Raw genomic sequence first — 121,896 nt, forward strand, 5'->3', positions numbered from 1 at the left:
AGGCCAATATCCTTATTGAATGCAGACTATAAAATATATGCTTCAATAATAGCAGAGAGATTAAAATGGTTTTTGAATGAATTTATACATGTAGATCAAAATGGATTTTTGCCAAAGAGGCAGATTAAAAACAATATGAGAATGATTTTAAACACATTGGACTATTATGAAATATATCTTAGAAAACAAATGGTGTTGATCTTTCTAGATGCACAGAAAGCATTTGATAACATTAATTGGTAATTTATGTGATTACAATTAAAATGCATGGACTTTGGAGAGAGATTTATCAATATGATTAAAGCAATATATCACAAACAATCAGCTAAGGTGATGGTAAATGGGCACATGACAGAGAATTTTGATATTAAAAAAGGCACAAGACAGGGATGTCCACTGTCCCCCCTACTATTTATACTGACTTTGGAAGTGTTAACAAGAAATATTAGACAAGATGAAGAAATAAAAGGAATTAAAATAAAAAAAGAGAAATATAAATTACAGGCGTTTGCAGATGATTTGGTTTTTATATTAGAAGACCCACTAGAAACTGGACCGAAATTAATTAAAAAGATAGAAGAATATGGGGAAGTTGCAGGATTGAAAATAAACAAAGAAAAGACAATTTTTTTAGTTAAAAATCTTAGTTATTCAGAAAAGAGTGTTGAGGAAAAAATTGATGTACAGCTAGTCAAGAAATTAAAGCACTTAGGGATACAACTAACATCAAAATGTGCAACGATTAAAGAGGATAATTATATGAAACTGATGCAACAACTCAAATTAGATTTGGAGAAATGGAAAAATTTGCAATTGTCATTGACAGGAAGAATAGCTACTATAAAGATGAATATTTTAAGACTTCAAAAAAAGAGGGGGCTTTGGGTTGCCAGATTGGGAATTGTATTATAAGGCCTCGGTACTTACATGAGTGAAAGAATATATTAATCTAAGGCATAAAAGACTATTGACCTTAGAGGGACACGACCTTCAATTAGATTGGCATGCTTTCTTATGTTATAGAAAGAATAAAATGCATAGCTATTTTCAAAGGCATTGTTATCATTGTTAAAGAACAACATTATCTGAAAATTCCAGTTTGGCTTTCCACAATGGAAGCATTGATACATCCTAATGTTATTAACATGGAAAAAATTGTAAGATATAAATATATTTTGAATGAAAAGGGGTTGCAGAAATGGATAGATTAACGCTTACTGAATAACTGAATATTTCTTGATATGGTACTTATTTTACCAATGGTTAAATAATAAAAACAGAAGTTAGAAATATGGGGATATAAAAAAGACAAATGTTATAAAGGAGATTTGTTAAAGTAGATAAGTTGAATATTATTGTTATTATAGAATTAATATTATTGTGATGAATACTATTGTAAACATCTTGATTATGATTGTTTAAATATAAGTGTACCCAGACAACACACTGTTTGATTGAAATTAAATTTTTACATGTTATATAAATAAAACAAAAAAAAAAACCATTAAAAAAAGATTTTGCTAATGTAACCAGTGGTGGGATTCAAATAATTTAACAACCAATTCACCCAGAGTCAGGTTGTCATGGGAGGCGTGGCCCATTCCTGTTCTCCAGCTCTGCTGCACATGTGAGCGAACCGGTTGTTAAATTACACACACACACACACACACACACACACACACACACACACACTATCAAATTAGATCCTGGGCACTGCGCTACAATGGAGAAACGGGAAACAGAGCAGCCAGCATGACGGAAGGAGGAGCAGGGAGAAGAAAGAGGAAAAGCAGCCTCCTCCTTCCCTTGCGCCAGCTGCTCTGTTGTCTGTTTCTCCATTGCAGCGCAGCTCCCAGGATCCACTTTGATAGCTGGGGGGGGGGTGTAATTTAACAACCAGTTCGCTCAAACCAGTACGAACTATCTGAATCCCACCACTGAATGTAATCCTACAATAAAGTTAGCATTGGTATTTCTGGGTGTGCTTCTTGTCTGGAATAGCTTGTAAGGCTAACAAAGAGGAAGTAGCTATCCCAGATAAGCTAAGCACACCCCAGTTCCCCTCCCTGAAATCTTGCCATCTAGTAGAACCTCGGAAGCATTCTTTTCTATAGCTGCCCCTACCTTGTGGAACACGCTCCCATTTGACAAGGCTTTGAATGTTCTAGCCTTTTAGAACGCCATTAAGACCTGCTTTTTACTGAAGCCCTAGCATGAGCTGTGGTGGCACAGTGGTTCGAATGCAATACTGAAGGCTTCTTCTGCTGACAGTTCAATTCTCACCAGCTCAAGGTTGACTCCAGTCTTCTAAGGTCGGTAGAACAAAGACCCAGATTGTTGGGGGCAATAGGCTGATTCTTAGAGAGGTCTGTAAAGCACTGTGAAGCAGTATATAAGTCTAAGTGCTATTGCTATTGCAAGATAGAAGACATGGAAGGAGGGTAAGTGAATCTGACCCTGCTGTGGAACATGAGTTTTCGTTTATTGTTTTATTGTTTTTACTATTGTTTTATTTATTGGCTTTATGGTTGTTTTAAGCCACCCAGAGAACTAATAAGATGGGTGGCCATATAAATCATATAAATAAATAAATGAACTCTTATGATAGTTTTGTAGGGTCATTTTGTGTTCTAGCAACAATATTTGCAAGAGACACAAGGTTTATATTTTGCATCTTCTTAGACCATATCACCACAGCTCAAACACAATATTGTCACATTGGAAAGGATTCAGAATAAAGATCATGACAGTAGCTTAGAGGCCTTTTTCTAAAACTATGCTGATCGGTTCTAAATTAGCTGAGGGAAAAAGGAATGTCTTGCATATAAATCTTTTTAAAAAAGAAGTTCAGAACAGATGATGATTCATTTGTCATCACCATCACAAAGAAGTAAATTATTGATTGGACTTGGAGGTGTCAGAATCTATAATACGATTTGTGATTAGAGATTTCCCATGTTCTGAGAAGAAAACAATTTGGAAATGAAGTACGGTATTTGAGAAGACGATTCAAGGCTCCCTGGCCCGTGTAGTATCCTACATACATCTATCCTTCAGTAAAAGAACTATATAAATGAAACATCTTCACATGATGCGCTAAGCCGGAAAGTCTGGTTTATGAGCAAATAGTGTACACTTAAGAGACACAAGATTGAAATTTGCTGGTCTGAAAGGATACTCTAAGTTGTTGATGTCTCACTTGAGCTACAGTGCCACCTATAGTTGGAATAGTTGCATAACATCCTCGTGGATGATTCAAAAGGAACATCACTGCCTCAGATATGGAAGCCTGATTCAATATAAGGCAAATTGTCTGCCTTGTGTCTTTCGCTATTTACTATTCTCCATTTCTTATATTCTGTACCAGAAAGTAAATTCTGAATAGTAGAATAAAGATATTTCTTTCTGATGGTTTCATAGCTGAAACTGTTCAGTTTGTAGAAATAAGACCTTTGAAATGTTAATTTATAGTAATGAAAATAGTTATGTTCTTACCTAACAAGAAGTTGGCAGAGAATTATTTCATTCACAAGTAAGTAGACACTTTTTAAAAGGATATTTATTTATGTGTTGTATACAGCTCCAATCAAAAAAATTCTGGGCAGTTTATTAAAAACTTAGAAAAAATTATATTTCAATAAGATGTTTTATGTGATATCATGAAACTAAACACTCTACCATATGATACCGCATGAAACCTATCACTGTTAGAAAAAATGTTATAAAAAATAACTTTGTAAGTTTTTCCCACCATAAACCATAATTACACATCAATGTAGTAGTTGAGGAAAATGAATATGCATTTAACCTTTGGATAAGGTGACCAGATTTTAACATTGGTAAAGAGGGACATTGTGGGCGTGGCTTATTTTGTGGGCGTGGCTAGCTGGTCATGTGACTGGGTGGGCGTGGCTAGCTGGTCATGTGACCGGGTGGCCATGGCTATGTCTATAGGGTAAGGTGAACAGATTTTAACATTGGTAAGAAGGACACCATTGTGGGCGTGGCTTATTGTGTGGGCGTGGCTTGTAGGCCATGTGACCGGGTGGGCGTGGCTACCTGGTCATGTGACCGGGTGGCCATGGCTATGTGTATAGGGACTACTCAGAGGGCTGAAAAGTCATTTCTGACAGGTCCTCACACTTTTGACTGGTCCTCACACTTATGACCATCCTCACATTTATGCCCGTGCAGCATTCTTAACAACCATGTCACTCATTTCACAACTGCTGCTCTTCAACAAGGTGACAAGATAGGGCAAAAATGTAAAATGTGAGGACAGTCGTAAGTTCGAGGACTGGTCAAAAGTGTGAGGACCAGTCAAAAATAACTTTTTCAGCCCTCTGAGTAGTCCATATGCACAAAAGGACTAACCAGAGGGCTGAAAAAAGTCATTTCTGACAGGTCCTCGCACTTTTGACTGGTCCTCACACTTATGACCATCCTCACATTTATGCCCGTGCAGCATTCTTAACAACCATGTCACTCATTTCACAACTGCTTCTCTTCAACATGGTGACAAGATAGGGCAAAAATGTAAAATGTGAGGACAGTCGTAAGTTCGAGGACTGGTCAAAAGTGTGAGGACCAGTCAAAAATAACTTTTTCAGCCCTCTGAGTAGTCCATATGCATTAAAGGATTACAGCAATAGAGAGGGATGAAGGAATGGAAATTAGAGTAGGAGTGAGGGTAAGAGAGGGAGGAAGAGAGGAGGAGAAGGAGAAAGAAAGAGGAAGTAGGGAGGAGAAAAAGAGGGTGGGGGGAAGAGAAAGTAAGAAGGAAAGAAAAGAGAGAGGTGGTAGGTTTGAGGAGAAAGATTGCTGTACAATAAAAAAGATGAAAGGGAAGAAAGCCAACCCCAAGCAAATATAAAGATATTAAGATAAAGAATGAATTGTTAAACTTTAAAGAATAAAAGAGAACAAATATGAATAAATAGCAATAATTAGAAACACACATACAAACATACAATGTATTTTCTTTGAACAGAATATTTGGCTGGTTCACAAATTTAAACAGCGTTTAGTCATTTCAATTAAATTTACAATTTCTATATTTCCTTTTTGCCATATTTATTCCTCATCTATTTTTTAAAAAAACCAATATTACCCTTCATCCTCATCTCTAATCTTAATCAAATTCAATTTTTCCCTTCTATTCTATATTATACCCCTTCCCATTGTCATCTATTTTTATATCCATCCTCACATTGTTTAATTATGTAATTATGTAATACAGTTGTTTAATACAAATTCAACATTTTAATATAAATCAATTAGTTATAAAACTATCTTTTTTGTATATTAATCAATATGAACATGAATATTCCAATTATTTCCATGCAATCCAATTTCTTACAAATCAATTAATTATATTTACCAATAATAATAAACCAAATAATTTCTCCCATATATTCCTCCGAACCACAACTTAACCATTTATGCTTTCAACACAATATACAATTAATAGTATCTCAATTATTACAATTCCCTAGTTAAATACAGCTTTTTTTCCTTTGTGTTTTAAAACCTTGAACTCTCCTCCTAAATTTCCCATTGTTTGCAGTTTTTCACCTACCTTTTTTGGGGAGGAAAAATAAAAATAAAAATAAATCTCTCTCTGCCTCATTTTGTCACGCTGCACCAAAGACTCTGGTTTCGTTTTCGTTTTCGTTTCTGAAGCTTAGCTAGGGGAAAAAAAAACTGCTTTACACTGATTGCCTGTAGGGCGGCCCTTTGAAGCCCCAGGCAAGAGTTTAAACAGTTTTTTTTTCTTCTAGCCATCAGCTGGGGCTCAAGAAAAATCGGGACTTTTTTGAAACGCCGCGGGACGCGGGACAAATTGCTCAAAAGCGGGACTGTCCCGCCAAAAGCGGGACGTCTGGTCACCTTACCTTTGGATTACTTTCATAATATCATATCTGTACTACATATTTTTTCATGCCCTTGATTAAAAGGAACTGGGTACAAGGAATTGCTTCTTATGACTTTGACTTTTAAATCAACCATCTCAGCTTTATTAGAATTGTTAAGAAACCACCTAAGGACCCAGCCTGATAATGAAAAATCCATACTAGGAAATAATATTTTGAAAAATGTGGTTTTGATAAACTGATTCTGTTAAAGAGGTCAAAGATCAAAGATAAAGTTGCAAAGCAACCATAATAAATTCAGAATAACTGATATGAAGAAGTAATAAGCAAAATGATCTAGATGACTAGAAGGAATGCTGAGATAAAGCCTTTACTGAAGATCAAAAGGTTATTTAAGAGATGGAGAATTGCCAGTTTAAAAAGTTTATCTGACTGACTGCTGAGTTAGCAAACTTTCTATTTAATTTCTAAACGCTAAAGTATACTTTAAGGTTTTGTATTTCATTTTACAATAATTAATAGGTAATAAATACTGTGATTATTACCTGTTAATTAAATTATTTTAATATTGTGTGATTCCATTCCATTGTAGTCCCTCCAAATCTTTATCCTGGCAGCAGAGTATTCCTGGGAGGGATAAACAAAGAATGCTGGGAATCAAGTGAATATATTCCCAAAAGAGAAGGTCTGAAAGTCTCAGTTGTCCAGCTAAAGCAAAAAGGCAGCAGCAATAGAGGAAGTTGTTCAAAGTAGAAAATCACTTTAGTGACAAGAGCAAAGTCATAATTTCATATTGCACAGGACAAGGTAATGGTATACCATCCCTGTATATCAGGGGTGAAATCCAGCAGGTTCTGACAGGTTCTGGAAAACTGGTAGTGGAAATTTTGAGCATTTCGGAAAACCGGTAGCGGAAATTTTGAGTAGTTTGGAGAACCGGCAAATACCACCTCTGGCTTGCCCCAGAGTGGGGTGAGAATGGGGATTTTGCAATACCCTTCCCCCAGGAGTGGGGAGGGAATGGGGATTTTGCAGGATCCTTCCCCTGCCACACCCACCAAGCCACGGCCACCAAGCCACGGCCACAGAACCGGTAGTAAAAAAAATTGGATTTCACCTCTGCTGTATTTGTACCAAGAAAACCCGTCAGGTTGGATGGCACTCAACATGTTACTAAGGAAGAAGTAATGATCTTTGAAAGTACCAATGATGTGTATGACCCAAATATATTAAAGCCTTCAGAAATCTAGTTGCTGAAGTTGCCAACAGGAAAAGAAAATTCAAACCTGCAAAGATGAAGTTAGTATGGGAATTTGAAACATAAAATGAATGAACATGTGGAAACTCAACTTAGTGAAAGATGAAATGAATGAACTATACATTGACATCTTAGGTGTAAGTAGTCAAAGTTGTCACCTACTTGATGCTACATAATCAATCAATCAATCAATCAATCAAATATTGTATTAGTTGTAAACACTAAAATCCAATACAGCTTTGTAGAAGTAATTATATAATTTGATCTAGGTATTGCTTTAGCAAATATTTATAATTCAGTTTTCTAGCCTGAATTATTATATTTTAATCTTAGTGTTTTTGTACAACACTATGCACACTATATTTTTGTATATTTTACTGACATCTTACATTTTACAATAATAAATAAATCCTTACTAATTCTAGAACCTGCAGAACAGAATCCACCTGAAAATCTTTCATTTGAAGTGCAGTAATGACCTATTGCTAATTAATCAAAGACTTAAAATGCTGAAACTATAGGCTGATTATTTTAAGCAAAGAAAAAATAATTATTCTGTGTCTAGTTTGAAGATAAGATTGCACTCTAAAGAATACAACATGGCATCTTTATCTAGTTAAGATGTATGTAGTATAGCCCCCGTTTGATCACTTTTAATTCAATTAAACAGCTTTCCTGACTGCTATATCAGGATAACCCTAAAATACCACCAGAGATGCAGATAACTATTTTCTGCCATCTAATGGTCATGTATTTTGCAATGGAGACTTGCTAGCCCCAGAAAAACTCATCAGAACTGAAGAAGCTTCTTTGATGAGAAGCGAAAACTTTTCAAATAAAAAACAAAGTCCAGATGCCTTTTGAACAGCACCTTTGGGACAACCATGACCTGGATGATTGATAATCTCCATAGATATGTAGACAATAGTTCTATTATTTATTTGCATACAATGCCTTTGACCCCCACAAAAAGCCCAATGGAATCAAACAGAAGAAATTATTTGCCTACTGGCAAATGGGTGTTTTGCTCCTATGTGTATTTAATCTGGATGTTTTTAGTGTTTTTATTGTTTTAAAATGTTTTTGTTGTGGCTCCGATCATCGAGCCTGTGTTATCAGCAGGAGAGGACTCCGAGAGTGAAGGAGAGGAGTTGGCAAGCCTCCCTCTCCAGGACCCTCCTCTCTGGCAATGCCTCCGGTGTCCTCCGAAGGCCAAGAGATAGGCCCGGGGCCAAGCACTTCCACACAGCCGCAGGTGGATAGTAATGATGATGATGATGAGTCTTGGCTGGACCCTCGACAGTGTCGCAGAGATAAGCACGCGCAGCAGAGGAAGAGGCATGCCAGGATTAGGCTGAGTCACTGGACCACACCCCACAGGGTATAAAAGGGGGTGTGGTGGCCATTCAAGCTCTGTGATGAGCAAAAACTGATATTGAACAAACCTCTCTGCATTGCTGGACTTTTTGAATATTCTCTTATCTGTTGTGTGTTGGCTTTGAAAAACACTCCCTTCGTAAGTAAAAGACTCTTGGCAGCCAGCCACTGGGTTGCTGCCAATTCTGCTCTTAGAAAAACCTTTGTCGGCTGGTTTATTTCACTATTGACTGTCTGTGGGGGTGCGTGTGTGAGACGGGGACAGAACAGTTTTAGTGTTTTTAACTGTAATATATTTTTTGAATTGTAAACCACCTAGAGTCATTGTCTGAGATGGGTGCTATAGAAAATGAATGAATGAATGAATGACGCCATCTCATGAGCAGGCAGCTATAATGTGAATGCACAAAAATTAGACTTTCAACTCTACTACTGGGTTGGAACTTCCCTTCCAAGAACACTTATGTTCTAAGTGCCTTCTCGGGACTCACTCTTTCTTCCCTTCTAAATAGGGCATAATTTGTAAACTACATTTGCTCATCCAGCCCACAGTGCAGAGAGTTAAAGGCATATTTTCCTGTTCCACTTTGGAAATAGTGCTCCCCCATTTCTCACAACACAACTGATCCCATGGATATGATTTATAACCCTTAGTAATATGGTTGTAGATAAGACTATGGGTGGAATCATCTCAGCTTCTGCTGGCCACATTAGGCCACTTTGGAATTTCTCTTCCACTTCCTGGGTCCTGCCCTCCCTAGCTCTTTTGGCTTTAGTGGCCAGACAGACCAAACACCTGGCTTCCATAGAGGCATTCTTTTAGGCATGTGTTTAGTCCTCCGTGAAAAGAGTATTAGATCTAATTTAAAATGGCTGTAATTTTTTAAAAACAAGACCTGTTTTGCACCTAGGAAAAAGAAGGTGGTTTTACCAGCTGTTTATTGCTGGTTTTATCCAAAATTCATGTTTTGTGTGGCCATATTGATTCCTGCTTTTATTACCAGTAGGGCAGGTGCAACACAAGTTGCTACTTCTTGGCCTCCCCTGGATGCTGCCAGCCACCAACACTTGCTTGCCAGCCCTGCCTTTCACTTTAAGAACCTGTTACTCATACTGCTTTCCAGCTTTATTTATTTTGGAATCTCAGTTAATTCTACCTGACGTTTTACTCTTCAGTCACTCTCCTGTCTCAGATTTTTTCTTGTAGATCCTTGCAATGATTCCAATGAGTGCAGGAGGAGTCCAGGGAAAGGATCTGGAGGGAAATTGACCCCTTTAGCTCCAGGCCTGGGACTTGTCAGTCAGGCTGTTTTTGAATATAGCTCTCATATAGCTCTCATTTTCCAGAAAAGCACTATAGGCATGTCCCAAAATAACCTGATTGATAGGTGTCAGACATGGCAGACCTCCACACCTGCAACTGATCACTCAGGCAACTTGAAAGGTAGCTCAAGCCTCTTTCCCAAATACCTGCAAATTCACATCCAGTCCCATCTCACCACACATCCAGCAAAGCAATTGGTGAAAATTTTTCCTGCTGGAAAATGCCATTGCAAAGCCTCTACCACTTATGTTACTTAATTGGCCTCACATTAAAACTCCACTCTGGAAAGCACCGTTTCACTGGCAATTCAAGAACTCAAGGAGTGGACTTTAATGAAGCTCTGGGGAAGATAACCTGAAACAAATCTTCCAAAATATGGGCAAGTGGGTAATGAGAGCAATCTCAAGGAATTTCTAAACACCAATGCTCAAATCAATCAAACTACTACAGAATTATTTAAATCTGCAACAGCAAATAGGGTGATGGAAATATCAGATTCCATCCACTGACCTAAGGAAAAATGTTCAGCAACTCAATCAATGCATGGCATGAAAAGCAATAAAAACGAGTGCCTGCTTTTTAGACCTTCTAAAATTAGTCATGGTAAGCGATACAGTTATTAAGTACACAGGTAGGCTGAGGCTTCCCAGTTGCACATTAGAACTTATAATTTTCTTCAGCAACTGGATGGCTTCATTTATAGTTCTGTCCATGAAAAGGATAACTGAAGTAAAGTTGCATAGGAAATCCTGTTGTCCAACCAGGAGGGTGTCAAGCAGCTTTCCTGGTTTCCCTGGCTGCTAGTTCTGACACTGGATGAAGAGCCATTATGAAGATCTCAATTTCTTCACCTTCCTTTTGCTTATTTGGAAGTCATGTGTAATAGAATATAAGGGTTACCAGTTCTGGATTGCAGAAATTCAGACAATCATTAGAGGGAAACAAAGAGTTATTAAAAACCTAAACCTTTTAGTGTTATCAAGTGAACATGCAACATTCTCTTATATTCTCCAGGTCATGTTACCCTTTGGATCATGAGATATGGGCTGTAACAGCCCATATCTCATGATCCAAAGGGTAACATGACCTGGAGAATATAAGAGAATGTTGCATGAAATGCGAAAAGATTAAAGCTGCATCTGGATAGGGAGAGTTCCTCTTTAAATGCTGAACTTTAACCCACCATCCAGAGCCTGCATGGCCAAAAATATTGATAAGAAATAAACTTGTTTTATGTCATGCAAGAATAATGAGCTGTTTATTTTTATAAAAGCCATTGCCTGTAACTCCATGCTCTGAAATGATGCTTCTTCTTGGGAAGGGGCAATTCATTTCATAGATGAAAGGAAGGGACTTTCCAACAGCTAATCTAGTTTGTAGGTACAGGTGGTCCTTGATGTATGACAATTGGGACTGGAATCTTGGTTGCTAAGTGATACAAGTGATCACACCTGATTGTATGACCTTTTTAACCACAGCTATTAAGTAAATCAGGTGGTCTTTCAGCAAATATGACATCCCCAATTGACATTACTTGTTGAAACCAGCTAGGAAAATTGCAAAGTGTGAACATGTTATGTATAACACTCTACCTGGTTATAAAAGTGAAACAGCTACCAAGTGCCTAGATAGGGGTCAGCAACCTTAAACACTCAAAGAGCCATTTGGACCTGTTTCCCACAGAAAAGAAAACACCGGGAGCTACAAAAACCTTTTGACATCTAAAATGAAGATAACATTGCATATATCGTTTTTTACCTTTATGCTATGTATAAAAAAATTACAGTGTGTTGCATTTATATAAACAATGAACTGCTACAGAGAAAACAAATTTTTATTTTTGCATGCAACAAAAACATTTTGGAACGCCAAAAAAAAAAAAAGATGGGTCGAAAAGCTCAATAAATTGCGTGCTGGTGGGTGTCATAAATTGGCAGTTGTGACGCATCTTTTGAGCGACAGGGAGCCACAGCAGAGGGATGAAAGAGCCACATGCGGCTCCAGAGCCGCAGGTTGCAGATCCCTGGCCTAGATTTTGATCCCATGACCATAGGAATGGAGCAACAATTATAATTTTTCAGGTCTTAAAAATACTTTTTTAGACTATTATATTAAATCAATGGTCGTAAGTCAAGGCTATCTGTATAATCATCCAATATTTAGCATGTATATGTACAGTATATATTGCAAAATTTCTGGAAAAGAGGTTAAAATACATTTAGGAAAAATATATTCCAGTGTTAAATTCATCATGAAGATGGCATCTGAATTGGCTTTGCATGAAAAGAAGACATATTAATTCCTTTCTCTTTTAGGAAATTTAGAATATTTTGGACTTAGTGCTATGTGTGAACCCAGTGAATTTCCCGTATCCATGAAATGACCTAATAGTATCACTTTGTTAAAGATTCATCTCCCTTTCAATGTTCTTTCAATTTTATGTGCATATGTATATAAACGTAAACATATATATTGAAGTTGTTAATATAGTTTTGGGGGAAAAAGGGAGGTACACAAGGATATTATCAGAAAAGGTTTGGGAAGGATTGTTTTTAATCAAAAAAAAAAAAATGACAAATTCATCCAGGTCAGAAATAAATCTTGTTCTCTAACCTTTAGTGGGTTTCTCTGTAAATACTTGCCAAGCATTCAGAAAAACAAAAGTAAATTGATACAGTCATGTGTAGACAGGTAACCCATAAAAAGCGTTCATGAGATAAAAATTAACTTTCATCAAAGAAGTTATTGATAGTCTAATCTATAGTTTCGAAACTGGAATTCCTTTCCTGTGACAGAATTGATTTTCTATGCCAAAACTTGACCAGCCTAAGTAGTGTAGCAATAAAATGTTATGTAGGTATTCTAGTTTCACAATTTGCAGTGGAGAAAACAGTTAATCTGTTTTATAAGTTTGTGTTTAACAGATTAGCAAGAAGAACAAAAAAATGCTATAAGTCTTTAGGAAAAGAACAAAGGGGAAAAAAACCAAGAGTAAAATTTAACATTGACCAAATTTATCTTGTGAAATAAAAGGAAAAAAATGGAGATGAGCATTTAAATTCTGTTTCTTTTTTTCCTCTCTATTATGCAGGACTTCAGCACTAACAACCAACAATTGAAGAAAGAAAGAGACCTCATTATGCTTATTTATAGCATTCCCTATTTTGCATTTATCCACACAAATGAAACCATAAAAGAAACAAAATATAAAAGAAATGTGTAGTTCTTTCATTAGCTTGTCTGTAACATGTATTGGTCCATAAATTAATTTGCATAAGGGACTAACAAAGATGGGGGTGGGGAATGGGGGTGGGGAAGAAGAGGAGGAAAATTCAAAGCTATGCCATTGTAATTACAGCTCTTTAAATATCAAGAGACACAAAAGAAGATTCCTTTTGAAAAGCTTGCCGACATTCTTGGCAAGCTACTATTAAATACTTGCATAAATCTGTAGTCTGTTCTCCCTGGACAAGTATAGGTGACATTGCTTTAATAGTGTAAAGGTCTTTGTTAAGGTGCTGAGATGCGCTTCCTGGGTTTTTATATTGCTTTGGTATGTAATTCATTGTTTCAGTCGATTTCAGTACTTAGAAAACTTTAAAAACAAAAACAGCAGGAGGAGGAGGGGAGGAGGAGGCAGGAACTGGTCTGGCTTGTTCCATAGGACATCAGAAATAATGAAAGATTCTTCCCCACCATATAGCAGATTGGTCCAAAACAGCAGGAAATACTGTAAAAAGTAATCTCAAGGACAATCTAGCCCAGTAATGGTTAACTTTTTCGGCACCGAGTGGAGTGTGCATGCGCGCTGGAATGCATGCGCTGTGGACCAGCTGTCCAGCACACATGCACACGCCTGAACCTGGAAGAGCAGCTGGCGGCAACATGCATGTCCACAGAGAGGGCTCTATGTGCCACCTCTGGCACACATGCATAGGTTTGCCATCACGGTCCTAGGAAGACATTCTCATACTATTGTGGACCTTCAATCTTGGCTTCAACCCACAATGGAGTACGCAGAGTTAGAAGTGACAGGATGTTCTATTGTTAAATAACTTGTTAAATAACTCTCAAGATTAGGAAATTCTCCCTTATTTCAAGTTTGGTTTTTCCTCTTTAAAGCTTCCACCATTCTTTAATTTTACAGCCCCTCATTACCTTTGTTCTTCTTCTCCTCTTTCCAGCTGGTCAGCATCCTTCTTGTATTGTGGCAACTAGTACTAGACAGTGTTCTAGGGACAGTCTGATCAGTGCAGAGAATAGCAGAAATATTGCTTCCAGTGATGTCACACTATCTTTGTTAATGCAGCCCAAGACTGCATTTGTTCTTTTGGCAGCTGCAGTACACTAGTGGCTCCCACTTCCACTGTGGTCTACCAAAGTACCCAGATCCTTTTCACACAAACTATTTCTAAGCCATCTGTCATCACTCTGTACCTCTGCATCTGCTTCTCTGCCCCTCATCTAAGTGCATAATCTTCATTTCTCAAATGTTGAATAGAGCTCAATGTTCAAGTTGATATTTTGATTGCTGAATCTTCCTCTTCTTTTCTTAGCAACCACCCACCCCGCTTTGTGTCATCCGTTTTATCCCCATATTTAAGTCATTTATTAAAATATTGAATGGAAGTGGACAAAATCCTAAAACACTCCATTGATTGTCTTCCCAGAGGTAGACATATATCCATTAGATGTACGTATCAGGTATGATTACTGAACCTGCTGGGAATCCATCTGATAGTGAAACATAAAACTAGCGTATCACTTTATAAAGGAGGCTATGATCAACTTTACAAGTGTCTTATTGAAGTCTAAGTGTACAACATGTATAATATTCCCTTGGTCTATTAATTTGGTCACATAGTCCCACCAAAAATAGATTTATCTTGCATTGCCTATTTTTAACAAATCCATGCTAGCTTCTGGTAATTTTGTTCCTTTTCAAGGACTTGCACACCCCATTCTTGATTATTGTTTTCTAGGATTTTTCTCAGATAGTGATGTCAAGCTGACTAGTCAGTAGTTTCTTAGGTCAATTTTTTCTTCTTTTTAAAAAATGAAAATATTAGTTCTTGTTGCATTTTCCGTGAACACCAGAAATACTCGGAAACTAGTCAGTGATTCTGAAATCACATCCTTCAATTTCTTTAGTACTCTTAAAGATGTAATATATCCTGTCTCAAATACTTAAAATCATTCAAAGTAGTGAGATGTTATTTCACCAGTTCCTGCAAAGTTTAAGAACAATTAAAATGTCTTTGCCCGTGGTCAAAAAGACTAGGGAGCCCAACGTACAAGAGGTAACCACTAAAGCAACCACTCCCAACTAGCCACCTACTATGCCTCATCCTAAATTGGAATAGTTTTGTTGGTCTGTTTTTTAGGTACTGTTGTTTTACCAGTGCTTTCCTCTCTTATTTTAAATTCTAAGATATTTAGAGCCTTGAATTGAATGCTATATAACCCGAAACAAACAAATGTTGACCTCTGGACTAAAAGTATTTGGATTTTGTGGTCAAGTTCTCTCTCTCACACACACACACAGTTCTCAATATAGGTTTATTTAATGACAATGGAATCATAACGTTTTGTGAAGAGGAATCTAGAACTCTTTGGTACAGTTGAACAATTCCTTCCAATCAAATGCAATAAAGAATAGAGCAAGGGACAAGTACACATGTGGTTGGATGAACCACTTGTACATCATTGGTCCTTAAAATATGAAACTCATCCAAGACCAGATAGTCTTGAGCATATTGCCCGATTTAACCACTAGAACTGTAAACTCATGAAGAACCCGACTATGTAGCTCTCCAAGTGTCTAACCAACAACCCTCAGGAAGATGCTAAGGGTTTTATATGATCTCTATGCTGAATACAAAATAGTTTTATATTGTGGAGATAAAGGCGGCTTTAAAGGGCAAATCCATGGACAGGCCTATCAAGAGCAAACAGAAGGAGGGCAGTGAATAACAACTTGGCTAGGTCAATTAACTCTGCAGTTTATGAAATCTGTTTGGATTTCTTCAGAAACAGTGTGTGCCTAATACCATATGGGTTGTGTCATTTCTTCCACAGTGAACATTTCTTTTAAACGTGATGATGTTCAAAAAATTGATGCAAATTCTCCAAATTAATTTCTTTCATCTTTGTTCTGCAGATGCTAATTTTGACAACATGCAGCAGCAAAATGGCTTACCTGATGCCGAATATACAATATTTCAGCCTTATTGTTAACATAATTTGAAAGCCCTACTTTACTGCCATCTGCTGGTAAATACATGCTTGTTTTGTTTTAGTAAGGGGGGGAAAGTGTTCACATTTTTTTATCAATGCAGTTCAGCATTTAAAGTTTCTGCAATTTCTCCCTTAATTATAAAATGTTAATTTAAACCTTAAGCATAAGGGTAGACGATTTTACTGTGTGGTTATAGTATATGATTCTGTTAAATTTACACCCAATACACATATTCTAAGTATAAAAGTCTAAAATCTTTTCAGGTCTGTATGTCCTGCTACATAAGCCTAAGAAACTTGATTTCAGATTTATCAAAATAACACCAATATTCAACTAATGAAATAGTGAATGAGAGTGGAATGCTAAATGCTTCAAATTCCAAAGTTGATTTTAGTTTGAAACAAATTATTCCAACTTCCAAGCTGAAAACGGGCATTCTGAACCCAGAATAGAAAAATCCTTTAAATGATTAGAATAATCCATTTCAAGCACTCATTGTTTGATACATCCTTAGTTGAGAACATTGGATAGTTGTACATTAATTTGCATAATTCAAAACAATTACTACATTCATATTGTATATTGTAATTTAGGATAGCCTATTTCAAATTACTGTAAGTCTTCTAAAGCCACTATGTTAACCGCAAAACAATATTCTCCAAGATTCTCCAAGTAAATATCCAAGATTCTATTAGCATATTTTGCAGTTATTAAAATGAGAAAAAAAAGCAAGTTGTAGGAATAATATCAAGAGAAACATAGAGGCATTGTTTTTCTAACTCACGCAGCAAGCATAGCATAATCTCTGTTAATATAATAAACTTTAACCATGGTTCAATGAAAAATGTAAACTTCATAATGTGAAGATAAAGTATGGCTGTAAAGTATGCAATTATACTTGCTGGGTCCATCAATTAATTGACACTATTGTTAAATGTATTTTGTAAACTAGACCAGGGGTCCCCAACCTCCAGGCCATGGACCAGTATTGGACCGTGGCCTGATCAGAACCGGGCCACACACCTGGAGGCGAAACTGCACAGGGTTGGATCTAGTTTGCACACTCGTCCTCTTCCTCCACCACCACCCGCCCCCATCTGTGGAAAAACTGTCTTCCACAAAACCAGATCTTGGTGCCAAAAAGATTGAGGGCCACTGGACTAGGCTACTGTATGCATCTAACATGCGATTAAAGAATATGTAACTTATTTCAAATTAAATTATTCATTTGGAAATACATATCTAACAACTAAATTTCCTAAATATACTTTATTAGAAGGAAGGAAGCTCCATAGAGTTCAAAGTACTATAAATCCATGTGTGTAAAGGAAAGCCTTAGATTCAATCCCATGGAGTGTTCTTCAGAATGGACCCATTTGGATTGTGACAGAGAAACAGGGCACACTGGAAGCAGCTTTAGTTTCACCTGTGTGAAATACTGTCCAATATACGCCATCCTGGGTGATTTTTCATTTTTTTTTCTTAATTATCCTTTCTTCTGCTAAGGCAAGCTCAACCCAGCAGTATCTTTGGCAGCATTAAGCAGAGAGGAACCAGTTGGAATGACATGATTTCTCTTTCTCTTTCTTACATCAAAGTAAAGCTACTGACTTGGATGATACATTTAATATGTACAGGTAGTCCGCAACCTATGACTATAATTGGAACTATAATTTCTACTGCTGAGCAAGGAAACTGTTAAGTGAGTTGCACTTGATTTTATGATCTTCTGGCCATGGTTATTAAGAAAATCACTGCAGTTAAGTAAATCATGCAGTGGTTGGTCATTAATCTCATTTCTCCCATTGACTTTGTTGTCAGAGGCTGGTCAGAAGATTGCAAATGACGACCTCAGGATACTGCAACTGTTATAAAATACCTGCTGGCAGTTGCCAATGTCCGAATTTTGATCACGTGACTGTGGGTATGCTGCAATGGCTGTAAGTGTGAGGACTGGTTGCAAGTCACTTTTTTCACTGCTGTTTTAACTTCAGACAGTTGCTAAACAAACAGTTGTAAGCTGAGAACTACCTGTACAAGATTGCCTTCAAGCATAAGACAATAAATAATAAAGCCTTTTTAATCAAAACTACCATCTACCCAACTTGTATATATAAGTGTGGTACAAAAATAACATTCTAACATAATCCTAATTACCAAAGCAAATTTTAAAACTAATGAAGCGTTCCAAAGATGATGTAAACATTTATGATTTACAGTCATAATTAAGAATTCACGAATAGGTTTTTAAAGATGCCTCTATACCTGTTTTGCCTTCCATTCTTCTAAAAACATAACACAACTTGATGCCATACTGCAGCTGTTTTTTATGTAGATAATATAGCTGTTGTGTTTTCAAACAGTACGACTCACATTGATACACAAGTAAACTTTTAAAATAAATTTTAAAAAGTAGCATAGAACATATTCAGGTGATTATGATTCCTAGGCTTTTATTATATAGTACTAATAAGTAACATGTAAACACAGCCATGAGAGCATACAAACTGAAACCATGAATAAACGTTTTATTTCCCAAAGTATTTTGAACTGAAAAAATAGCAGACTATTATATTCAGAATTGGGAACAAACAAAATCTGAGAAACTGAATATATGCTTGCTAAAACAAGAATAATGTTTATTTAGCTAGTGAATCACTTAGAGGAATAAATTTTCACTTCCATGATAGCAATCTTTTCAGGCTTGCAAACACCCAGAAATAGGAATTAAAGATTTTAAGTGTTGTTATAAAGGTCATAAAAAGTCTGATTTAGACTGAGGTACATATACTCAAAATTGAGATTGAGTGTAGCAAACAAACAGTTCCTCAGACAAACACACTTCTTCTGGTATACATGTTACAGGGGGGGAAAAAAGAAATGTGCATTAACTGGTGTGGCCCACCAAGCTGCATATATTAATATTCTCTACACCAAACAGTTTGAAACAAGGGAAATGACATTCTAATATAATTTCATGTTATAATTCATTTGGCTAAACTGTAGCTCAAAGTTGCTTTGCCATATTAAAAGTTTACTACAATAATTTTCACATGAACATTTAGACTTGAATTTTACTCCAGGACTAAATATGGCATGATTTTGCTTTAAATTCTGCTTGAATAGCTAAAAAAACTGACAATTAAAAAACTACATCAAAGAAAAATAAATTGAAGCAATGTGAATCTCACATCATTGAACCACTTATGATGGTTAATTGTTAGTATTTAACAAATTCAAAGAGTTAATGAATCCTTGCATTCGTTCCATCTCCTGTGCCTTAGCTAGGATGCATAATTACAAAAGACAGCAGATACTGGTAAAAGCTTCAGGACAGAAAGTGCTTGACGAAGTTACAGTTCTCAAGTGTGTTTGGTGAGAGAGTATAAGGGCAGATGCACTGATGAGAACCATTACAAGAAGAGTCATTTGTGTTAAAGTGTTCAAAGATGTCACCTTAAGCAGGAACAAAGCTTTAATAACGTCTTCTTAGACATATTAGGCATTTCCAGAGTCTACATCATTAGTGTTGTAATTCTAGCAGGATCATCTCCATATAGTTATTGTTTGTTTCTATTCCTCTCCTGCAGGACAGAAAAAAAAGGAAAATCATTAATGCATTATCATAAAATACTTAACTTCTATACAGTGGAGGACACACCAATTTCATCTTCAATTATAAGTGATTCATAAAAACAAACTGTAACCTTTATCAAAACATGAAATCAATTATCTTGGTTAAAAAAATCATTTTCAACCTATAAAGTTTGAACTTGTTAGTTGTTTAGAAAATTCTATACAATATTTTTTTAAAAAATAAGCATGCCATACTATTTTATCAAAGCCATAAACCACTCTTCCATAGTAATTTATATTTCATATCACTTTAATTTTCTGTATAGGCCTAAAATCATGATGGTATTCGTTATTATAAGTGTTATTTATCAAAATAGGGCCATTAATCATAGAATGAATAGAATATTTATTGGTGCTCTTTCAACTTGAACAGAAAGAGCAGAGGACAAAAACCCTTTGCTATAATTATTAACTTTAATCTAAATCCTTAAAATAGCAAAACCATCTTAACTATATTGGAAACATGTTAATAGTCTCATTCTTTTTGGGTGAAGGGATCTTTTAAATTCAGACTTTTTTTCATACAACACAATTGCTCAACCAATCCAATATAAGATTGCATATTTTGACCAAGGGTACTTCTCTTCATAATATTAATGTTAAGAATCCAGTCTAAGGTAGACTCTGTCTTTGATCAGCTCATGTGGAAGTTACTGTGGCTGGATCCAGCTTGGATATCTGAGGCAAATTTGAGTTCATTAGGCCTGAGGAAATGAGACACAGTCCTTGGAGTTATTATGCAGCACTTCTATGTTAGATCCATGTTCCTCCTGGCTGATTATAACCTCCAGGGAGGAGACATGTGGTTAGGTTCTGGCAGTCGTTAATTTCTCTTTGAGGTAATAGGTAGATAGTTCTCAGGGTGGATAAAAATTGATTTTTTAAAAAATTTAAATCTGATTTTTTAAAATTTAAAACATATTTTTTTTATTTTTATTAAATTTATTTTAATAAAATGCTTTTGGAGTAAAAATCTATCTAAAGAGTTTTCTATTTAAGATACATAAATAATTTTAGTTTATTCAGCATGAAATAGAGCTTAGTTATTTAGCATGAGGCTGTGTATTCTGCAACATTGGGACTGTCAGTAAGTCAACAGCGGGTCAGAGGAGTAGCAGAAATGACAGTTGCTCTTTAAAAATTATAATTTAAATCAAGTTGATTTAAAACAAGCCTTTTTACTAGTGGCTTAAATCTTGATTTAAATCAACTTGATTATAATCAAATCCACCCTGATAGTTCTGCTGTCTTAAGGGGCCATCGCTCGACCCGACCGCAGCAAGATTATGGTATACACAAAGATGGAAATATCTGGCAATACCTATAGTTGAGGAGTGGTTGGCGAAGATGATAAAAACTTGTTGAGATGGCCAAATTGACCTGTTTGATTAGAGAAGATAATACCTATATTTATTGCAGATTGAAAATCCCTTATGGACTTTTGTGTAAAACAGAAAAAAAAATAGCTATGTTTTTGACCATCAGAATAGATTATAGAAAGAAAAGAGGCACGATGTAAGTTTAGAAAAGAGGTAAATCTACAGTTGTACTTAATAACTGTTTTAAAGAAAATAGGAAACCACTATTTTATATTTTTTTTCTCACTTTTCTATTTTCTTTTTGCATGTTAGCTTTATTTCTCTTTTTCTTACTTTTAGTTTGTATTAAAACTTTCAATAAAATTATATTGAAAGGGAGGGTGCACATTAAACTCCACCATTCTGAATAATTTTTGTCCAGTTTTCATACTTCCTTTCCTAAGGAAGGTTGTAAAGAAGGTAGCTGCATTGGTAGTTCAGAGGAAATGGAAGATGCTGGTTCTCTTCCTTCCTCCAAGATCAGTCTCAGTTGGTATTGGTAGGAGGGAAAAGATCCAGTGGTGGTGCCCTCCTTTGTGGAGGACCTCAGGGATCAGATACTGTCACTTCTCTTGTTTAACATCTATGAAACTGGATGAGGTCATCTTGAGTCCGACAGTTTGGGGTGAGCTTTATATCTCTACCCGAGGATGCCTAAGTAATGCCATGGAGGCTCTGTCTCAGGGCCTGGAGGATATGGGGGTCTGGATGGGGCACAACAGACTTTAGCTCAACTCAAGCAAGACTGAATGGCTCTGATATTTTGTATCTCCTAGTTCATGGGTCCTTCCTTCTTTGCCAACTGGGTTCTCCTAGACTCACAGTTCCTTCTTGAAGAGGAGGCGGCAGTCATGGTTAAGAGGGCCTCTGCAAAGCTTAAGGGTCGTTATTAGCTGCGCACATTTCTGTACCAGAGGAGTGGCTTCCCATGGTCACACATCTTATTTTGATCTCCAGAGTGGCCTACTACAATGTGTTTTATCTGGGGCTGTCCTTGAAAAATATTTGGAATGTTCAACTGGTGCCAAATGCAACATCACTGCAATTACTGGTGTCAGTTACTTGGTACATGGGACACCACTGCTCTGTAAGCTGCATCAGCTTCCAATGTGCTTCCGCAATTCCTGCAATTCAAGGTTCTGGTTATCACCTTTAAAGTTCTTCATGCCTTAGGACCAAGTTACTTATGAGACCATCTCTCCCCAATTGTTTCTATTGGTTCTATCTGAAGGGTATGCTCAAGATACTGTCAGCTAGATGGGGCCTAGAAGGAGAATCTTTTTGACTGTGGCACCTGCCCCTTGGAGCATCATTCCCCCTAAGATTAGACTATCCCTGTGGGCTTTTTGTAAGGCCTTGAAAACTTGGATTTGCACCTGAGTCTGGGCTTCTGGGTATGGGTTAGAGCCTATCTCCTGGTCGTAATGATGATGTTAAATCATGCCTGATTGCTATGTGTTATTATATAGTTTGCGGTTTTGTTTGTTTTATTTTAAGCTGTTTGCCAAGCGAGATGACCAATTATATAAATTGACAAAATAAATAAAAATAACCCAATTCCCAAATAAAGTTATTCAGCAAGGTAAGAGGGACCAGGATCCATTCTGTGGTAAATGGAATTAGTCTATTAGATACAATTCCATGTTTTTCATTTGCAAAGTTAATGGGAAAACTTCCAGAGATAAGCTTTGGGATTCCCTCTGTGATAAATACCACTTTCAAGTCTTTCTAATAGAGTAGCATGTTTCCTGTAGATACTGAATATCTTACAACATAATTCACAATATGTAGCACTATCAAGAGTTTTTCATAACATTAATGTTTTTGGAGGGGGGGAACCCTTCAATAGTAAATTCTATTATAATACATGCTGCAAAAATACAGTAGCGAATAAGTATGCTATCCTGTGAACATCTAATCCTATATTCTATTTAAATATACAGTCTGTCATATGAAACATGGTTATAGAATGTCAAATAAAAATTGGTATCTTCATACAGACATTCACATAGTGCAATCTGTTTTGCATTTATAATTTTAATAGATCAGACACATTCTATGCTGCTTATTGCATAATTTACTCATATTGAAAGTAAAACATAGTCAATACATAATTTTCAGTAAAAGTTGCCTAGGTTGCAACTATCTAGTTGAAACCAATTTTTATTAAGCATTTTTAAATCACGAATTCGGATTTCTTTCAATTATATATATTTAGGGCGCTGTTAATTTTTTACTCAGCAACACAGATATAGGTGATACCAAATATTATAAAACATTTTCTTAGATAGAAATTTAAAAGCTTATTAAAAGGTATATGTGTTAACAGATTGGAATTGAAAAGGTGGTATTCTATAAAAAAGTTTCTCATTCCAAAGGGCCATTTGTTAGCTAGCAAAACAATGGGAAAAAGCAACTCCCAACTCATCCACATATTCAGAAAAAAACTATTTGCACAAACTTTCTTTTCAAGACCAGTTTTATTTTCTCAGAGCCCTGAATTCTTATTTTCATTATGCTTCAAAATTATTCAGAGCACTTATCTGCAAACTGAAATACCTCATAGTTGGAAGGCAAAACAACCTCCTTCCCCTGTAGCTTCCCAAAATCTGGAAATGCAGGGATCATCTATGAAAATAAGGTACATGGAGAAGAAGGAATCCACAAAAATAATCAATGATCTGCTCCTTATCTACAATGAGGAATTTCCTCTGCCAGTACAAGGACCCCTTTAATTCAGTATGTCAAATCTGGATTCAGTCTTTTTTTATTCACATCATAGTATTAGCACAACCAATTGCAAAAAGTTCTGCTTTCGCTACCAATAAACCAGATTGGTCAGTTTTTCAAAAACAAATATATGATGACATGATTGGTTTGGTCTTCAACAACTAAATATGTGTTTATGTTAACAAATATAACAGAGTATATATTCCACTTAATGCATATGGACAGTGTTTAAAAAAAATAGCAATTTTGTTAAAAGATTTTAGTTCAAGCCTTTATTAGGCTGTTCTAAAAAATTGGGGAAGAATAAAACATTTCATATTGTTAATTCATTTGGAATATTAATAAGAATCTCAACTTAACAGTGGTTGGCTTTTACAATGTTGATCTGCAATCACCAGCATCCATGAGGAGAGAACAAATCAAAAAAAGGCCTAATGGCAGTTGCAGCAGGATAATCGAAGCCCCTTTCCCTTTGTCATGTTTGCAATGCTGACACACATACAAAAGAGGTTGAGCTTTGATCACACTGCTACTAGTGTCATCTTGCCATTCTTGACCTCCCTCACTTCCCCTGTGGATGCTGGTGTTCTCTAAAATAACCCCAATTAATAACCATCAGTTTGTGAATAGCTTCTATCAATCCTTTCCACTGACAAATATAATTACAAGGCAATATAGTTTTTTTCAGAATTTCCACTTGCGGTGACTATTTTTAACTAAGGAATTAGGATACTTAACTTTTAAATTCTACTTAGATTAAGAGAATATCCCACTCTAATATTTTCCAGGTGTGTTTGATATTCCAGATTTCCTTCCAAAATGACCAAAGTCATAGCTAACTAAAATTTGTGAGACATTATTCTGGTTAAATACTTATCTAGTATTTCCGTACTTAAAACCATTTTTTTCCACTTAATGAGTACAATATTTCTCAATAGGTTAGCTTATGATTGTTATTTTTCTACTTCGCTACTTTTCAGTGGTAAACGGACTTTCAGTAGCTAAAGCATTATGCATTCTCAGCAATTTTTCTGTTGCTAATATTCTAATATTTTTCCAAGCTTTTAAAAGCATATCAAATGGAGAAAGTATGAAGTTTGGCAAGGAAATTCAAGTCCTATCTGGGGCTGATATTCAAAATCCCTAATGGATAACAACCCTTTATTCACCTTTCATTGCAAAAAGCAATACATTAAGTGTTGTTATACACTAGCCTACAATGGTTACATCATATAATAAGAACCAGCACTGGGTTGGATTTAATTAAGCACATACAATATAAGCTTTGATTTATCACACCAAGACACATTTTATAAGGAATATTTCACAATATAGCAATTACCATAAATGTTCAAACATTCAAACTATATTTTCAAGATTCTATTACACTACTTTATGCATACATAATTTAATAATAGTCTAATATTTTAAAATATTATACATATTTAGAAGATAGATCCACTAAATTGTTTATTGTTTATTCATTTTCTTTATACGCTAGCCATTCTCAAAGGCTCCAGGTGGTTAAAAATAACTCTGAAGCACGTTTAAAAATAAAGAGAAAAAGATAAAATCTTAAAAATAAAAATTTCATACATCCACGAACCCGACCTTCAATTACACTATATTCTCCTTTTGTGCAAGGTGGAACAGGTAGCCTTTACAATTTTCTAAAGCCCCAAAGAAACAAAGCAGGTCATATCTCTGTTGGGAAGAAGTTCCAAAGCATGGGCTAGGGCTGGCTATTCAAGACACCCATTTCCAAGGCTTCATCAGGTGACAATCACATAGGGATGGAACTGGGAGGGAATATATTGTATTTCATCTGGTTTGATAGACAGATGAGTACAAGAAAAATCAGTACCCCAGGTAACCAGATCTTTAGCCATATAGGGCCTGTAAGGAGAAAATCAGCAATAGTCCTCTCTTAAGAAATGGCTGTTCAGGAGCTATTCAAAATTGTGACAGCACTGAACAGTTACAAACTGTGTCTGAAGTTATGACCATTAAGGTGTCCCTGCAATCACATGATCAAAATTTGGTTGCCTGTCAGTGAGCCTGATCTTATAACCATGGGGACAATGCAATTCCTCCACCACCTGCCAACCTCTCCATCTAAGCCACCCTGAACAACCTGTCAGCAGCTCAGGTCTCGACTTCAGCCCTAGTGTTGCCACTATCACTCAAAAAGACCACGTTACACCCTATCTCCAGGGCATGCAAGTCTTGGGGAAGGGTGTGATGCCCCTACAGCCTAACACTTCCCAAAATCTGCCTCTTACCTTCAGATGGTATTCTCTTTTTAACAGGCCCCCCATAGCCTATCCGTGATAGCTACACCTTACACAAAGACTTTATTCTTGAAGCGGCTTCAGAGCATGCTCTTACATGGCCTCTGAAGTCTCCAAAAACTGCAAGCAAGCATGCCCCCATTCTTGTATGATTTTCAGAGGCTCCAGAGGCTACACAAGAGCAAGGCAATTTCTAGATCATCTGGAAGCCACATGAGAGCATGCCCCATTCTCACACAGCTTCTGCAGCCTCTGAAAACTGCACAGGAATTGGGTGTGCTTTTATATGATTTGCTGCAGAGATCACACAAGAATGTGGTGTGCTGCCATATGTCCTCTGGATCAAGTCCGGGTCTCAATTGTAAACAGAAGACCAAGAACCAACTGGCAACCAATGTAGTTCCTGAAACAGGTGTTATCCAAGTATACCAGCATATACCATCACTGCTGGGTCACCATATTTTGTATTAACTGTTGCCTCTGAATGCTCTGCAACAGTAGCCCCATGTAGAGTTGTTACAATAATCTAGGAGAGAATTGATTAGGACATAAGCGTCTATATATAAGTAGGGCTTCACTGTTGCAATCAGTATATAATATTTAACTGGGCAAAATCTATGCTAGTCACCACTGCTACTTGCTCTTCAAGCAAGAATTGTGAAGCTAGGAGCTCCAAAATTCCCAAATTCAAGGAGGATTCAGAGGATTACACTCACTCTAAAAGCCATCATCAGCAAGCATATTCAATGCAATTTACTTACTATATACTATAAACTGAATCCTGACTAGCAAGATATAAATAATCTTTTTCTAGGAGAAATTGTACGATCACCACTGTTTTCTAGGGGAAATAAGTATAAAGTTGTACTGAGCCAAGGTTTCTTGAACAGGAGGTATGCTACAACCGTCTCCAGAAACTACTGATCACTGCCAGATCCAACCTTCTGCTATTTCACAGGAAGTCATAGCCAGCAGGAGCAGGGTTCTTACTGAAAAGTGATGGAAGTAATACGGAAGAACAGGGGTATGAAACTCGATTTCATTGAGGGCCGCATCAGGGTTGTATTTAAACTTGGGGGGCCGGGTGGGCATGGCCAGCTCAACATCATTCATGTCCGGGGCGCCTGTGGAGGCCCAAACACTCTGCCAGTGGAAACGGGCTCTCGAGCTGAGTTTTCGGCTGCTACCACCTCCTGCAACCCTCTGCCAGTGAAAACAAAGGTCGGGAGGGCTGCGCACAGCCCTCCCGACCTGTTTTCATTGGCAGAGGCACCGCAGGCCAGCTCTTCGCTGTTTCCGAGGCAGCCCCACGGGCCAGAACTAAGCACCCCGCGGGCCAGATCCGGTCCCCGGGCCTTGAGTTTGACACCCCTGCTGTAGAGGATCTGCTTTCCCATAAACTCAAAATTATCCCAGATCATTTCAATCACCTCTACGACTAGTGTGCGCCAGAAACCTAGCTTCTGTCAAACCTAAGCAATTTTGTCCACAAAAGCTGCAATAATGTTTTAATAACCTTTCAAATAGTCTTGGCTTACTGTCAAATAAATGAATTACACAAGTTCAAGTCTTTTTAAAAATTAAAAAAAATAAACTGTTTTTGTCTCCACAAAAACAGTGTTTTGATAATAAGCCATGTGTCTGAAGCAACATCCTTATTTGCAGATAATCCAAGGAAGAACAAGTTAAATTCGGATGGCTAAGAGGCTTTAGATCCAAATCAGAAGAAAGGCGTTTAATTGCTTTACCCAGTTTGATTCCTTTAGCATTCCCAGAACAATCCAAGAATGGAAAAACACAAGGCAGAGAACAGTTTTCTAACTCACAAACACGGCCTCCAACAGGTGTGATTTCACCAGAACTCTTTGTTTCCTTCCAATTGCAAAACTAAATCTCAAGATTTTGTGTAATTCAAGACATTTAAAGGATGAAAATGGGTGCCTTAAGCATCTCAAAACTATTGTTTCCTTACTTCCTGCGTTCTGCCAGCATGAACTGAGACTCCATTAATTACTTTAGCTGAGCTGTAGATTGTCCATTCCTGGTCTGCAATGAATTTGGATACAAATTATAATGCTTTTGAGGGAATGGGGCAGAGGGAATAGTTCAAAAACTGTTTTATTGATTTTTTTGATAAATTTTTATTCTGTATTATTTTTTAAACAGCAATAGTGCTGGTAAAGGAATTATTTCTTCTCTGTACACCTCAATATCTATTACAACTTAAATACTTTACATGAAGACACAGAATCTCATAACTAGTATTAAATATTTGGTCTTGCGATTTATTAATACAAATCTAAATTAAAATTAAGGTATTTAAATTTTAATGCAGACCCTAACGAACATGTTATCCAGAATATTCTCACCTAAATCTGTTAAGGTGGTATTAAATATCAATTTCTATTAGTTAAGATCAGAAGCAACTCCATTTTTAATAATCAAGCTTCTAATCCAGGAAAAAGTAGTATGATCTCTTACCCTACGCATGGCTTCCTCCTCCTCTTGACGCTTTTCATAATGTGCAAAGTCATCAAAGATTGAGGTGGTATGCTTGAAAGTAGCAATTATTTTAAGCACTTGCTTGGCTTTTTCTAGGGGTACTTCTTGAGTGTCCCTTGAATTGGTAACTGGTTTGTTGTCATTATTTTCCAAGCGAATGTGCCGCAGCTGGTTGTTCGGAACGTCTTTAACAAAGATCCATTTAACATCAAACTTCCCCTTCCATTTATCCTGAGACCAGACTCCAGCATACGCATTGTAGTCCACTACCGACTTCATCTCAGCCACTCCACAGAAGTGTCCACTGCCATTCACACTGAAAAGTAAATAGAGTGGGCCTTTTCCATTCAATGAACGATATGCAGCATCCAAGCGCTTATTACCATGTTCAGTACTACACCAGATAGAATATTTAATGGAACGATGTATATCATCCTCTGAATAGCTTTTGATTATAAACACGCGACCATTCTTCAGGTTCCAGTCAAAGTCTTTGGGATTATAGTTGTTTATGGCCTTTAATTTCTCCAAAACTGGGTGTACTTCTACACCAGATGGTGAAGAGCTAACTGGTATAACACCTATACCATAGTTTTCATTGCCAGCTCCATTGCTCTGATTGAAGCCTACACCTCTATTGCGAGGAGCCACCCAGCGATTTTGCAGCTGTTGCTGCTGCTGCAGCTGATGAGGCTGAGCCTGTTGCTGAGGTCCTTGAGGCTGTTGTGACTGTGGTAGCGGCTGCTGTTGCTGTTGCTGCGGCAGCTGGCTTTGCACCATAGGTGGTGGTTGAATTAAAGGCTGAGGCTGTTGAATTATAGTCTGAGGAGGCAGTACTGGTTGGATTGGAGGAGCTTTTACCACCGACCCTTTGTCATCCCAAGTGCCAATATTCATGTTGTGTTTTATAGGTGGTGGCGGTACTGCAGGGCCCCCAATTCCCACATTACCTTTAGGTTTAAGTTTTGGCTGAGGCTTAGCAGGCTTTCTTGCAATGGCAGCCCATGAGGTTGGTTTAGGTGCTGAACTGCTAACTGCAGGCACATTATTTGCTGCAATGCTTGTCATACCTGTACTGGTTAGAGCTGATCCAACTGTTTTTGTTACAGCAACTGTCATTTCACCACCAATTTTCAATCCAGTCATACCTTGCTCGATGCTGCTAATTCCAGGTACCTTGCTCAAAGTATCATTGCCAAATCCAGCCTGTCCATCGGCTATAGCTCTACCAAGAGAGCTAGGTGGGTAGCCATAGCTGCTGCTATAAGCAGAGCTTTGGGTTGATTGCCCCTGAGATCCACTTGTCCCCCATGTAGAGAAATCTGCATTGCCAGGAAAAAAATTAAATCCATGCTGACCAAGAAATGGAGGAGTATTCCCTAAAGCCCCAGGTTGACTGAATACACCATCAGGGATATAGTGGTGTTCACCATTACTCATTTGTCCATAAGTTGTCAAGTATGGCATTGGAGGATCTCCAGCTGTGGACCATGCTGCTTCACCCAAAGAGTATGGAAAACCAATGGAGGGAGCATAATAACTAGGCATGTATGGGTCTGACATTGGTGGATAGCTATTACTCTGCAGAAAAAGAAAAATAATAATTAAACTTTAATACTGCATTTATAATGTTCATTTGTTACAAATCTAAACTTAAGAATATTTAATACCGTTCATGTCCCAAAACTTAAATATAGAAAAAATATTTTCATATTAAAAGACCTGGAATAAAGGCCCTAAAAACCAAATAAATAGCAGTGGTTAATATAATCACTGAATAGTTTAAAACTGCTCCACAGTGGTACAATTTTAATTACACTGATATGGCTTTCTGAAGAAAGAGTGTGCACATCTTCTGGCACAGCTGCGCCTCCAACATCTAAGAATATTCCAGATGCCATTTTACTTTATTCCTTCTAACTGGGCTCTTGCCTTTTTTCTTGGTTTTCTTCGTCTTAAATCAGGCTATACATGACAAGCATTTTATTTATCCAATACGAATAAAGACTTTAGTATCTTCAGTGTGTTACTATTCACTGTGTCTCATGTCAAGATGCCACTAAGTTCTCTACGGAAAGATGGTAATAAGAGATCAAGCTAAGGAACACCATTTGTTTCTTATTCCTGAGGAGGAACAAAATTTGAGGTTCCAAGAACATACACCGCTAAGTAAAATGCATAGGCAGGACAGGACTTTTTGCAAGCTTAATTGACCCACAAACCTCTGAATTTATCAGGGTGGATAAAAATCAATGATTTTTTAAAAAAAAAAATCAAAAAAATCAGATTTTTTTGATTTTTATCGAATTTATTTTAATAAAAAACTTTTGGGGTAAAAATCTATCGTAAGATAGTTTTCTATTTAAGATACATAAATAATTTAGTTTATTCAGCATGAAATGGAGCTTAGTTATGTAGCAGGAGGCTGAATATTCTGCAACACTGGGACTATCGGTGAGTCAACAGTGGGTCAAAGGAGTAGCAGAGATGACAGTTGCTCTTTAAAAATTATGATTTAAATCAAGTTGATTTAAATCAAGCCTTTTTACTAGTGATTTAAATCATGATTTAAATTGTGATTTAAATCAACTCGATTTAAATCAAATCCACCCTGGAATTTATATACTTGTTCTGTTCCTTCAACCTAAATATTTTTATTATACAATGGCCACAAAAAATAAAAAAAGCCCAATAATTTATTTTACCTGTTTTATTTTTCAATATTTACCAACTTAAAGGAAAACAAAATGGAAAAGGTAATATTTGTGTTAAGCACAGATATTTTTGAACTCTTATATGGCAGGGATTTGCATGAACGAAAAATTTGCTTACAACATCATTGACCTTAACTATAAATAATTAATCATCTGACCTACACACATCTAGCTAGCTTAGGATGGAGGGGACAATTTCAGGCCTAGAATATTCTTGTTTTAATTGGGACTGAAATGTAAGGCCATTTTATTGGAGCACTCAAACCATATTAAAAAACTATCATATTGAATTTATGTATCTTGTATTCCAGTGCAAACATGACACCCAAATCACCTACTCCCTGGGCAGAAACAAACATGCAATTGTCTCTTGTCACAGCACACATCACAAAGAACTTTTTTGCATTTATTTATTTATTTATTTATTTATTTATTTATTTATTTATTTATTTATTTATTTATTTATTTGTTTGTTCCTGTTTCTATACCGCCAGTTTTCCAAATAGGACTCAGGGCGGTGAACAGCCAAAGTAAAAAACAGTACATACAAAATTTAAAAGCAGTTTAAAATAATTAAATATTTTGGTCGTAAATTAAAACAACCCAATTTAAAATCAATTTAAAATTTAACTCAAGCCAGACCAGCTAGTTGAAATAAATGGGTTTTCAGGGCCCGACGAAAAATCCGGAGGTCTGTTATTGTACGTATCTCTGGGGGGAGGTTGTTCCAGAGGGTGGGCGCCGCCACAGAGAAGGCTCTCCCCCTGGGAGTCACCAGCCGACATTGTCTGGCGGACGGCACCCTGAGGAGGCCCACTCTGTGCGAGCGTACTGGCCGGTGGGAGGCTATTGGTGACAGAAGGCGGTCTCGTAAGTACCCCGGCCCTAAGCCATGGAGCGCTTTAAAGGTGGTCACCAACACCTTGAAGCGCACCCGGAAGACCACCAGGAGCCAGTGCAGCTCGCGCAGGAGAGGTGTCACATGGGAGCGCGTCGCCCCCCATAATCCCCCGCGCGGCCGCGTTCTGGACCAGCTGGAGCCTCCGGGTGCACCCCAGGGGGAGCCCCATGTAGAGAGCGTTGCAGTAGTCCAGGCGGGAAGTGACGAGTGCCTGAGTGACTGTGCGTAGGGAGTCCCGATCTAGAAAGGGGCGTAACTGGCGTATCAGGCGGACATGATAAAAAGCCCCCCTGGCCACGGCCGTCAAATGATCTTCTAAAGACAGCCGTGCGTCCAGGAGGACGCCCAAGTTATGAGCCCTCTCCGTGGGGGCGAGTGATTCGCCCCCAATAGCCAGCGATGGCGTCAGCTGGCTATATCGGGATGCCGGAAGCCACAGCCACTCGGTCTTGGAGGGGTTGAGTCGGAGCCTGTTTCTCCCCATCCAGGCCCGCATGACCTCCAGGCACTGGGACATCACTTCAAGGGCATCGTTGGGGTGGCCTGGGGTGGAGATGTACAGCTGGGTGTCATCAGTGTACTGATGGAACTCCACCCCGAAGCCACAGATGATCTCACCCAGCGGCTTTACATATATGTTGAACAGAAGGGGCGAGAGGACCGACCCTTGTGGCACCCCACAAGCAAGGTGCCTCGGGGTCGACCGCTGCCCCCGTCAACACATATTGCAACCGGTCAGAGACGTAGGAGAACCACCGCAGAACGGTGCCCCCCACCCCCAACCCCGCCAATCGGTGCAACATGATACCATGGTCGATGGTATCAAAAGCCGCTGAGAGGTCTAACAGGACCAGGATAGAGGAGCAACCCCTATCCCGAGCCCTCCAGAGATCATCCACCAACGCGACCAATGCCGTTTCCGTGCTGTGCCCAGGCCGGAAGCCGGACTGGAGCGGGTCTAGATAGACAGCTTAATCCAGGTACCGGGGAAGCTGTTGCGCCACCACACTCTCAACAACCTTCGCAACAAAGCGAAGGTTGGAGACTGGACGATAGTTAGCCAAAACAGCCGGATCCAGAGAGGGCTTCTTGAGGAGGGGCCTCACAACCGCTTCTTTCAAAGCGGCCGACAGGACCCCCTCACTCAAAGAAGCATTAAAATCTTCTGGAGCCAGCCTCGTGTCACCTCCCGGGAAGCCAGTACCAACCAAGAGGGGCACGGGTCCAATAAACATGTGGTTGCATTCAGTCGTCCCAGGACCCTGTCCATGTCCTCGGGAGCCACAGGATCGAACTCCCCCCAGATAACACTCTCAAGACCTGCCTCAGTCATCCTGTCCGGACATACCCAGAGGCCAGCCCTTCCCGAATCTGAGCGATTTTGTCATACAGATACTGCACAAAGTCCTCAGCTCGGCCCTGCAAGTGGTCATCCCGCACTTCCAGATGGAGGAGGGAGCGGGTCACCCTAAACAGGGCGGCCAGGCGATTATCTGATGACGCGATAAAAGCGGCAAAACAGCTAGATTTCGCCGCTTTTATCGCCACTAGGTAGGTCTTAATATGAGACCTCACTAGTGTTCGGTCGGATTCGGAGCGGCTGGTCCTCCAACTACTCTCCAGGCGTCTTTTCCGGCGCTTCATCTCCCTAAGCTCCTCGGAGAACCAAGGAGCTAGGTGAGTTTGGTGCTGGGTCAGAGGCCGCAAAGGCACGACACGGTCCAAAGCCCCGGCAGCCGCACTATCCCAGGCGGCCACCAGGTCTTCAGCCGAGTCATGAGCCAGAGTCTCAGGAAATGGCCCAAGCTCCATCTGGAACCTATCAGGGTCCATCAGGCGCCTGGGGCGGAACCACCTGGTCGGTCCCGCCTCCCTGCGGCGGGGTGCAGCAGTTAGAAAGTCCAGTCGAAGGAGCGAGTGGTCAGACCATGACAAGGGTTCGATGTCTATATCCCCTATATCAAGGCCACTCAACCACTGACCAGAGACAAAAACTAAGTCCAGAGTGTGTCCCCCTGTGTGAGTGGGGTCATGAATTAACTGAGTAAGGTCCATGGCCATCATGGAAGCCATGAACTCTCGAGCCACCTCAGACGTTTCACCGATAGATGGCAGGTTGAAATCCCCCATGATAACAAGTCTGGGGGTGTCTACCGCCACCTCGGCTATAACGTTAAGCAGCTATAACCTTAAGCAGCATTGACAAAGCTGAACATTATATTTTAATTTCAGCTTTTTAACTATGACTTTCACCAGGAAAACATTAAGCCAAAATTTAATCACACGCAACAAGACATGTAAAGTTCCCACAATGTCTGAAATGCTCTTACACCAAACCCTTGTGAGATATCCTGTTGCACTAGATTCCAGGGATGATTTCTAGGGTCTTTTAAAAATGGAGGAAGGGAACTGTGTCTAATAGATCTCTACAACAACTTTACAACTGATCACAGCATCATTTGAGTTTTTCACAACCAATGGCCGTTTACTACCATTGCAGCAATTATGCAATCACCACTTGGGGGCTTTACAGCTGACAACCAGTGTCAAGGGAGACACTGGCAGTAAAGTCGCAAGACATAAGATATCATGTGATATCTCACTGAATAACCATATCACTTAGCAACAAAGTTGCCAATCCAAAATGTAAGGACTACCTTTATTACTGATATCATGCAGTAAGTCCTGAAGTAGGACACAAAAACTAATGACAGAAAACTTGGCTGCAACTGAAAGAGAGCCCACACATTTATTGGCAGATGAAAATTCTAATTCTGTTTGTCAGAATTATCTAAATATCCTATGCATATTAAATAACATTTAAATTGGCACTTGTTTAGTGTCAAAAGTCAAATATTTATAATTGTATGCATACTGCTTGCTATGTTGTTCAACTAGCAATAATAAGCAATCAAACTGCAACCCCAAGCTGGAAGTTACAGAAGGCAGTGGAGACAATCACAGCAATGGTATATCATTATGTAGGTAGTTACAAGGCCATTCAGTTGAAAAAGACATCCAGAGAATAATGCCATCAAATTCTCTATTGTACATATATAGTTTTGTTCCCTCACTGCCTTAGGCAAACCTGGATGAAAAAAACTTCCTTGACTTCGGCCACACTGAAACATCCAGAACTTCAGTAGAAGTAAATTAAGAGTTTTTCATGGAAAAATAGGGCCTTAAGTTAATTCTTTGCAGCTGCTTGAGAGAAAAAAATTCTATATCAGTGAAACTTCTAAGACAATAGGGTTGAGCTAGAATAGAATAACTAAACAGATACATATGCAAATCCTGGTTCATTATCCTTAACTTTGCCTATGGCCTTTGTTAAATAACCACCATTTTAGAGCAAGAAGAAAATAACAGAAGCACCCCATGAGATTAATTAAGACTAGACAGCTCTGGTTAATAAGGCAAGGATTAACCAATGCTTCAATCTCCCCCCGCCCCCCAATTGTTTTTATTTTTCATTAAAAAAATCTAATTTAACTATGTTCTTTAAAAATAGAATGTATAACTTTAAAAATGTGTCTTCTGCTTAGAGCATTAAATGAATGAAAATGACCACAAGAAATGCATATTAACTAAGCTTGTTTCCCATCTATATCCACTGCAAGGTATGCCCTTCATATTTAGATCCTAAGCAAAAGAATTTAAGAAAAAAAGAAAGTTAACTCATTGGCATATTCCAAAGGCAGCAATGTTTTATAAGGAAATGGGATATGAAATCTTTGAAAGGTTGTATTTTATTGTTATTGCATAATTAAAGCAATCTACTTTATTCTTATTACGGAGTACCAAGAATGTGTGATAATTTTGTAAATACTTGCCTGATTTGTCTGGCTACTCAGATATGGCTCAAAATCATCATCATTTACTGCATCCTTTTGATGAATCGAACCGTTTTGCACTGAAACTGAAATGCAACTAAAATTAGAAATAACATAAAAGTATTGTGCGTGATTCTGAACATCTAATGGAAATCATAACATTTTAAGGTAAATCATAACAGGTAACATGCATGTATTGTAGAATCCTTAAATCAAAAAGCCACAAAGGGTTGGCACTGTGTTATTACAGGATCATCCAGAAGAGAGATGAAAATGGGAAAATATTACATTAATAGAAGATGAAGGGTGAGCTTTACACTTTCTATGGCCACAGATCAGAATATAAAGCAAGAAAAAAAAAAGTAAGCCTGAAATATTATTTGTAAGAAGGCCCTAATGAAAACAAACTAATTTGGAGAAGTATGTACATCAGAACAAGAGAACTTCAATGGATTCATACAGAAGTGCAAATACAGGACTGATCTGGTCTTTAACTAAACACTGTTTAGTGTTATACATCACCTTATATGTATATTAAGTTATCTAATTACCTTGTATAGTATACCATGACAGCAATTTTTTCCCTTAAGTTCGTAAGAGAGAGAATAGATGAATGGCATACTGAAAGCAGCCAATTTAATTTTTCTATACTGAAATAGATTGAATAACCGCAAAAAGTCCAGCTTTGCTGTTAAAATTCTCTTTCTAGTACAGTGACATCCCGACATATATCTACAATAACTTTATTTCAAAAATGAAATCTGAAAATTCTTGTATTAAAAGTTATTTCTACTTGTTTTATACATTAAGTAATCTCAGACTCAATCACACAATCACTATGTAAAACTCCTGATTGAAATTCAGTGATACAATATTGACCGAGATGGACAAATGGCCGTATTTCCTATATATTACTTCAAATGTAGCTTTTTAACCAGATTTCAGATATATGACAAAAATTGATTTTTTAAAAAAGCAAATACCAATGAATTTCAACCAATAAAAACGATAATATAAAAGGAACTAGTCCTACAAATGTGGCTTTAATACTCTGTCTGTGTATTGTTCCATGTCTGTTCTCTAAAAAGATATCACAATGCATAAGCAAGAATTTCAAGATATACCGTATATTCTCAATATTTCCAAGTGTTCTATTTGGTTTCCACTTCTAGCAACAAGCAGCAATGAATTTTTTTAAGAAGTGAGATTACACTGGATGCACACTAAAGGTATAGGTAGGGATTAGATAGCAATCTGCCAAATCCTTATATAAAACTTAGAACGTTTTAATTTGAATCTTAAAATTAAGGAAAAAAATGTTTTCAAAAGGTAGTGTTTATACTCTGCATTCCTGGTAACCAGAATGGATATTAAGGTTTACAATTTAACTTGCCAATAAAACAACTCAAAATATATAACTCTAACCACTCAACTGAGCATCTAGTTTACAGATTAGGTACTGCGTCCCCATATTACAATGATTATGCTAACAGATTTATACTCTGCTCTAATATTCTATTGAAAGCAGATTGTTCAGCTATATATCCAATATATCTCACCTTTCGTTTTGATAAGCTTGGTGGTCTGTAATAGTTACTCATCCATTTAATATACATCACTATTAAGTATTCTCTTTTCTGTCACAAATAGCCAATTTTGGAGAAGAGAAAAATGTGTCTAAAATTTGGGTTGCAAAATAGATATAAATACAGATACCAAGAGAATATCTGTAGCTCAGGGTTGAACTGTGGAGTCCTTAATGCTCGCTGAGCTTGGTTGTTTGTTTGCAGATGTTTTGTTACTTGACCAGGTAAAATCATCAGTGCCAGTACCTAGTACACTGATGGTGTTACCTAACTGGGCAATGAAACAACTGCAAGCAAACAACCAAGCTCAGAGAACACCAAAGATTCCACAATAAACTTTATTGCAGTCCTACATGACACTCAAGTATCACATTTTCATGTTATTGGTTTCTTTAAAATTCTACTTCTAACATACTTTCAATTTCATATTTTCTTCATTAGATCTTTTTTCTTAAATTGTTTCTACACATATTTTTTGTACACTACAGCCTAAAAGTTTTTTCTCTGCTCAAAACATTGAATCTTTTAACATGATTTACATCCCTTTGCACCCCTCCTGTACTGAGGGGAAAAAACAATTGGGCTTGTTAAAAACCACAAGCCAAAAATGTAAGTCATATAATATTGCAAGTGCAAACACTAACTTTAAAATTAATAATATTCAAAACAAGTACATACCAAAATTGGTACAATTCATTCTAATAGAATATCTGACAGAGTAAGCAAAAGAAAAAGATGTAAATGTGCGATACAATTTTTAGAGAAAGGCAAAATTCTCTACCAAGTATTTCAGAGAAAGACAAAGCAGTTTATCCTACGATTCACCTTAACAGGAAATCAACTATGCCACAGAACATATGCTACTAGCTCATAAGAACTAAAACATATTTTTTAAAAAATATCAAATCAATAATAGGTATGTCTCAGAAAAAATTTTGAACAAAAAATATTACAAGTCTGATTAATTTACTCCCTAACCGAAATTTAGCTGTTAAAAATCTAAACCACAAAGTTTGCACAATTACTATTAATTCAATATAATATTCATTGATAAAATGAATATATATAGAATGTAAAGGTGTGGCACCTTGTTTCACTGAAAGACATTTTGACTATCATCATGAAGTTCAGTTATGGCTATTTAAAAGTAATTTAAAAGAACTACAAATACAAATGAATACAGAGTATTCCTTAGTTCTTGGTATTTCTTTCCATAATATAGTAAAAAATATAATTTAAAAAAAAATCTTGTTTGCTCCTTAGTTTATTGCTTTAATATATTGTAATCAACCATAGTTGCCTCAATAATTGAAGTGGTTTATAAACTGAATAAATACTAAATAAATTATGGGTTTTACTTCTATTAGCAATTTATTTTAAAAATTAAAACAAAATGTTCTGTGCAATGCAATATCAGAGTAACAGACATTTTAGGATTTTATTAAAAATTCTAATATAAGCAATCTGACATTGATTCTATAGATATATTTTATCAATTATTAAAAACAAATAATTATATAAAGTATAATGAAACTAGTAACTCATTTTAATATATTTAGGTCTTTTACTTGTAAATGAGCTGTACACATATGTTCAGAGCTATAATAATAAACTGCCAAGATCTTATCATAAACCATGAATGATTAAAACTAGAACATTACTAGTTGCCATCTTAATTTATGATATAAATTGTGTAGAACCATATTACTAACAGTGTTTTAATTTATTCAGTTCAATTACCAGTGTCTGAAAAGACAAAATACACAGCTTTGCTTTCAATTCATTGCCTCAATCCCTATAGTTTAATGCATATCCAAAATATTACCTAAAATACTATCAGCATATGTATCTTTTGCATAAATAAATTTATAAAACTTTCAACTGTCTAATAATTCATAATACCTTTAGGCATCACATCTTTCTTACTATTTGATGCTATTTTAATGAGGTTTTTTTTTTACAGTTTTGTGGTGTTTTTTAAATTTATGTAAATCCTCTGGGAAACAATCTTTAAAACAAGAAGAATGGACTATAGGGAATAATTTTATAAATTATTTTTGTAAACTTCTCAGATGTGGAAATGTTTAAACAATACATTTATATATCCTTATGCTGAGAAATAAGCCAAACTGAGATGACTGAATGTATTCCATAAAAAGGGTATCACAATAATTTTGTTTCATCCTTCAAACTTGAAAGTGTTTCATTTTGATGGATGCTATCAAGTTTAATAGCTCTAAAGAACTATTGGCAAAGAACTGTAAGAAATGTCACAGATAACATACTCTGTTGGAATTTATCATTTCAATGATGTAGACACTTATATCACACAGTTTTGGTTGACACAGTACACTGTGAATATAATCTTAAATGTTTATGCAAGGTTTTTCTAGCCTTGTACAGCTTCCTTATCTACACAAGGCCAAACCCATGCACAGGCATTAGTTACTAGAATTCAAGGATAAAAGTTGACAATGGCCATCCACAAATAAATAAAAAGAACAAAAAATGGCTTACTTAAGCTATCACAAAGCAAATTGACAACTATACCAAATCACCAAAGTGGATGCTATTTTTAATGCTATTTTTAAAAACAAAAGTTTTTAACTGTTAGCTTCAAAAATAGATTTAAACAGCTTTCCCATTCTATTTTCTCCCTGAAATTACAAAACTCCATCATTCTTCCTCAAAACACTCAACTTTAGAAATATCCTGATCAATGAGAAATACATAAAGGGGATGCTGGAGAAAAATGTCCAAACCAAGCAGAAAGCCAGCCTATGTATCCAGGCTATGCTTCCCACTTATTTTGAAATTTAAAAACTCTACCTCAACTCTAAAGGCCTTCTTCCTGAGCTTTCAAGGAATGGAATGAAAAGGAAATGAATTTTTTTTTATGAACTTCCTTAAATTAATTTAATTCATTTTAGCATCTAAAATAAACATTTAGATGCTAAGATGAACTGCAAAAATATGTAATTAAGCAAACCTAAGACACTTAATATCTGAACTGGAAAATCAATTGCAAAATAAAATAATAAAGAACCTACGTCATTTGAACAGTTGATTAGTCCTATTTGTTCTGATGGCAGAAATAAAGAAAATGGTAAAACATTCAGGTAATTCAAGTTTATTAGAAATGCAAACAAAATTGCAGAATTTTATTTGTGTAGCCTAATGAATCATTTACTATATCAATAAAAGTTGTCAAACAAATGAATAGCCTCAGTCCCTATAGACTTTTTTCAGATTAATTAAATAATTATACTGATTAACTGGGATTGTAACAAAAGAAAAATCATCTTACCTTTATTTCCCTGTCCTTTAGGTCTCTGTTAGCAATGAAATAAAATAACAATAAATTAAATATCTAAAATAACTCATTTTATTTTAAAAACAGTAAATACTAAGACCTAAGCATCTAATGAATTCTAAATGAGTATGTGGAATACCACAAGAACTATACACTTTAAAAAATACATAACAGTTTAATATTTAAACATAAAAGTACACTATTGGCACAAGCAATAATACATAAAACTATTAGAACCTTTTATTTAAGCACTAGATTTATCATTAAAGCATAGCTAAAAATTAACATTCCACTGTGATAACATTATAAACACTCCACTGTATATTATTCCTGTTTTTCTCCTCTATCCCATTAGACTTAGTGACTTCGGAATTGTAATAATTTTCTTATATTGGTGAAGCATAAAATCAATGCAGAAAAATCTATACTTCTCTAACTTTGGCCAATACTAAAGTACTTTTCAAAAGTGAAAATTCAAATTTGAGATTGTTATACTGACTCTGATGTGCCTGATTTTGATGTCTATTAAATTGGCTGTTCACTACAGACCTCCAGTATCGATTATCTTTGAAAAAGGTTTAATGTGTACACAGAGGGAAAGAGAAATAGTTCATTAGATGGTTGCAAAGAGCACAACAGCCCCCATAAAGATAAGAAGGTGGAATGTTAAAAGCACATAAGGATGAAAACAGCAAAACTAGGAAAGGAAAAAACAAAGCAAGCAAAAAAACCAGTGTATGAAAAATATAGCACTGCATTAAACAAAACCATACTATTTGAAAATATAGCAGTATCACCCTAAGGCGACAAAAGAGCAAGAAAAATAAATGTTGTGGGGGGGGGGAGGGGGAGCAGGGAGAGAAGAAAAGAAGCGCGGCAACAAAAGGCCAGCAGAAAATTCTGTATAATGGAGAACAAACGGCAACGACTACTGCGAATTCCTCAAGAGCCACGTCCAACTACAGTCAGCGAGGGCAGAACGTTTAGCCAGAGGCCAGCCCGAACAAGGCAAGGGCCGGAGCTCGTAGATTTTAGGAGACCTAGCGAATAAGCTGCCCTCCCGTGAATACAACCAATGGAATCGTTGAGCCTCGGCAGGGAAGGCCCCGGGCCGAGCGGCCTCCAGGCCTGCAGAAGGGGCGGTCCTGGGAGCAGGGGAGGAGTCCCACGGTCTCGGATGTAGCGGGCTCGGATCCCCGCTATGACCAACGGAAGGAAGGCGGGACGAGGGGATCCTCCATTCGGGAACCACGAAGCCGCGAGAAGGCGGTACCTGGTCGACGCTGGTGGCTGACATTCTTCACGGGGAGCCGCAATCCCCCTCACCCCGCTCCGCTTGGGCCTCCTCCTTCTCTCCCTCAGGTCGTCGTGGTCGCTGTTTCCGCCTCCTCTACTCTCCCCTCCGCCGCTGGCTGATTGTCTCCGCAGCCCGGACCCTCCTGTCCTGGTCAGTGCCTCCCAAAGCCACCCGCCGGACGCAGCACGACTTCCCACCTCTACTCCGGGCTCCGGGCTTTCCCACAATGGCGGACGCGCTCCGGCTCCTACTTCCGCTCCGCGGCACCCTGACCTTCCGCTCTTCCCCCCTTCGCTGACGACGTCGCCGTCTGACCTTTCCCTTTCCTTTTCCGCTTCAAGTCACGTGGGGGAAAAAAAAAAGTAACAGGGAGCGAATCTTCGCGCGTGCGCCAAAGGCGCGCTCGAGAGCCAGTATAGAGGCGGCGCCTCTTAAGGGGAACGGGCCTCTGGCGCAGGCGCAGTAAGAGCTGGCTGAGGGCGGAGGAGGAAGTGAGCCTAGCGTTTCGGGTTTTGAGCAGTCTGCGAGGCTGGCAGGAGCTGGGCAGTTGCTTTTCGGAGGGTGGCTGTTGGGAAGAAGGGCCGCTACGGCCTTCCTCTGCTTCGCCAGCGGCCCGTGGTGCGTATAAAACAAGGGCTCTTTCTCAGGGTGTGGTTGAAGGGTTGGAGCCGTACAGCTTCCTGGCCGGTGGCGGTGTCGCCTTTGAGAAAAGGGTGCGTTATTCGGTTAGGGGATTCCATTGTCCCGGTTGTGATTATGACCCGTCTGGGATGGGCTGTGGACTTCGAAGCGGCCTTTCGCAGAAAGACCGAAATGGGACAAAGGACGTTTGGGAAGGTGGGGAAGGAAGGTGTGCCCTTGCTTTGTATTCCGAGCCTTTTCTGGCCCGTCTCCCATTGTTTAAAGGAGATCGGACGAAAGAGCCTGGATGCGAGGTACGGAGGACATGAATGTGAGAACAGGAGACCCCGCAGAGGCTTCTTCCCAAAACCGATTCTGTGACAAAAGAGACATTTGGACAGATTGATGATGGAGTTGGGATTAGGGCGGATGGCCAGGATCTTAAAAACAGGCTTTGTCTGAACTCCTCCGAGGCCCTCTAATTTAGGCTTAATGGAAGGGAGGTACTTACTCGCTGTAGTTCAGGAGGCAGGAAGTGGTTAGTAAATATTTGCATGAATTCTGTCTTCTCCTTCACTACTAGCATTATTAGTTATTCATAGATTAATGGAGAACTGGATTTCACGAGTCATTTATTTGGGGATTTAATTTTTATTGCTGAGCTATGACATTGCATCGAAAAAAATAAGGGTTTGGCTCTGTTTCCATTTGCATTTTTAACCTTTTTTTCTTAGAATATCAGTTTTATTTTCCTCTTTTAAGCTCATCATTGTTTTGGTATATGTTAAATTTGTTTTGCTTTATTACTCATTATTTTAGAAGCGAAGTCAGATGACCTGTTGGAGCGATTGAAGATATGTTTTGGATTTTGGGAGGCAAACCTCAGTATTTATTAATTGACAATCGTATTTATAATCTCACCTTTACTGTCATTAGTACTTTTGTTTTCTGAATTCCCTTTTTAACCCATTTCTCTCTCCACCTCCATCCCCTCTCCATCTCCATCCCCTTGTTTAGCAGCAACATTTCCAGGCTTTCTACAGCTTAGAGAAAAGGACAGCTTTACTAAAATATTTAGGAGAGAAGACTGGTTAATAGCACTATTAACATAGTCTGAAATCACCAGATTGTTGCTATTTATTTTAAAAATAATTATTTTACTATTCCAGAACACTCATAAGCAATCGACCAAAAATTACTTAAATTACTTTTAAAAATGGCCAGTAATTTTAAACAGAGAAACTAGACATTTGAAACAGTGGAAAGTAAAACTTAAAAACGACCACAAAATAAGTCCTAGTCTACGAATGTTCGTCAGGGGTACAAAACAATTTTAAAAATGAATCTCCATATGTAAATGAAATTGTTCCACTTTTTCCATTACGAATGCTTCTTTGCCTACTGGTAATACAGGTAGTCCTCAATTTACAACAATTTTAGTGGCCATTCAGCATTACAGGTGTATTGAAAAAAGTTACATGGCGGTTTTTTATACTTACAGCTGTTACAGCATACCCATGATCATGTGATAAACATTTGGATGCTTGTCAACTGGCATGTATTTATGAGGTTGCAGTGTCTCAGGACCATGTGATTATTTTTTGTGACATTCTGACAAGCAAAGTTAACGGGAAAGCCAGATTCAATTAAGAACTGTGTTACTAACTTAACAGCTGCAGTGATTTACTTAACAATTGTGGCAAGAAAGTGGTAAAATGGGGCAAAGTTTACTTAATTATTTTGTTTCAGGCTCAGTTGTGATCTTAAGTTGAGGACTTCTTGTACTAAACAGAAAGGGCAAGGCCATCTAGACATCATAGAAGAAACCAAATGGCATTCCAAGATAAAATCATTATCTTACATCCTTCAAGTTTACTGCACGGTAAATTGTTGACAGTACAATGACTATTAACTGGAAGCAGAGTGATAAACTATAAATGCTTTTTAATAATTTGCACCAAGTTTTTGAAGCAAATAGGATGAAATCTGGAACAAAAGTAAACACCTAGATAATATATTGATGAGAGATAACCAATGGAAGAAATACATAGAATTACATTCTAATTATTCCAAAAAATAACAATTTTTAATGGATATACTTCTCTCCCATCAAATTGAATGGTTCTTTAGGTAGAAAAATAGCACTTAGTACTTAGACTTATACAGTGCTTCACAGTCCTCTTTAAGTGGTTTACAGAATCGGCATATTACCCTAACAGTCTGGGTCCTCATTTTACTGACCTCAAAAGGCTGAGTCAATCTTGAGCCAGTGAGAATTAGTCAGCAGAATTAGCTTGTAATACTGCATTCTAACCACTGAACCCCACATAAATACTAGCCATTGTAAGGGGAAGGCTCTTTAGGCAATTCTGCTGTTTTTATGCTGGTTTAAAAAACAAAATGACTGCTGTGCTGTTTTAGACCAAGAAAAAGCATGCTTGCCTTTCCATACCATAGCATCCCCAGGTGCTGCTGAGGAGAGTTGCACAGATTTCAGATAACATCATTTTTTAGGATAATACTTTGTCTCTTGTGACTTGGTTTCTCATTTTCACCAGGAGTCTGCCATTAAGATCAAATGTTAAGTATAGTAGACATAAAATACAAAGCAATAAATAGCTTAAGAGACATAAGCTAGTGAAGCAAAATAGAAAATCTCCATTTAAATAAGATCTAAATTCTAAAGGAAGTAGAAACACTAAGTGTTCTAAATGGGTATATCAGCTATCCTGATGCTTCAGAAAAGGGGGGAGAGATTTTCATTACAGCTTTGCAGTTCGCTTATCTCTCCAAGGCCATATCTGCTGGCTCTGGTATGCAGTAGCCTCTGGTTGCCTAGCTACAAGGGGGTTAGGCTGTATAGTTCTTTTCAAGTTGATGTTTTCTCGGGCCTCCTTTGCCTGGAATTTCTTGCTTTCAGTTCGTTCCTAGTAAAAGTACTTTTCTCTGAATCTATGGAACTGAGGATTTTTATTTCCTAGGAAATAGACAGAGGTAGTCAGTGGCTATTGTCCTGAAGAATTTGCATATAGGGTTATTATGAGAGCCAGTTTGATGTTAAGGTATCGGGGAGACAGTTCTAATTCCACATTAGGAAAAAAGCAGCTGACTGACCTTGAGCCATTCATTTTCTCTCAGCCTAAGGAAGGGGGCAGTGGCAGACCACTTCTAAAAAAACCTTGCCAAGAAAACTGAGGGACTTATCTAGGCAGAATCTGAGAATTGGATACAATTGAATGGAAATATTATGAGTATTATCAATTACCGTATTTTTCGGACTATAAGACGCACTTCCCCCCCCCCAAAAAAATGGGTGGAAATGTCTGTGCATCTTACAAGTGAATATTGCCAAAACCCCGCCCACCCGCCAGCCCCAACCCTTCAGCCTCTGCCTCCCAACAATTTGCCTTCTTGCAGCAAACAGCCTGGTCAGCTTCAGCACAGCCTGATTTAGCAGGAGCAGCTGATTGGCGGTTGGATCGGCCTCCCAGAATACCAACAATCAGCTGTTCCAGGCTGTGGGAGTCAGTATTGCCTCTATGTGCCCCATTTTCGGCCTCCGCGCGTCCTGTTTTCCACACAACCACCACTGCCTGGAACGGGCCAAAAACAGGGCATGTGGAGGTGGCAATAGGTGACGGTGGTGATCCCCGCAGCCTGGATCAGCTGATCGCGGTATTCTGGCATGCCGATCCAACTACCAATTAGCTGCTTATGTTAAAACAGGCTGTGCTGAAGCTGACTGTTTGTTGCAAGGAGGAAAATTGCTGGTGGCAGAGGCAGATTTTTTTTTCTTGTTTTCCTCCCCAAAAGCTAGGTGTGTCTTCTAGTCCGAAAAATACAGTATATAGCAATCTTATGTCACTCTCAGTTCTTGGGTAGCTTCAAGACTAATCAGTAAATAATCACTTTGCCCTAGCTTTAAAAGGTTTCTCAATTATCTCGGAAGAAATTATTTCAGTTAAATTAAAGGTAGATGTTAGAATTTCTTATATAAGCAGGCTGAGAAAAATAAGTTCATTTGAACAGTTGATTAGTCCTATTTGTTCTGATGGCAGAAATAAAGAAAATGGTAAAACATTCAGGTAATTCAAGTTTATTAGAAATGCAAACAAAACTGCAGAATTTTATTTCTGCCTAATGAATCATTTACTATATCAATAAAAGTTGTCAAATAGCCTCAGTCCCTATAGACTTTTTTCAGATTAATTAAATAATTATACTGATTAACTGGGATTGTAACAAAAGAAAAATCATCTTACCTTTATTTCCCTGTCCTTTAGGTCTCTGTTAGCAATAAAATAAAATAACAATAAATTAAATATCTAAAATAACTCATTTTATTTTAAAAACAGTAAATACTAAGACCTAAGCATCTAATGAATTCTAAATGAGTATGTGGAATATCACAAGAACTATACACTTTAAAAGATACATAACAGTTTAATATTTAAACATAAAAGTACACTATTGGCAGAAGCAATAATAGATAAAACTATTAGAACCTTTTATTTAAGCACTAGATTTATCATTAAAGCATAGCTAAAAATTAACATTCCACTGTGATAACATTATAAACACTCCACTGTATATTATTCCTGTTTTTCTCCTCTATCCCATTAGACTTAGTGACTTTGGAATTGTAATAATTTTCTTATATTGGTGAAGCATAAAATCAATGCAGAAAAATCTATACTTCTCTAACTTTGGCCAATACTAAAGTACTTTTCAAAAGTGAAAATTCAAATTTGAGATTGTTATACTGACTCTGATGTGCCTGATTTTGATGTCTATTAAATTGGCTGTTCACTACAGACCTCCAGTATCGATTATCTTTGAAAAAGGTTTAATGTGTACACAGAAGGAAAGAGAAATAGTTCATTAGATGGTTGCAAAGAGCACAACAGCCCCCATAAAGATAAGAAGGTGGAATGTTAAAAGCACATAAGGATGAAAACAGCAAAACTAGGAAAAGAAAAAACAAAGCAAGCAAAAAAACCAGTGTATGAAAAATATAGCACTGCATTAAACAGTTCTTTTCTTACAAATGTTATGATCACCATCATATCTTTATGCATTCACTGCTTTAAACCAAGTTAATATAGATTGATTACAAGGAACACATACAGATTTGCTAACTAACTTCAGCTAACCTTAATATTAAATTTCACCCTACTCCCCCTCGCACACACATTTCCCTAATTTAAACCTTGGTAGGGTATGTGTGTTAAAGAAATGAAAATTTCCTACTATTCCGATTCATTGGATTTGGTTCATACATCTTAACAGAATGATATAAAATTAAAACTAATGTAGATGACTGATAGCAACAAAAAGGAGCCTCTAGCTCAAGTTTTTATAGTAAAGAATTTGGTCGAGGTAAAAATCACCATGACTAAGGTTAAAATGTTCTTTTTAATTCTATAGTAAATTATAGATATACATTTTTATTTACTTATTTAGTTAATTTATTGGCCCCTTCATTTGCCAAAGCAATTATTTCATTTCTACTATTGTATTTTGGTCTGCACCCTAATTTCTCCTCCTATTTTAAGTTTTCTGCTTTTTTTTTCTTTTTGCCCATGGAGGGGATTATTTTTGTCCATTTCCCTGTATTTGTCTATTTTGTTCTTCTCATCCTGCCACTCTCATGTTCTAAGCAAGAGATCTAATTCTTAAGCAAGGTAGCTTGCATGTTTAATTCTCCATGACTGATTACCATCATGGCTAAGGTGACCAGATTTTAACATTGGTAAAGAGGGACATTGTGGGCGTGGCTTATTTTGTGGGCGTGGCTAGCTGGTCATGTGACTGGGTGGGCGTGGCTAGCTGGTCATGTGACCGGGTGGCCATGGCTATGTGTATAGGGACTACTCAGAGGGCTGAAAAGTCATTTCTGACAGGTCCTCACACTTTTGACTGGTCCTCACACTTATGACCATCCTCACATTTATGCCCGTGCAGTATTCTTAACAACCATGTCACTCATTTCACAACTGCTTCTCTTCACCATGGTGACAAGATAGGGCAAAAACGTAAAATGTGAGGACAGTCGTAAGTTCGAGGACTGGTCAAAAGTGTGAGGACCAGTCAAAAATAACTTTTTCAGCCCTCTGAGTAGTCCATATGCACAAAAGGACTAACCAGAGGGCTGAAAAAATCATTTCTGACAGGTCCTCGCACGTTTGACTGGTCCTCACACTTATGACCATCCTCACATTTATGCCCGTGCAGCATTCTTAACAACCATGTCACTCATTTCACAACTGCTTCTCTTCACCATGATGACAAGATAGGGCAAAAATGTAAAATGTGAGGACAGTCGTAAGTTTGAGGACTGGACAAAAGTGCGAGGATCAATCAAAAATAACTTTTTCAGCCCTCTGAGTAGTCCATATGCACAAAAGGACTAACCAGAGGGCTGAAAAAAGTCATTTCTGACAGGTCCTCGCACTTTTGACTGGTCCTCACACTTATGACCATCCTCACATTTATGCCCATGCAGCATCCTTAACAACCATGTCACTCATTTCACAACTGCTTCTCTTCACCATGGTGATAAGATAGGGCAAAAAACATAAAATGTGAAGACAGTCGTAAGTTCGATGACTGGTCAAAAGTGCGAGGACCAGTCAAAAATAACTTTTTCAGCCCTCTGAGTAGTCCATATGCATAAAAGGATACAGCAATAGAGAGGGATGAAGGAAGGGAAGGGAAATTAGAGTAGGAGTGAGGGTAAGAGGGGGAGGAAGAGAGGAGAAGGAGAAAGGAAGAGGAAGTAGGGAGGAGAAGAAGAGGTGGGGAAGAGAAAGTAAGAAGGAAAGAAAAGAGAGAGGTGGTAGGTTTGAGGAGAAAGATTGCTGTACAATAAAAAAGATGAAAGGGAAGAAAGCCAACCCCAAACAAATATAAAGATATTAAGATAAAGAATGAATGGTTAAACTTTAAAGAATAAAAGAGAACAAATATGAATAAATAGCAGTAATTAGAAACACACATACAAACATACAATTTATTTTCTTTGAACAGAGTATTTGGCCGGTTCACAAATTTAAACAGTGTTTAGTCACTTCAATTAAATTTACAATTTCTATATTTCCTTTTTGCCATATTTATTCCTCATCTATTTTTTTTAAAAAACCAATATTACCCTTCATCCTCATCTCTAATCTTAATCAAATTCAATTTTTCCCTTCTATTCTATATTATACCCCTTTCCATTGTCATCTATTTTTATATCCATCCTCACATTGTTTAATTATGTAATACAGTTGTTTAATACAAATTCAACATTTTAATATAAATCAATTAGTTATAAAACTATCTTTTTTGTATATTAATCAATATGAACATGAATATTCCAATTATTTCCATGCAATCCAATTTCTTACAAATCAATTAATTATATTTACCAATAATAATAAACCAAATAATTTCCCCCATATATTCCTCTGAACCACAACTTAAACATTTCTGCTTTCAACACAATATACAATTAATAGTATCTCAATTCAATTATTACAATTCCCTAGTTAAATACAGCTTTTTTTTCTTTTGTGTTTTAAAATCTTGAACTCTCCTCCTAAATTTCCCATTGTTTGCAGTTTTTCACCTACCTTTTTTGGGGAGGAAAAATAAAAATAAAAATAAATCTCTCTCTGCCTCATTTTGTCACGTTCCACCAAAGATTCTGGTTTCGGTTTCGTTTCTGCAGCTTAGCTAGGGGAAAAAAAAACTGCTTCAGGAACTCTTTACACTGATTGCCTGTAGGGCGGCCCTTTGAAGCCCCGGGCAAGAGTTTAAACAGTTTTTTTTTCTTCTAGCCATCAGCTGGGGCTCAAGAGGCAGCGGGACTGAGGAGGCAGAATGAAAAATTGGGACTTTTTTGAAACGCCGCGGGACGCGGGACAAATTGCTAAAAAGCGGGACTGTCCTGCCAAAAGCGGGACGTCTGGTCACCTTAATCATGGCTGAATCTGTCTCCCTTATTTCTGGGGCTATTCTATCCTTGTGTCTTTCCAGTATATTTCTATTTTAATTTGTATGCTGTGCAAATAAGGTATACTAGGAAGGGAAAACTAGCCTAAAAATCCATGTAGAATTATAAAATCAAAATCTACCCTCCATCCCCACCTGACTCCTGCTGCAAACCATTATGGATATTTTGCCTGTTGGTTAATGAAAACAAAACTAGATGGTGAAAAACATTATGGTATACTCAAATCAGGACAACACGGTTTGGCAGTAATTGAAAACAGTCATAATAAGAGATAGCAGATACAACAAATTAGTATTTGCTTCTGTTTCTGAGGCAGCTGAACTACATTATGAGTAGCTCACAATTGCCTTTAAGTGTTTTACAATTTCCTTTTTAAGTAATTTTATTGTCACAAACAGACAATGAAAGTATTCTTGGAGTAAAAAAATGTGCTGATAGTAATAGTAATTTAAGAATTTTAGATTGATTCATGATTCCTGTTGAATGCTATGCTGTTGTTCAGTAGTTCTCAACCTGTGGTGTGCAGACCCCTGGAAGAGGCTGTGATGTCATCATAGGGAATCTACAAAGGCTTGAAGAAATGTTATTATTTAAATCTTAAGTCTTAGAGATCCATGGCCACAAAGGGTATTTAAAGGGAGGGTCCATGGTGAAGAAAAGGTTGAGAACCACTGGTTTATCTAGATCTGCATCACATTCTTTTCTAACTGCTGCAAAAATTGTATCTGATACAGAGAATTTGTCTCTACTTTCATTTTTCCTTTAGGACAGCTGACGGCTACATCTGCTACCAAAGGAGAATTTACTGAAGATATATTTTAGTTTTGATAAATTAGTGTATAGAATTATAAAGATTATAAAGAATTTGTCCAGTTTCATGTGCCAGTTGTTATCTAGCTGATTGTCTTGCACTTCTTTAGTGGTGGGAATGCTGTATTTCCAAATCTAATGATCTATCAAATGAAAGCAACAAAAAGTCCCAGTTAATTTTTCTTGATTACTAAAGTAAATTTTAGCTTAAGCAATGAAGTACATTAAATTAATGTAAATATCTAATCTGTTAATCATTTGTAAGTTATAGGACATTCTGTTAATATTTATAAATAGATAAACATGAGAGCACACATTATAGCCAATTCTACAGAAAGTTGAGGATTTTTTGCTTTTAATTTAGTACTTTCATCTGAATGAAAGTACTGAGTTAGTACTTTCATCTGAATCTGGTTTAATATAAGATTTCTTAACAAAATCATTTTTGACAATAAGCAGATCAGTTATTCAGAGGTGGTGTCCCCCCTTCACTGAATGAATTCAAATAAAAGGTGGACATGTTGGATTTCCTGTAATTTGGGTTCTTGGACTGAACAGAGTGTTGAACTGGGATAACCTTGTTCCAGTTTCGCAATTCTAGTCATCCTGTCTGGATTTGATGACTGCATTTGATCTTTGAACTTGAATTAGTTGTAATTGTGATGATTTTGATTTAGTTATACTACTTATAGTACATATTATAGATACCATAGTAGTTAACTAGATATATATTTCAGCTAACTAGTTAGTTTCACAATAGTTAATAACATGTAAAAGCCTACATTGGCTTTTCAATAGCTTAGGGAAATACTAAATTGGAATTTTTAAGAACCTCTGCTTCTAGTTGGGTTTGAAGTGGGGAAAGCCTTTGAGTTAATTTTTATTCCTTTGTTGGCAACATTTTTGAAAGTGGCTTGTTGTGGCCTTCTCTACTAGGGCTGAGAGGAAGTGACTGGTCTGAAGTCACCCAGCTGGCTTCTGGTATGTAGGGCAGGACTAGAAGCTGGACTTCATCACTTATAGTCCAATGGCTTGGCCTCTAGATAAATTTCGCTCTCAACTTGCTGATATATCTAGAATAGGGATGTCAAACTTGTGGCGTCACATGACGTACCGCAATTTTTTTCCCCCTTCGCTAAATCGGACATGGGCTTGGCCAGCATGTGACACATCCGGGCCACAGGCTGCGAGCTTGACAGCCCTGTTCTAGAATAATTTTGTTCTTAGGCAAATCCAGTGGTGGGATTCAGCCAGTTCGCACCACTTCAGAAGAACCGGTTGTTAACTTTCAGAGCAGTTTGGCAAATTGGTTGTTGGAAGAAATCATTAGGGCAGAGAACCGGTTGTTAAATTACTTGAACCCCACCACTGGGCAAATCTTATATCAATTCAAAATTCACTCCTTTACACTTGCTGGAGTAGTCGTATAAATTCTTCTTTCATTGAACTTTTACTGGCAAAATTAAGATTTTAGAAATATAGGTATTACATAATTTAGTTTTTGTAATACTTTAGAATTTCTATAAACATTATTTGCAGAATTTGTATAGATGTTCTGCTTGCTATTTTTTCAGTAAAGTGAAATATAAACAATTCTTTAGACAGAATGCTAAATAAATATGAACATTCTGCTTCTACTCTGGCTCTTGTTAAATATAGATCTATTGGAGACTTACGTAGTTTTATGTTGATAAATCTGCAGACTTTCAACTTTACGTACTGTTGACTCACTGAGAAAATAAGCCTACTTTAAACATAAGCTTATTTAGGTAAGCACTCAGGCAACAAATATATTTATGTTGCCTGAGTGCTGGAATGCAGCAAAAAGTGCTTGCATGCAGCAAAAATGGCATGCAGCAAAAAGGAGACTGAGGGGATTTCTGATTAATACTTATACAAAGTTTTTACGGGGTCTTAGGAAGGGGTGGGAAGGACCTAGGGGGGTCTGTAGAACCACAGAGCGGCAGAATGGGTCTGAGGGTCATGGCGGGAAGAGAGAGGGAGGGGGGTTAGATAGGGAGCCGGGGGATGAGATGAAGGGCCATTCTATCAAAACAGTGGGTGGGAGGGGCAGATATGGCGGGCGCAGGGGGCCGTATCAAGTACACACTTGCTGGTTGTGAGCGGTGGCGTGCTTCGGCCCCCAAGGCGCTTCTTGTATTCCAGGTTGTGCAGAGTCTCAGGGCCCAGGCCTTCGGTTGTTGTTGTGCAATGCCAGGTCTGAGACTAATAAAGCCCCCCTCATTCATGATTTAGTTCAAGAGGGGGATGCGGACCTGGCCAGGGTCACGGAGACCTGGCTGGGCCACGAGGGGGGGTTCCCCTCGTGGAGATGTGCCCACCAGGCTTCCATGCATTTCATCAGCCGAGGGCCCAGGGGAGGGGCGGAGGGGTAGCGGTGATTAATAAAGAAAGTCTTAGTCCAAGGGAGGCCACTGTTCCTCAGATAGGAAGTCCCTGTGAGTCCCTCTTTGTGAAGTGGGGTCATGGGGTGCAGATGGGTTTGCTGACCATGTACCTGGCTCCCTGCCGCGTGGCAGCTGCCCTGCCTGAGCTGCTCGACGTAATAGCCGGGGTGGTGGTGGATACCCCCAGGCTTATGGTCATGGGGGATTTCAACCTGCCATCCGTCGGTGAAACGTCGGAAGCGGCTTGGGAGTTCATGGCTTCCATGATGGCCATGGACCTGACCCAGTTAGTTCATGACCCTACCCATATAGGGGGACACATGCTAGACTTGATTTTTGTCTCTGGTCAGTGGCTGAATGATCTGACAATAGGGGATCTAGTCATCAAGCTCTTGTCATGGACAGATCATTCGCTCCTTCAGCTGGACTTTCGTACCGCTCCCCCTCGGCGCAGGGAGACGGAACCGACCAGGTGGTTCCGTCCCAGACGCCGTATGGACCCCGAGAGATTCCTGATGGAGCTTGGGCCATTCCCAGAGGCTCTGACTCATGGCTCGGCTGAGGAGCTGGCGGCCGCCTGGGATAGGGCGGCCGCCTGGGATAGGGCGGCTGCCGGAGCCTTGGACCGTGTCGCACCTTTGCGGCCTCTGACCCGGTGCCGTTCTCAATTGGCTCCTTGGTTCTCCGAGGAGCTGAGAGAGATGAAGTGCTGGAAAAAACGCCTAGTGTGTGACTGGAGGACCAGCCGTGGCAAATCAGACCGGACACTGGTGAGGTCTTATATCGAGACCTACCTAGTGGCAATAAAAGTGGCGAAATCTAACTATTTTTCCACTCTTATTGCATCTGCAGAGAACTGCCCAGCCGCCCTGTTCAGGGTGACCCGCTCTCTACTCCAGGTGGGAACGAGGGAGGACCCCTTGCAGGGTAGAGCTGAGGATTTTGGGACGAGTTTGACCCTGTGACTCCTGAGGACATGGACAGGATTTTGGGGAGGCTTAACGCTACCACATGTTTACTGGACCCGTGTCCCTCCTCGTTGGTACTGGCCTCCCGGGAGGTTATATGAGGCTGGTTTCAGGAGATTACCAACGCTTCGCTGGGTGAGGGTGTCTTCCCAGCCGCCCTGAAAGAGGCGGTGGTGAGGCCCCTCCTCAAGAAGCCTTCTCTGGACCCAGCTGTTTTAGCTAATTATTGTCCTGTCTCCAACCTTCGCTTCGTGGCGAAGGTTGTCGAGAGTGTGGTGGCGAAACAACTTCCTCGATTCCTGGATGAAACTGTCTATCTAGATCCGTGCCAGTCGGGCTTCAGTACGGGTTACAACACAGAAACGGCATTGATCGCATTGGTTGATGATCTCTGGAGGGCTCGGGACAGGGGTTGCTCCTCTGTCCTGGTCCTCCTAGGCCTCTCAGCGGCTTTTGATACCATTAATCATGGTATCATGCTGCGTTGGCTAGAGGGGTTGGGAGTGGGGGGCACCATTTTACAGTGGTTCTTCTCCTTCCTCTCTGACCGTACACAGTCTGTGTTGACGGGAGGGCAGAGGTTGACCTCGAGGTCCCTTACTTGTGGGGTGCCGCAGGGATCGTCTCTCGCCCCTCCTGTTTAACATTTATGTGAAGCCGCTGGGCGAGATCATCCGTGGCTTTGGGGTGAAGTGTCAACTGTATGCCGATGACATGCAGTTGTACATTTCAACCCCAGGCCACCCCAATGATGCCCTTGACGTGATGTCCCGTTGCCTGGAGGCCGTGTGGATCTGGATGGGGAGGAACAGGCTCAGACTCAACCCCTCCAAGACTGAGTGGCTGTGGTTTCCGGCATCCCGATATAGCCAGCTTACACCATCTCTGACTATTGGGGATGAGATCTTACCCCCCTCAGAGAGGGCTCACAACTTGGGCATCCTCCTGGACTCATGGCTGTCTTTGGATGATCATATGACGGCCATGGCCAGGAGGGCTTTTTATCAGGTTCGCCTGATTTCCCAGTTGCACCCCTTTCTGGATCAGGATGCCTTGCGCACAGTCACTCACGCCCTCGTCACTTCCCGTCTGGACTATTGTAACACTCTCTACATGGGGCTCCCCTTGAGGAGCGCCCGGAGGCTCCAACTGGTCCAGAATGCGGCCGTGCGAGTAATAATGGGGGCGACCCATCGCTCCCATGTAACACCCCTCTTGCGCGAGCTGCACTGGCTCCCGGTGGTATTCCGGGTGCGCTTCAAGGTGTTGGTTACCATCTTTAAAGTGCTCCATGGCTTAGGACCTGGCTATCTACAAGACCGCATTCTGCCACCGATTGCCTCCCACCAACCGGTATGCTCACACAAAGAGGGCCTCCTCAGGGTGCCGTCAGCCAAACAATGTAGACTGGCGACCCCCAGGGGGAGAGCCTTCTCTGTGGGAGGCCCTGCCCTCTGGAATGAATTGCCCCCAGACATACGAAGGATCCCCGACCTCCGCGCCTTCTGTTGTGCAGTGAAGACCCTGTTATTCCAGCAAGTCTGCTCTGATAGGATAAATGGTTTTAATGGGGTTTTAAAATTGGTTTTAAATGAGAGTTTTAAATTCGGCCTATGATTTAATTTTAATCTGCTTTTAAATTCTATTTTGTACACTGTTTTATTATGGCTGTTCACCGCCCTGAGTCCTTCGGGAGAAGGGCTGTATATAAATTAAATTAAATAAATAAATAAATTTATGCAATTTACATTCCAGGAAATAATAGGAACTACTATTCTAGCTATAATATAGACTAGAAGCTGACTAAATTTAGAGCCAGTATAGTGTTGTGGTTAAGATCCAACTTTAGCCTTAAGTACTCACTGGGTAACTTTGGTTCAGTCACTATCTCTCAGCTCAGCCTATCTCACAGGTTTGTTATTATGGGGAAAATGGGTGAGAGCATGCAATACATGCTACAGTTGCTCCTGGTCAAAAGGTATAATTCAGATATAACAAAAATAAAGTTGATGATGATCTATCCAAAGAAAATTAGTGTTGTTTAAAAAGAATTTGCATAGTACAGTATGGTTAGTACTCTTCCTTGTTTTGTGGTTCTTCAGATGGAAGCACATGCAGTGGATTTTTACTTTCATCTGTTTTACTCATATATTTCTTTTACTCCTAGACTACTTGTTTATTTGGAAGTTTGGTTTTCCCTGCCTATAGCCAACCATGAGCCCAGCTGATACCAAACGCTGTGGGACCAAGCGTCGGAAAAATAAAAGAGGCGGCCTTGTCCCATCAAACCTAGCTGGAGTCTTCGAGGTCAAATCTGTAGGACCATCTTCCAATATTACCCCCTCCTGCTCCTCTTTCTCCTCCTCAACCCCATCTACTTCTACCGTAGCCTTCTTGCAGTCTTCCAGTACCAACATAGCTTCTTCTAGCACTGAAAATAGTCTTCTGACAGTAGTTGCTCCAGCTCCCAACTTGATTCCTAGTGAAAGAATGAAGAAGGCTGAGTTTCAGAAAAAGCACTGTGGAGGAACTTGTAAAAGAAACACAGTTCTGAACACGGGTCCTGAAACAGCTTCCCAAGAACCAATTGATGTTGAAGTTAACACTTGTGAAGAAGTAGTTGACCTGACTTGTGAATCTTCAGAACCAATAGTGGTTGATTTGACACACAATGATTCGGTTGTGATTGTTGAAGAAAATATTTGTCAACCACAAAATCAAGAATTTAGAAATCAACTCCCTGACAGCTGTATATTAAGCAGTGATGACGATGAACCAAGAGATGAAGTGATTTTAACTAGCACACTAACTAAAGAATTGGAATTATTAGAAGATGATGTTCCAAGTTCACACCGTTCAGGTACTGTGAGTTGCCCAATTTGCATGGATGGTTATTCAGAGATTATTCAGAATGGACGGCTCATTGTATCAACGAAATGTGGTCATGTCTTCTGTAGCCAATGTCTCCGGGATTCTCTAAGAAATTCTAATTCTTGCCCAACTTGTAGGAAGAAACTTGGCTACAAACAGTATCATCCAATTTATATATGAAACTTAGATCCTTCTGTACTCTTCTGAATGCTTCATATACGTATATTTTCAGCAACAATAGAATATTATAATTTCCCAGATGCAACAGTTAACGTGCAGACCATTTTATTAGTATGTAAGCTTTTTTTAAAAAAATTGGTTAATCATATGAAGTTGGCTTTATAGTCCACCAAAGTATGTAGATGTTTGAAGGACAGTTAGCTACAATGAAAGCAAAATGGTGTTTCCATGCTGTTTTTGAAAAATGACACCTCTTCAAGATAACATTTTTTTACTTCAGATGACAGGATGAAAATTTCTTAATTTGCTCAAGAATACAAGTCATGTTTATGATAATGTGAGTAATAGCAGCCTACATTTTTCTTTTTGCATTTCATTCTCAAAAAATTTGAACCCACGTTTGTTTCCTGATGATATTCTACCTTTTGCGTGAACTTCTACATTTCCAAGAAGACTATATTTTGTAGCCAAGGTGCACCACATTTCTAACATTAAATGTTTAAATCTTTTATTTGGAGGCTTTTTGGAAGACTGTAGTAGGACCATAACTAGAAAATGTTTGACTCTAAAGTATAATCATAAAGAAATATTTTCTACATGCACCTAACTTAACAGAAGAATAAATTGAAACCTACTTCATCACCATCTCAGAACAAGGCAAAGTGAAGTGTGAATTCTGGCGTAAGAAGCTTATAGTTCATATATTTGACACAGTGAAGATAATGAATGCTGTCTTTCAGTAAATACATTTTCATCCTGGTGTATTGAAGTTCTAATGTTTCTTTCAATTCTCTTCATATAGTCATGAAGTGCAGACTGAACATTTTTAATCCTTATACTATCATTGATAGTAGCAAAATGCAATAGGTGTGTTTTGGAAATATTAAGAAAGCCCTTATTAGTTGGTTGCCATTAACAAATAATTAGAATGATATAGCATGAAAAATACAACAGTAAGTTTGTTATTAAGAATTTAAGTTTGGAGCTTCATATTTTTGCTATATGCTACACTGATGAAAATAGAACTTTTAGTTTCTGCATAGGCAGAAGGAAGTGAGCCATGCAGCTTGGATAGACAATTTATGTTCTATTATCTATATTAATGATGTTTGCTTATTGTATAATCATGAAGGGTTTCTTAGCAGCTACCTTCTAAATGAAAGCTATATTTACAAATTATCACGAATACACAACATAGAAATAATCTCTCTATAGTATTAGGAATTTCAATACACAATTGAATATTTTTTCATTTTTAAATGTTAAAAATGATATGGATTCCCCTATAGGTTTATATTAGGGCAATAAAAATTAGAGATGTGTATAAATCAGAAAGAATATTTTGTTTCCAACACAGAACTAAACCATTTCATTTTGGAGGTTCTGGCAATCTTTCTTAGGTCCTTCGCAGTTCAGTTTTAGCTTTATTTATTCTAGGTTTTAGATGAAATTTGAATAGGGTAAGATTAGTACATATTAACCCTTCCTCCATTTCTACACTGCTGCTCCTAATAAAGAATAAATAAAAGTCTGTATTTTTCCCCTCTCAGCAGCTTTACTGATATTCCAGAATGGCATGTCCTGTTTGCCCGATTTTCCCAGATCTTCTCCTTTCAGCTACCACTGATGTTCCAGCAAGCGTTGCCCACCTGTGTCCTAAACTTCCCATCACCTCTCACTATTTTCTCTCAACTATTGATATTCACTCCTGAAACCACTTCTACTTGAAACAGAGTAGCCTAATTTCTTCGGTATACAGCATCTAAAATGTGTGGCTCAGTTCAGATTTGGACCAGCTATTTCAGAATGATTTACATAAAATGTGAAACCTTATTTGGAATTTCCTTTGGGAGTTAAGAGGCCTGCTTATCCATGAGCAATTCCCACATGCTTAGAGGTTGCTATATAATCAACTGAATCCATGTAATTGGTTCATTTAGATGCAATAAGAACATTTACTGAAATCATTCTCTAATACAAGTTTAGAAATCAACATAATTTTTATATTACTCAGATGCAGTTTTACTTGTTAAAATTTCACTATCTAGGAGCACTTTTTGTCTCCTATATTTCAATTCACATATTTGTGAATCGACACCGGATGACTAGAGTAACCCATGCCAAAATCTAGACCTCTTTAAGAAAATAAGGTTGAATTCTACTGAGCAGATTTCTTTTGATTAAATATGTTACAATCAGAATTCAAATAAATTAATCTAGTTGTCTAACAAAAAAGCTGCATAATTTGTTAATTGCTATTCTACAATTTGTCATTAATTCAAGTCTGCTTGGTCTAGAGTGATTTTATTGCTAGCTTTTGAAATTTCTGCTAGTTAGCAAGCACATCAACTGTTAGCATGTTAAATAGGTTTAAACTGTAATGTAATATTAGACCATTGTTCAGTAGTTCATACATGAACCTCAGAAGATGTGTTATTTCTTTCTCAATTAAAATCTATACTGAAGGCTTTTGCTTCTATTTTCTTCCAAAAATAGTCTTTTTGCTAGGGAAGAGAAAGCGCAAAAATGTTGGTTAAACATGATTAACATTGTAGCCTATAATTTTAGCATTTTCAAAATAAAATCTAAACACAATTCTGAATTTGTTTTCAAGGTGATACTGATTTATACAAATATGCATAATTTTTAAAAATGGCAAATACCTGTATTCCCTTCCATCCTAAATATGTAGAATCCATGCTTTTTATTTATGTTTCTATATCATGTCTGTGTTAGTATATTAGACAAATTTTATTACAGATAAAAGTAAAGCTTTTTACATACTTGACTCTTTCACACATTTATTATGCAAGAACATATATAGGGAGAATCTGGATATTTAATGTCCAGGTTCTATTTATAGTACAGGTGCTATTAAAAAAAATTGGTAAGAATGCTGTGTTGTAATCAATTATTGTACTGAGCATCATAATTTGAATAAATACACACCACAAAAAGAGTCTTGGCTAATTGAGGAATAGGTTTTCATAAGAACTCAGCCAGTTTCTTAGGCAGGAGTTTGATAGGGTTTAATTCTCAAAAGATACAATTCAAGAACTAAAGACTTCTTGTACATGATGACTATAAATTAAACACAAAACTCAAAAGCAGGAAAAGGTAAGCTGACACATCAAACTATCTCAGAAGTGCGGTTATTGATATATTAATTTTTCAGCTGAGAAGGTTGTAATAGGTCTAAAAATCACTGTAATAAGTGATCACTTTCAAAATTCCAAGAAGTTGCTAAACCTGGCTATAATTTATAGAATAATGGATCAGCATTTAGTTTTTAATAACTTTATAATACAGAAACAACAGTCAAGAAGCTGAATTATTGCTTAGTATCAGTAATTGCACTACAGGTAATCTTCAACTTGGAACTATTCATTTGACAACCATTTAAAGTTATGATGGTGCTGAAAAAAGTGGGTTATGACAGGTCCATGCACACATGACTGTTGCAACGTCCCGATGCTCATGTGGGTGCATGGCCACCAGCATGTATATCTGATGGTTGCAGTGTTCCGGATCACATGATTGCCACTTGGGACTTTTCCAGACAGCTTCCAACAAGCAAAATCAATGGGGAAAGTCATATCCACTTAACTGCAACAAAAAGGTTATAAAATTGGGCACAGTCACATGATGCATCACTTAAGGATATATTAAAAGATATTTCTTCACAAGACAGTTAATGTTAAGAGTGTCTACCTTTATAGATAAGACTTGATAACAAAGATGTTAATGAAAGAGGAACTGATTTGAAAGTGGATTTAAAAATGAAAGGCTACAAGAATGTTAGGGAAAAAGCAGCTACACTGGACATCAAATGGAACTGGCTGATATCTTAATTAAAAGGAATATTCAAATAAACCAAGAGAGACCTCAATAATTTTGCTATTTTAGATTTACAAAAAAGACTTGTTAAAGCTTTGAATAATTTTGTGAAAAAAGGACAAAGAATTGAAAAGAATTCTAGGTATTTTATAATTCAAAGAATTATTTGAAAGGACTAAAAGCAAGGTAATAAGTAAAACTGACTTTGTTTTCACAGTTCATGCCAGAGTTATTTGTGACGAAGATAAACCAATTGCAAACCAGGACTGTGTCCTTTGCTTTGCAAATTACCGGAACCTGACAGGAAGTCAGAGCTGTGTTTAGCAGCATGGCAGAGGGAACGGAGGCTGGCTTGGAGGCTGCAGAACTGGCAGAGCCTGGAGCCATCCTGGAGGCCCTCCACAGGACGTGCATCCTAAGGAACGACCAGTTTCCCAAAACCCCGTAGCCAGCCGGGAAGCACCGGAGGCGTTACAAGAGTACAGGGCAGAGAGCTGGGGGAACAGGAGTAATGGCAGAGTTCCTTGGGAACTGTTGGGTTTGGGGCCCCTCTGCCTCCCTTTCCCACTTTTTCCCTCTGGAAGCCATTTCACCCAGTGGCAGGAGCAACGTATCTTGGAAGACAATGAAGGAGAATGGAGTTACTCCACAATGGTAGGCAGCCAAACAATGGATTGGAAGGTGAGGCTGCAGATTGGGTCACGGATCTATACAGTAAGCATGGCAGGGAGTTTGGGGATACTGCCCTGTTCCTAGCAGCCCTTCGGGAATGGTTTGAGAACAATACCAGGGCCCAGCAAGCAGAGGGGGAGTTGTTGACAGTCCAGCAACATGGCAAGCCTGTCGCAGACTACATAAGGGAATTCTGAAGGCTGTCTGGCAAGTTGCAGGGCTGGCCAGAACGTTTGTTGGTGCACCACTTTAAGACTGGCCTTGACCGCATGTTGCTGCAAGCTTGTATATACCAGGGCTTGCCTGGCAGCCTGGTTCCAAGTAGCTACGGAGCTGGAAGTGGAGTTACAAGACGTTAGGCCGAGGGGGGAGTGGACCATGCAGCCCCAGAAAGCCTAGGACCAGCTTTGCCCTGAGGGCCCAACCGACCCCGGTGACACTGCCAGAGGAGGTCACACCCTCTTGGCCACCAATGCTATGTTTTCGCTGTGGGAAGCCAGGCCACCGGGTGTCGGTATGCCCTGAAGCACGCCTTAAGGCCTCCATGGGCTCCTTGGGAAAATGGCAAGAAACGGCAAGGAAAACAGCCAAGAAAACCCTGGAAAAGTCACGAGGGGCTCAACAAGCAAGCCCACCAACTGCAATCAGGGACACGGCTGACATGAGGGGCGAGCAGACAAGGGATTCAACACCAGTGGGAGTGATGACAATGGGGAGACTGATACAATGGTAAGCATGACCATCCAACCCTTTTGGATTTCAGTAGTGTTGACGGCTAGTAGGCATAGAGAGTGCAAAGCCCGATTGGCTCGGGGTGCATTTGTTGCCTCATGAGTACTGCCACAGCAACCAGCTTAGGGGTGAGGGCACAGAAACTGTCACGCCTCATGCACTTCAAGCAAATGGATGGCTCCTTGTCAGGTAGCCAGCCTGCGATACATGTTATTGAACAGGTTACATTAGAAATAGGCCGCACCAAGAGCTCATAAGTCCCAAAAATGATGGAAGAAGTCATACTGGAGCTGGCATGGCTCGATAAGAGGGGCCCCACAATATGGTAGTGTGGGGTTGTCGGCACCTGCAGATAGGGGTTGGGCCTAACTCACCACCGCATGAAATGCACATCCATAACCCGGGAGAGGGGAGTGACAGAGGAGGTACCAGGGCAGTGGCTAGGGCAGCGGGTGAACCAGAGGCTTTCCCCCATATATGAAGACCTGGAAGAGGTGTTAGGAGAAAAGGAGTGTGACATCCTTCCTCCCCACCTTCCCACGGACTGTGCAATAGAGATATTCTCAGGGGCCAGGTTGCCGAAGCCCAAAATGTACTCTGTGACCCCTCAGGAGTTAGCAGAAATGAGGAAGTATATAGACAAAAATCTGAAAGGGGGTGCATATAACCGGCCAGATCCCAGACAGCAGTTCCAGTCCTATTCAGGGAGAAGGATTGGGGCTTGCACTTATGCGTTGAGTTCCATGAAGTCAAGGTAGTATGTGTAGAAAACATGTACCCCCTTCTACTCATGAAGGACATCTTGGCCCACCTGGCAGAGGGCCACATCTTTACAAAATTGGGTCTATGGGAGGATTATTATCAGGTTAGAATTAAGACCAGGGATGAATGGAAGACTCCTTCAAATGCCCATTGGAGAGTTACCAATTCAAGGTCATGCCCTCTGGGTTGCCAGGGGCCCCAGCTGTGTTCATGCAGCTCATTAATTAGGTCCTGCAAGAATACCTATATAATGTAGTGCTCATCTACTACGATGACATTCTAATATATACCCAAACCCTGGATGAGCATGTCCACCTGGTGCGTCAGATACTAGGCAAACTGTTGGCAGTGGACCTCTGCGTAAAGTTATCCAAGTGTGAATTTCACAAAACACAATTGGACTACCTAGGATTTCAGATCTCTCTGGAGGGCATGGAAATGGACCCTCTAAGGGGAAGGCGGTGTTGGACTGGCAGGCCCCAAAAACCCATAAACAGTTGCAGAGTCTTCTGGGGTTTCCTAATTTCTATCACCAGTTCATTCCATCCTTCGCCTGCATGGCTCTTCTGCTAACAGACCTTCTACGGACTAAACATCTTTCTGGAAAACTGTGCCCGGGTCACCCCGTGCAGTGGACATTAGCATGTCAACAAGCCTTTGAACAACTGAAAACACTGTTTGCTAGGGAACTGGATCCCACTAAGCCATTCGTAATACAAGCTGACGCTAGCGACGTGGCAGTGGAAGCTGTTCTTCTGCAAACCAATGAAGGGGGGACCCTACAACCATTTGCTTACACATCCCATAAGCTAAATGACACTAAACGCAATGAGCTATATGGGAGAAGGAGGCCTTTGCAGTTCCGTGGGCCCTGATGACCTGGAGACACTTACTGGAAGGGGGCAGCACTGTTTGAGTACTGGACATACCACAAAAACTATCTCCCAAACAAGTCCGGTGGGTGTTATACTTCAGACGCTTCAATTTCACGCTGAAATACATCCCAGGTGGAAGGAACTTCTTAGCAGATACCATGTCATGAAAGCCGCAGAAAGCTGGCAACTGAGAAGAGGTGGTACAAGCCATAACACCAACACCACACCACTGGGGACAGGTAGGAGCAGGTGCAGGTGCAGGAGACGGAGACATCACAACTGAAGGAGCAGGTGGCCCATTCCATCCAAGCCTCACTCCTGGACGATCCATGGTTCCAGGAGAACCAACAACTCCTCACCCAATGGGACGGCTTAGCATGGAAGGGGTCCAAAATCTACGTATCTGGCACCCACCATCTGATCGTGCTGCAGCACTGCCACAGTGCCCGAGCGGCCCAGCATTTCAGGTTTTTGAAGACCCTAACACCTAATGAACTGGCAGTTCTGGTGGCAGCACATGAAAAAAGGCATAGAAGACTACATACAGAGCTGTGTTGTGTGCTCCACCATAAAAAAGTGGCAAGGAAAACCCCCCGGACTCCTACAGCCAGTGGCGACTCCTGTCAGACCATGGGAAGAACTGGGCATGGACTTTATCATAGATCTTCCAGAGAGCCAAGGCAACACAGTGATCTGGACAGTCATAGACCTCTTTTGCAAGCAAGCCCACTTTTTGGCTTGTTCTGGCCTTCCGTCAGCCAGGAAGCCGGTGAAACTGTTCATCATCCATATCTACTGCCTACATGGCATGCCACAGAGAACTGTATCTGATCGAGGGGTGCAATTCACCACTAAGTTCTGGTGTACGTTCCTAACTATGATAGGGTCCTCTTAAGGCCTCAGCTCTGCATTCCACCCAGCTACTAAGGAACACTGAGAGAGCTAACACAATGGTAGAGCAGTATCTATGCTGCTATGTAAAGCACCAACAATCTGACTGGGCTGACTTACTCCCCTTTGCTGAGGTGACCTACAATAACGCGGTTTACAGTAGCACTGTGTTCACCCCCTTCCAGACTGCTAATTGGGTGGAATTCATTCTGAGGCATTACGGAAATCAGCAGAGCGCTATGAATGCCAGGCAGACAAAAAACAGAGTCCACAAACCCCATTTTATATCGGGCAACAGGTATATTTTCCACGAAATACCTTAAGTTGAAGGTACCATGCAAGAAACTAGCCCCTAGGTTTATTGGACTGTTCCCAATTGTTAAGATCATTAACCCGGTTACAGTGAAGCTCCAACTCCCGCGACTACTAGGGAAAACCCATACGGTTTTCCATTGTAGCTTGCTACATCCAGTTCGGACAGCTCCTTTAAGGGGGGCCCTCCTAAAAAAACCCACCCATAACTGTGGGGGGGAGCAGCATTATGAGATTGACAAAATATTGGATGCCAGGTGGCACAGAGACCAGTTACAATATCTCATCCTGTGGAAGGGATACCCATTGTCAGAGGCATTGTGGGTACACAGCACAGATTTGCGGGCACCCCGGCTGGTTGCTAGATTCCACTAGCAGAACCCAACCAAACCTGGGGGGAGGGTGTCAGTGGCCAGGAACCATCTCATTGTGCCCTTTGTTTTCCAGGTGCCATCGCCGTGGTAGGGGGCCACATGTCAGCCCTGGTGTGCTTAGTGGCCCAAGGCTGCCATTCTGGCAGAAAAAGGAGAAGCTGGGACTGCCATTCTGGCGGGGAACTGAGAGCAGCACAGTTAACCCACCTTCCCTACCAGTTCGTAAATGTGAGTGAACGTGCCATCTGCACATGCGCACAGCCTTCTGTGCATGCACAGTAGTTGATCATTACGTCCAGGCGGGTGGGCGGAGCTCCCGCAGTCACCGCTACTGGTTCTTGCCATCTGGACAGAACCGGCTAAATCCCACCACTGAGCATGGCCGTGCCACACTTGCCGAGCTCCATACTGCTTCACGGGACCAACGGGTTACACCACAAAGCTGGCCAGATGGGGAAGGACAGGCCAGACCCTGTTGCTGCTGCTGAAGCTCAGCTGAACAGCTATGAAGCGGCCACATAGCTGAGGTGGGTGCCTGCGCACTGGATGTGTCTAGCTGTTTGGAGCCTGATGGCTTCTGCGCGATGGGTTGATTGCACACATGGGTGGTTGGGTGGGGCTGGGGAGAGGCTTAAATGGTGAAGGCCAGCACTGGGCGGTTAGCCCTGACTTTGTTTTCACATGGTGATCGTCAATTCGTGCCGGAGTTATTTGTGATGAGGATAAACCAATTGCAAACCAAGATTGTGTCCTTTGCTTTCTTTCCGCAAATTACTGAACCTGACACAAACCTGTATTTATCAACGTTACCAATCTAGTTAAAAATTTCCAGAAGAGGCTTCCGGTTTGACTTCCGTCACCACCAGACGGTCCTTTGAGACCGCCAGCCCCGTTGCTCGTAAAGAGCCGCCTTTACATCTGAAAGGCGGCTCGAAAAACTCCATTTCCATAAGGAAATGTGAGATAGAGCAGGTGAGGACAGGTAGAGCCCTCTGCGAAGTCCCCAGAGTTTTTCCTTTACTCTTGGGGACGAAGCAGGATGAGGCTCCCTATTTCCCTCGCCGCTGCTCCGGGCTTCGGGAGACCTCTGCTTCTTGCAGAGCCAGGCGACGAGATCAAGCCTTTCAATGAAAACAACAGATTGCTTAATTAAAGAGGATGAGATCTGGACTTGGGACCCTAAATTGCAAGTATTTTTAATGATTTTATAAGCGTTTCTAAGCGAAGGAAAAAAAAGAATAAAGAGATCAAGAATTATTATGTATGGTAGTTTTGTAGAAATGTGGGTGGAGATAGGTTAGCTTATTGATTGTTTAGTTGAAGAAAAGGGATATTATGTTTAGATATGAATATATGTAAAAGATTTGAGTTAAGAGATATATCTATGGGGGTGGAGGAAATGGGCAGACTATGAGTTGAATATATGTTAAATTAGGATTTATTATATAGTTTTATAGTGGAAGGTTGCTTTGAAATGTTATATTAATATACAAAAAAGAGATTTGATTTAAGAGATATATGTATGGGGGAGGAGTAAAAGAGTAGATCATGAGTAGAAATTGTTAAATTGGGGGATATAATAATATTACTATGCTAAATTAGGAGTTATTATATAATGTTATAGTAGAATGTTATTCCGAAATGTATAGTATAAGGGGGATATAATAACATTATTAGAAAGAAAGGGTCAGTATATGGGGGATGGAGTAAGGGGATGGTAAAATATTATATAATCTGTTATGAATTTGGATTGTACCCTGAAGAATTATATTACATTTTAATTTAATTACATTTAATTTTATCTGCCTTCGTTCTTCTTTTTCCTATCTGTCCATAAATGTTCCACTTCAAAGTCCATCTGTTCAAATTAAAAAATTCTGTATGTTACTTTAATGCTTTTATGATGTCTGTTCCATGTATAATGCATCAACTTCCTCTCTTTTGTCCCTACACCACACCTTTTTTTTGCTAGGCTTGTTAGTTTCCATTGTAAAAAGTCCAAACTGTTCCTTCCTTCTTTCTTTCTTTCTAAAATCACCCAAAGACAGAATAGGAATATCCAAAATCCATAGATCTAATGTTAATTTCAAAGTAATCCAAGGTAAAAAGCCATTTAAAATGTTTCTTTTCCAAACGAAAGGGAGATCTCTTCAATCCACTCTCCTGCTTAGTCACAGCAGACTCCATGGCAATTATGTAACCATCCATCTGTCTTTCTTCATTAGCTTCATTAACTTTTCAAAAGAGTAAACTCCCAAAGAGACATTCCTCCAATCCATTCCAATTAAAAAAGAAACCCAATTTTCTAAGTTGTTAAAAGCCAATTCTTCCAAGTCAACTTTACTAAGACAAAAGTCTGTCATGGGTCTTTATTTCCAATTATTGTTTTTTTTTCTTAATCTTCAAGCTCCAAGAATCTGTAGCCACTACTTAAAGTTTGGGGTCTTATTTGTTAAAAACCATATAGTTACATTGTTTCTTGCCTGGGTTGGTGTCACTCACCCAGCTTCAAGAAACTCGCTCTTTCTTCTTTCCTCCTGCACGATCTTTTTACGGTCCGCCGCGGCTTTGTGGCAGCCGCCATGGCTGCCTATCCCCATCGCCAACTTTGAGGATTCCCTCTGGCCTCCGAGGAACTTGCCTGTTCCCCTTGGCCCACCGAGGTGCTCCTCTTCTCCCCCGATCCCTACAAGACAGGGTCGGTCCAAAGACCGATCGGACAGTGGTTTGTCAGTTGAGGTTTCGCAGGATTGTTAGAGCCCGCTATTTCCCTGACTATAGTGCCGCGGTTCCAGACCGGAAGTTCCACTAGTCTGTTCTTGAGAATCCAGTTGTAAGGGCTTTTTGCCTGTGAACTGGGAGGTTATACAAAGATTGCATTACATTGAATTACTTGACACTTTCTTCATTTGTCTGAATGAATTTACATTGGAAAACTTTTTAGGGGGATGTTAAGCATTCAGAGAATGCAGCATTTCAACAGGAGGACAACTGGAGGGCAGTGATGAAACATTGAGGGACTCAGTTGCAGCAGTCACTAACCAAAGCATTGATTTAACTGCTTTGAGTTTGTGTACAATTGTTCGTTGTTCAAACAACGGAACTGGTTTTTCCTTATTCTTCATAGGGTTGATTAACTGATGTTTGTATCTTCCCTTTAATTAAATCAAGGGTGCTGTATCTCTTGTGCTTATCCAGGGCTGACCTTGGAGTTGGTAGAGCTGCTATGTAGAAAATTGCTGGCTGAGATTATGAACTCTGGGATTTATGCCATCCTCCCTTGCAGGCTTGGCTCTTCTCCCAGAATTTAGCAGAGGCTAAATGCTATTGTGAAACTCACATAGAAGCGTAATTTGAAAGCCCTTAGAAAATGTTTTTTAAGTTGAAAAAAAAAATTGAAGGAAGTGCATAATGCCTAAAAGTCAATATTCTTTCAAGTCCATGCCATCTGGGAAGCCGGGGATTGATGCTAACTAATATTCTGCACTGAAGACTTAGGAATGTAGTATTGGTTGCCCCTTGTGCCACCTGCCCCCATTAAGAGGATTGATAGCAGTTTGGAACAGAATCCCGTATCCCTGAACCTCATTCCTGACAATTTTCATACATGTAGAGTCTTGTGGCTGACTCTTCAACAAGTTTGGTTCTATACTTTCCATTATAATCTTAAATTCATTTACTTTCTGATTGGTATGTAGCAGCTGATCGAAAATTCAAATTCAGGTAATCCTCAAATTACAATCATTTATTTAAGGACCAAAGTGATGACAGTGCTGAAAAAGTGAACTTGCCACTGGTCCTTGCACTTATGACTGTTGCAATGTTCCCACAGTCATATGGAGCGTTTAGCAACTGACATGAATTTACAATTTTAGTGTCCTGGGGTCACACGGTAGCCATTTGCTACCTTCCTAGGGGACTTCTGACAAAATCAATGGGGAAAGCCAGATGCATTTAAAAACACTACGCATCGCTTAACAACCCTGGTAAAAGAAAAAGTCATAACATTGGCTGTGACTTCTTTAATAACTGTGTCATTAAGTGACAGTGTCAGCCCTGGCACGGCCAGCACTGCCACAGCCCACCGAGCTAATTGATCCTACTGCCTCCAGGAGGCTGCCAGCCACTGCTACAGCCTACTCTCATTCCTGAAGGGAAGGATGACATCATAAGATGGCCGGCAGCCTTCTCAGCTGTTGAATTGCAAGCATCTCCGAGCGATAGGAGGCACCCGGAGGGAAGGAGTAAGCCTAGCAGCCCTGAAAGTGCTGGCCTGAACTGGGAGCTGAAAGTGCTGGCAAGACTGGGGATGAAAGAGCTGAAAGTGCTGGCAGACTTGACAGAGGTTCCAGTCCCACTTGTGGTCATAGGTTGAGGACTACCTGTAACCCTTGCAGCTGTTAAAAGGCAATTCTTAGCAATCAAGTTTTACATTCACATTTAAATTACTTGTGGCTTTCAAAGGGTTCCCCCATATAACTCCTATAGAAGACTTATCACTAAAGGAAAAATCATTTCCTAATCAAATAGGGCCTAGGCTTTATTAGAAAAGATTGTGAGGGCAGACAGGAAGGACAAGAGAAATTACACACTGTGTCCTTACGTTGGAACAAATAGTTCAGATTTAGCTGTCTGGAGCCTTAGTGTTCAGAATGTTTGAAATTTTCTCTTGGTATCTTTTTAATCTTGTCCTTCCTTTGGTCTTTCCCGCTGAATTCTTTTTCATTACTTTCCTATAGCCATTGCTGCCTCATATCATCAGCAGGTATCTAAAGCTGTTGAATTCCAGACTATAAAACCAACTAATCTTAATTCTAAAGTTCTTAAATTGCTAATACCAATATAAGAACTAAAACTACTAATTAATGTGAATAAAACAAGTAAGCTATTTGAAAACTAAGAACTGAAATAGAAAAATGCTGTCATTCTGTCAGCATTTCACTAAAAATGCTGTCATTCTATGGCCATTTTGCTCCTCCCTTCATCTTTCAAAATGTAGGATCAGATACATGTTTTCCGATGTGAAGACTTTTATTCTGGGGCTTCATTGTTATTACCATTTAAACACATCATGAAAAGAACACGTGGAAATGCTTGATCATTAATTTGGATTTTCTAATAAGAGTTCAATTGTTAGTTCGAAAGCTTATTTTGAGAGCCAATAGACATGGGTTATACATATAGTTTGTGGTTATTAAACTGCTGGAAAGAAAGCAGGAATTACATGATGTACAGAGACATCCATAGAATGAATGTCTAGGATTGAAAGAGATCTTAGAGATCATCTGGTTTGACCCCCTGCCAGTTCAAGAGAAAGAGATTTTAGAGATCATCTGGTTTGACCCCCCTGCCAGTTCAAAAAATACATTTTTCTTCTTTTGCCTTATAGTATGAGACTGTGATTCTGACCTTACCGAAAACAATGACCATGAAAATCTGCATTATTTGCAGATATGTACCTATTTTTGCACGAAAATATAAGTGTTGAGAGAGTGGGACATTTAGGGCTTCATTAAACTGTGCTAAGGCAAAATGTGATCCTTGTTGAGTGACTTAGTCTGTTAAGTCAGACTTCTCTCACACATAACTTTTGCCCCCTGTTCTAAACACAGGATTTTATTGTTTTATGGTAGGTGGTAAGAGACAAACAGGAGCACCCCCCAAAAAAATCTGCCTTGATATAAATCAGGTTCCAAGATTGTCACAGGACCTGATATAGCAAGAAGAAGAAACAAATATTGATACCTCAACAATAATTAAGCCACGAGTGCCACTCGAAGAGATCTTGAATATAACCCAGTTTACGCCGATAACAGCTTAAACCAAAATTAAACAAAGCGCATGCTAGCTTTGTTTATAGCTAGGGAGCATTTAGCTTTCTAAGTGAATCCAGCCAATCCTACCGAGACTTCTGTAACACGGGGAGAGCCATGATCTGCTTAACTACTAGGAGAAAAGTTGATTTAAGCAGCTGCCTTCGGTTTCCGCGCCCATGCTAGTAGGAGCCTTGGAGATTGGCGACAGCCGGGCTCGACTGTCCCAACTGAGATCCTTTGCTTCTCCACCCCCGTGTTGCGCAAAGTGCTCCTCCCCGCGCCGTCTGTCTTGGCCGGGCAGTTAGCAGTTGGAATAGCTGAGCGTCGACCGTCCTAATGCTGCCATTATTATTTGCCATGGGGAGGGGCATCGAGTATCAGGTTATTTTTTTCGCAATGGACTTGAAAGCGCTTTTCTGGCTGTGCCAAGTTGTTACGAGGCGAAGCGCTCTTCTCCCAGTAGTTATGGGCAGCGGCGCTTAGGGCAGCGACATGGACCAAGACCAGCCTAATTGCCGGCCGGTTAACCTCAACGAGTTGCCGGACGACTCGCCCCTCGTGAGGGCCGCTGTGGCAGCGCTGAGGTGCAGAGCTGTGGAAGAGAACCTAGAGGTCCGCCAGTCTGACCTTTCTGACGCCTGTCTGATCCGCTTTTTGCGGTGTCGAGACTTCGACAGCAACCTGGCCTGGAAGGTAAAGGGACCCCGGTCCCCAGCAGAAGAACAGGAACACGAGCGCTCTCCCTCCCTGCTTCCTCCCCTCCTAGCTCAAGACTGGCGCGCGGGTTTCTTCAGGTAACTGCTTCGCTGCCTGGCTCGGACTCTTCCTTCTCGCCATCGTCGCACAGATCCTTCCATGCTAAAGAGCTGGAAAGGAGACCAGCTTATAAAGATCCTCTAGCTTCCCTGTTTATCCTCGGCTGCCTTTGGGCCAGTGCCTCCACCTACTTCACTGGAGACGCGGTGCCTAAATCAGAAAGGCAATTTCGAGCATTTCTCTTCACTTTCCCCAGACTTCCACCAATTGCAATGTGCTGATTCTTTAAGTTGTTTTATGAAAGAGCTCAGCAGGTGCCTACACCTGGTTGAAGCTAAGCAAAGGTGGAAAGACAGTGGCAAGGGGACAACAATGGCAAAACACACGTCACCTAACCAGGAGTTAAAGCACTGCCTGGTTTTTTTATAATGGCTACCCTTCATCTTTTTGAAATTGTTGTTTCCTCTTGAGAGAATATTGAACTGCAAAATCTTGGATGTCCAGAAATCTATTATTGTTGAATCAAAGGTGTTTTTTTCAAGAGGCAACTGGACTTTCTGGTTTTTCCTTGAAGACGTTTCGCTTCTCATCCAAGAAGTAGCTTCTTGGATGAGAAGCCAAACGTCTGCAAAGAAAAACCAGAAAGTCCTATTGCCTCTTGAAAACACACCTTTGGGAAAACCATGACCTGGATGATTGAGACTGTCCATAGACATTATTGTTGAATAGTTGTCATTCTTAATCTTTAGCCCTTGAATATAGGCCAGGTCATGAGATATTCACTGTAGGGATTCCAGGAATGCTATTTTATTTTGTAGGGCACATTAAGAGAATTTTGAAAGCCTTTCAAAAACCTTCACTCCCCCCCCCTTTTTTTTTTAAGGATAGTATTGATCAAGTCAGGAATATTCTCTTCCAGAGTCTCTTTTTCATGTTTTCTGCTTTTCCAATATTTAGCAACCATTTAACTTCTTCACTTCTTTCTCAATCACCAGAGCTAAAGTCCTCTACACAAGGTTGTGGTGGCTTTTGTATCAGTTGGAAGCCATTCTTCACTTGTGTGGCGCTGATTCTTGTTTTTCCAGTTCAGATTTCTTTAAGCATATGTCTGTCTTTGCTTTTTTAAAGCACCACTCATCCAGTAGTATTTAGTTTGTCTTTCTTCTAGCTTTTTTGTGTTGTTAAAGACAGCTATAGTAATAACTTCTGTCACCTTTGTACCTCAGAGCAATAAGGGGCATAGAAAAGACAATAAAAAGCTGAAAGAAGAATTTAAAAATCTGGACGCACAATTAGTCAAGGCACTGAGCAATCTCTCAGATTCCTGAAAGATGCTGAGCAAGAAAACTACAATTATACAAATAGTGACAGGGTTCATGTTTTCATGCAATGCATGTATGCCACTGTTTTCCCTCTCTGCATGTTTTTATTTCTGCCTCTATAAGCTTTTGTTTTCCTGTCATCTTAATTCAAAGTGAAATGTTTAGTTTGCACAAACCAGACATTGTGCCCAGCTAGATTACCATATTTCAAAGAAATAGAAATAAACCTACGCAAATACAAATTCCTATTTTCACAATAGTGGTGGGAAAGCAGATACAAGAAGAGAAGGGGGAATAAAGAAAGACAAATATTCTGTTTCTCAGATGTTTTGATTATTGTTACTACCTAGTTATATAGTTATGATTTAGTATTCTGTCATTTTTCTGTCCTTTTATATGCGTTTGCTCTCATCTTTCATATTCTTACTGCTGTTTAAAAAATAAAGCTTTCTAACAATCAGTTTAAAAAACCTATAACAAAAATGTGTTGGAAATTTCAAACTTCCTCAGAATATTGGAAATTTTAAAATGTGTATGAAGCGGACAATGACGGGAGGAATTTATCATGATTTTTTTTTTATTGCAGATGTTTCTAGTATACAGTTCTGGCCCTATTTGAAAAGGATTCTGTGTCAGATATACGATAGAAGATGCAGTTCAAAATATTTTTATTTACTCCTTTAAAAGGTCCAAACACTATTCAACTTTGCTTTAGTCCAAACACTATTCAACTTTGCTATCTGAGGTTACTGTCATCATGTGAGCATGCATGTAAATTTAATAAATAATAGCCTTGGAATCCATTAACACAGTGATCCCCAACCTTTTGGATGCCAGGGCCTGGTTCCATGGAGGGTAGTTTTCTATGGACTAAAGGGAGGCATGGTATCACTCGCTGCATGGGTCCCGCACCTGAGCAACTAGGGCTTTACTAGCTTGTGTTGCCTGGTTCCTGACAGGCTACGGCCCGGTGCCAGTTCATGGACCGGGGACTGGGGATCCATGCATTAACAGATAGTATGGAGCTTTGAGCTATTAATTTATGTTCCAACTCACCTTTTGCAAATCCTTCCTATAACTTGCACTCAGATCAGATCAAACTGCAACTAATATTGCTACACAGAGCAACATTTATTTATATTGACATTTCAATCCATGCTAAGCACATATTTGATTCCAACCTAACTCATTTCGTTCACTAAAAAATTTATGTGCATTGGCATTTTTATTACTATGCCTGGGACAGGCAATTTGTTGTTACTATTGCATCCAATAGCTTTCCCTGGCCTATTTGTAAAAGTGCAGAGACAGAAAATATATTGCAATCTATGAAGGTGATATGCAACTGTGCATATTGATTGTCAGCTTTAACAATGATAATATTTTATTTTTATTAAAATCCAATCCTCACTTGTGTTTCATTCAAATGTTCCTTCTGATCTTCCCACACAATTGTCATAATATGAAATATTTCATGTTCATACTGTAGTTAGATAGAATAAGTGTGTGAAATGCTTTAAACCTGACAGCAAAAAGTTGTTGTAATGCATAGTGCTCACGTAGAATCTACCAGGATTACATGATTACATTACCTACACCTTCTCATGTGAATCTGGAATAATATACATTAAACAACTTAGTGCTTGCCCAAACATGCTCCAAAGAATTGTTTTGCCTTAGAAATCCAAAGTATGCATGCCACTAAGGTAAACTACCTATTTCCAAAATGAAGACTAGATGGCAGTGTTATTAAAGTTTGCTTGATTCCATCATGTCTAACCCATAATGCAAAAAATAACCAATTGCAATATTTGGACAACTTCTTGCTCTTATCTCCTATTTGATGTTTGTAACCAGTTCGCACCATTCCATAGACCACTTCCATACTAGCTTCACAGAATAAAATTAATTTGTTCTGATGTATTAAATTTGAATAGCTTTAAGTTAGAATATTAGATTATGGAAATTTCATGTCTTAATATGTGTGTGTGTAATACCGGTAATAATCTTCACTTAGTGACCATAGTTGTTACAGACCCCCAAAAAGGTACAACCCAGATTCGAGTTTCTGTTGTCTGCCCCCCCCACACACATACACAGTCCTGTGATTGCATTTTGGGCTCTTGGCAATTATATCTGCTAAGTGAGTCTATGAAATGTCTTACTTGAAAAGTAAGCAAATGTAAAATGCATTTACTAGGAGGTAAAGCCAAATAAGTCCATGGTGAATAAGCATTTATACAGCATAGACAGGCATAGGCATAGACAAGAAAGTACCTGAAACTTTCCATAAATCAGGATTGTAGCATTAGAATTAGGGCAATGGACTATGTCGTAAATAATTATTTGAAAGAGCCTTGGTGGCGCAGAAGACTAAAGTGCTGTTAAATAGCACCAGCTGCTTACAATTACTGCAAGTTCAAATCTCACCAGGCTCAAGGTTGACTCAGCCTTCCATCCTTTCGAGGTAGGTAAAATGAGTACCTGGTTTGTGGAGGCAATAAGCTGACTTTGTATAAAAAAGAACACCGCTTGGGGGGGGGGAAGCCCTACTAAGCAGGTATATACAAAAGTATGAAGGCTATTTCTTAACGCATTGTAAGCCGCTCTGAGTCTCTGGAGAAGGGCGGCATATAAATCGAACCAATAAATAAATAAACTGCAAAAATCTAAATGAACACTAGTGGCCATTTGGATTGTTGCACACCAGCTATGATAGCTTTCACATAGAAACACAACCTTTCTTCTCTCTTTTTTCCCTCCCCTCCCCCCTCTCTCTCTTACAAGTAGTCCTTGGGTTACAACCGTAATGGAGACTACCCAGCATGGTCGTAACTTATGACAGTTGTAAAGTGAATTTTCTACAATGGTTTTTAAGTAAACACCATAGTTGTAAAGCAAACTAATAGTTGACTATGGACATGGTGAATTACTGAAAATCAGAAGTAAATGCAGACTTTGTAAAACTGTCATAAAATGTGGTACATGACTACAGGATCCTGCAAATGGCTGTAAATGCAGCCTAGTTGTGGAGTGCCTGAAATGCAGTCATGTGACCGCAGGGAGGGATCACCATTGGAACTTAGAATCTAGGTGGTAAGTATCCCCAAGTCGATCCATTGGAACTTTGAACAGACATTAAGTGATTGGTCGTAAATTAAAGACTATCTGTATAAACAACTTTGAAGTTTGGTGTTGAAGGAGACTCCTGAGAATACTGTGGATAGCCAAGGAAGCAAACACATGGATTATTAAACAAGTCAACCCAGAGTTTTCATTGGAAGCATAAAAGAAGAGGCTCAAATTATCCTGCTTCTGACATATTACACAAAGAACCAGTTCTCTGGAGTAGGCTGTAATGCTGGGAAAGGTAGAAGGAAGGAAGGTGAGTGTGATAAGCAGCAAGGTAGATGATCTCACAATCACAATGGGCACACTGTTAAAAAACCTGAAAGATCAGGTAAGGCAACGGTCCCCAAATTACGTATATGGCTAGGTGGCCTGGCGGAAAGGGAGGGAGAGGGGAACCGGTCTGCTGGTCATGTTGAGCTGTGTGTGCAGGTGCAGGCACCACACTGGCCTATTGGTCACACAAGTCAAGCTACATTTGCAGCAGCCTGCCACTCATACAAGTCAAGTTGTGCACACATATGTGTATGCTGGCCAGCCATTTGTGCAACCCAGTTCTGTATGGGCCACGGCCCACAGGTTGGGGACCCCGAAATAGGGCACATCATCATGAAAAAACGCTATCTGGATAGTCTCTAAGAGTTGAGCTCAACTTTACAGAGTATCATCATCAAAATCAATCAATGGCTTATTCCTACTTTTCCCTATCCGGGTTCCTTTTCCCCTTTTCTCATTTCCATTCAGCTTTACCTTTCTCTTCCCAGTGCAACTACTTGTTCCTCTTTCTTGTTTGTTTTCCACTTTTTCCCCCTGATGGAAATGGAGAGCAGAATGCATGTGTGAGGTTATATTGCTTAGGTGCGGGAGGGGATTTTATGGTTGTGAGAGAGACAATGGATGAAATATGCAAATGGAGATCAATTAATTTTGATACATAAAATATATTTATAATGAGGCAGAATTGCTAATATTAATTCCAGTTAGGTTGACAACCTAGGGAAGCTAAGCATTTCCCACTTTGCTTTCCTTTGTTTATAATTCTTTTGTTCTTAAATTCAGAATAATCTGTCATTTGAGTAAACATGTAGGGGTATAGATTATAAAATTCCCCCATTGTTCTGACCTAGGCTTCCCAAGAGCATAAAGCAGACTCCTTGTCTCGACAAAAAAACCCTTTTTATTTTTTTTATTGAAAAAGTTTTTCAAATACAAATTCCCCCCCCTAACCCCCCTCCCCCTCCCCTCCCCTCCCCCCATGGCTTCTCCAAGATGAAATCCAAATTAATATCACATTATATAATACTTTATCACCCTTATACACCACCCCCTATGTGCTATACATTTCTTCCTAACATTATTATTATATCCTCTCTATACTATACATTTAACAGCATTCAGCTAAAAACTATGTAATAGATCCTAATTTGGCATTTATTCTACTCATAATCTACCCATTTCCTCCACCTGGATACTTATATTTCTTTTAAATATATTAATATCTAAACATAACATCCCTTTTCCTAAACTAAGCAATCAATAACCTAACCTATCCCCTTGTACCATATCAATTTTATATCACCCACTTTCCTACAGGTCTACCATACATAATATATTTAATATCTTTATTTTTCTGCCCATATCACTAAAAGATATTTCCATAAAACCCTCAAATGACTTTAAATTTGTATTCCATATAGTATCTTCTGTAATGTCTTTCAGCTAGATTGTTAATTCCATCGACCATGTTAGGGTAACATCAAGTCCTGCTTCCAACAGTATATTCAGTATCTTCAATTACCATCTGCCCCCATCATTAATAAGTATTTCTGTATATAAAAGAAAACCCCCTGAGTGACTTTATATTTATATTCCATATGGTATCTTCTGTAATGTCTTTTGTCTAGATTATTAATTCCAACAACCACGTTAGGGTAACAACCAGATCATTTGCATGCCCCAATTCCATAATTCTCTTGCCTTATAGCTCAACATATACGTAATCCATTTTTCAGAGATTCCAAAATAGAAAGTTCCAGTCCGCTCAATCACAGGCCATCTTCCACATCCCAAAAACACCAGCACTGCAGAGATCTGTTATTCTTCTCAAAATAGTATGAGTCTGTAATTTGCCTCCGTTATATTTTCATGTATCAGCCTCCTATAAATCCCTCTTATATTTAATCGTCTCTTAAATAACTGGCATTAATCTGTTGGCTAAAAAAGAGTTGTTTAGTTTAAAAATTTTTAGTTTTGTAGAACCTGCTTCTTCTTTTCTTAACTTGTTGTGGTTTAGATCTCCACCCTGGTTGCCTTTCTAGGACTTGTATATCAGCTGATTGAGTTACATGCTGGTCTTTAACTTGATAAGACATCAAATCAAGATCCAAAGCCGCCTCTCTTATATTTATAGGTGATCCAGCTATAGCCTCTGAAGGAGAATCCAGAAGCGGCTCATCCAAAAAGCCCTCTATAACTTGTCGTTTTTCCATTACCTCCATCTCCATCTGCTTAGCCTGAGTTTCAATCTCTTGATCATTTTGCTTTTCTTTATCCCCCTCCTGTATTCCTGACACTGATGACATACGTGGAGATGTTGGGCCCATTTTAAAAACCTTGTAGTAAAATTCTTCCGCTTTTTCAACAGTATTTAATTGATATCTTTCTCCTTGATATCTCAATATTATACCAACTGGAGCATCCCACCTAAATGGGATGTTTTGTTTCTTTAGCTCAGTCACCAAAAATCCAAAATCCTTTCTATCTTTTAACATCTTGGACGGCCGCTCTTTATATATCCAAATCCATTCCATTCATTTCTAGAGTGGAGTTAAAAGACTTTTGCACAATATCATTTCTTATTCCTTTATCAGTAAAATAGATCACCACATCTCTAGGCAATTGTCTTTGCTTTGCCACCCAAGAATTTACTCTGTAGACCTTATGATTCTTACAGAATACCTCTTCAAAGCTAACCTTTAAAATCACAGCCAGAACTTCAGCAGACATCTTTCTCAAGTCCTCTCTGTTATTTTCCTGTATTCCCCTCATTCTGATCGCAAATTCCATGGATCTGAATTGCATCATTGTAACTTCATTTTCAATCCTTTGCTTTATATTATCTACATTGTAAGTCTTGTGATCAGCTTCCTTCATTTTAGACACTACTTCTGAGCTGTTTTTTTGAATAATTGTCAAATCATTTTCAATTCTTTGTATTTTATTATCCAGATTATGAATCTTATAATCAGCTTCCTTCATTTTAGACTCTATTTCTAAATTTATATCTTTATCCATCTTTAGAATTACTTCTGAAAAGCTTTTCAAAGCTGTTACAATATATCGCTTCAGGTTATCATACTTTTGTTGAACCAACTCTTTAATTTCCTGTCTAAATTTTTCAAGATTCTGGTTCATAATCTCATCATGTCTTGCCAACTCCTCCACAACAAATTCCTTTAAGTCTTTAAAACCATTCTTCTGCATCTGCAAGCTCAAAAATTGCTCTTGTGATTTATAAATGGGGGAGTGCCCCCCCCCCCCCACAGCTTGGTTGTCTGGCTTTGTCAGTTTTAACGCCATCCTGCCACGCAAACAGACTCTTTTTAAAGAAAAAGTCTTCTCTCCACACAATATCAATATCAAGTCTCTAAGAAGGAAGAAGCATGAAACAGAAATTTTTCTCTTCTCTTCTAGCCAGCGCTATTGCTTCAAATACTTTGTAGCATATTAAACCATTCAAACGGAAAGACTTTCGCTTTCAGCTTTCTTCTCAAGCCTCAGCCAGTCGCCATTTTAAACTTTTTTTTTCCCTTTCACTCTTTCTTCATTCTTAAAATCAATCATAGGGTTGTTACAAATACTTGCAATTTAGAGTCCCAAATCCGGATTTCATCCTGTTTATTCAAGCAGTCTGTTAGTTTTCGCTGATTAGGTTGGTCACATCGTCTGGCTCTGCAAAGCGCAGAGTTCCCCCGAAGCCCGGAGCAGCAGCAAGCTGGATAGGGAGCCTCATCCTGCTTCCTCCCCAAGAGTAAAAAAAAAACTCTGGGGACTTCGCAGTGGGCTCTACCTGTTCTCGCCGGCTCTCCTCACATTTCCTTAAAGAAACGGAGTTTTTCGAGCCGCCTCTCAGCTGTAAGGGCGGCTCTTTACAGGCGGCGGGGCTGGCGGTCCCAAAAGACCGTCTGGCGACGACGGAAGCCAAACCGGAAGGGCCAACAAACCCTTTTTATTAAGTTACTGTGAATTCTTCTCATTCACATCCAGCAAAGTCTTTCAAGGGAGAATTTACAGTCACAGACCTTATCTGGCTAGGAGAGCTGCCAGGCCAACATCTTCAAAACTTGGCAAGGAGTCACAAACCAATTAAACAAAATAATTGTCTCTTGCAAACTCCACTCCCCTTTCGCTCCTCTTTTATTCCCTCTGGGAGGGGCCATTCATCGTCCACCTGTGACTTACTCCCAAGTCAAACCTTGTTCTTTAGCTGTTCCCTTTGTCTGGCAACTCTGCGCATGCGGACACTGGGAACAGGCTCCAGCTGTTTGTCTGCCTCACTGATGTCTGACTCCAAAGGCAGCTGATAACTGGCATACGACCGTGGCCCCTCTCTGCTTCCGACACAGAGCCCTCAACAGAGCCTTTCCCAGACTCCAGGACTGGCCCATGTTCCTCCCCAACCTCCTCAGTGTCCGAATCTGCTGCCAGCTCTGCTGGCTGCTGGCAGGCCACAACACCCATCACTGCAGTTGTACATAGGTTTTTCTGAGGGTTCTGTTTCTATTGAATTCCCTCTTGAATTCAAAGACATAAACTCACAGGAAAGTGTTATAAGTCTAAGCTTGTAACATCCAGACTTTTAGTAGGCGATATCATGCTATTATTATACATGAAATTATATATGTATGAAATTATGCTACTATGTTATCTCATTTCCATCTCTGTTTGTTATTTCTGTTCTTAGGTTTTCAAAAACTACCACAAATGGAGAAGGGAATGCCCAGAAATAACTGCAAATCTACATCCACCCTCTGTTCTTAGCTTGTTGCAAACAGGTTACAGTGGAATTTTGAAAGAGAGGGATCCAAGTGGTTCTAGAGTTGTCATTTATAGAATTGGCAAGTAACTTTTATGTTGATAATCCTATCTAGCTTTTAACACCAAAGTGAAAGATGATGAAGGGGAAGAACGCACATACAGGGATAGTGGCTAAATTGCCCTAAGACCTTAGGATCAGGACCAGCAGCCATGGCCGCCTCCATTGCACTTTCCACTGTTTGCCCTTTGCTCAGTGAAATTGCTGATTCTGGGATTGATGGGAAGAGATCTGTAGTTCAGATTCTCTTGGCTAGTTAAGAAGGGTAGAAGAATGGCTGCAAAAAGAAGCTAAATTTGACCAGCTGGAGAAGTAAAGGATGAGCAGCTGCACTGGACCATATTTGATAACTTGCTTTCCAGTTTGTGTTTGTTTGTTTGTGTGTGTGTGTGTGTGTGTGTGTGTGCATGCACACAAGTAAACTGGAGGGCTTTTTTCTACTCTCTTTGCCTTTTTCTTAGGGAACAATTGACCTCATTCGACTCAATTGACAGTTGACTCTGTTTTAGTCTTTTTATATATATATATAACTTCACAAACTTATCTTATTGTTATGGGTCTGTTTATAATCTGTTTCTCTGTAATTTTCAGTAAAGCTTTTTAAAATTTAAATATTCATCTATTTTCTCCAGGGAAATTTCTTTTCCTTTATATAAATTGGAATTTTATTGAAATACTTTTTGCATAATCACATTATCTGTTATTATAGTATCACTCTCTTGTAATTTCAATATCTTTTTTTTTCATCATTTCCCTGTTTTATTTGAAAACTCTTTGGTTTGCATAATTTATTTTTATTTCCATTTCTCTTAATGCTAACATAGATAATTGTTGCTGTAGAAGTTTAATCAGTTGAGAAATAATTATCTTCTTTGGAAACTTCTTTAATTTCTCTTCTTTTTTTTAATCTCACCCAAAATAGTTTGTGTTTTCTATTGCCTTTTCCTTTTGAGTTCATTATTATGGCATATAAAGCAATAGCAAAAGCAATAGCAATAGCACATAGACTCTTTAGAACACTTTACAGACCTCTCTAAGCAGTTTACAGAGTCAGCCTATTGCTCCCAACAATCTGGGTCCTCATTTTATCGACCTTGGAAGGATGGAAGGCTGAGTCAACTTTGAGCTGGTGAAACTCGAACTGCCAAATTGTGGGCAGACGGTAGTCAGCAGAAGTAGCATTCAGTACTGCACTCTTAACCATGACGCCACCACATCTGTCATGAACTCTTTGCCTGTATATTAAATGAATCTTACATCTGTACCTTTATTAAGATTATTTTCAAACAGCTTGAAAAGGAGGTCTTAAGGCAAATGCTGCACTGAGATCAGCAGTAATATTTGGCCAACATTCAGTGAGATAATTTACAGATAATTTTTGTGAGCTGTTGTGAGCTGTTGATTATTAAGGTGTGAGAAAAAAAATGAGATAAACATAGCCATAAAGCAATAATCAGATTAAAAACTAGGGAGTGAAGAAAGAGAATCTGTTTGAACAGGCAACTTGGAAGATTTGGGAGCAAAATGTAGATTATAAAAAACAGAGACTATGCTTTTAATGAGGTTGAATTAAATATTTAGGTGCACATCTGCTCAGACTTCACTCTCTCTCACTGATACGTTACATGTTCCAAGAAATTTAAATATAATCTGATTAGAATTAAGCAGTTTTTAATTCTCTTGAAAATACAAGAAAATATAAGCAGTTCAGAGAGCATTTCTATGTTTGATAGCTGTCAAAAGAAGATTAGATGCATTGCTAGAGTAGAATTTCACAGGTAAAGAAAGTCTGTTGGGATTGTTCTAACCAATGGTAGCTTTTAACCTGTGTTATCCAAGCCCTACTATTCCAGCAATGGGAAAATAAGAAAAACAAAGATCTGTTAGACCGCTTTTTAAGAAAACCCGCTCTTTCCCCTATCAAGAACTGACAGATTTGGAGTTGATGGAGAATAATCCAGTATCTCATTTCCTTGTCTCATCCATTCATCCTTAATCTTTGAAATCAATGATGTAGACATTTGTAGTAATTACTACATGATGTAGTAGTGCTTATCACTCTCTTATCTTTATTTGTTGTAACTGTTTTCTTAGCAAGAATAATTATGATAGACTTTGTGAAGCAGCCTATAAGGTAAGGTTGTATTTAAATTGTGACTCTTAATTTGACATTTTCACAGTATAGACACTGTGTTTCTTATTTGTGTTTATATATTAGCTTTCATAATATTGATTGTACATTGCTTGTTACTAGAAAAGTCATATCAATTGAAAAAAAATAATTTATATTATGAATGCTATTAAGGCTACCTAGTGCCTGGAATAGTTCATGATGCACAAGTTTTGGAAAACATAAGTAAACTTTTTAATGTTGCCTATTATTCCTGTTGCCCAGTCCAGAATTTTATTTAAGAAAAAAAATCACTTTGTGCAGAAAAATTGGTTTATTGTTAAATAATTCATATGTCTCTCTCTCTATATATATATATTGCATTTAGCACAATGGGACCCTAAGATATTTACAGCATATGATCTCTTTCGTATAAGTGTTATGCTATCTGAGCTTTTGGCAAGAGAGCCAGAAACCCAACGGAATGGAGTCAAGACAATCTTCGATCTCCAAGGATGGAAATTTGCTCATGCATTTCAGATCACTCCAGCAGTGGCCAAGAAAATAGCATTTGTGCTCACAGTAAGCTTTATTCTTATTTATTCCATTGTGGAATATTGTGCTAATTTCCAAGAACTAAAATCAGGTAGCTGAATTGAAGCAGATAAATAACACCTTTTCAGTATAGTTTTATGCTACAATTCAAAATTAAACCCACTTCAAACTGAATAAATAATATGTCTGCTAGGCTGCCCCCATTTTGGTTTTTGTCTATCTTCTATATAGGCAGCTAGGTCTGAAGAAGAATGGTGCAAAGATTTGCTTGAATACAAACACAGCTGAGTTCACTCTCTCCAGGTTTGTCCTGTATTATTATAGGCTCTGATAGAGCTTGGTCATCTCGAATGGTGACAAAATGTTTGCAACCAAATTACCAAGTTCAGAACTCAAAACCACAGCCTATATATTTCCTGTTCCATATTTCCATGTACGTTGCTTATATAAGTATAAACATTAGAATATCAGAACTCTTATATTTAGAGCCAGTTTGGTGTAGTGATTAAATTCCTCCTTAAGCTCAAAGCCAGCTGAGTGATCTTAGGCCAGTCACATCCTCTCGACCCTAAGCAAGTACTGGCAAACCATTTCCAAATAAAACCTTGCTAAAAAAAACTGAAGATACTTTTCCAGGTAGTTCCAGGAATCAACACTGACTTGAAGGCACAAAAACAAGCAAACTTATCTCTACTTTGTTTTCTTATTTTTCTCTTTTTGGCAGGATGGTTTCCCACTAAAAACTCGAGGAATCCACTTGATTAGAGAGCCTCTAATTTTTTACCATGTTTTTAATCTAATTAAGCATTTCCTCTCTGAAAAAATCAAAGCACGGGTAAGTGAGCACAAATTCATTTGCTTATTCCCTTATTATCTCAGCACCCAGCACTTTTTTTCTTTTGAAATAAATACATCCATTCCATTCTGATTCAACAACTCTTTTATTATTTTAATTAACAGGAAACCACATATAAACCCACCATTGTATCAATCCAAAGCAATATGCAAGTTCATAGATAAAGGTGTTATTGATGAGCGTATGTATTCTGCTGAGTAATTTTGAGTGAAATCATTATTTCCTGATGTTAGGAATGTAAAAGATTCTTTTCCTGATTATAGGAATTTTATTTCCTGATGATAGGAATGTAAAAGATTCTTATTCCAAATATTACTGGGAGTACTTTTTTTTTTAATCCAAGTAATCTAGTTCATATTTTAGTTTACTTTACTTTATTGTCATTGCATCTCGTACAACAAAATTAAATGCCATCTTCAGTGTACATTATAACTATAAAAATAAAACACAAACACATCCTTCACATTCTATACAATTAAATTGAAAACCCCATATATTGCATTAATATTGCACTATACAGTAGAATTCAATATAGTTACTGTCCTGGGATAGATGCTATTTCTCAGCCTATTTGTCCTTATTTTTATTGTCAAATGGTAATAGTTCAAAAAAAAAAGGGTGCCCAGGATGAAATGAATCTTTAAGAATGTTTTGAACTTTCTTTTTTTTTTATTGCAAAAGTTTTACAATTACATTTTCACCCCCTTTCCCCCCCCCCCCTCAACCCACCCCAACCTTCCCAACCTCCCTAACCCACCCTAACCCTCCCCTCCCCCCGGACTTCCGCACAATATACTCATATTAGGTAAAGAAAGAAAAAAAAATGAGAAAAACCCCATTAGGGTACATACACGACAATTTTTTAGGTCTAAATGCCATCTATAAAACATTTTATAGAAATTTTCCCTCAGATTCTGCGACTGTGTGAATTTAACATTCTGAACCCAAATTTTTTCCCATGTTTCCAACATCACTGGTTCTTCAAAATTTTGTGCCCACTTAATCATACAATCCTTAACCAATTCAGTTTCTGAATCCCTTTCTAACAAAACATTATAAAGCCTTTTAATATGCATTGGACCTTTCTCTTTTATATGTCTAACCAATTCTTCCTCATGCAACATAATACCAGTTTTTTGGTCCTCTTTCCATCTCAATTGTAATTGATTATATTGTAACCAAGTTAAGGTAATCCCTTCGTCCAACAGTGTCTGTAATGTCTTCAACTGCCATCTGCCCGCATCTGTAAAAAGAACCTCTTTATATAAACCCCCCCCGAGTGACATTATATTTGTATTCCACATAATATGACCAAGATCCAACCATAGCGGTATTTTGTAATCCCATTTGAGTTGGTGCTTCTTCCAAACCCTCATCAAAGAGTCTCTAAGTAAATGGCTTTTAAATACTTTATCCACTTTGTTATCATAAAATAAGTAAGCATGCCATCCAAATTCAAGATCAAAACTTTCTATATTCAGTATTCCAGTCTTTTTCCTTCCAAACCAATCACTTGCTAGAGTCAAAGCTGCTGCTTCATAATATAACTAGGTTTGGAAGTTTAAGGCCTCCCCTTTCTGGAACATCTTGCATAATTTTCAATTTCACTCTCGGTTTTTTCTCGTTCCAGACAAATTTATTCACTCCAGTTTGCCACACTTTCAGTTGTTTATCACTTTTAAGCACCGGAATCATTTGAAACAGAAAAAGAAATCTTGGCAAAATGTTCATCTTAACTGCTGCTATTCTTCCAAGTAGAGACAGCTGCAGTTTTTTCCAAGTCTCCATATCTTTCTGTACCTCTCGCCACAACACCTCATAATTATTTTGAAACAGTTTCATATTTGATTCTGCAACCTGAACTCCTAGATATTTTACCTTTGGTACAATCTCAAAACCTGCCCTCCTTTCAAGCTCGTATTTACGATCTTGTGTCATATTTTTAGCTATCATCTTAGTTTTTTTCTGGTTCAGTCTAAAACCTGAAACTTTACCATAGTCTTATATAATGTCCTTCATCTGGATTATTGATTCCATTGGTTGTGTTAGGGTAACAACCAGATCATCTGCAAATGCCTTTATTCTATAATCCTCTTGCCTTATCATTATACCTTTCAGAATATTAGAGTCCCATATTGTATTTAACAAGACTTCTAATGTTAGAATAAATAACAATGGGGATAACGGACATCCCTGTCTTGTTCCTTTTTCAATTTTAAACTCTGTTGTCAAGCTTCCATTAATAATAATCTGTGCCTTTTGCTCTTGGTAAATTGCTGAGACCGCTTGTATAAATTGGTCCCCAAAGTCCATCTTTTTTAAAGTCTTTAATAGAAAATTCCAATCCACTCTATCAAAGGCCTTTTCCGCATCCAAAAAGACCAGCACTGCAGATACCTGTTTATTCCCCTCAAGATATTCCAATAAGCCTATTACTTGCCTTACATTATCCTTCATATATCTACCCTCGATAAATCCCGCTTGATCATCATGAATCACCTTTTGGATTACTGGCATCAGCCTGTTGGCTAGTACTTTTGCATAAATTTTATAATCAGTATTCAGTAGAGATATTGGTCTATAATTCTCCGGTTTTTTAGGACCTGCTTGCTCTTTTGGTATCAAAGAAATATAAGCTGTTGTCCATGATGGGGGTATTTTACCCCCTTGTTGAATATTACAAAATAGATCTCTAAGTTGTTCCACCATTTCTGCTTGCAAAGTTTTATAATACACTGCAGTCAAACCATCCGTTCCGGGAGCTTTAGCTGTTTTTAATTGTTTAATTGCTACCATTATCTCCTCCTCTGTTATAGGATAATTCATTCGTTCCTTTTGTTGATCAGTAATTTTTGTAACTCGTTTATTATCTAAATATTTTTCTATAAGTCCATTCTGCACATCATCTTTAGCATATAATTTAGTGTAATAGTCCACAAAAGCTTCTTTAATTAATTTTGTTGAAAGATTTCTTTCCCTCCAATATCAATTTTATCAATAGTCCGTATACTCTGCTTTTTTCTTAATGTGTAAGCCAACCATCTGCCCGGTTTATTGGCATTACAAAATGTATTATGCTTCGCATATTGTAAATTTGTTGCAACTTGTTTTGAACTTTCTTGATGTAGCGGGAGCTATAAAGCTCTTCCAAAGAGTGGAGAGGGCAACCAATGATCCTCTGGGCAATGACATTAACCTTCTGTAGCGCTGTCCTATGTGCCACTTTGCCATTTATTTCTTCCCAGGGAAAAAAAAGTCGAACTCACTTTTGAAAATGTATAAAGTAGCCCAATCTCTTGGCCAGCGTTTCTCAACTTCAGCAACTTGGCCAGCTAAGGATTTCTGGCCACTGAAATCCACACAGCTTAAAGTTGCTGAGTTTGATAAATACTGCTATTGCCTATTTCCTTTGTTTCATAATAAAAATATACTACATGCTTGCAACATTATGGACTTTTTTCTGAGAGCCAGATTTTCCTTTGCAGCACTTCCTGGAACAATCATGAAATCATTCAATATCACATAATTACATGAACGTTCTTGAAGATGTCTCTTCCATCTCTTATATTTTCAAAATTTTACCCTTAAGTGGACCAACAAATTTATATCTGATATACATCTGGGAGAATAGAGCATTTACTCTACAAAGTAAAATATATGACATTTATATATTTGATTATTTCTTTCTGCTAAGTATTAATTCTGAGCTTTAGCTGTATTGGCTGGCTGTGGAGGAGGTGGATGGGAGAAGTACTTTCAGATGGAAGGCTGAAAGAGGTTTGCTTTCCTACCTTGTCCACTTATCTCAACTCCATATAACTTTATATACATTTTCTATATAGATTTCTATTCATTGAATTGTAAACTTGAAAAAGTCTATTTAGACTTTCAGATCCAATCTCCTGGGTCAGTGTGGGAATCCATTTTCATGGTACCTTATTTCTAATTTTCATGTGATTATCTGATTTTATCTGTTATCTAATTGCAGATCCATCTGCATGGGAATAACTTTGCACATGGGCTCCAAAAACATTTTCCAGCCAGCCTTCTCCCAGAAGAATGGAATGGTGAAGCAGGCCCTTTTGAAGAATTTTCTAAAGAGCTTACTGACTTTTTAATGGAATCTACAGACTATCTTCAAAGTATTTCTCTTCTTGAATAACCATTGACATGAAGTAAACTCTATCTGGGACAGAGGAATACTTATTAACCAGAATGGGGTACTGATGAAGCTAATGCTTTAAGTTGCAGGATCCAAAGATCATGGAAAATTTCAGCTGTTTTAAATAGGTATAGGCCCAGAACCCCTATCCCCAAAAGAAACAATTAACTCCATTAAAAAAAAATGCAGGTGCTTTTTGATGCTTTCAGTCATCTGATCACTTAAATATAAATTTACTTACGGATCAATATCAGGTGTTATGATTTGAGAATAAGGTTACTTACAAAATAAAACGAGAAAGTATTTTATGTGAAGGGGAATTGTTTCCTCCCTAGAAAATGTTACACAACTTTTAATTGTACCACCTGCTGAAATTTGGCCTGCCAAAATGTAAATATAGCTTCTGCTAGATCAGAACAAACATTTTCCTAGTAGCTAGCTAGATGCCACGGAGAAGCTGACAAACATGGTGAAATACTAATAAGCTGTTTCCTGTGTTCGTATCTGGTACTCAGTTTTCCCCCTATTTTTATGTCTTCTGTGAATTAAGTATTTCTTTATTCATTTTGGACTCCTTGTGAATGATGCTGTATTCAGGCTATTAATATGTGCACGTTTCTCTACAGTAAGCCTCTATGTTCAGTGGGTTCTTTCTCAGCAGTATATGTGCCTACCTAGAATTAAATGCTATAATGCTATATTAAATGCTATATATTAAATGTTACCCAATACAAATTTCTTTGGTTGATATAAATCAAAAATTTACCAAACAAATTTACTAATATGTTATATCAAAACAAACACTATCAAGATACAATGTGATAGCCTAGTTCACATAGGGATGATTTACTTGGTTTATGCTTAGCCACTGTAGCAGTGGTGAAGTCCTAACAGTTTGCACCAGTTCAGGCGAATCAGTAGTGATAGAAGCTACCAGTTCAGTGAAACGGTAGGAAAAAAAGCTACCGATTGGTCTGAACCAGTATTTCTGACGATCAGCTGTGCCGCACAATTTATATTTGCTAGAAAGCAGGAAATGCTGCTTACCTTGTTAAGTGTCCTTTTTCTGTGCAAAGTGCGTGTTTGGAGTGCACTGTGCATGCACACATGCACGTAGCATGCGTTTGGTGCACACTGTGATGCAACATGTATTCGGCGTGCATCACACATGCACGGGTAGCAAACCGGTGGCAAACCGGAGGATTTCACCGCTGCACTGTAGTCTAAAACACATACAATATGCTTTGAAACTTTGTGTAAATATACCCATAGCTTTTAAACGGACTTTCTCTCAGGTGAGCTTAGATGTTATTTCATGATGTAAAAAAGGGTTAATCAGCAGCTATGTATCAGTTGGTATAGCAATTACTCCTTTTTACTACTGATTTTTTAAATCTTAGATTTGTTCATGTAATTTAACTTTACTTGACATAATTCTCAGGAATATAGGTTTGGGAGCTTCAACTGCTGTAAGAAAAAATCATAAAAATAATATTTATATTAGAAAGCCACTAATGTTTCTCTAACAAAGGGCATACTATTATCGTAACTTGGGCACAATATGCATCTGAATCAGATATAGAGGTAGGAAGTAGAAACATTCATTTTTAAAAATACTTTTTCAGACACTATAAAGGAGATATTTAATTAAGTACTCAGTTTGAAATAATGTGAAGGCAGTATATGCACATACTCAAGTCTAAACATCCCTATCTGTATTGGATAACCTTTTTAATGGAAATCAGTTTAAGACTACAGCGTTACATACACTGAGAATAATTCTCATTTCAGTTTCCTAAGACTGTTGACCAAGTTTTGTTCTTTCCTTTTGCAAAACAAAGGATGAAAGAGAGGGAGAGGGAGAAAGGGGCAGGGAAATAAGTATCAGGATCAGTTTGCAAATCTTCTTTTACTGAGGGAATAGACTGAATTATATTTTTCCTCACATTCTATTGACTGCAAAGAAGTTTTTTTCAGTTGCCAGGAGGACTGAAGGATTAAGAAAAGGAAAAGGATTAAGTTTCAGACCCCACCCAACTGGTAGGACTGAAATTTATGGAGACAAGTTCTGATAAGAAATATTTATTAAAGAAAAGGTAGGAACTCTAACAATGTCTGCCTTTTGTGAGTAAGTTATATGTATGGCAACAGTATTCAAGCCTTTTTCTGAGCTTTTTTCTTTGGGTCCCACCTCCGCCCCCTTCCTTTTGCACAGACAGACTGTTTTCCATCTGTGCCTTGTTTTTGCTCAGATTGTTTTTCTCTGACTGTGAGTGCTAATTTCAAAGGCACAAAGTCTTCAGCATAACTACTGCAGAAGCAGAAAAGGGCTTAAGGCATTGGGGTAATATCGATGACAAAAAGGACGAAGTGGCTCAGTGGCTAAGACGCTGAGCTTGTCGATCAAAAGGTCGGCAGTTCAGCAGTTCGAATCCATAGTGCCTGTTGTGAGCTCCTGTTACTTGTCCCAGCTTCTGCCAACCTAGCAGTTCAAAAGCACGTAAAAAATGCAAGTAGAAAAAACAGGGACCACCTTTGATGGGAAGGTAACAGTGGTGGGTTGCCCGGTTTGGACCGGTTTGCAAGAACCAATAGTAAAACCGGCAGGAGGCTCTGCCCACCACCCCGGATGTCGTCATAGGCGATCTGCGCATGTGCGCCTTTGACATTTAGTCATGCTGGTCACATGACCATGGAGACGTCTTCGGACAGCGCTGGCTCTTCAGCTTTGAAATGGAGATGAGCGACCCTAGAGTCGGCTAGCGCATATGTGCAAGGGAAACCCTTTACCTTAATATTGATAATAAACTGCCCTGGAGTGCTAGCAAGTCTGTCAAAAAGCAAATCTGCCAGCTTGTGTGGCTACCAGCTGAGAAGTAAAAGAACAATTAATGTAGAAGGATGCCAGAATTGGGTAACTGGACTGCATTTCCAGCGAATCTTCCCAGATAGCCCAAGTTAGAATTCCTTGTATGGCATAGCATCAACAGATGACTTTCATCAATAGCCTACAGAGAGATGCTTGAACAAAATCTCACTCACTTCATCTGCATGATCCAAAATCCTAGTGGGAACAACCAGTATGGAAAACATTGAAAGTAAAAGCAAAGTCATGTACAACAAGGTTTCTCAACCTTGGCCACTTCGAGATATGTAGATTTCAACTTCCATGCTGGCTGGAAAATTCTGGAAATTGAAGTCCATACATGTTTGCCAAGGTGATATTTCTCTCAGATAAAGAATACAAAGTAATTTCTTAACAGATAAAAAAAAATGACAACTAAAATAACACTTTAATGAGTAAAAACAAATACATACATATTTACTGCATTAAAAATACAGAAAATTCATGCTCCTGAGTTTTCTAGGCATCTTTCTAAGTATCATGCTTTTCTATTCTGATTATAATTTTTTTTAGTAACGTTAAAGTTTATATTTCTGTGGAAAGGGATTTACTAGATAAAGACTATTTTCCAAATTGTTAAATCAGCTAAAAAACCTGAAGGCAAATATTTTAAAGTTGTAAGCATAAGATCTTTCCTTGGAGCAAACCCACAAGAACAATGGGATTTAGCATACATAAAAAGAAATTGATTAATTCAATAATGATGAGCTTAAGATGCTGGTGTTATGCTGTATTTTTTATTTGTCTTTTGCAGTTCTACTATGCAATTTGCATTTTTATAAAAGTTACAGAAATGTTAAAAACTATTAACATATAATAAAGTATTAATAATATAAAGCCTTTTATAAAGCCTTTTATTAATGTCTTTTATTCAGTAAGTTTTGAATTATATTTATACAGTATTGAATATCTTCCAACTAGATGAGCAAAGAACTTTGAAATTCTTCCATGTATGCTTCTCACTTTGCAATTGCCCTAAATGGCTATTGTCATTTATTCAGCATACAAGTTCCTATGTGTACAGTACATACATTCCAATGTAATATGTCTCTCTGTGTGTAAAATAACATTTGAAAGTCATTAAACATCCTATGTTTGCACACTATGTATGGAGCAGGACAGGTGCCCGTGCCAGTTAATAATTGACATGGGAAAGTGTGTCATTCTAACTGACTCAAATCTTATTTATGCCTCAAATTTCTGATTTGCAATGGTCATAAGGCTTCATTAGGCATTCATTCATATGCTCAGAGAGAATGACTCTATATTTCAGCAGTTTTGCCCTGTGACTGTAGGGTTCCATGGACAGATGTAATTTTCTGGAAGTTGTTTGTGGCATTATGAACGTGGATAATTGGCAATCCCAAAGTTGATCTTAATCATACTGGCTTGCTTGTCACCACTGCATTTATTTATTAAATTCAAGGCCACCCAACTGCAGAGAATTCTGTGCAGCTTACAGTTTAAAAAGTAAAAAAACCATAAAGTAGAAAAAAAACCAAGGATATCCAGAAGTACATACTATACAGTACAATAGGAAACAAGCAGAAACGAATGCTTCAGATACTATTGTTAATCTTTTTTTTTTACCAGAGAACAGATTTGTAGTTTTTAAGCCACACAAACCCACAATATATAAATTTATGTATGATTCTCCCCTCCTTTTAGAGAGATGTCGTATGATCAAATCACTTTTTATTACTCATTGATAGATTTCTGTGGGAGACAACTATGTTTCACACGGGAAGGATGCATGCTACTGTCCATTATTACTCTAAAATATACTTCCCCGTCTTTTCCCTTCTTTTCACATGACAACTAGGATATGATTCAGGATGGCATATCACTAGAATGCGAAGTCTGAGCTGCTATAGCACTTATATACGGCTTCAGATACAGCCCTTTCTAACCAGTTTAGAGTCAGCATATTGCCCCCAACAATCTGGGTCCTCATTTTACCTTACCTTGGAAGGATGGAAGGCTGAGTCAACCTTCCTATTGTTAGATGGCAACCCAAAGACTCAGAAAACAAACTTGTTTTGCAGCCCAAATAGAGTCTGCACTCTATTAGTTGCAGCCGATGACCGCCGATGTTTGTGCACTTAAGTTATGATCAAATAACCTATTGCAATACCATTTATATAATCAATTTTGAGGATAATTGTTTGGAACTTTTTATTAATTTTCACGGAATTTCCTTACTTCTTGAGCGGGCAGAAAAATCCATTCCCCAATAAATGTTTTGAAGCTCCCTAACATCCACACAAATCTTTTATCACTGATTCAAAACAACTTTCTCCGAGAAGTAACAAAATGAGAGTTCTAGACGGAAGGCGAAAAGACCAATTCCCTCTAGACTACATTTCCCAGCATGCCATTGGTGGCGGAGAGACATCGCAAGTGGGCGGGGTTGCAAAAGCTGGCTGGCGTCTGGGTCTTGGAGCAGCTTTGCAGAGCGGGCTTATTTCGAGAACTGAGCTGATTTCAAGCGACCTGCGCGAATGCCAGCCATGGCGAGCGGGTTGCAAGTTCGCGGGGCTTGGGGGCTTCTCGCCTTTTGCTGCTTCTGCTCCGCGGTCTCCTTTGTGTTGCGGAGTGAGAACGAGCGGCCGATTATTGGTAAGTAGAAGGGCGTTGATATTGCAGGACCTGACAGTTAGCCATCCAGGACTTCAGTGCTTTCAATGTTGAGAAAGAGAAAGAGTAGGGAGTGAGTGGGGGAAGGGGGGTTGGAGGAACGAGAGGGAGAGAGAGACCTTTAGAGTCTTCGTTGGGGTTATGTGGCTCAAATGACTGTATGACTGTAACTTTGTTGCTTGTATCCTTACGATTTATATTGACTGTTTCCTAATATGATTTGATTGCTTATTTGTATCCTATGAGTATCATTAAGTATTGTACCTTATGATTCTTGATGAAAGTATATTTTCTTTTATGTACACTGAGAGCATATGCACCAAGACAAATTCCTTGTGTGTCCAATCACACTTGGCCAATAAAAATTCTATTCTATTCAGGGTGGATTTGATTTAAATCGAGTTGATTTGAATCACTAGTAAAAAGACTTGATTTAAATCAACTCGATATAAATTATAATTTTTAAAGAGCAACCGTCATCTCTGCTACTCCTTTGACCCGCTGTTGACTCACGGATAGTCCCAGTGTTGCAGAATATACAGCCTTGTGCTACATAACTAAGCTCCATTTCATGCTGAATAAACTAAATTATTTATGTATCTTAAATAAAAAACTATCTTACGATAGATTTTTACCCCAAAAGTTTTTTATTAAAATAAATTCAATAAAAATAAAAAAAAATCTGATTTAAATAAAAAAATCCAATTTAAATCAAAAAAATCCGATTTAAATTTAAAAAATCCGATTTTTTTTATTTTTTTTTAAAAAATCATTGATTTTTATCCACCCTGATTCTATTCTATTCTTCGCTGTGATTTTTCCTTTGGTTGCCCTTAACCTTACTTCAGCTAGTAAATTGATTCCTCCTACTGAAATCCGTTTCATTGGCTTCTTGGAAGAAGTGCATAAGGCGTGAATAGGAAGTCTGGATAGATGTGTTCTTGTACTACCTGTTTTCCTCTGTTGTGCCAATATTAAATAAAGGGAATATAACCTCAGACCAATGTGGTTGGAAGTAGGTTAGAATAATGAGAGATTTTTTAAATAATTAGTTAAGATGAAACAATGCATAATCAAACATGAAATGAAATATTTGTGATTCATTCTTGGATCTTGAAAATCCCTTGGAGTGATAAAAGATGCACCTTTATTGAAATATTTAGAACATATCACATACATCAATATACAAAGTATGCTGCTAGAAAGAACAGTAGAAAGAAAAAGCAATGGGAGATTGCAGAGACAGTTGGAGCAGCAATATACATAACTAGATTGCTCTAAGTTATGAAGAACATGCAAAAATGACAAAAAATGAACTCAGTAGATAATACCAATCATCAACCTTTTAGAATGAGAAAGCATTTGGATTGATCTGACTAAATTGATCCAAAATTATTTCATTGTCCGAATATTTTGTTTCCAACTTTACATTATCATATGCTTTTTGGAATCTTGATGAGGAACATAATGGGATAGTGATAAATGGCAGATTTGCAGCTTGCAACCAAAGGCCTGAAATAAATATATGAATGCATAGCAGCTATAAAGACATCGATCTATTTCTCTAGACCAACAATCAAAAAGTAAACAATACCCCAGTCAAAGGGTATTGCCCCTGACAAAGACTAACAATGTAACAATAAACAACAACCTAATCAAGGAACGACTCCATCAACATTGACAGGGCAAACCACTAATATATAAAAATAAGAGCAAAGCCTACTCCTTTTTAGCATTGATCATGTTATCTAGTTTGGGTAATGAAACATCTGCAAGAAAATCACCAAGCTCAGACAGTATCAAGGCCCCTACAGATTAAGTTTTGTGATTTAATTTTTTTTTTATAATATGATACAAAATATCAGTCATTTCGATATTGTATTATATTTTTACAAATCAACCCTGTTGCTCTTCAAATATTTTGAACTATAATCACACTAATTCCACAGTGTCTGAGAATTATGGAAGTTGTAATCAATTCATCTGTTGTATTGGCTCCTATTGTATTGACATCAAATACATGACATAGATAGTATAATAAAAGTATTATATACTGTTGATTTTTAGTAAAGATATCCTCGACTTACAACAGTGTGTTTAGTGACAGTTCAAAGTTACAATGGCCCTAAAAAAAGTGACATGATCATTGCAGCATCCCTTGGTCACATGATAAATTTAGACACTTGGCAACTGACTCATATTTGTACAGTTGTACTGTCCTAGGGTCATGTGATCATATTTTGGGACCCTCTCACAAGCAAAATCAATGAGGAAGCCAGATTCACTTAGCTGTGTTACTAACTTAACAATTACTGTGATTCATTTAACAACTGTGACAAGAAAGATCATAAAATTGGGCAAAACTCACTTAACAACTTTCTCACTTAGCAAAAGAACTTTGGGACTCAATTGTGGTCGTAAATCGAGGACTACCTGTATGTGGTAGTGGATTTATAAAATTGTTAGTGATTTTAATCTGTTCTTGTTTAAAGTTGTTATTTTATTTCTTATCACTTCTTTACTGTCATATCCAGCATTTAGTGAAGGGCTGCTGAGCTGGTATTTTGGAATGTTTTGAGCAGGTGACTCTTTCAAATGGTTGTGCAATGGATCATACTGTCACATTGCATAATTTACTGGAAAATATTGAAAGGATTTCACCTTGTTCTGGTACACACCCTAACTAAAATAAACGAGAATGTTCAGTTTCTTTCCTAGAAGCAAACATGTACCACAAATGGTAAAATAATTACTGAAGTCTGCTTTCTTTATACTATATATTTTATACTTTGAAGAGCAAAGCTAGTCAAAGATAAAGGCATTTTATATTTAAACAAGCTGGATTTCTTTAAAAAAAAAGTATTTAAAAGTTAATGGCAACCAAGGGGTCTGACCAAAGTTTCTAGAACTCCAGTCATCATGACCCAGATGACTATGCTGGCTGGGAATTAAAAGTGGTAGTCCAAAAGATTTGAAAAGCACCAAGCTGAAGCCTGAAACGCCTGTCTTAAAATTGTCCTTTGTTTTATGCTATGCATTCCAATGCTCATCTCTAAAAGAAATAATCTGATGTATGTGCATCATAGACTCTCTGTCTTTGTTAAAGCCATTTCACATTTCTTTTATGGAAAGTTTCAGGGTAAGATGTGTTAGTTGTTTTGTCACTTCCTTGATTTTGCATAATTTTACTAAAATGCTGTTTTCAAATTATAATGATATGTCTTTGTCAGATAGTTTCAGACATGGGCATATTCCCACGTCTCTGTGGAAACATGTGACTTTCCTATTGCACAGAGAAACATGTGATGCTGAGAGAGATTTATTCTTGAAAGGATTCAGGCAATTATTAAACACTATGAAATATATCAATTAGTACAGCGCTGCTATTTTATCATCAGCTTCTACATACTAGTCTTAGAGTGGCACAAATATCTAATATACATTCTTTCTTTTTCCGGATGGTTTAGGAATATTAGCTCAGGAAACTTTTAAATATTTTCAGAAGTTTGGAAGTTCTTATATTGCTGCTTCTTATGTGAAATTCATCGAATCAGCTGGAGCAAGAGTAGTACCAATAAGGTAAGCTGCTAAGAACTACCTGCTCCCATGATATGCCAGTCATAAAAAACATATAATTAAATTTGTCTTCAAGATACCATGTGAAACTGAATAATATCGCACAGAAACATACCTAGGACTTAATATTCAATGTTGTGGAATTAGAAGCAGCTGTTGTGAATAAGCTGCTTAAGAACTGTAATATCAGTCCTCAGGGCTGGAATTAAATACTGTAATACTTCCTTGTGTGATCACACTCGCATATGATGTCATATGTAGTAATTAGAGTTTTGAACTAGGAATGGGAATGTTTACATTCAAATTGCTATTCAGAAACTCACCATAGTGAGTTGTGGTGTAATGGTTAAGATGATGGACCCGGATTGGGGAAACCCAATCATTATCTCTCAGATTGTTGTGAAGATAAGATGGAAAATCCAGGACTAGTCATATATGCTGCCTTGGAGATTCTTGGAGGGAAAAGTTGACATCACAATAATCCCATTAAAAATATTACAATGCCAATAAAAAAATTATTAGTATCCCAAAGCGATTCAGTGATCAGTTTGAATTCAGGCTTCCTCCATCATAATCCATATGTGTAGTTCATTTCAGTTTCTAGTCAATCTACTGTGAGAAGGATAGTAAATTTTATTTTGAATAGTTGATTCATATAAAGTAACCATTCCAGTATTACTAAAAATGAATTTTATTTGCATTTAGTGACTAAGACAATTCTAATCTAACATTGGAATGATGCATACTTATGCTAGAAATTTTCATTTTAATTATTATAGATTGAATCGTTCCAATGAAGAGTATGATGAGATATTCCGTTCTATAAATGGGTAAGTATACCAGTAAGTTAAATATAATGGAAGGAGCATAAGGATATCAAAATAATATTGAAGATCTTGATTTTAGTTTCCAGCCAGGAAAATTCATAGGATGATTATTATAGAGAACAACCTACCTTATAAGAAACAAAATTTGAAAAAAAATTGTAAAGTACTTGATAAATAAAAAAATTATTCAGAATAATAAATTGTAGCAATGCAAATAGGAGTATAGCAGTAAGCCTTTACAACATTTTAATGATGCAGGAAATTTGGAAGTGTGATTTTTGAAAGAGTGAATGTTGCTTAGCCCAAAGCTAAATATATGCCCAGAATGGTCGTTCATCTGTTTCGCTGGCTCTTTTAATAATGTTAATAAATGTAACATTGATTGCTCTTGAAAAATATTCTAGTTTGCATTTAAAATAAGTGCAGACTAGAACTGCGAAGACCTTTTAGACATTTAAGAGCAATAAACTGTAGAGTTATTGAAGAAGCAGCTGAAATAAAGCCTAAATTGCACTTATTGGTAGTCTGTTGTATATATTAAAACTTCTTCCTTTATAACTCTCATTTAACTGAGATCAGCTGGGACGTTGTTCTTGGTAATAACATTGTTGTAACCATATTTTCTTAGAATACTTTTTCCTGGAGGTGGTGTTGATCTTAAAACTTCTGAATTTTCCAGAGTGGCTAAAATATTCTATACAAAAGCACTAGAGGTAAGTGTTCTAGCATTCAAGTCAACTGCATTAATGTTTGAGACATGAAGGCTGTAGGTGATTCATGTTTACACATTTTTTCAGTTTGCATAATCTTGTCAAAGAGGTATGTATGCTTCAATAGTCAATAGAGGTGTGTGTGCTTCAACTGATATACCGTATTTTTCAGAGTATAAGATGTACTTTTTCCCCCCTAAAAGAGGCTGAAAATTTGGGTGCGTCTTATACTCTGAATGTAGCTTTTTCAAAGTTTTTTTTTTTTTTCAGTCCTAACAAGGCACTAGCAATCTTCCGGGCTTTGCTTGCTCCCTCCGACTCTCAGCTGTTCTTTGGAAGCTTTCTTTCAGTGAAGCTTTTGCCTGCTTCCTCTGACTCTCAGCTGGACCTTTCAACTGGACTCTGAAGCTTTTTTTAGCCCTAACAAGACGCTATCGAGTGAAGTGCTTTGCCTGCTCCCTCTCAGCTGTGAAGTTTTTTTCAGCCCTAATGAAGTGCTAGCGAGTGAAGCATTCTCCATGCTTTTCTCATTGCTTCTCTCTCCAAAGATCAGTTGTGCTTTAGAAGCTGTTTTTTATCCCCAAGCAGGGGATAAAAACCAGCAAACTAATGTGCTGAAGCTGACCAGACTAAAGACGCTAGCCAGATGAATACCTGTTAGGCAGATATTTTTTTTCCTATTTTCCTTCCCAAAAACTAAGCTGTGTCTTATACTCCGGTGCATCTTATACTCCAAAAAATATGGTAACTGGTGTAAAACAGGATTATCTTGATGAGTGCGTGATACATGTAAATTAAATAGTTCAAAAATAAATCCTATTCTCTTAAAACGGCATATTAAATTCCCTTTGTCCATAGCCTCTTTTTAGTCTATTAGTTTAATCACTGAACAGAACACTGCATGCAGGATTTGGGTGAATCAATGCTTATGTTTCTGTTAATTATAAACAACTGGACATTTATCTTTGAAAAGAAAATATGTCAATTCAATTAACGAAATCTACTTGTGGAATGATTGCCAACAATCATCTGTTCTCAAAGCTATAGTTAATTGTGTTAATTTAATTTTGCTTGTTCGATTGATTTATATCCCCCCCGCTTTTCCTGTAGTTGCTCAAGGCAAAATATTCTTTGTCATGTCTAGACTGCTTTGTTTTTTAAATGGAGGATGAAAGTTTTCATACCTGGTTGGTTTTGGAGTTCAAATATAGTTCTAATGTGATGACTGCTGATTAGGATTGATGGATGTTGTAGTTCAAAACAGTGCCTAGTCTAGTTTTTGTGTATTAATCTAGGCATTTTTCCCCTTGCCATTTTCTAGGCCAATGATAGAGAAGATTATTTTCCCATATGGGGGACATGCCTGGGACACCAGTTGCTCACCTATCTCACGAGTGGAGAAAACTTGCTCATTCGGACAAATACAAATGGCTTCACAATGCCACTGAATTTTACTCAAGGTGAAAATTCACAAGTTTTAGCCAATAGAGCATGGTCTAAGTTCTTCTGGGGATCATAGAATTGATGCATTAATGAATTCTGAAGTTCAGTGAAGTAGTAGTTTGAGGAGTGCAGGACACAGGACAGTTAACTTTTTCCCCTCTGTAGGCAAACAGAATAACCACATTTTCTCAGATCTTTGTTGTAAAAATGCAATAAGAATTTTGACTTAGCAAATTGGTGAATATAATGACTATGGTTTACAAATTGTGGTATGTAGCCTAGCCTAGAATTTGAACCTAATCATTGCCCTTCTTGATGTTGATGAGTGGTGTTTCATTTTGTTTTGCTTTTGGCATAAGCTTCAAACCACAGTAAGATGTTCCAGGATTTTCCTGAAGAGATATACGAACTGTTAGCTTCAGAGTCTGTCTCTTCACACTTTCATTTCTGGAGCCTATCCATGCAGGTAATTTCTTGTTAATTGCAGTCAAAGACCAGCATAAGGAGGGTGGGGTACAAAGAATTTAAAAGCCTAAAAAATATAAAATGCAAAAATAAAATTACATAAAAAGCTAAAGAAAAAATATTAAAAAGTTTAAAAGGAGCAATAAATGGGCATAAAAAGCCTGGCAAAGTAGATTTATCATATAACAATAATTCTATAATAATGGTCTAGCTCAGGGGTGTCAAACTCGCATTGTCATGGCATCGTCATGTGACATATCGGGACTTCTTTCCCTTTTGCTAAACCAGGCGGGGGTGGGGCTAGCACGTGACTCATCCAGCCCGCGGGGTGCAAGTTTGACCCCCCCTGGTCTAGCTGCTCATTAAACCTAATTTGTGGCACAGGTCTGACATAATTTTAAGCATGGAGAATATGGCACCATTGTATGTTGTATTAGGATTGGTATCTGAGAAAGCAGAAAGGTGTAGAATTGTCTTGTATCCTTATTGTATGTATACAGTAATGGAAAAATGAGTCTAGTATGAATATCTCTGTAATATAAGCACTGTAGAAGTACATGTTCTGTAGTTTCTACATGTCCAGAGTCACAGAGACGTCTTTCTGGATTCCCTAATTTTCCTGTATTAGTTTTCAAGTACAGCTGAGGAGAAGGCCTGACATTTTGTCAGAGTAAAAGTCCTTAGGTGGTTAGGTACTTAAAGATTTGTTAAATATGCCATGAGGGAGGCAGTACCTGTTGGACTCATAGTTAATAAAGGTAAGGAACCTGGCTAGGTCCAATTGGTACTCTGCATCTGATAAATGCTGTTTAATGAGAGCTTTGACCTGATCATATCCCATCCTGAATAGAAGGAAAGAATCCCAATGATATTTTAGTTGTCATTGGGTTTTTTTTTCCCCATGTGAACTGAAAATCATCCCTCATAGTTATTTGAGCAAAACCAAGAGGGAGAAAGTGTAGTCTACCTAGTAGTTGAGTATGGTTGCCCATACTGTAGCCTCTACTTTCATGAGACCTTTCTCTGGTCTCAAGGTGCATTAGAGACACAGTAGGTGGGTTGAAGGGCTGAACTTAGGAATTTGGGCTGAATAAATTCTAATGGTGCAAAGTTGGAGAATGGATGGCACCACAGAAATTGTGATATTGGCTTGTCCTTATTAAAATGATGCAGATAAAAAATGTCCCCTTTTAAAAATTAGTTTAAATCATGGTTATCTTTTCTTTTTTTTACAGAATTACACAAAAAATGAGAAACTGCGCAACTTTTATAAAATCTTAACAACTAATTTTCATAATGTGGAGTTCATATCTACCATGGAAGGTAATAATCTAATTAACCTCTAAATGCTGCCTAGAACTAAAAATTGTAGTTACTGCACGGGCAGCCTATTAGTGAAATCCAGTACAGTTTTTGGACTGACAAAATGGTGGAATATGTTTTCTCTTTCTTTTATACCCTCTTCAAAACATATGCTCAGATGTTTCTGGTCACAGTAACTGCTGTGACCACAGTAAAGAAGCAGGACAGGCAATCCCATTTGTTCAAATAATATAACATGGATTCCAGAGGTTATTCTAGCTCTGTCTTTTCCTTATACATTTAAAACTGCAAGGTGTGTATTGTGAGGTCATTACATTTCGCTTTTCTATTTTTACAAACAAAACACAATAGAATTAGAAAACATGCAACAGAATGATGTCATTTTATAGATTTTCCATTAGTGGAGGAAATAGGAAAGCTGAAGAAAACATGACACTGAAATTTTCTGTGGCCATCATCTATTATTATCCGTGATTTGTATACTTTCATATGTGTCTGACTAAAACTCTTATCATGCTTTTATGGCATGCTTAGGTTAGTGGAAGTTAATGTAAATTGTACTTCAAATAAACATCAAGTGGAAGAAGACAGTTGCAAATATTTTCATATTCAGCGGTAGTATATTCTTTAGTTTTCAAATTATTGGTAGATGAAAGAGTGTTATCAAATTGGAATTATTGCATTGTTAATTTATGTTAGTTTAGTTAGTTAAATTAGTAGTGCCGGTATTAGTAGTACAGGTATATTACTGTTTCTTAATTGCAGTTTTAAAAGAGTTGTTGAAAGCTCAATAGGACCATAGTTTAGCAATAGAGCACTAACTCTAATACAGGGGTGAAATGCTCCCGGTTCGGACCAGATCTAGTGATCTGGTAGCAATTGTGGCAGATGGTTCGGAGAACCGGTAGCGATGGTGGCGCGAGGGTCTGCCCACCCGGGTGTCGTTACTTCCTGGTTTTAACCAGGAAGTAATGTGTTTTTTACCCCCTGTGCATATGCAGAGGGTCTGCGCATGCATTGATATGTGCACGCACACAAGCAAAGCAAGTCTGCGCGCATGGCACGTGCACTTCTGAACCGGTAAGGAAGGTAAGTAGATTTCACCCCTGCTCTAATACTTTTAGTTAAAAATGATCAAGTGAGCAAAGAAGTAAGCTATTGCCAAAACAGACAATACTGGGATGGTGGTCTCTGGTCTATATTCTAATTTTCAAAGAGTAGACCTGTTAGTCTTTACTATCAAGACTGAAAAGAGACGTTGCCATGAAAGCTTCTGTAATAAGAATTCACTTCAGTGTATCCATTTTGACAACATAGACTCTTAATTTAGGAAGATTTATTGAGCAGTAAATTGGTTGATAATTTTAAGATTCTGCTCTTCATTCCTATTTATTTAGTTATTAAGTTTTATTTATTAAATTTACATGTCCCCCATCTTGCCATCAAGCAAGATCCTCAAATAACTGTCTCTGAAGATGATAAAAAGGGTAATTTTGGTTTTCTACAATGCTTAAGGCTGTTCTGTTTTTGTAGCTTACAAGTACCCTATTTATGGTGTCCAGTGGCATCCAGAAAAAAATCCATTTGAATGGAAAAATTCAACTGGCATTCCACATTCCTCAGCATCTATAAAAGTAACATTTTTCCTAGCTGACTTCCTTGTCAATGAAGGTAAGTAACCTTAGTAAGGGATATGGGTGGAAATAATGAAACATTTCCTTTAAAAAGAGAGCAAAAAGAGAAGCATCATTATATTCTACTAATGTTTGTACTGCAAATATGAAATTCATATTAATGGAATATTTGTTGGCCATATAGCATATTTCAGAGATTGTGTTTTTATTACTAGATTGAATGGATATTGGAGCTGCAATATTGAAAATTATACTATTACTTCAACTACACTGAGCATAAAAGCCTTATTCCACAATAATCTCTGACCAGTTGCTTGTCTTTGGTGAAAAAGCCATCCATCTTTTACCCAATATAAAGCTGAGATTTTACCAATGCTAATTTCAGCCATCCATCCATCTAGATACATTCCCTTGTTCTCTTTAAATGTGGTGTTTCAGAGAAGCTACAGGGTGGGCAGGTTGAAAGAAAAAAAAGAGCTTTAAGTCTGGGACATATTCTGGAAGTTTCTGGATTATATTTAGTGTTAGAATCTCTAAGCATAATGTTAACAAAAGAATTGGGATTGTACAAAATGATGACATGAAATAATCCATATATCTCCAATATTTTGCAGCCCGGAAGAGCAACCACCATTTTTCCAGCAAAAAGGCTGAGACTGATGCACTGATTTATAATTTTAATCCTGTCTACACTGGGATCTTTTCATCTTTTGACCAAGCGTACTTTTTTGATTAAATTTCCAGCCTGAAGAAGAACATAAGTAAATTTTAAAATGATTTGATCTTTTGTTTAAATCGATACAGTGTATTGCACTGTAAGGCCAAAAATTTAGATTATGCATAGCTCTTTGTAGAATTTATCCTTTCCATTCCTTTCTGTAGAATCACTCTTTATGTTCCAAAGTGGTATATTTGGGAAAAGCTTCTGCAGCAGCTTGAGACTAAAAGACTTGTTGTGAAAGCCCTGAATTCCATTAGAACCTTGTATAGGAATAGTTTTAAGTGTCCCCAATAACTGTTCAATTGAAGCACAAAGGATATGACCCCCTTATGGGTTCAATAAGTAGGAATGGAGCAGCACTTGTTAGTTTGGGGCTTACAGTAAATCACACAGGATTTGACTTACCATTATTATTATGTATTATTACGGGGTTGGCAAAGAAGGGACAAGAAGTATTTGCCTAACCCTCAGTAGAACTCACATTGTTCTGGTCTTTATCATATCTGGAGTCGGTAAACATTCTAGCATTATATGTAGTTTATGTTTGCATTAATTGCACATATTTCCTTTGATAAATTGCACTTAACTATTTGTGTTCATTTAAAACTCTTATTTAATGGGAAAAGTTGAAGAGGATGACTTTAATGTGAATGGCAGTGATGACTTTTCCTCTTTGATCAAAGAACTTCTGCTATAGTTATTTCTGTCCATTAAGGAACAGTGTGATATAAAAATTCTCAGGTAACCCATTTTTTAATAAAGGACAACATTTCTTCTTGGGTACACAAAGAAAACAGTTTTCCACATTCTGAGCCTCCTACTGGAATGCCTTTTTAATTTCAAATCTTCAACCTGCCAATTGCTCTCAAGTCCCTTCCTTTTCTTATATCTCCATGTATCCTAGCATGTTGTTTTAGTGTTTAGAGGAGACATCATCATCCACCCAAACAATGTTGTATTTTTTAATCCCTTTTTTGAGATTCCCTTCTTTTATACCTCTTTCTTGGAAATAGCATTTCCCTTCTTTTATACCTCTTTCTTGGAAATAGCACTTTATAGCATTAGGTATAGCATACCTATAGCAATAGGTATAGCACTTTAAAAATGATTTTGCTCTTTTTTTAAAAGAAACTATTGCCACAAAATCACTGATATATCTTCTACAAGGTTTATTATTATGATACAGATAGATGATTCTGAGCCTCATTAGTTTTCTCTCCCCTACATTGTTAATCACTTTCTTTGCTTTCTACTTGTAATCACTTCCTGTGTGGTCCAAGCACTTTAAACTGATTGGATTTGTATCCAATCAGTCTGTGGAGATAACTGATACTAAGTACACCCATTGTTTCCAAAACCGTCATATATGACTCTTCTAGGGATCATAAAAACTGAAGCCCTGGTATATTTGAGAGGCATCTTCTTATGGAAGCTTTAGTTAAATCTTGCTTTTGGGACTTCAGGCAGCACTTTCCCTTATGTTCAGCCAGCTGGTAACCTCATGAGTCATTTGAATGGACAGGACCAATATTTTCAGATGCATTTTTTGTATTTGAGGATACTTATAAAGTTTCAGATACCATTCTACTCCTAAAACTCATCCACGATGGGAATTTGCCTTTCAGCTGCATCCCAGCCCTCTCAAAATAGAAACTCAATATTTCAGGTTGACCCAACCTGAAAGCCATAAAGTGGTTGCTTGAAAGTGACTTTCATTCCATTCCAGGATTCTATCAATTAATATCATTCGTCCAAATAAATGGTGCTTGGGGTTTTCTACTTTAAATACTGTTTCTACAAAAATTTGAAGCTCAGAGAATCCTTCTAAGATGTCATTTTATTTTAAGATAGACTAGATTTTTCCCCATAAAAGGTTTTGGCTTTATTTACAATTAATGCAGTTAAGATCTGTGGTTTTCTAAGATTTGTCATAACTGTTTAATACCTAAGGTGCTAAATATGCTTAAGGGTAGTCTATATTACCCTAAATACTGAAATAAAACATTCCAATTTACCAAATATTAACAGGGTTTTCATATAGTACAACAAACATGCAAATTTGGAAAACTAGATCTGCATTTTGATATATAAAGTATTTGTGACTGAAATTCTTTTCTTGGGTAAAATATTATGCTGATATCATAAATACATGGGTGTCTGCCAGTTTAGCCTATAGGGGGAAAAAATACCTTATAGATTTTTCCCCGTAGTTTTCTTTACTTAAGTGAATATAAAAACCTTTCATGTTGATGATGCTATTAATGTGAGTTCAAGATCAGGCTTTTTCAAAAATATGTAGGATTATTTTTTGTCTTTTTATAATTGCACTTTTTGTATATGCATTTCAGTAATATATTGTAATAAGCCAAAGTATCCATACCAAAGCGTATGGACCAGGCATGATCCACTAACTGCTTTTATTTGTTTTCTTGTTGTTTTGCAGTCTGATTATAGTGATTACACAAAATTGATGAGGTCTTCTAAAACAGGGATCTTAAACCTTGGCAACTTTAAGACTTGTGGACTTCAACTCCCAGAATTCCTCAGCCAGCTTTGCTAGGAGTTGAAGTCCACAAGTCTTAAAGTTGCCAAGGTTGGAGACCCCTGTTCTAAATGTGAAATAAAGGTTAATATGTTAAGTTTTAGAATGGTCTTTAAAAAATTGCAGTTCATCTTTATCCCCCCCTCCCCCTCCCCAAAAAACTGGGATAAACCAATAATATTATTGTGGTCCTTTGGGCTGATAAAAAAAAACTTGGTCCCTCTATGCTGAGACCAAACCTGAATGACTAAGTGACAGAAAGTAAATGTGAATTTATTTTAAGTCTTATATAGTTTAATTTAATACAGTTATTCAATTTTATTCTTTCACCATATATTTGACTTTGAGCATATGGCCTTGTATTCTCTGCTGAAATATGTTTATTGCTGTATAATAAAGGAAATGCAACTTAATAGTGCTTTTAAGAATGAAATGTGTACATTTTTTCCCTACTGTACCTTCTAGGCATGTCTCCATGCTAAGTACCCTTGCTACTCCATATGGATGATTTTTTTAAAAAGGGGGAGAAGAAAATATAGCTAATTCAAAAATAAGTACCATTTAAAAAATGGCACTTATAGCTTTCTTTTGAAAGCTGATGCTTTTTAAAAACAGGTACATCCTTTCAGCTCTTGTTATTAGATCTATAAAGAGAATGTTAAGTTTCTTTGAAGGGAAATGATAGGTTTCAATTGTCAAATGTTTGAAAGGCTCCGAGAGATCAGGATTTTTCACTAGCCATAAAATGTAAATCACCTAACTAAGCAATGAGGCTCAATTTTTTTTCTTGTTTGCTTATTGGGTTAGAATATCTGCCTTTATTATTACCCTAAGAATGTCACATCTAAAACTATCATACTAAGGTTTGTGTTTACTGTACACATCTAATAAGGAGTAAATGTTGGAAGACAACTTCCCTTCCCATATTGGCTGTGGCTGATGGGAGTTTTAACCCAGCCAGCTGGACATCACCAAATTATTAGCACCTCTCTGAAAGAGAGCTAGGCTAGAAGGTGCTTGTAAAAACATGATTGGATTTATCTGAAAATCTGCTTCAATTAAGGACTGAATTATAGAGTTTTTCTGTCCTGTGTGACTTTCACTGACTCCATACAAGCTGTATCATTTTATGAACAATAGCTGATAAATTCTTTTTCTTTAATGTATTGTAACATGTTTGGCACTAGGGGGCCTGCATAACCCATGTTGTTTGATTTGTATTGGATGTGCAACCAAAGTCTGGAGCCTTTAGTCAAGGTTTGTATCAAACAAAACTTGCTCAAGATGCTCAATCAATCTGTATGAACAAGTAAGAAAGCATAATATATACAGATATGCGAATTACTCAGATCTAAATGTTAGGTATGCATCTAAATCCCCTGCATGCTTACTCCAGAATAATTTGGTGCAATTTTATTGGGACTTGATCTCAGATAAGTCTTCATTAAAAATTATACTGTTTAACAAATCTTGTGGTTATGGATCATGGAAGAGAAATATTAGGACAAGCTTACTAAAATAAGTAACCATGACGATGCATCGGTGACTGATGACTAGTTAAGTCAAGTGGGAAAGTAAACAAAGGCAATAATGTGATTTCCTTAGTTCTAAAATCTGTAAATATGTGGAGGACCTGCTATGATGAGTTAATGTAGCAGCGAATAATACGTACTTTTCCATAGGAGCATTGACGGAAGTGGTCAAAAACTTCAAGAACGCATTGTAAGCCGCCCTGAGTCTCCGGAGAAGGGCGGCATATAAATCAAATTTTTAAAAAAATGCCTACATGCTTGTAGCTCTGGCCCATTTTTTAACATGTGAGGTAAGAGTTTTAATCATATAGTCACAATCAACTTTTGACACTTGCCCCTCCCCCCCAACAACAGACACCTCTCTATTAGAATTGCATTTGATTGCAAAATAAGATCGTCAGACTTTTTTGGTTGTAGACTATCTCATAACTACCTTTGTAAGCGAACTGCATATTTTGTATTTAAATATTACCATAATAAATATGTATATCTGGTACATCACTGAATAGAAATGGTTTTTATTTTGAATTTATTGTTTATGTAAATAAAGCTGCTGTTTAATTTCAAATACCTTTTCGGACCATTGTCTTCTCTTTTACTACAAGCTTTTGTGATAAATTATAATCTAGGTGTAAAATCTATCTGAGAAAGGAAAATTAAAATCTCATAGTGAGGAAATTTTAAATTGGATTTCACTGCTAAAAAAAACCCAATTAAGATCTGGAACATTTCTTCTATCTCATTAAACAAGATCATCTGACAAGATGAGTTCTGTGACATTGTTGCCAGTCTTCCTCTCATTTATTTTTGCTTTTTTAAAAAAACAATCACTACCACAAAGCTTTCGGTTTGTAAATGAATGTTGCAAAACTGAATCTGCAAATCTTTTCTTCAATACATTGAGCAAGAAAGTGTTTTGTACAGGAAAGAAAAAGAGTAAATACATTATCTTTTCTGGAAAAGCAAGAGAAGAGAGGAGGGAAAGAGGTAATATGGCTTCTGGGTGTTGTTGAACCTCAAATCTCATCAGTGTTAGGTAGCATGGCAAAGGATCTGATCTCAGTAGGTTGACCATCCCCCTATGAAAATGACACTTGGGGAAAAAAAGGAGACTAAAGTTAATTCTATTTTGTTACTGGGTGTGCATTCCACAGGAGCTCTGCAGCTTCACAGAGTTTATGTTGAATGCATGCTTTGCACAACTGCATTTAAAAGATGGTGTGCACCAAAAGAGGAATGGCTAATGCTCCCCAAAGAGATGGATGCATGTATTGGATGTGATAACATGGACAATGTTTCTACTTTATGGGGAAAAGGACAGATGTTTAAATCCGATTCATAACTTGATGGCAGCAGATACATAATCAGGAACCAAATGAAAATGGCTAGCTCATCCCATTTCCTTTTTTAAAAAAAATTGCATTTACTCCTTTTTCTGTCGATTAGAGAAATCCTAACAGATTTTAAGAATATTTAAGCAGTTTTCCAGGAGGGATGAGTCTCCCCATCCCATTTAAAAGTAAACTGATAGAGATGTCATAATACCTCCTCCTCCTCCTTCTCAGAGAAGTAGCTTGGGTAAGACCTGTCCCAATGGATGAAGCAGTCTAAAGTGGCAGCAGGACGTTTGTACGTGTCAAATCCTAAAGCCTGTGATTTGCCACACAGGGTCCTGAACGACAATTGACTGGCAACGACGACGATGAGGTCAGCAACTCACACTTGCAAGATTCTGTTAATATAGCCTTACAGTAGAATGAGCTCATCTAGTTGTTTCCTATCTGGTTACCTGGGAGAATTGATATATGTAAATTCTATGCAGCCTCCTGTTTTCTGTTGGCATTGATATATACTGTAGGATGCCCTTTAGATAGAAAAAAGCAAGCACAGAGCATACATACCAAAATCAAGCCATCATCTGTAGTTCCCTACCCTACAGGGTTTTAATGATGGCTTAATTTAGTATGATTAGGTTCTTCAAATCTCTACCAACTTATTCCACAAGTATTGGAAAGTTTTCTGGAATAGGAACAAATTTGGCCTGTGGTTTTTGAACTGCTTTGACTTTTTCATATTAAAAAGATGAAAAGTGGGAGACTGAGACAGGAAACGTTGACACGTCAGAAAATGGCATTGGAGTCCATCTCCTTGGATGAGCTGTCAATATTTACACATGTCAATATAAAACTAAAATATCTAATTAGCTTGAATACATAGTGGTTTATGGAATCTTTGGTACTTGCTGAACTTAGTTGTTTGCTTGTTTAATTAACAGAACAGATAACAGTTAGAAGACCCTGTAGCACTCTGGACAAATGGCAGTTCAATCTCTTCTTAAAAATATCCAGTGATGAAGCACCCACAACTTCTGAAGGCAACCCGTTCCACTGGTTAATTGTTCTGCCAGAAAATTTCTCCTTAATTCTAGGTTGGTTTTCTTCCTGGTCCATATGGTTGCTTCTTTTCCTGCCTTCAGGTTCTTTTGAAAATAGGTTGACCCCACCTATTCTTTGTGGCAGCCTCTAAAATATTGGAACACTGCTATCATGTCAGCCCTAGCCCTTCTTTTCACTAGACTAGAAGTTTCATTACCAACTAGGTAACATCATCAGTTCAAGTGAGTGTGATGTTTGCTGCCTGTTTATATAGAGTATACAGTAGTAGCCTGCCATGCCACTTTTGGTGGGGATGTTTATTCTTTGCTCACCACGGATGATGCAAGGAATTTATTACTTAGTGAGTTAATGAAAAGATCTGCAAGCAAACAATCAAGCTCAGAAAATACCAATATTAACCCTGAGCTACAGATATTCTTTTCTGTAGGACACAGCTGTATTTCATTGCCAAAATGCTAATTGAGTTTTGCTTTGATAAAGCACAGGATGACTCATTTGGTTCCAAGTTTTGTCTGATAGCACTTTCAGATTGCAGTGCTTGGTTTCAAACTTGAAACGAAGTACTTTTTATTTTTTTTTTCTCTGCATGCCAGAACTAAAGAAAGATGAAGGATTAAGTCTGTGGATGAACTAATATTTGAATATTCTTATACTGAGTGCAGCGTGAGGTTGAACTACAGGTAGTGCTGACTTATGACCACAATTGGGAGTAGAATTTCCATTGCCCAGAAAAGCTGTTGTTAAATGAATTGTGCCGATTTTACATTTTTTTTTGCACACAGTTGTTAAGCAAATTAATGCAGTCATTAAGTGAATCGTGCTTTCTCCATTGACTTTGCTTGTCAGAAGCTAGCCATGAAGATTGCAAATGGTGATCAGGACACTGCAACCATTGTAAATACCATTGTAATACTTTTGATCACACAACTATCAGAATGCTGCAAAAGTTTTACAATTTGTGAGGACTGATTATAAGTACTTTTTTCCTAGTGCAGTTGTAACTTCAAACCAGTTGCTACCGTGTTTCCCCAAAAATAAGACACTGTCTTATATTTTTTTGAACCCTGAAATAAGTGCTTGGCCTTATTGCCATGTGCTCAAAAGCCCAATTGGGCTTATTATCAGGGAATGTCTTATTTTGGAGAAAACAAGGTAAATAAATGGTTGTAAATTGAGGACCACCTGTATATAAAGTCCAAGGCTTCTGCCTTGCCCTAATTTTGCCTGAAACAAAGCAAGAGGAATAATTTTACCATTGGAATTTAATTGGCTTATATATTGTGATGTTGTATAATGTTTCACACAGATTACCAGTTTTAAATTGCTTTTTCACCGAATGTGATTTTTCTGTTCCAGATTGTGAACATTAAATGCCAGGGAGCTTATGCGATGCTCATTTTTGTACTTTGCAGTTTGCTCATGTAATGTCTTTCTATGGATTCTATAATTTATTTTATAATTTACATGTGTAAGGCTGCCAACAATGCACAAATAAATAACAAAACCCAGTAATTAAATCAATAATGAATTAGAAGATGGTGATAGTTGGGGGAAGGGCAGGAAGAAACAGTCATACTGTAATCATTCTGAACCTAATCTTGTTCAGATTGATCCACAGCTCAAACTAAAATAAAACCTGGAGAAAATAGATACCGCAAAGGACGCTAACAAAATCGGTACTATACTTTTTTACTTATTGCACATTGCTTTTATTTCCCACCTTCCCCTGTATACTTAAAAACAAAACAGAGACTGCAGGCTATTTCCTCTTGCTTATTCATTGCACAGCTGGACAACTGCACAAATCTACACCATGAATTTTTTATGCATTACAAGTCTTAGCTTTCTTATTACTGTTCATAATCGTACACCTGAAATATTAAACAATTCCATTCTATCTAAAGATGAAGATAACCGGGCTCCCTCTATGCTGTTTAATAATATCACAGTTATTCCCATGTCTCACACAGAGAAAATAGATATTAAATATGGGAATGGAGTGAATTACTTAAGAACATTACCCATAATTATTGCAAACAAAAATGAATAAAATAGAGATGAAAATGTATAGGAAGTTATTTTGATGCCATCCTGAATCCCTTTTACTAAGATGTAATTGTGTAGCCATTTCAATGACTACACAATATCCCAAATGAAGTAAACAAAATTACATCAAACAATCTAAATCTTAGGTCCTCAATACTGTACAAAGGGACAATGATGTCTCAGTAGCATGTTCTATTATGTTTATTTTTGTTTTAAAACATGCTTTTAATTTAAAAAGTGTTGGGGACTTAATTGCAAGCACACCTTTCCAATAATGATTCTGGATTTCAAATAGACTGCAGAACCTTTTTTTAGAAAATAAAATGATGGTTTGTTGTACATAGTCCAGTACTTTGCTTTCCCAAATTATGAATATTTTGTGGTCTGGTAGTTAAGGCACTAGGTGAAATACCAAGAGATTATAGTTTTAAGTCCAACCTTAGGCATGAAAGCTGAGTGGGTGATTTTGGGCCAGGCACACTCTCTTGCCCAACCCACCTCACAGGGTTGAATTGAGAGGAAAATAGGATGGAGTATTAGGTAGGTTGCCACCTTAGTTATAAAATAATAAAGGCAGGATTAAACAAACAAAAAACATAAATAAATTGAAATGTACCCACTCACCCACAATATTTTGCATACTTAGTCTAGGGAGTGGTTCCTCTCTATGATGTTTGGACAACTCACAAGGAAATGGAAGTAGTCCCTAAAGGCTGTGCCAAACTATAATTTTAAATGCCAAAATATTGGGACATCACAAATTGCCCATGATTTTAACATGCTCACCTAAAGTTTTGCTAGATTTCTAATGAGTACACCAGGGGTGGGTTCTACTTACCTTTACTACTGGTTTGCAGTGGGGCCTGCGCGCGCGCTCTTCTGCGCAAGCGCAGAAGCTTCTACACATGCGCAGAAGCATTTTGATGTCGGGATCGGTGGGCGGAGCCTCCCACCGGTTTTACTACCGGTTCTATAGAACCGGTGTGAACCGGGGGCAACCCACCACTGGAGTACACCAATGTCTTACAAAATTTGGCAGCCCCAGGAGTTTCTGATCATTTTTTTTAACATTCACTTTTAATTTGGGAATGAGGCAGAACCACATGAAGAATGCAGCAATCCTATCTCTATAAAGTGGTCCTGAAGAGATTTCAGTGACAATGCCGCAGTCTGAAAAAATTAAACACTGGAAAGTACTGTTCCAAATTGTGACGTCAAGGTGTACAGTTAAGGTAGCCATAAATGGAATGCAAAATTCCAAGTAGCCATTAGATGAGATCGAAGAAGAATTCAAATGAATTTTAAAAAGGCAACCATCTCTCCAATAATTACTCTGCAACTATGGCTTTATATTTACTCATTGGTTTACAACCTTGAGGTTATATTAAAAGCCCCAGAGACTACAACAAAAATTCATACCACCTTATCTTTAGGGATTCCTTGTTGGCCTGATACAGGATATATGGAATAAAGTAAGAATCTTACTCCAGTTAGTGCAGATGAAGGAAATCAAACATCAGGAGACACTGCAGTTCAGTTAGAGAGTCACAAATCCTGTTTTCCCTAATAATTCTGTTTTCTAGAAGTGTTAAAGCATTTGAAATGGTGCTTCACAATTCTTCTACTTATGAAAACAAAATTACAAGTGAAGTATGGTTGTTAGATGAACACATGCATTAAATGTTGATGCAAGAAACCCATTAAAACAGCTGTGTTGAACCTTGAGGTGGTTACAGCACCTTTGCATGCAGCTGAAGATCTTTTGCTCATGTCAATGCATGCTGCAAAGCACCTCTTGCTAAAACCTAGCAAGGAACTACATAAAACTATTTTTACTTTTTTGGTAATTTCTTTTTAAAGTGCAATGCCAGCTGCACTTTATATCAAACAAATAGGCAACAATATTGCTAAAGAGTATATGAACATAGAATGAAGAAAGAGTTTCCTCACTGAATGGTGAAAGAGCTCATCTGATCTTCTGTTTTACAAAAGGACATAAAACAGAATGCAAAGAATGCTGAAGAAGCTACTTGGATGACAAGCAAAATGTCTTCAAAAAAAAACCAGGAAATTCAGTTGCCTCTTGAAAAAGCACCTTTGGGACAATGCATAAGTACTTCTTTTGTAAAAAAACAAAAAAAAACACCATGTTTTCTGGAAATACTTTATATGCATATTCTTAAGAAAACAGTATAGAGAACACCACAAAGGACCACAAACTAGGCACTGCTTTTAAGCTTAGTGTGTTGTTTGAACACAATATAGTATGGATATAATTCAAGGTATCATAAGAATCCTGCCCAACTGAATTGAGCAAACCATGATTAAGTTTGCAGTGTAAATATATTTGACTTATAAAGTTGTAAAATGACAGCCTGCTGTTACCTAGGTAAATCATTTGCTGTGATCTGTTACAGATGTATTTTAAAAGAATATGTGAAGTTTCTCTAAATGCACCTTTTTGGTTAAAGAGAATGTGAAGGCATTCTCTCTTAGTTTAATGTTATACAGAAACCCAACACAGCAGAATGTGGTCAACTGCTATAAGCAGAATAGTTTTTGCAATAAATAGTGCATATTCAACCTTGTTTTAATGCAGATATAATTCTGACTCCTTATGAACTACCATGTTTCTCTGAAAATAAGACCTTATCTTATATATATATATTTTATGGACCAAAAGACCCATTAGGTCTTATTTTTTTAGGGATGTCTTATTTTGTGGCCGCTCACCCACTCCCTTCCACCATCTGCTTGCCCTCAGTCACAATGGCTTACAAGGCTTTCCAGGGCAGACGCATTTTTCGCCCAGACGGAGAAATGATGGAGACTGGAAGCTTCATCTCCTTGCAAATGGGATACTTTGAAATGTAACAATTAGCTCCATTTCAAAGCACCCCATTTGCAAGCAGATGAAGCTTTGTCTCCCTCTGGGCGAAAAGTGCACGGCGGAGCCAGGCGACAGCAGAGGCAAAGGGGGGATGGGTGGGGATGGCAGGCAATACCAATGCACTGCTCACTCTGTCCCACTATTTCACTTGCCTGCAGCCCACCTGTGCCTCTGCCTCCGCCTGCTGCCGGTGCAGCCATCCAAGTATCCCGTGAGCCTCCCAGGCAGCTGTACAGTTTGTCCGGATCACCTGTTTCCCCCCTCTGACGCCACACTCAGACTTATCTGTGCTGCGCCAAGGGCCAGTGGCTGCTGCCGGACACTATTGTGGCAATTGCCACCTCTTGTGCTCACCACGCCTATCCCCCAGGCTTATTTTTGGGGTACGGCTTATATTAGGCCCACCCCAAAAAATCTGGCTAGGGCTTATTTTTGGGGTGGGTCTTATTTTGGCGAAAACATGGTAGTACAGAAAGAGAATGTGTTTTCCATCAATTTACCTCTCTTCCAAATAAATTAATCATCTTCCCTTTTCATTAACTCCTTATACCACATGTGCAACAAAATAAATTATGTTTGATTTTAAGCAAACTAACAAGAACTAAGCAATCTCATTTCCAATCCTGATTACAAATTCTGATTAGGATATATTTGGTTGGAATAAAGCACAGTTGACAGTGCTATAAATAGAATATTAAAATACTCCCCTTAAAAACAAAGAAAAGAATAAGGATTTCATATCTACATAGCAAAAGAGTATAGGAACTGAGTATTTATTTCAGGTAGTAGATCCAATTTATAAAGCTGCTTTTAGGAGCCAACATTATATCTTCTCCAGTCTATATACAGTAGTGGCCAAAATTATGGAAACCTTTTAGGAAAAGTGTATTTTCTAAAACTAGCTAATAACCACTTTTTTTGGAGTAGTACCATAAAAGTATATATATCAATAGAAAGATAATTTAATCAAGAATGTAATGCAATAACTTTTATGAAAGATTTGCTATTACAATAGCAAATAGTTACAGTATAAAGAAGAAAAGTGAAATATGTAGAAAAAATGAGATATACAAAAATTATCACGTCAGTTAATACTTAGTTGGGTAACCTTTAGCATGAATTACAGCCTTACAACATCTTCCCATGGAGTGAACCAAGTCTTTTAGTTCTGCAGCTGTTTTAATGTGAAACCAAGATTGAATTGAACTTCTATTGACTGGGTTTTATTGCTGGTTCACTTCTGACTAACAAGTTTCTTTAGTCAGCTCCATAGATTTTCAATTGGGTTAAGGTTTGGGCTATTCCCGGGCCATTCCAGTAGTGGAATATGATTATCTTGAAACTCCAAAAAAAAAAAAAAGTGGTGTTATTAGCCATCAAACCTCAAAAATACACATTTCCCAAAAGGTTCCCACAATTTTGGCCACTACTGTATATATTTTTATTGTTAGCCCCTTAGAATCACTTTGTTGAGATGGGGGAATTACATAAATTGTATAAAATAGTAAACAAATGCTATGGAAGGCTCTGTCCTCAAATACAATTTTGCGCATATACAATGAATTTATAAATAATGTGTATGTGAGCAGCTGAGGGTGGAAGAATAAGTAACATCATTTGCATCCTGACTTCATTTACATGATATAATGATACACATGGCCTCATTGTGCCAGCTGCCTATGAATGCACAGATCTCCAGGTGTGGTCTCAGATTTCTATCAATTCTAGCAAATGTGGTAGATGGCAAAGGAGGGTAGAGTTACTATTAAGCAAAATCTGGAGATGGACCACCCACCTTTTAGGGGATAACATAAGAAATGATATTGTGGATGTGAAATGTTACATCCTATCTACTTACTAAAATAAAGAACTACAAAATCATAAATGTCACAAAAGGATCAGAATAGTTCAGTATTCCTTCCCAAACTGATCCCAAAGGTGAACCAGCAAAACAAAATAAGTGCACCATGAGACAGGATAATTTTGTACAACATAAAGACTAGATATTTTCATATAGTATCCAGAAAAGGATGAAGAACAAAGGCCTAATTTATAGAGCACCAAATATCCACAGAAAAAAACACTTTTATGACTCCCTTTTTATATTATTGGAAGAAATCAAAATGTCACATTAATACATATTCTAAAGTTATTTACAGATAAATTTACATTTTTTTGTACATATCTTCATAATGAATGCCTTCTGTTCAGCTTTTACATTAAGGCCCTCAAGAATTTTCTGAGGCTTATAAGGCTGTAGTTGGTGCCTCCCCTTGATCCCAATGTTGTACACATTCATGTTTGGCTCCTTCTAAGGAGATTTTAAAAATGCGCAAATTACACACATCTGCCCTGAATTCTGAAGAATGAAATACTTCTCTGTCAATTACAACAGCTAGAAGGAATGCATCTTGGAATCAGAAAGGCATATGGGAGAAGCAGCCATATGCAAATTACCTTGCAAACCTTATGCAATTGTCATTGGGGAAAAACACAATTGAACTAAGGGAGGCTTACATTGGAGCAATCATGCATAGACTTGAGCTCAATGATATTGATCATTGTAACAATAGGAAAACCACTTTTACTGATCAATTCCTACAGTATGTCTGTAATTAAGTGGGATTCTATAGAGAAGGCTAGTGTTGTGTTTAGTTGGATGTCACAATTTTATCATCCTTGCCTTCCCTCCTGTTCATTTCATCAGAGCTGGGAGCTTTTGGGGAAAGTGTGTCTGTGGGTGTGGGTGTGGGTCTGGTCTTTGTATGGCAAATAATTACTAGCACATGCAAATACAGTACAGTTGTCTTACTCCAAAACTATGGTGAAATTCTGGAAAAAGAAGACTCTTTCACACGCTCCACTGTTTTCATGCCATAAACACTAGATATTTTGTTTTAAAAAACTTCAAAAAGGAAAAAAGTTACAATGTACAAGTTGTCATAAAAGTGAGTAAAGAAAAATTCAAGATTATCTAAGAAGGCTTCATTTACAACACTAATAAGGAATCTGAGGTGGTGACTGAGAAATGCAGCCACATGTCAGGAGAGGAATCCATAGTCCAGGTTGAACATAATGAAGCCATGTTTCTTCCGTGAGATAGTCTTGCACAATTGGGCTTTTGTGCAAAGCCTGGTTCCTCCTCATAATACTGCTAAGCGTAAGCACGGCATGAGTGCTGATTCTTTCTTTCAACCTGAAATGAGAGTACACAAGTTACCTGAGAAGAAAAGGTTGGGAAGGAAGTTTAACTACTTGTTAACTTGGCTAACTTCTGAAGGCATTGCTACTTCTGAACATGGGTATAATGCTCTTCTGAAAAATTGCCAAGCCTGTGTCTATTCAGAGACTGTGGAGTCCTTGATGTTGTATGAATTTGATTGTATGCTTGCAAATGTTTCCTTACCCAACTAGGTAACATTATCGGTGTGTCCATAGATCCGAACTAGTAAAATAATCAGTGGGAACAGTGGTACATAATAGCTGATCTAGCTAAATACATTATATATCCAGAATCATGGATTTCATTAACTTCTGCCACAATACCTACTTTCAGTTTGATGGTCAAACATAGCAAAAATCAAAGGAATACCCATGCCATCACTACTCCCAGGACTCATAGCAGAGACCATAGTACAGCATCTAGAAACTGTAGCACTCCCACATATATAACAAAAAATATGAATCCAATATGTAGATGACACCTTCATCATAATAAAAAAGGAAGACACAAAACAATCAACAACATCTTCAAAAGGAATAAAATTTGTAAGGAAAGAAGAAAATAACAACTCTCTTCCTGGATATCCTTAGCAGCAGAGGAAATAACTGCATACAACCCAACTAACTAATTTCCAAAGGAAGAAATTTTGGACTGAAGATGGTTTTGTGAAAAGTGCAGCTGA

At 38.0% G+C, this 121,896-nt stretch overlaps 4 protein-coding genes across 8 annotated transcripts; 3 read left to right on the forward strand and 1 right to left on the reverse strand.

The window, feature by feature from the left end:
- Positions 1–18,506: 18,506 nt before the first annotated feature.
- YTHDF3 (YTH N6-methyladenosine RNA binding protein F3) lies at positions 18,507–42,297 on the reverse strand. Of its 4 annotated transcripts, XM_070940519.1 has the most exons (7): positions 42,208–42,268; positions 40,929–40,953; positions 40,672–40,703; positions 38,300–38,331; positions 36,036–36,121; positions 28,567–30,168; positions 18,507–19,654 (listed from the first exon to the last, which is right to left on the reverse strand). In XM_070940519.1, the coding sequence occupies exons 3-7, from the start codon at positions 40,674–40,676 to the stop codon at positions 19,631–19,633; spliced, it is 1,749 nt and encodes a 582-aa protein (XP_070796620.1). In that variant the 5' UTR covers positions 40,677–40,703; positions 40,929–40,953; positions 42,208–42,268; the 3' UTR covers positions 18,507–19,630. The 4 variants fall into 4 exon arrangements, with proteins under 4 accessions (XP_070796620.1, XP_070796618.1, XP_070796619.1 ...); XM_070940517.1 differs by lacking the exons at positions 38,300–38,331; positions 40,672–40,703 and adding an exon at positions 23,624–23,692 and having other exon boundaries at positions 42,208–42,297; XM_070940516.1 differs by lacking the exons at positions 18,507–19,654; positions 38,300–38,331; positions 40,672–40,703 and adding exons at positions 20,991–21,086; positions 23,624–23,692 and having other exon boundaries at positions 42,208–42,297.
- Positions 42,298–42,307: 10 nt separating this feature from the next.
- Positions 42,308–58,188, forward strand: LOC139314715 (E3 ubiquitin-protein ligase RNF4-like). 2 transcript variants are annotated; one of them, XM_070940521.1, is made up of 2 exons: positions 42,308–42,381; positions 57,205–58,188. In XM_070940521.1, the coding sequence occupies exon 2, from the start codon at positions 57,252–57,254 to the stop codon at positions 58,086–58,088; it is 837 nt and encodes a 278-aa protein (XP_070796622.1). In that variant the 5' UTR covers positions 42,308–42,381; positions 57,205–57,251; the 3' UTR covers positions 58,089–58,188. The 2 variants fall into 2 exon arrangements, with proteins under 2 accessions (XP_070796622.1, XP_070796621.1); XM_070940520.1 differs by lacking the exon at positions 42,308–42,381 and adding an exon at positions 42,723–42,849.
- Positions 58,189–72,851: 14,663 nt separating this feature from the next.
- On the forward strand, positions 72,852–91,010 carry TTPA (alpha tocopherol transfer protein). Its single transcript, XM_070942259.1, has 5 exons — positions 72,852–73,052; positions 82,530–82,683; positions 85,160–85,353; positions 86,051–86,161; positions 90,171–91,010. The coding sequence occupies exons 1-5, from the start codon at positions 72,852–72,854 to the stop codon at positions 90,342–90,344; spliced, it is 834 nt and encodes a 277-aa protein (XP_070798360.1). The 3' UTR covers positions 90,345–91,010.
- Positions 91,011–95,730: 4,720 nt separating this feature from the next.
- GGH (gamma-glutamyl hydrolase) lies at positions 95,731–111,227 on the forward strand. The gene is made up of 9 exons (XM_070940522.1): positions 95,731–95,868; positions 99,354–99,465; positions 100,242–100,292; positions 100,918–101,002; positions 102,321–102,459; positions 102,802–102,908; positions 104,143–104,230; positions 105,764–105,901; positions 106,479–111,227. Exons 1-9 carry the CDS (start codon positions 95,751–95,753, stop codon positions 106,598–106,600), a joined length of 960 nt encoding a protein of 319 aa, XP_070796623.1. The 5' UTR covers positions 95,731–95,750; the 3' UTR covers positions 106,601–111,227.
- The last annotated feature ends 10,669 nt before the right edge of the window (positions 111,228–121,896 follow it).

This window comes from Pituophis catenifer, unplaced genomic scaffold (genome assembly GCF_029215685.1).
Source record: "Pituophis catenifer annectens isolate HBS135680 unplaced genomic scaffold, rPitCat1.0.hap2 SCAF_3, whole genome shotgun sequence".
NCBI lineage: Eukaryota > Metazoa > Chordata > Lepidosauria > Squamata > Colubridae > Pituophis > Pituophis catenifer.

Excerpts from the sequence above, each read along its gene's own strand:
- YTHDF3 (XM_070940516.1), bottom strand. The coding sequence starts at position 42,231 with ATGTCAGCCACCAGCGTCGACCAG. Across the intron at positions 40,954-42,207 it reads CAGCCACCAGCGTCGACCAG|AGACCTAAAGGACAGGGAAA; the intron begins GTACCGCCTTCT and ends CATTGCTAACAG. Across the intron at positions 23,693-28,566 it reads AGGAGGAAGCCATGCGTAGG|ATGATCCCTGCATTTCCAGA; the intron begins GTAAGAGATCAT and ends TTATTTTCATAG.
- LOC139314715 (XM_070940521.1), top strand. The coding sequence starts at position 57,252 with ATGAGCCCAGCTGATACCAAACGCTGTGGGACCAAGCGTCGGAAAAAT.
- TTPA (XM_070942259.1), top strand. The coding sequence starts at position 72,852 with ATGGACCAAGACCAGCCTAATTGCCGGCCGGTTAACCTCAACGAGTTG. Across the intron at positions 82,684-85,159 it reads AGTTGTCATTTATAGAATTG|CACAATGGGACCCTAAGATA; the intron begins GCAAGTAACTTT and ends TATTGCATTTAG. Across the intron at positions 86,162-90,170 it reads CTGAAAAAATCAAAGCACGG|ATCCATCTGCATGGGAATAA; the intron begins GTAAGTGAGCAC and ends ATCTAATTGCAG.
- GGH (XM_070940522.1), top strand. The coding sequence starts at position 95,751 with ATGCCAGCCATGGCGAGCGGGTTGCAAGTTCGCGGGGCTTGGGGGCTT. Across the intron at positions 104,231-105,763 it reads GTTCATATCTACCATGGAAG|CTTACAAGTACCCTATTTAT; the intron begins GTAATAATCTAA and ends CTGTTTTTGTAG. Across the intron at positions 105,902-106,478 it reads TGACTTCCTTGTCAATGAAG|CCCGGAAGAGCAACCACCAT; the intron begins GTAAGTAACCTT and ends AATATTTTGCAG.